The sequence below is a fragment of the Physcomitrium patens genome, chromosome 25 (genome assembly GCF_059467195.1).
Source record: "Physcomitrium patens ecotype Gransden chromosome 25, ASM5946719v1, whole genome shotgun sequence".
Classification (NCBI taxonomy): domain Eukaryota; kingdom Viridiplantae; phylum Streptophyta; class Bryopsida; order Funariales; family Funariaceae; genus Physcomitrium; species Physcomitrium patens.
The window spans coordinates 11,944,267-12,088,445 of record NC_143434.1 but is presented as its reverse complement, the minus strand read 5'-3'; the positions used below and the strand labels follow the sequence as shown (position 1 = coordinate 12,088,445).

The 144,179-nt window shown below is 34.6% G+C and overlaps 7 protein-coding genes and 2 long non-coding RNA genes across 14 annotated transcripts; 4 read left to right on the top strand and 5 right to left on the bottom strand.

The window, feature by feature from the left end:
* Positions 1-58,172: 58,172 nt before the first annotated feature.
* On the top strand, positions 58,173-59,587 carry LOC112277254 (uncharacterized). 5 transcript variants are annotated; one of them, XR_016501115.1, is made up of 4 exons: positions 58,202-58,341; positions 58,512-58,584; positions 59,067-59,115; positions 59,283-59,420. It is a non-coding gene; the product is annotated as an uncharacterized LOC112277254 (long non-coding RNA). The 5 variants fall into 5 exon arrangements; XR_002968315.3 differs by having other exon boundaries at positions 58,993-59,115; XR_016501114.1 differs by lacking the exon at positions 58,512-58,584 and having other exon boundaries at positions 58,173-58,341; positions 59,283-59,503.
* Positions 59,588-59,749: 162 nt separating this feature from the next.
* On the top strand, positions 59,750-60,986 carry LOC149986313 (uncharacterized). The gene is made up of 2 exons (XR_016501116.1): positions 59,750-59,890; positions 60,003-60,986. It is a non-coding gene; the product is annotated as an uncharacterized LOC149986313 (long non-coding RNA).
* Positions 60,987-61,784: 798 nt separating this feature from the next.
* LOC112277172 (short-chain dehydrogenase TIC 32 B, chloroplastic) lies at positions 61,785-65,352 on the top strand. The gene is made up of 9 exons (XM_024509225.3): positions 61,785-61,922; positions 62,263-62,409; positions 62,545-62,776; positions 63,137-63,216; positions 63,444-63,594; positions 63,872-63,950; positions 64,280-64,373; positions 64,680-64,726; positions 64,868-65,352. The coding sequence occupies exons 2-9, from the start codon at positions 62,289-62,291 to the stop codon at positions 65,054-65,056; spliced, it is 993 nt and encodes a 330-aa protein (XP_024364993.1). The 5' UTR covers positions 61,785-61,922; positions 62,263-62,288; the 3' UTR covers positions 65,057-65,352.
* Positions 65,353-74,892: 9,540 nt separating this feature from the next.
* On the top strand, positions 74,893-76,335 carry LOC112277160 (proteasome subunit beta type-2-B). The gene is made up of 3 exons (XM_024509202.3): positions 74,893-75,208; positions 75,484-75,725; positions 75,844-76,335. The coding sequence occupies exons 1-3, from the start codon at positions 75,051-75,053 to the stop codon at positions 76,101-76,103; spliced, it is 660 nt and encodes a 219-aa protein (XP_024364970.1). The 5' UTR covers positions 74,893-75,050; the 3' UTR covers positions 76,104-76,335.
* A 6,518-nt stretch (positions 76,336-82,853) lies between these two features.
* LOC112277356 (uncharacterized) lies at positions 82,854-84,032 on the bottom strand. Its single transcript, XM_073531412.2, has 3 exons — positions 83,447-84,032; positions 83,100-83,257; positions 82,854-82,986 (listed from the first exon to the last, which is right to left on the bottom strand). The coding sequence occupies exons 1-3, from the start codon at positions 83,553-83,555 to the stop codon at positions 82,870-82,872; spliced, it is 384 nt and encodes a 127-aa protein (XP_073387513.1). The 5' UTR covers positions 83,556-84,032; the 3' UTR covers positions 82,854-82,869.
* An 845-nt stretch (positions 84,033-84,877) lies between these two features.
* LOC112277537 (pheophytinase, chloroplastic) lies at positions 84,878-87,933 on the bottom strand. The gene is made up of 7 exons (XM_024509994.3): positions 87,689-87,933; positions 87,049-87,336; positions 86,603-86,925; positions 86,277-86,503; positions 85,937-86,128; positions 85,566-85,722; positions 84,878-85,333 (listed from the first exon to the last, which is right to left on the bottom strand). The coding sequence occupies exons 1-7, from the start codon at positions 87,873-87,875 to the stop codon at positions 85,085-85,087; spliced, it is 1,623 nt and encodes a 540-aa protein (XP_024365762.1). The 5' UTR covers positions 87,876-87,933; the 3' UTR covers positions 84,878-85,084.
* A 2,067-nt stretch (positions 87,934-90,000) lies between these two features.
* Positions 90,001-92,775, bottom strand: LOC112277134 (fructose-bisphosphate aldolase, cytoplasmic isozyme). Its single transcript, XM_024509150.3, has 10 exons — positions 92,429-92,775; positions 92,116-92,200; positions 91,697-91,890; positions 91,402-91,590; positions 91,223-91,291; positions 90,980-91,113; positions 90,808-90,872; positions 90,594-90,677; positions 90,378-90,443; positions 90,001-90,255 (listed from the first exon to the last, which is right to left on the bottom strand). Exons 1-10 carry the CDS (start codon positions 92,692-92,694, stop codon positions 90,172-90,174), a joined length of 1,236 nt encoding a protein of 411 aa, XP_024364918.1. The 5' UTR covers positions 92,695-92,775; the 3' UTR covers positions 90,001-90,171.
* A 26,275-nt stretch (positions 92,776-119,050) lies between these two features.
* Positions 119,051-119,816, bottom strand: LOC112277110 (large ribosomal subunit protein eL30). Its single transcript, XM_024509090.3, has one exon. The coding sequence runs from the start codon at positions 119,685-119,687 to the stop codon at positions 119,349-119,351; it is 339 nt and encodes a 112-aa protein (XP_024364858.1). The 5' UTR covers positions 119,688-119,816; the 3' UTR covers positions 119,051-119,348.
* A 2,593-nt stretch (positions 119,817-122,409) lies between these two features.
* LOC112277564 (uncharacterized) lies at positions 122,410-126,435 on the bottom strand. 2 transcript variants are annotated; one of them, XM_024510046.3, is made up of 6 exons: positions 126,172-126,435; positions 125,040-125,520; positions 124,445-124,813; positions 123,735-123,977; positions 123,310-123,549; positions 122,410-122,944 (listed from the first exon to the last, which is right to left on the bottom strand). In XM_024510046.3, exons 2-6 carry the CDS (start codon positions 125,351-125,353, stop codon positions 122,683-122,685), a joined length of 1,428 nt encoding a protein of 475 aa, XP_024365814.1. In that variant the 5' UTR covers positions 125,354-125,520; positions 126,172-126,435; the 3' UTR covers positions 122,410-122,682. The 2 variants fall into 2 exon arrangements, with proteins under 2 accessions (XP_024365814.1, XP_090103970.1); XM_090247844.1 differs by lacking the exon at positions 126,172-126,435 and having other exon boundaries at positions 125,040-125,863.
* Positions 126,436-144,179: the final 17,744 nt, after the last annotated feature.

Below are 144,179 nucleotides of genomic sequence, written 5' to 3'. Positions count from 1 at the left end.
AGGAGTTTCTGGTGGAGGTTCTTCTAAAGGACAAGGTATGCACATGGATCCATCTATTGCTAGTATGTTTCAAGCCTTCTCATTATCAATGCAGCAACAGCAAAGTAATGATCGAAAAGAAGCTTTGGCAACCAAAGCATTGCAAACAGTGGTCAATAAAATTGATCAATTTGATGGAAGGAATATTTCAAGGTATTTAAGATGTTATGTTCGTGAAATGGAATTAAATTGGATTTCTGAGAAGAAAATGGTTGAATTATTTAGACTTGCCACAGTACCGGAGATAAGAGACCATGTTACATCGATTACGGATCATTATGGGAATTCATGGGAGGTTTTTTCACATGCATTGAAAGACAAATATTTCTTAGAAGATGCTGATCGCGTTACTAAGAAGTTGTTTCTGGAATGGATTGAACGGCCTAACAAGAATTTACAAGCAATAGAGCTACTAAGGGAATTTGAGAGGCAGTACTCTCAATTATTGAAGGTAGAAAAATTGACATTGGAGCCGAACAAAGTTGATCTATTTCTTCAAGCTGCTGATGGAGAATTGCAAGGGAAATTAGAACTCCTTCTTGAAGACAAAGAAGAAGATGAAGGATTGACAACAAAGTAGAAGAACGTTGAAGATGTGGTAGGGTTGCTTACAAAAAAAGAAAGGAAGAAGAATAGGAGCAATATTCCGAAAACAGTACAAGCACCCAAAGCTCCAGTACGTACAACACCACCAACAATGCCTATAGTTCAACCTTCGACATCCTTATCAAAGAAAGCAGATATGGGAATGGAAGAAATTATACGAGGAATGCGAGATCTTCAAATCAAATTGGCAAGACTTGAAGAGAATACTTCTATAAACAATTCGAAGAGTGTTTCAAAACAAGGATATGTACAAAGATGCATTTGGTGTGATGACGCTTCACACATTAGAAAAGATTGCAATGAATTTAATAATATGATACGGTAAGGAATTATTTGCTGGAAAGATAGGAAGATAGCATTAAAAGATAGGGAGGATCTTCTTCAAACCAATTTTGGCAAGGGAGGAATGAGAGCATTGGTTTAAGATTACTTAAAAGAGCATGAAACAGTAGTACGAGAAAGTGCAAGTTATGGTGCTAGAGTAGATGATGAAATTGGTGGAAGTACGGAAACTAGTGAGTTTTGGGCTTCTGCCGTTTCTACAATGCAAGAAGGGAAATTACCTCGAGAAGCGTTATTGAGAACTGCAGCTACAATACGAGGAAGAATAGGTTGGGAGGATCCTGTTGAGTCTCTTTCAATTCATGCATATATTGCTAAGAGCCAACATGTAGCTTTGATGGAAGAAAAGAGACGAGGAAATTTTGATGATACTAGAGAAGGAAATTCTTCTAAGAGGCAAACTCAAGGAGACAAGGCTCGGGAGGCAGCTTCACAAGAATTGCCTATAAAGGATTCCTCAGCATCATTCGGAGAAAAAACAAAGGAGACAAAAGATAAGGGCAACTCAATTGCTTATAAGCTACTTTTTGACATTGAAGCGGCAACAAATTTGAAAGGGGTGTTGAAAGACCGTATATTAAATGCTAAGGTAGAATTCACATTGAAAGAAGTCTTGAAAATTACAAAGAAGGAGTTTCATGATGTTATCATTGAGAGCATTAAGCGAAAGAGGTAATTAATGGGTGAAACTGAAATGAGTCATGCTATTGATGCAAGAATATATAAAGATGAAGAAGAGGTTGATATTAGTTACAAGCAACCAACAAATAAAAAGAATGGGTATAATCAACGAGTACGTTTCGAAGATTATAGTGATAAGGAAATGGAAACTTTGAGCCATTATACTCGAAAGCATTGGACAAAGGCAACTACTGAGGTATTGGTGAAAGTAGGAGATATAGAAGAACCAATTGTTGCTTTCATCGACCATGGTTCTGAAATAAATCTTATGTCTAAAGATCTTTATAAGAAGCAAAAATGGCCAATAGATATGGAACATGGATGGGCAATACGAGCAGCTAATAACACACATAGCAAATTATATGGAGCTTGTCGAGATGTCAAAATTCGGATTGGGGATGTTGCAACGGAGCAACATTTTTTTGTTCAAGATACAACGTCTTATCTGTTGATTTTAGGACAATCTTATATTACGACAACAGGGATAGAAACAAAAGTACTTGATTATGGTTCTACTTATGCAAAGGTACGTAGCAAAGATGGGAGGAAAGCTCTAGAATTTCTAACAGTACCTCCTAACTATGAACGAAATCGAGATAGGTTGAGGGAGAAACCATTGCCAAAGATTGTTGAAGGATTTAAGGATTTTGGGGAGGTACTACTGTAAAGCGAGATTATGGAGGTACAAAAGAGGAGGTACTCTCTCGAGATGAAGGTGCCTTTGATGCGAGTTCTATTGGTATATTGGAGAATGGAAATATTATGTATAAGAAAGTTGATGATTTTAAAAGAAAAGAAAGAAAAAGATTATATGATATTGAAGGAGAATTACGCAAGTTAGGTACATTGCAAGATGATGAGAGGATTTTAGGTGTTTATGAAGAAAATGGACTAGAAGATTCATTGGAATTGATTACATCTATTGGATTAGGGGATAATGATAAGATTGTTGAGATTCATTCAAGAGAGGTTTATACCATACTTGAATCTTTTCAAGCACCAGAAGTCACTGTAGAGACAAGATATAAAACGGCAGATAAGAATGTAAAGCCTATTGCCGGACCATTACTAGAAGATTCTAAGGAACAAATGGGAGAAGCATCAAAAGAAGCAAATTTAAGAGATCCAATGAGTATTGGACATCAGTTTACTAAAGAGACTTTTGAAGAATTCAAGATTGGTTCTGATGGTTCTTTATTGCCAGAGGAAATTACTTGCTTCAAAAAGATGTTGACTAAACAAGGTAGATTGTTTGCTTTCGAATCTCATGAAATTGGGTGTGTGGATCCAAATATTATAACACCTATGGTTATCTTCACTGTACCGCATGTACCTTGGAATCTAAGACAGATTCCAATACCGAGGGCACATTTACCTAAATTGGTAGAACTATTAAAAGAAAAGATAAAGATGAAAATATTAGAACCCTCGTTTGCGCCGTATTCTAGTCGATGGTTTACGGTACCTAAGAAGAATGGGTCACTACGGTTTATTCAAGATATGCAACCGGTGAATGCAGTAACTGTCAGGAATGCAGGAATTGGACCTATTATGGATGAATTTGCTGAGGCGTTTGCTGAAAGGGTGATCTATTCAATGGATGATTTGTATTCAGGTTATGATCAATTTTAACTTGTCGAACAAAGTAGAGATATGACAACAATGAGGACACCACTTGGATTGGTTAGAATGTGCACTCTTCCTCAAGGCACGACCAACTCAATTGCGCATATGATGAATGGGATGAATAAGGTATTGAGAGATTTTATTCTGGAAAAGACTATGCCTTTTCTGGATGATGTTCTTATAAAAGGGAGCAAAGAAAGAGAGAAGGATGAAACTTTAGATACGAGGGGATTTGTAGGTTTTTGCTTGAAGATGTCATTTGCCGCTACGGATGCGTAGGAAAAATCACTACAGATCATGGAGAATTAAATGCACGAGAAGCTTGTAAGTTCTTTGAAAGATGTGGAGTCAAACTATCACTGACTACTACTTATAATCCGGAAGGGAATGCAAAAAGCAAATCCGGTCACCCACCGATTGTAAAAGCATTAATTAAAGCTTGTAATGGGAAAGTTAGAGAGTGGCCACGACTTTTGTCATTTGCATTATTAGTTGATCGAACAACACATAGTTCGGTGACAAGATATATGCCAATAGAACTTATGACAGGTCGAAAATCAATTATGCCGATTGAAGAAAAGGTACTTATTTGGAATATGCTACCATGGGAAGATGGATTGACAAGAAAAGAACTTCTGGCTATTAGGATTCGACAATTGGAGCAAAGATCGAAAGATGTGCAAATAGCATTGGAAAGGTTAAAAAGAGCAAGGTTACAAAATAAGGCGCAATTCGATAAGCAACATCGATTGAGACCTAAAGCAATCGAGGAAGGTGACTAGGTACTTATTTATGACAATAGTCTGGATAATCAATATAGTACTTTGCGGAAATTTTCAAAACGTTGGTTTGGACCATATGTAGTAACAACTGTTCATGATAATGCGACTTACTCATTACGGGAATTAGATGGTACAAAATTGAAAATACCAATTGCAGGGAAGCGAGTAAAAATATTTAAATGAAGACACGCGGAGATGAATATGGAAGACCTTAATAAAGGTATAGAGATTCTGCAGCAAGAAGATGAAAGTGATTTGGATAATGAAGGTGACGAAGACAAACTGGACAAAGACGTAGAGAATATATTCTAAATCAAATAGCAATTGGGTCAATTGGTACATACCGGAGGATGCACAAATTCAGAGGGAGTGGATGTCGTGTTGTAACACGAGTATACTGTGAAAATATTAAGAAAGACGACTTTTATTAATGTTCAATTACCTCGAATATTGGGAGCAACGACCAATTCCAGTGCAAATACTGAGAGGCTAGGTTGAGTCACCCCGTTACAGTAAGTCGGGACTTACTGAAATGCTCCGTTCGATTCCAATAATGGGAGTCAGCAGAAAGGGAAAGGACCAATTGAACAATGGGTGAGCCTGGTTCGAAGAGCCAATTGGATACAATTTCAAGACATCCAATCCAGATCTTATCCAATATGAGACCTGAATTGGTCAAACAACCCAATGCAGTCCAATTGCGGGAACCTCCAGGTCTTACTATAGGCCTCTTATCCAATATGAGATTTGAATTGGTCGGGCGACTCAATGTTGTCTCGATTATGGGGCTCCGATTCCGTTTCAGGCTGTTCCGTCGTTTGTGCTGTTCCGAGAATGTCCTTTCGGTAAAAGGATCTCTTAAAGATAAAAACGGAGGAGAAAGCTCTGACGACGGAGCCAATTCCAGATCCAAGACGGAATAAGTCAATTCCGGATCCTAGACGGAAGATTGAAGAAATTCAGAGGCTAGGGTTTGAAAGAGGGGAGAATTAGAGTTAAAAGGAAGGATAGGTTAAGAAATGGAAGGGGCGGGGGAGAATAAGTTTTTTTGGGGGTTTTGAAGGATCGGGGAGCTAGCTTCATGCTTCAGGCAAGGAAAAAAGACAGAGAATTGGGTTTTTTTTCTTCATAGGGTTTTGGGAAGACTGAGGCAATCGTTGCTGAAGTCAGTGTTGTAATGGTGAATCGAGATTTTTCATGAAGTGGGTTTGATTACTCTTGAGTGTTTTATGAAATCGAATTATGTCTATGATGAAGAATGAAAAGGGTGTCTATAGGATTGAGTATGCGGAGTGAATGAAATTTATGGGATTAATCTAACAAGAGAGTCAGTGGATACAAGATCGTGAGTATAAAGCGATATTGAAGATTAGCAGTTTGAGTTGTTCGGGGTTCTGTGTAACGTCTAGAGACCTACCGGCTTGGACAAAAAGGACTTCGACAAGCAGTCGAAGGACATCCGTATAGATTTATGGTATATTCTTATAGTTGTTTATATTCCAACAGTCAAAAATTGATAAACTATTTGAATATTGGCGAATCTCCATACTACCTTCTACAGCCAGACACCCGACGCATTGTCGAGCAAGAAAGCACGTTGTCATATTACGTGCTTTCCTGCTCGAGAACGCGTCGGGCATCTGGCTGTAGAAGGTAGTATGGAGATTCGCCGATAGTCAAGCAGTCTATCAGTTTTGACTGCTGGAATATAAACGACTGCAACAATGTACCTTAAATCTATACGGATGCTCTTCGACTGCTTGTCGAAGTCTTTTTTTTTTTTTTTTCCCCAGCCGGTAGGTCTCTAGACGTTACAGAGAACCCCGAACAACCCAAACTGTTAATCTTCAATACCCCTTTGTACTTACGATCTTGTATCCACTGACTGTCCTGTTAGATTAACCCAATAAATTTCATTCACTCCGCATACTCAATCCTATAGACACCCCTTTAATCCTTCAATCACAGACGTAACTCGATTTTACAAAACAGTCAAGAGTATTCAAACCCACTTCATTTAAAAATCCCGATTCACCATTACAACACTGACTTCAGCAGCGATTGCCTCAGTCTTCCCAAAACTCTACAAAGAAGAAAAATCCAAATTCTATGTCTTTCCTTCCCCGACCCGAAGCATGAAGCTCCTCTCTCTAATTCCCTTGATCTTCAAAAACCTCTAATGAAACCGAACTGGTAACCTTGCAAAAGCTTGAAAACTAGCTCCTCCCCCGATTCCCCGAAAAAAAAAAAAACCTCCCCCCTCAAAACTATATCCCCCCTAACCTTATCCTCTGAATTTCTTCAATCTTCCGTCTTAGATCCGGAATTGGCTCCCCCCTCAAGCTTGGATCCGAAATTGGCTCTCGCCGTCAAGCTTGGATCTAAAATTGGCTCTCGCCGTTAAAGCTTTCTCCTCCGTTTTTACCTTTAAGAAATCCATTTATCGAAAACAACGTTCCCTGAAACGACACAGAGAACAGGACAGCGTGAAACAGAATCGAACCCCCGTAATCGGGACTACATTGAGTCGCCCGACCAATTCAGGTCCTATATTGGGAAAGATGCCCGTAGTAACCTGGATGTTCCCATAATTGGGTCAAATTGGTCCTCGCGTCAGATTGGCTAAGACCCGTAGTAAGACCAAGATTTCCCGTAATTAGACTGCATTAGGTTGACCGGCCAATTCAGGTCTCATATTGGATAAGAGGACCCGGATTGGATTATCGAAATTGGATCCAATTGGCTCCTCGAACCCGTCGTGTGAATTGGTCCTTCTCTTCCTGCTGACTCCCATTATTAGAATCGAATGGAGCATTTCAGTATGCCCCGGCTGACTGTAACGGAGTGACTGAACCTGACCACTCAGTATTTGTACTGGAGTTGGTCGATGCTCCCAATATTCGAGGTAACTGAATATTAATAAAATTCCCCTTTCTTTTTATTTTCACTGTATACTCGTGTTACAACACGACATCCAAACCCTCTGAACCTGAGCATCCTCCGGTATGCACCAATTTACCCAATTGCTGTTTGATTCAGAATATATCCCCTACGTCTTTGCTCAGTTCGTCTTCGTCACCTTCATTATCTAAATCACTTTCATCTTCTTGCTGCGGAATCTCTGTACCTTCATTAAGGTCTTCCATATTCATCTCCGCATGTCTTCGTTTAAATATTTTTACTCGCTTCCCTGCAATTGGTATTTTCAATTTTGTACCATCTAACCCCCGTAATGACTAAGTCGCATTATCATGAACAGTTGTTACAACATATGGTATAAACCAACGTTTTGAAAATTTCCGCAAAGTACTATGTTGATTATCCAGACTATTGTCATAAACAAGTACCCAGTCACCTTCCTCGATTGCTTTTGGTCTCAATCGATGTTGCTTATCGAATCGCGCCTTATTTTGTAACCTTGCTCTTTTTAACCTTTCCAATGCTATCTGGACATCTTCCGTTCTTTGCTCCAATTGTCGAATCCTAATAGCCAGAAGTTCTTCTCTTGTCAATCCATCTTCCCATGGTAGCATACTCCAAGTAAGTACCTTTTCTTCAATCGGCATAATTGGTTTTTGACCTGTCATAAGTTCTACTGGCATATATCTTGTCACCGAACTATGCGTTGTTCGATCAACCCATAATGCAAATGACAAAAGCCGTGGCCACTCTTTAACTTTCCCATTACAAGCTTTAACCAATGCTTTCACAATCGACGGGTGACCGCGTTCGCTTTTTGCATTCCCTTCCAGATTATAAGCAGTAGTCAGTGATAGTTTAACTCCACATTTTTCAAAGAACTTACGAGCTTCTTGTGCATTTAATTCTCCACGATCTGCAGTGATTTTTCCTACGCACTCGTAATGGCAAATGACATCTTCAAGCAAAAACCTACAAATCCCCTCTGTAGATTTTGTCCTCAATGCTCTTCCTTCTACTTGATTTGATAAATCTTCACGAGCTAAAACCAAATATCTCATCTGCCATAACCCAACCGGCCTAATAACCAAATCAACAACCCATTTAAAATGAATAGCCAGAGGATACGTAGGATGAAGACCATCTCGATGTCGGATATTAGAATACGATTGACAGATTTCACATGACTCTACAAATGAGAGCACATCTCGATACATATTTTTCCACCAATATCGTTCCTTGAGTTTAGCAAAAGTAGCCCAGATTCCTCTATGCCCTGCCCATAAACTATCATGAAACTCCTTTAATAATTTTAGTTTTTCTTTCCTTTTGCCTATCACTCGTTGTGGCATCCCAATTCCTTTCTTCGGTCTCTTCCATAAGAATCCATCTAGAAGTAAAAATTCATATGCTTTTTTTCTTATTTGTTTGAATTTTTCTGTAGACCAATTCTCCTGCTTAGACAAGGTATTCAAATAATGATCAATATCCAATAATTCTCCTTCATAAGATTCTTCAAGAAATAGCTTGTCTTCTCTGTTGAGATTTGATATTGAATAGAATTTCAATTCGACATCATCAATGTCTTCAACCGTTTCGTCCTCTCTCTTGTATCTTGCTCGAGATAGCATGTCTGCTACTAAATTGTCCTTTCCAGTGATATACTTAAATTTTAGATTTAGTGACTTAATATAAGCAATCCATCTCAACATTGCAATATCTGGCATTGAACAGTTAATAATCATTCCAAGCAATGGCAAGCAATTTGTTTCAATTACTACTACTGCCCCAATCAAATAGTCCTTTTCAGCTTTCATAGCCGAAACGACTCTCCAAAGTTCTCTTTTGACTTGCGAATATGCACGCTGACGAATACTTAAAACTTTAGCCCCAAATCGAACTGCAAATCTACTCCCATTCGAATCATCTTGACCCACAGCCCATCCAACGGCAATTGGACTAGCGTCTACAGTAAGAATCACTGGTCTATTGCACTTATAATCAACCTTCCTCAATATTGGAGGTGACATCAATAATTTCTTCAATCTTTGCATTGCCTGAATATGCCTTTCTTTCCATTCAAATCGGTAACCCTTGCGTAACAGTTCATATAATAGATCTGCTATGTGAGCAAAATGAGGGATCCAGATTCGATAAAATACACATGCACCCAAAAACCTGCGAACCTCTGTTAAAGAACCACAATCCTCTTTCATCCTTCCAATTGCATCAACTTTAGTCGGATCTGGTTTTCTTCCGTAAGATCTGCATAAATGTCCAACAATTACAACCTCTCGCACTCCAAATACGGACTTCATACCCGATAATGTAAGATGAACTTCTCCAAGCCGAGTTAAAATCTTTTCACAATCTTGTATATGATCAACAACATATCTGCGACACCCCCTCGTATCTAAAGTTTCATCCTTGTCTCCTTCTCTGCACCCTTTTATAGGAACATCATCCAGAAAAGGCATAGTCTTTTCCGAAATAAAATCTCTCAATACCTTATTCATCCCATTCATCATATGCGCAACTGAGTTGGTCGCGCCTTGAGGAAGAGTGCACATTCTAACCAATCCAAGCGGTGTCCTCATCGTTGTCATATCTCTACTTCCTTCAGCAAGTTGAAATTGATCATAACCTGAATACAAATCACCCATTGAATAGATCGCCCTTCCAGCAAACGCCTCAGCAAATTCATCCACAATAGGTCCAATTCCTGCATTCCTGACAGTTACAGCATTCATCGGCTGCATATCTTGAATAAACTGTAGTGACCCATTCTTCTTAGGTACCGTAAACCATCGACTAGAATACGGCCCAAATGAAGGTTCTAATATTTTCATCTTTATCTTTTCTTTTAATAGTTCTACCAATTTAGGTAAATGTGCCCTCGGTATTGGAATCGGTCTTAGATTCCAAGGTACATGCGGTACAGTGAAGATAACCATAGGTGTTATAATATTTGGATCCACATACCCAATTTCATGAGATTCGAAAGCAAACAATCTACCTTGTTTAGTCAACATCTTTTTGAAGCAAGTAATTTTCTCTGGCAATAAAGAACCATCAGAACCAATCTTGAATTCTTCAAAAGTCTCTTTAGTAAACTGATGTCCAATACTCATTGGATCTCTTAAATTTGTTTCTTTTAATGCTTCTCCCATTTGTTCTTTAGAATCTTCTGGTAATGGTCTGGCAACAGGCTTTACATTCTTATCTGCCGTTTTATATCTTGTCTCTACAGTGACTTCTGGTGCTTGAAAAGATTCAAGTATGGTATAAACCTCTCTTGAATGAATCTCAACAATCTTATCATTATCCCCTAATCCAATAGATGTAATCAATTCCAATGAATCTTCTAGTCCATTTTCTTCATAAACACCTAAAATCCTCTCATCATCTTGCAATGTACCTAACTTGCGTAATTCTCCTTCAATATCATATAATCTTTTTCTTTCTTTTCTTTTAAAATCATCAACTTTCTTATACATAATATTTCCATTCTCCAATATACCAATAAAACTCGCATCAAAGGCACCTTCATCTCGCGAGAGTACCTCCTCTTTTGTACCTCCATAATCTCGCTTTACAGTGGTACCTCTCCAAAATCCTTAAATCCTTCAACAATCTTTGGCAATGGTTTCTCCCTCAACCTATCTCGATTCCGTTCATGGTTAGGAGGTACTGTTAGAAATTCTAGAGCTTTCCTTCCATCTTTGCTCCGTATCCTTGCATAAGCAGAACCATCGTCAAGTACCTTTGTTTCCATCCGTGTTGCCGTGATATAAGGTTGTCCTAAAATCAACGGATAAGACGTTGTATCTTGAACGAAGAAATGTTGCTCCGTCGCAACATCCCCAATCCAAATTTTGACATCTGGACAAGCTCCATATAATTCGCCTCGTGTGTTATTAGCTGCTCGTATTGCCCATCCATGTTTCATATCAATTGGCCATTTTTGCTTCTTATAAAGATCTTTAGACATGAGATTTATTTCAGAACCATGGTCCACCAAAGCAACTATTGGTTCTTCTATATCTCCTACCTTCACCAATACCTCAGTAGTTGCCCTTGTCCAATGCTTTCGAGTATAATGGCTCAAAATTTCCATTTCCTTGTCACTAGAATCTTCGAAACGTACTCGCTGATTATACCCATTCTTTTCATTTGTTGGTTGCTTGTAACCAATATCAACCTCTTCTTCATCTCTACATATTCTTGCATCAATAGCATGACTCATTCCAGTTTTGCTCATTAATTGCCTCTTTCACTTAATGCTGTCAATGATAACATCATGAAACTCCTTCTTTGCAATTTCCAAGACTTCTTTCAATGTGAATTCCACCTTAGCGTTTAATATACGTTCTTCCAACACCCCTTTCAAATTTGTTGCCGCTTCAATGTCAGAAAGTAGCTTATAAGCAATTGATTTGCCCTTATCTTTTGTCTCCGTTGTTTTTTCTCCCAATGATGCTGAGGTATCCTTTATAGGCAATTCTTGTGAAGCTGCCTCCCGAGCCTTGTCTCCTCGAGTTTGCCTCTTAGAAGAATTTCCTTCTCTAGTATCATCAAAATTTCCTCGTCTTTTTTCTTCCATCAAAGCTACATGTTGGCTTTTAGCAATATATGCATGAACTGAGAGAGACTCAACAGGATCCTCCCAACCTATTGCACCTTGTATTGTAGTTGCAGTTCTCAATAACGCTTCTCGAGGTAATTTCCCTTCTTGCATTGTAGAAACGGCAGAAGCCCAAAACTCACTAGTTTCCGTACTTCCACCAATTTCATCATCTACTCTAGCACCATAACTTGCACTTTCTCGTACTAGTGTTTCATGTTCTTTTAATTAATCTTGAACCAATGCTCTCATTCCTTCCTTGCCAAAATTGGTTTGAAGAAGATCCTCCCTATCTTTCAATGCTATCTTCCCATCTTTCCAGCAAATAATTCTCTGCCGTATCATATTATTAAATTCATTGCAATCTTTTCTAGTGTGTGAAGCATCATCACACCAAATGCATCTTTGTACATATCCTTGTTTTGAAACATTCTTCGAATTGTTTATAGAAGTATTCTCTTCAAGTCTTGCCAATTTGATTTGAAGATCTCGCATTCCTCGTATAATTTCTTCCATCCCCATATCTGCTTTCTTTGACAAGGATGTCGAAGGTTGAACTGTAGGCATTGTCGGTGGTGTTGTACGTACTGGAGCTTTGGGTGCTTGTACTGTTTTCGGAATATTGCTCCTATCCTTCCTCCTTTCTTTTTTTGTAAACAACCCCACCGCATCTTCAACGTTCTTCCACTTTGTTGTCAATCCTTCATCTTCTTCTTTGTCTTCAAGAAGGGGTTCTAATTTCTCTTGCAATTCTCCATCAGCAGCTTGAAGAAATACATCAACTTTGTTCGGCTCCAATGTCAATTTTTCTACCTTCGATAATTGAGAGTACTGCCTCTCAAATTCCCTTAGTAGCTCTATTGCTTGCAAATTCTTATTGGGCCGTTCAATCCATCCCAGAATCAGCTTCTTAGTAACGCGATCAGCATCTTCTAAGAAATATTTGTCTTTCAATGCATGTAAAAAATTCTCCCATGAATTCCCACAACGATCCGTAATCGATGTAATGTGGTCCCTTATCTCCGGTATCGTGGCAAGTCCAAATAGTGCAACCATTTTCTTCTCAAAAACCCGATTTAATTCCATTTCACGAACATAACATCTTAAATACCTTGAAATATTCCTCCCATCAAATTGATCAATTTTATTGACCACTGCTTGCAATGCTTTGGTTGCCAAAGCTTCCTTTCGATCATTGCTTTACTGTTGCTGCATTGACAATGAGAAGGCTTGAAACATACTAGCAATAGACGGATCCATGTGCATACCTTGTCCTTTAGAAGACTCCCCACCAGAAACTTCTCCCAAAAATCCTTCAAAATTTTTATTTTCGTTTTTCATAAAAATAAAGATAAAATCAACCGAAATCCAATACCTTCCACCTCAAGCTTTTACGTCGGGTTCACCACTTATGTCGTATTACGTGCTTTCCTGCTCGAGAACGCGCTGGGCGTCTGGCTGTAGAAGGTAGTATGGAGATTCGTTGATAGTCAAGCAGTCTATCAGTTTTTGACTACTGGAATATAAATGACTGCAACAATGTCCCTTAAATCTATACGGATGCTCTTCAACTGCTTGTCGAAGTCTTTTTTTTTTTTTTCCCAGCCGATAGGTCTCTAGACGTTACAGAGAACCCCGAACAACCCAAACTGTTAATCTTCAATACCCCTTTGTACTTACGATCTTGTATCCACTGACTGTCCTGTTAGATTAACCCAATAAATTTCATTCACTCCGCATACTCAATCCTATAGACACCTTTTTAATCCTTCAATCACAGACGTAACTCGATTTTACAAAACAGTCAAGAGTATTCAAACCCACTTCATTTAAAAATCCCAATTCACCATTACAACACTGACTTCAGCAGCGATTGCCTCAGTCTTCCCAAAACTCTACGAAGAAGAAAAATCCAAATTCTATGTCTTTCCTTCCCCGACCCGAAGCATGAAGCTCCTCTCTCTAATTCCCTTGAGCTTCAAAACCCTCCAATGAAAACCGAACTGGTAACCTTGCAAAAGCTTGAAAACTAGCTCCCCCCCCCCCGATTCCCCGAAAGAAAAAAAAAAAAAAAAAAAAAAAAAAAACCTCCCTCCCTAAAACTATATTCTTCCCTAACCTTATCCTCTGAATTTCTTCAATCTTCCATCTTAGATCCGGAATTGGCTCCCGCCGTCAGAGCTTAGATCCAAAATTGGCTCACGTCATCAAGGCCTTCTCCTCCGTTTTTACCTTTAAGAGATCCATTTACCGTAAACAACGTTCCCTGAAACGGCACAGAGAACAGGACAGCCCGAAACAGAATCGAAACCCCGTAATCGGGACCACATTGAGTCGCCCGACCAATTCAGGTCCCATATTGGGTAAGATGCCCGTAGTAACCTGGATGCTCGCGTAATTGGGTCAAATTTGTCTTCGCGTCAGACTGGCTGAGGCCCGTAGTAAGACTTGGATTTTTCCGTAACTAGACTGCATTGGGTTGCCCCACCAATACAGGTCTCATATTGGATAAGAGGACCCGGATTGGATTCTCAAAATTGGATCCAATTGGCTCTTCAAACCCATCGTGTCAATTGGTCCTTCTCATCCTGCTAACTCCCGTTATTAGAATCGAACGGAGCATTTCAGTATGCCCCGGCTGACTGTAATGGGGTGACTAAACCTGACTACTCAGTATTTGCGCTGGAGTTGGTCGATGCTCCCAATATTCGAGGTAACTGAATATTAATAAAATTCCCCTTCTTTTTTTTTTTTTTGTATTTTCACTGTATACTCGTGTTACAACACGACAACGTAATATGACAACGTTCTCAATCAAGAATCTACATAATACAACAATGAAATCAAACAATATTTGGATGCAAAATATATTGGAATTATGGAAACTATTATAGACTATTTGGCATAGAGATCCATGAAGAAATGCCAAATTTTATTTATTTAGTTGTTCATCTTTTAAGAATGCATCAGGTCCTACATGATTTAAATAACAAGGCAACTATAATTTTAGAATATTTTCGTATTATATATTGACTTATTTAAGAATAGATTGGATACCTAATTGTGGAAGGTGAAGTTATGTATCTCAAGTATATAAGAAATTTTAATAGCTTTTATTTATACAAGCAAAATCTAATTCAAATTTTGCTTCAAAATTGCTTAAAGCCAATACATAGTACTTAAAAATAATCTTCTTAGTAACCTCAATGATACATAAACTCCAACTGTCTTGTTACTTTTATAATTAAGTGATTTCTATTTTTCTTTCTAAGTTCTAATCCTAATCAATGAACTTCCTTTTTGACTATCTTCATGGTACAAAATTTTAAACATAATTGCCACTATAAGTCTTCTATATACTTTAAAAGAATTCAATCCAACTTAACTTACAATTTATGAGAGAACATCCAAAAATAGCATTGATGTCATTTGGCCACCAACTCAAAAGTTGATGCAGGTATTCCAATAGTAATTTCTCCTTCTCCAACTATTAACTTTAGTACAAAATTTGTATTTAGCTTGATCTTTAAGTCTTCTTAGTTCGAGCCAAATATCACCTTATTTTGATTGATAAATCTTAAGATACCATGTTAATTCTACTCAATTCTATACTATTAATTTTTGATACCTTCTTGTATCAAAAACCAAATATCTTTCAATCACATTATTAGATTGATAAAAAACTTTATATATATTTAATACATCTAATCAACTAAGTACTTTCAAATTTTGAACTATAGATGTGATATCAATTGTAAAAATTAATCAAGATTTTTAGCCCTAATTGTATTGCATAAATTTAAAGTCACTAATACAAACCTTGACTTTGAATAATAATTACAAAGTCATTTGAAATTATATAAAAACAAATGTTATGCCTCTAAAACAAGCTTGGAGTTAGTTTTCCAATTTTAATTGCTCAACTTCAAATACTTCCTATACTTTATCTTGAATGGCTATTTTAATGGTTAAAGATCTAATTTTGATCTTATTCAATAAATGATTATTTTCTAAATATCAATCCAACCTATTATAGAAATTTAAGTCCAATCCTACCATCAATTTAATTTTAATATCTATCATATCAATGATTTCCCTCTTCTATCATATTTTTATCAATTTATGGCTTTTTAAGATTCTAAAAGATTTTTAAAATCCTAAAAGGTAAAATTAATAAAAAACCTTTAATCTATTAGCTATTAAGATAAGAAAACAAACTAAGAAGCTTTTATAAAAGTCATATTTAAGTAACTTGAATTATTATTTTATCAAAATAACTAGATATTAATTAGATTTTTTTTATTATATTTATATGATATAATTGTGTTACAACATAACAACATGTTGAAAGATAAAAGGTAGTATTAACTTCATTATTTGAAACGTAGTCATACTATAATTGTTTATAGTATGTAAAAATTAATTAAAATATGTAATATATCTATAATTGTTGATGTATATTAGAGTATTTAGTATGCTAAATTAAAGAGCACTGATGTAAGAAAATTTAATTTGAGATTTATTTATTTTGATTATACTATTTGAATTATATATGGTTGATATATTTAGTATAAAATTTAAAAAGAAGATTGGGACTCAAAGATGAAGATCTAAACCTCTAAAAAAACTTCTTTGGAAGAATGAAAATAAGATATGGATGGATGAAAGCAAGAGCTGAAGATCTTCATCTCTATTGGTCAAAAGTCATGTCTAATAGATTCTCAGGAGGTCGTCCGTTGTCAGGGTAGAGAGAGTTAAGACTCAAAAAAGTACTCGACTCTTAGCTGCCACTAATTATTCATCAAGTCTCGAGATAAGAAAGACCAAGTTTGTATATATGTATAATACTTTTAGGAGAAATTATATTAAATATATAAGTCTTAAGTTTCCAAAAACACCCAAAATATGATAAAAAAAAAACTTTAAATCGTTATATATCCTTATGGAGTATTATTCTTGAATTTCAACGATTCATATCATCCAATCGGACTATTTAAATACATTCAAATTTTATATGAAGTACAGATGTACTTCTAACAACTACCACAACAAATTTCAACTACAAATTTTTTGTGGATCTTAAGATATCACTGAAAATCCTAATAGTAGCTTCAAACCTTAGTTTTTATACACATGTGTGCAAATTTCCTCATATCTCACAAATTAAGCATTCAAATGCTATAATATTTATATTTTTAGCTTCTTAATATAATAATCTACCTTTTCCAAAAGGATTGAGCTAAACATTTGTCCAAAAACTCAAGATATGGTTCCAATCATTACTATGAATAAAATCACTTATTTACTATCTTTGATTTAGATGAGCTAACTTCAACTCTTTATAACTTCTTTATTCAAATTCTAAATTCATCAAAAATATATAAAAAGTTGAAGAAGTGCTCTCTTCAATCCCAATTGCCGATCTTTTGTTTCTTTGTGTAAATGTATGTTATGCCCCAAAGAGTGATAGTAGGTATGAAATTAATACCTTAACTTTGAGTGCCAATAATTCCTTCATAAAAACTCCAAATCACACAAAATTTTCATCCAATGCATATTTCAAAATCTAAACTTGATGATTTTAGCCTCTAAAGCTCAAATGACTTCAAAACAAAAATTCTAATTCCTAATAGGGCCTCAAGCAGCCTCCTTAAAGCCCATTGGGTATGGCCTTCGACCAATAGGGATGAAGATTCCCATTCTTTGCCTTCATTCAACCATGCCTTACTTTCATCCCTTCTAATAAGTCTTCTTCTAGTTTAGTTTTTTATCTTTAGGCTCTAATCTCCTCTTAAGGCATCATACTAAACATTTAGGTCTTATGATTTTTTAAATGCCATAATCAAAATAGATAAAATTTTAAATAAAGATTCTTATATAAAATTTATTTAAATTAATCCATTAACCATTCTAACATATACCAAGATTTATGAACATATTATATGTTCTAACTAATTTTTACATACTATAAGCAATTATAGTATGACACTGCAACCATAACAAGGATTTTGGCGACTTCAAAAGAGGCATTTAAGAATCAAAAGTAAGGATTGTAAGATTTAGAATTTTGACTATTATTTGTGTGTAAATTTTAGAAGATTTGGAATTAGAAAGATGAAGTTATAGTCATTTGAAGTTAAGATGTATGTTTAAGACATACTACTATACTTTAGAGGATACAAGGAATTTTACAATAGATTTTAGAAATTATGAGAAGTAATTGCAAAGATGATTCTAAGATCTATGTCTTCTATAAAATAAATTTGTATTAAAAATCTGTATGAAGGAATAATAGAGGGTTGAAGTTAGCACATGTAATTCAAAAGCAAGACAATTTTATATATAAACTTGGTATTTTCTTAACTTGAGACTTGGTCAAGTAATTAGTAACAACCAAAAGCCTAGTACTTTTTCAAACAAATTCTATCTATCTCAATATATTGGTACTTTTATTAAGAGCGTTTTAAGGTAGCAAATTTTTCAAAAAGTTAGGATGGAGAATCAAATTTCAAAATTTGCATTACAAATTGGAATAGGTGTCCATAATTTATTCATGGCATTTGCTCAATTTATAGAAGAGAGGCAACAAGTACATGAAAATGATAGAAATATTTCTAAAACTTCATAAGTGATAGTGGATAAGCTTGAAAGGTTTGATGAAATGAACATTATTAAGTTCCTAAGGATTTATATATATGAAGTAGAGGTGTATCAATTTTCAAACATCAAAATGATTACTACCTTTGTTTTGGCAATGGTACCAAAAATCAAAGAAAAGATGAAAGAATTGTATATCAAAGCTATATCATAGAAGAAATTTGAAGAACTCTTCTAAGATGAATTTTTTGAGGCAAATTCATAGAAAATGACAAAAAAAACATTTTTGGAGTTGAATAAAAAAAGGCCAAGGAATAAAATGGATCAATATAAATTAATTAAAGAATTTGAAACTAATTTTAGACAATTACCATGACAAGAGAGGCAACTTTTAGAAACAAAAAAAAATGGATTATTTTTGTAAGCAAAAAATGATTATTTGAGAGATATATTGCTCTTTTATCTAAAACATAAGATATTTTAGAGGTGTTTTTACAAATAATTAGAGGTTACTAAAAGAGATAGTGGAATTTTTGACTAAGTAATCAAAGATTAAGAGTTTTGGTTTAATATCAAGGCTGGAACTAGTGCTTATATTCTAAAATCTAGTGCTACTTCAAAAGATGAGCAAGATTGTCAAAGATGACTCTCTTCAAGAATTGATCAAAGTCATATAAGATTTAAAGATGAAAATGATTGAGTTGAAGAAATCTTAGATAGTAGGTTCATTAAAAATAAGTGAAAACTCAAAGAAATTTGTAGAAAAATGTATGTGATATGATAATCTAAACTACAAGCCTTGTCAGTGTTATAGTTATAAGATTGCAATCAAAGATGGTATTGTATATCTTAAGAGGGTAGGATAAGACTCACATAGTTAGATGAGCCTTTGAAGACTAATTTTGAAAAGAATGGCATAAAAATTGATAGAAGAGCAAAGACCAAAGAATAATACCATACAAAAAAAAAGAGATGACTCTTATTCTATTATAATTGAACAAAAAATAGTTAAGACTAATTTTTTATCAACTACAGAAGCCATGATTAAGAAGGCTGAAGCTATCACAAAAATAATTGGATGGAATAATTCAATTGATGCGATTAATACTAAAACAATTTTATATAAGAACAAACATAATGATAATTTGTATGCTACTATGGTTGAAGAAAAAAGAGATAGAACTATTTATAAAGAGGCTGTTATTGAGCTTGAAAATAAGAAAAGGTCTCTAAAGAACAAAAGAGCTTCTAAAAAGTAAAAATCAAAAAGGATGCTTTCTTCTACTCATCTTGAAGGTGCATCATTATCAAAAGAGTGGAGACAGAAGGAAAAAGAGAAAGAAAGAGTTAATACAAGTAAACCAAAAGATAAGAAACCTGCTTATAAGCTTTAATTTGACATTGAGACATCTACATATATAAAAAAAAATTCAAAAGAAAGGATCTTGGATGCAAAAATTGAATTCACTCTAAGAGAGACTCTTGATATAGTGAAAAAGGATTTTTATGAATTGACTATTAATGTAATAAAAAGAAAGTATAATAGAGCATAGATAAGATATTTGTATTATTTGCACATAAAGATATGTAAGTAGAGCCGTTTTTGAGAAATTTCTACAATAGAAGTTATATAGTAGTTTATGTGGAACCTACCATAAAATCTTCTTGAAAGGCTTAGGGTGGTTATGTTGGTAGAATCCACTTCTATAATCTTCTAAAAAAGTGATTATCTTGATAAAATCCACCATTAACGATATTCTAAAAAATTTCAGAAATAGTTGAATAAGGTATAAATAAGAGTGGCTAAGGCCATTTAGGCAAAAAGAATCTGAAGCTATTCTATTTATAAGCTTCAGTTTGACATTGAGACATCTATATACATTTTATTAAATATGGCTTCAGATTCTCTCTTGTAATAAAGTTTAGATTTCTTGTTCTATTGTGTTTTATTTTGTTTGGTTCTATTCTCTTTTATTCAATCTTGTCTTTCAAATTTTATTCCATTTAATTACTTTTAATTTTATTTTGATGTACTTCGTCTTACATTATATGAAGATCTTTGTTGTTTTGAATTTGGTAAGGTTTTAGACCTTAAAATATCCTATCCTGTTTCATTGGCATCAAAGCTAGTGTTAGTTTGTTCTTTGATGGTATATTGATAGTCATCATTTGGTTGGAAGTTAATTGTTCATATTACATTGGACACTACTTTCAAGCTACAATAAGTTACTTTAAGAAGTCAATTGAAAGAGGATAAGATATTATAACAACAAAGTTCAACAAGAAAATTGTAGCATTGAAGATATGATAGAACAATCCTACATAGAAACTCAAATATAACATCTCTTAGGCTAGATAGCTACTCTACAAAGGCAAATAGAAGCTTCTAAGATAAGAGAGTTGACATCTCTACTAGGCTAAAATTAAGCAAGCCTAATATATACACAAGAACCTTAAGGCAAGAAGATTTATGCTAATGGCTCTTTAGCATGCAACAATACTTCTAATTATCTAAAAAAAATACTAGGAAAGGAATTATATATGCTTTCAATGATTTAAGAGGTACAAGAACCATTTGGTGGTAACATTTAGCTCAAAGCTATAGAGCTCAAGGCAGATTTTGTGACTGAAAGGAATTTGATATTGAGCTTAGGAGATAATTTTGGCCTATCAATGTAAAAAAGTTAACATCCATTCAATTGGCTAATTTTACACAATCCAAATCAATTCAAGAGTATGTCGCTTGACTCAAGTCTCTATGTCTCCAAATTAACAATGTTTCAGAGATACAGATGATGGATTAGTTTCTATAAGGATTGAAACATGTAACTCTAGCAAGAGGTGGAATTAAGAGATCCACAAATATTTGAAGAGGAAGTTAGGATTATATAAAAAGCCAATGCTATAGATTTCAAAAATTATAGAACACAACCTATAGTATGGAGTCCTATGCCACTAGCCAATATTGTGGCATAACAATCAATATCAATGGACATTGATGCTTTATAAAGACCATTGACACCATAGAAAAAACAAATATTGGCACAAAAAGGATTATGCTTTTATTATTAGGAGTCAAACTATTAGATTAGAGACTATCTAAGACATCTAAGTTCAAGCACCAACAAATCATAGTAGATTTACAATCTTGATGGCCACCAAATTGATGAAGAAGTGGAGCAAGAAAATAAGGCTTCTTAACAAAGATACCAAAGGTAAGTATTAAAAATAGTTATTTTTTAGAACAAACGGCATTGCTATGGACAATTATCAGAAAGGTTGACAAATAAGTCTAATAGATTGACTAAGAAGACAGTCATGTCGAGTACTTATAGATTATGGATCAACAAAAAATTACATCTTGACTATAATTACTAATCTATTTAGAATTAAAACAAAAGTGATCAAAGAAGGGAGTATATACCTAATAGATGATTGAGAGAATGTATTAATTAAGAAAAAAAATCTTAAGGCTAAATAATATCTTTGTCTTAAGAATGAAGTTCAGAGTAATAAAACTTAGATATAATATTATCTTGAATTTTTCATGGCTAGAGGTGGAAAATAAACAAGTGGATTGGCTAGCAAGGTGTCAAGGAGAAGAACTTGATAAAGAAAAATAAACAATTCAAACTTCTCTCAAAGAAAGATAATAAAATAGAAATAACTCAATATGTATATTAAGAAAGAAACTGGAATGGCTATTGCTAAAAGATAAGAAAATTAGAGACCCTTGAAACTAGACTAAAAGCAAGAAAAAACTTGACAAGAGTAAAAAGGGCATCACTCTTGTCCCTATATATACTATCTAACTTGGGGCTACGTTGTCGTGTTGTGGTTCGGCTACTATATGAAAATAATGTAATTATGTACTTAATATATAATTTATTAAGTAACATAGTAAGAGCCATGTTAGTAGATTTTAGTTGGTTGTAGGATATAATTTGATTATTACTTTGAGAAGAGGTTGTTTAAAAAGGTTACTATAGAATTTTTATAACTTTGATTTCTTTTTCATAGTGGCTTTTAAGATTGGTTTAGTTCATAGTGACTTCTAAATAATTAGAATCACCTTTGTTAGACATTGGTGACCTTTGAAAACTTCTTTTGGATTTTTTATTTGGTATCAAAAAGACTCATTGTAAAAATATTATAAGAAAAGGGATGAAGAAGGGGGTTTTGGTAGCAAAAGGATTAATTAGGGCACCAATATGGATGAATGGAGATGAAAAATAAAAATCTCCATTCCTATTGGTCAAAAATCATGACCAATGGGCTTTGAGGAGGCTGCCCGAGGCCATATTAGGGATTAGGATTAGTTTCTTGAGGCCATTCGAGTTTTTGAGGCTAGGGTCAGAAGGTTTAGGTTTTTGGATATGGTTTTGGTGCAAAATTTGTGTCATTTGGGGTTTTTATGAAGAAGTTATAGGCGCTCAAAGTTAAGGTGTAAGTTTTCGACGTACTGTCACTCTTTTGAGCATACCGCACGCGTACGGACAGCAAACGAGGATCGGCGACCGGATTTGAAGAGAGCACTTTTTCGGCTACAGTTTGTGCATACTGTTTATCGAATTCCAAGCTTTTATGAAGGAGATATTGGCAGTTGAAGTCAGCGCTTGATATCTAAGGGTAGTAAGTAGCCCGAATTACTTGTGCTTGTGATTTGAGCTATATCTTAGACAATTTGATGAGGTTTTAGCTCAAAATTTTCAAGATTGAGTGTAATCTTGTTATAAAGCTTTCTATACAAGTTTTGTGTGATTTGGAGCTTGGGTTTAAGAGATATAAGAAAAATAGTTTTCGGGTGCTTGTAAGTTAGGGTTTTGTGCACCTGCTAGGGTTTCTTAGATGCCGAACGATCGGTGCTAGATGTACGGTTCAATTTTTTTGTGGTAAAAATTAAGTATAGCATCTAGCTTATGTAGAAATTTTATAAAAAGTGAACGGCTTGATTAGCGTTTATGAATTTTTAAAGTCTGATGTAAAAAGGTCCTTGGCGGGAAGAAATATATTTTGAAGAATTTTAAGATATTTTGAATTTTTATACAAAGCAAGGAGTTTGTTTTTGGGAGCTAAGGCATTATATAAAAAAGAAACCTAAACTCTCTACAGCTAGATACCCGGTGTATTCCCAGATAGAAAATCACGCCATATGACAACGTGGCAATGTTCTATAAGACCTACAATATGTGTTGACTTTGTAGGACATATGCTTTGACTTACAAAGCAAGTTTTTCTACATGTGGGCCACATAGTTAGCTTGGTCTTCAAGTTAACAATATATGTGGCACAGGCCAACTTGTTGACCATGTTTTTAATCCAAAAAGTCAATTAAAGACACTTATAAAGTCAAAGCAACACCTGTAAGCTTCTAAGAAGCTTCCATAGTAAATATTATAGAATTAATTTACTTTTACTTATTTTTTTTTACTTCTACCTATTTATACATATAATTACTAGCTTACATGCGTATGTCCATGACATTACCTCTCCTTATAGGGATGAGTTCTACAAAGAGCAGTCATAATATGTTGAAAAAATCTATGATGTGACGAATTGTATTTGCCACATACTTTGAACTTTGTTCTCTTTGAAGATGATTGATAGGGCCTTCCAACCATTGGTAGTGTCTTATATTAGGGCGGTAAGACCATCCAATTATTTGATCATTGTTGAGGCCTTCATAACTTCCTTCGAATAAAATATTTAAAACACCGTGAGGAGTTGTTCATACTTTTAGTAAAATCACTAAACATTGGGAGTCCCTTCCAAGGTTGTGATACCAAACGCATTGTATCTCGCCATCTATTGAAAGAAGAACATGTTGTTCTTGAGGATCTTCATCTTCATTGCGTCGTCTTTAAGGTTGTGACAATTATAATGTCTTATCCAGCAAGCCAGCGAATAAAGGTTCTAAAATCAAATCCGCTCGTTGTTAGTTCTTCATCTCCTCAGCATCACAACTACAAAGAAGCTACAAATAAGGATTGAAAGTAGAATATTATCTTGCTTAGATCTTGTTTCTTTTTTAAAGAAGTTTTTATCTTGATTTTGATGGATGTCATCGATAAAAAGCCTCCATTGCCTTTGTTGCATTTGCAAGATTTTTTATTGGCTCCCATGTGTGTTCACTAATATCATATCCATGCTAAAGGACAAGATATTTCAATTTTTTTTGGTACCACCTTAAATCTAAGACTTCTTCCACTTCAAACTCTTCATTATTGTCCACTTCTATAGGAGGAGGTAGAGCTTGTCTTCTTAGTATGTCGATTGTCTTGTATGATTCAAGAAGATATACGTGGAATACTGGATGGATTTTCATTCACTCTGGTAGGTGTAAACTATAGGCAACTGGATTGATTTGTATAGAAATAGAGAATGGTCCAAGCCTTCGATAGTCCAACTTATCACAAGGACAAGTGATCTTGATATTGTAATGAAGTATCTAAACCTTGTCACCCATGTGAAATGGTGGTTGTTCCTTTCGATAGACATCTGCATTGATCTTTTGTTGTTTTTTAGCTTCTTTGAACTGCACCTTCATCGTTGCATGTAGCTTTGACAAATGAATTGCCAAATCTTTTGCCGTAGGATTATCAACTTTTAAAAAGTCAAAAGTATCAAATTGTGGATGATAACCATAATTGGTAAAGAAAGGTGTTTGTTTTGTAGAAAAATGTATCATATTATTGTAAGCAAACTTTCCTAATGGCAAAAGAGTTGTCCAATCATCTTATTGGTAGTTGATGGTACATCTTAAATACTACTCCAAAACTTGATTAACATGCTATGTTTGTCCATCAATTTGAGAATGGAATGTCAAAGATAGTTTTATATCTACTTTTAGAATCTTAAAAAAAGTGCGCCAAAATCATGATACAAACTAAGTTCCCTTATTTGATTTAATATCCTTGGATAATCCATGATAGTGATAGATATTGTTAAGAAAGAGCTTAGTTGTTTCTTCACCAATGATGGATTTCGTAAATGGTACACAATATGCCAACTTGGTAAAACGATCTACTATCACAAACATAGAGTCGTAAGAACCTGAGATTAGAAGATCTGTGATGAAATTCATAGAAACAGAAGACCATGGTTGTTCTAGAATGGACAATAGCTGAAGAAGTCTGTACGGTCAATGACAAGGAGGTTTTGATCTTGAACTCAAATCTTGACAAAGAAATACTCCAATAGGCTTAGCAATGATTCAAAACACGTGGTGACATAAAGTATTCAAGATTCTTATCATCCGTATACATGGTGACTGAGCTTGAAGCACCCCTTAGATAATGATGCCATTCTTGAAATGAATCTATCATTGCAAGAAGTTTTTTATCGTGGATCTCATAGTTGATCTTGGTTGTTGAAAATTTTTTAGAATGAAAAGCCATTGGATGAAGTTTATCATTTGTTCCCACTTATGACAGTACGGCATCCAAAGCAAAGTCACATGCATCTGTTTCCATAAAATATGGCTTAGAAAAATCAATGCAATACAAGATTGACGCAGAAACAAAGGTTGTCTTCAAAGCTTCAAATGCTACTTCCACTTCTCAATTTCATTGAAGTTTGTTTTCACAAGTCAAATGTGTAAGTGGAGCTGTAACTTGACAGAAGTCTTTGATAAAGATCCGATAGTAGTTGGCAAATTCCAAAAAATATTGGATGTCTCTTACCGTTTTTGAGATCTTCAAATTCATAATAGTTTGAACTTTCTTAAGATCCATCATAAGTCCATCATTTGAAATGATGTATATTAAAAATTTGACTTGAGTAGTGAGAAATACACATTTTTTTATGTTGGCATGCAGCCTCGCCTCTCTTAATTTTTGTAATACATAATGAACATGAAGTTTATATTCTTCTGAGTCCTCAGAATAGATTAAGATATTGTCTAAGTAATAATCAATAAAATCATCTAAAAACTCCCAAAAAACATCATTCATTAGATGTTGGAATACTGCAGGTGAATTTATAAGTCCAAAAGGTATGACATTGTATTTAAAATATCTATACCTTATTTGAAACATAGTCTTTCATTCATCTCGTTCTTTGATGTGTATTAGATTGTATGCTCTTCGTAGATCTATTTTTGTATAGATCTTAGCTTGATTCAAGTGATCAAGGAGTCTAGATATCAAAGGTAGTGGGTACCTATTCTTGATGGTGATTTTCTTGAGTCCTTCATAATCAACACACATCCGCAATAATCCATCTTTTTTCTTCACAAATAAAATTGGAGCTCCTACTGGAGATTTGAAATAGCATATGAAGTTCTTAGTGAGATTTTCTTTAATATACTCTTTAAATTCAATCAATTTATTTTATAATAAATTTTAGATTGATTCAAATGGAAATTGTACTCTTTCTTGAAGGACAATTTAGCAGTCATAGGAACAATGTTTTGGAAGAGTATCCATATTTTTTTTCTTAAATACATCTTGAAAATCTTGATATTGGCTTGGAATTCACTTGAAGACTTTCCACCAGTAGAAATAGGTGTGGCATAAATGACACAAGGTGATCCTTCTTTTGCAGCATGTCCGAGAGCTCTTGCACCTACAAATACAAGTTTAATTATACTAGACTTATGACTTTCTTCTTGATTAATTATGTTCTTTGTTATACTTTCAAAAAAATTAATACTAAAAGAAGTCCAATCTATTTTAGGTTTATGTTTTTCTTGCCATGATAAACTAAAAATGACTAGATTAGACAGAGTGTCATGGACACAGAAATACAGACTTGAGATCTAATAAGAAGTTCAAGAAGAACTGGCAAGAACTAGATTAATCAGATGAATATAAGAACAACACCAGAGAGGTGAGCTAGAGCTCCAAGAGATGTATTGTCGAGAGTGAATAACTCTTCAGCCTCAATTCCAATATATACTCTTATTTAGGAAGCTTCTGAAGCAACTTCTACCAATTAGGAAGCTTCTAGAAGGTTCCAGAGACTTGCTTCTAGAAGGTTCTAGAAGCTTGTCTCTAGAAGGTTCTAAGGACTATGTCCCTAACATCACCCCCTCTTTTAGCTTCGAGGTCTCTGAGAAGCAATGTTGTTGTCAATCAATACCAATGCAAGAAAATGAAGATCTGTCGCATAACATCTGCTATGAACTCCAACTGTTGTTCATGAGGTAAGAGGTTCATCGGCCCTTGAAGCCAATGGTAGTGGCCCACTCCTTCAACTTTTGACCAAGCATGAACTTTCGTGTCTTCATTGTGAAATTGTCCTGCAAATATGCCTTCTGGCTGACCATCGTAAGCAGGCTTGGACTCAAATATAATTATCAGTGATTGGTTACTTGGTATCCTCCGTCGTCGTCGTCGTGCAGGTAGTTCTTCATCTTGAGGTCACCTTCGTGAGCTAGTTGGTTGAGATAATCTGACTGGCATAGTATCTATCTCTTGGCTATCCATATCAGAAGACCAAACTATGGCTACTGAAAAAATTCTATTTTATCCTGGAGAAAATAACTACATCAACTACGAAGTTTGGTGGTGCTCTCTCCCTTTCTTATATTCTTGGGTGAGCAAGCTTCAAAAAGAAGCTATCATCGAACCGGCTTAAGTTTATGAGGATGTTGTTGATGAAACTCCTGTACCTTTTGTGGCGCATTGGCGAGATTTTCAGTTGGCTCCCACGTTCGCTCATTAATGTCGTAGCCGCACCAATGAATAAGATACTCCAACTTGCCCCACCTTCGCTGTGAATCCAATACCTTTTCAATCTCGTATTCCTCATGGTTCTCGATTTCAATACTAGGTGGCGGACATTGCACTCTTCCAGGAAAAGATGACTCTCGATAAGGCTCCAACAGAGAAACATAAAAGACTAGATGTACCTTCATAGAAGCCGGTAATTCCAAATGGTATGCCACTGGATTGATTTGCTTCTGGATGATAAATGGTCCCAATCTTCGATAGTCCAACTTATCACATGGTCGCTTGGTCTTGATATTCCTTCAAAGAAGCCATGCTTTATCTCCAATTTTGAAAGTAGGTGCTTGATTCCGAAATCTATCTGCAGACGCCTTGTAGGATTCTTGAGCGGATTGTAATTGAAGCTTCAACGTATTTTGAAGCTTTGATAGTTATTTTACAAATCCTTTAGGAGCGGGATTGTTATTTATTGATGGACTCAATAAATCAAGCTTTGGATGATATCCATAGTTGGAAAAGAATGGTGTGTATTGAATCGACGCATGTATGGTGTTGTTATATGCAAACTTGACTAGCTACATATATGTGGTCCAATCGTCTTACTGATAGTTGATGCTGCATCGTAAGTATTGTTCCAAGACTTGGTTCACCGGTTCCGTTTGGCCGTCAATTTCAGGATGAAAAGTCGAAAAAAGCTTGATATCCACCTTCAATATCTCAAAGAGAGATCTCCAAAACTTTGATACGAATTGGATTCCGCGATCTGATATGATATCATCTAGTAGTCCATGATAACGATATACATTATTAAGAAAGAGCCTTGCTGTGACTTCACTGGACGATGTCTTCTTGTAAGGGATAAAGTGCACCATTTTTTGTAAGCCGATCTACCACGACAAAGATGCTGTCAAATGAGTTCGATGATGGCAGGTCCGTGATGAAGTCCATGGAAATTGAAGACCATGGTCGACGTGAAATTGACAATGGCTGTAGGAGTCCATAAGGGCGATGCCGAGGATTCTTGGATCTTGAACAGATGTCGTAGGAGATGACAAAATCTTTCACATCTTTCCTCATTTGGGGCCACCAAAAATCTCGAGAAATAAGCTCCAAGGTCTTGTTGAATCCAAAATGTCCCACAGTTAGAAAATCGTGGCAAGATTGAAGAACTCGGAGTCGTGCTGGTCCTTTTGGGATATATAACCGCCCCTCAAAGTATAAAAGATCTCCCTTCACCTTGAACTTATCGTCATTGGTACGCTACTTAACATCAATGGATACTGAATCTTCAATGATCACGGCACGTACATGATTCAGGAAGTCAGCATCAATTGGCAAAATAGTAGCACAAAGCTAAAATTGCTCTAGCTTCAACAATGTCGTACATTGTTGATCAAACGCTACTTCTCCAGCCTTTGGTACAAGATACGATCTCCTCGATAAGGCATCAAATAGGCCTTGCTGCTTTCCAGGTCGATAAGTGATAACAAAATCAAACCTAGATAGCAACATACTCCATCGAACTTGACGTCGATTTAAAACTCGAGCCGACATGAAATACTCCAAATTCTTGTGATCTGTGTATACGGTCACTGGATGTACAGCTCCTTCATGAAAGTGATGCCATTCTTGGAAAGAATCCACTATAGCAAGAAGTTTTTTATCGTAGATTTCATAATTGATTTCAGCAGCAGAGAACTTTCGAGAAGAGAATGCAACCGGATATAGCTTCTTATCTTCTCCCATTTATGAAAGTACAGCTCTTAAAGCAAAATTTGAAGCATCAGTTTCTAAATAAAATACCTTTGTAAAGTTTAGATGTACCAAGATTGGAGCCGTAGTAAATGTGATCTTCACGTCTTGAAACGCCTTCTCCGCTAGAAGTCCCCATTCTAGCTTATCCTTGCATGTCAACCGAGTGAGAGGAGCAGCAACTTGAGAGTAATTTTTGATAAAGATCCAATAAAAGTTAGCAAAATCAAGAAAGCATTGTACGTCTCTAACCGTCTTTGGAACCTCCCAGGACACGATTACTTCCACCTTCTTGGGGTCCATCTTCAAGCCTTCCATAGTCGCAACAAACCCCAAAAACTCCATCTCTATTTGGTGAAATAAACACTTCTCCAACTTGGCATATAGTCCTCATTCGTGGTGTTTCTCCAAGACCAAACGAACGTATTTTTCATGCTCTTCCTCGTTTTTGGAGAATATCAAAATATCATCTAAATAAATCACAACAAAATCGTCAAGGTGCTCTCGAAAAATGTCATTCATCATATGTTGAAAGATCGCTGGAGCATTGGTAAGACCAAAAGGCATGACATTATACTCAAAATGGCCATACCTTGTACGGAACGCTGTCTTCCACTCATCTCCTTCCTTGATTCGTATGAGGTTATAAGCTCCTCGTAGATCAATTTTTGTAAAGATCCTAGCACTTCCAAGTTGTTCTAAGAGACCAGAAATCAAGGATAATGAATAACGATTCTTCTTTGTTACCTTGTTGAGGCCTCGATGGTCCACGCACATCCGCAATGAGCCATCTTTCTTCTTCACAAATAAGATGGATGCTCCAGCTCACGATTTTGAATGACAGATGAAGTTCTTGGCTAGATTTTCGTCGATGTACTTCCGCAACTCTGCCAACTCTGTCTGCGATAGATTGTAGATTGGGCCAAAAGACGGTTGTGCTCCTTCCTACAAGTCTATGGCGCAATCATATGGTCTGTGTTCCGGTAGCATGTCCGCATTTTTCTTTTGAAACATGTCTTTAAAATCCTTATATTGCTCTGGTATACTTGTTGTCGAGATCTTCTCCCCGATAGTTGGAGTCGCATAAATGACAAACGGTGTGCCTTCCTTGGATGATCTTATAAACGCTCTTGCTCCAATAAATAAGGATTTCTCTATTCGGGGTTTTCTACTAGGCTTGTTCTTGGGTGGTTTTGTGGGAAAGGTTATCTTCCGCAACTTCCAATCTATGGATGGATTATGCTTTTCTAACTAGGGAAGACCAAGAATAACAGGATTTGATGGGGTTCTAATAATATTGAAAATAATATGACTACTATGGCTTTTAAATGTCACTTCTATAAGTTCTGATTCATGGATGATACTACCAGACAATAAAGGTCATCCATCTATGACCTCAACGTGAATAGGTTTGGATTTTTGTACTAAAGGGATCTTATGACGTTTTGCAACTTCTTTGTCTAAGAAACAAGTAGATCCTCCTGAATCTAATAATACTAAGGTTCTCAGTTTCTGAGGGCCAATAAGCAAAGGGATTATAAAACAAAGGGCAAGTTGAGCGGAAAGAAAGGAACTTGGTTGTTGTTGCGATATTTCACTGTCCAGCCGCACAGTTCCTATTGTGGCTGGGCATCCTCGTTTTCCTGAATAAACGTGCCCCTAGTCTTGATAATACGTCGATTTTGCTTCTTGGGGCAGTTTCCAACTTTGTGGCCTTCTTCACCGCAATACAAGCATAGACCTTCCTCCATACGCCCCTTTTTTTCTTCTAGAATAAGAGATTTGACACGTACCGCATCAATTTGCATGTCTTCTATCTCTGAATGTGAATTCACGCTGCTTGCCGACATAGTTGGGGTGTGGCGAACCGTATGTTGTCTTGAACGTTGATCTTGATGACATTGGAATAGGCAGTTATTGCACTTTACAGCTTGGCTAATAGCTTCGTTGAGCGTTTGCGGATCAAGAAGAGTTAACAGCAAATCCTTCACATCGTCCCTTAAACCGCAATAGAATTGACTCATCAATGCTTCTTCGTTCCAATTGATGTTGCATGCTAATTGCATGAAATCTGATGCATAGATTGATGTAGAATGCATCCCTTGTTGTAGTGACTGGATCTTTGTTATAGCCCATCGAACCTTGTCGTGTTCACCAAATGCTTCCGCAAATGCTTCCAAAAAGATTTCAAAGTTGTTTAGTATGGACAATCGTTTTTCAAACAAAGGAGCAAACCATGATAGAGCTTGCCCTGTAAGTAAGGTTCCAACAAGCCCAACACGTGACTCCTCCGTTGGATAGCGTTCGGGCTGTAAAACTGTTATCAAGCTGATTTGGTTGACGAATCCTCATAACTTGGAACGCGTACCATCGAACTTGTCTGGAAGGCTAACTCGGGGCTCCTTATGTTGTAGAACCAGTGGTGCTTGTCGAACCTAAGGCAAAGTTGCTTCTCCAAGTGCAGAAGTTTGAGGCTAGTGCAACCTAGATTGTGCCATCCCAGATGCTCCATCATTATGAAGCCTTGCCACGACTCCTTCGATCTCTGCAATTCTTTGCGATAACGTAGTGAGGGCATTCATGATAGCATCTAACTTGGACTCTGAACTTTTTGTCATACTAATGTCTTGGCCCCCGACCATTCTAAGAGAAGGACAAAAATGACTCTATAAGAAGACAATATTGGTTTAGAGGAGGGTACTCCGCAACCTCTAAAATGCCTTAAGAGCTTCAAGAAAAGGGGTAATCCACTCTCTCCAAGAAGAATAAGACTCCAATATTGTAACAAAAGAAGTATCAATTTAGAGGAGGGTAATCCGCAACCTCTAAAATGCTAGTACACTTCCAAGCAGAGGGATAATCCACACTCTAACAAAGAAGAAACTAGCTGTGATATCTGAGGTGAGTTCAGTCTCGACAAACTGTCACGGACACAGAAATACAAACTTGAGATCTAACAAGAAGTTCAAGAAGAACTAGCAAGAACTAGATTAATCAGATGAATACAAGAACAACACTAGAGAGGTGAGCTAGAGCTCCAAGAGATGTATTGTCGAGACTAAAGAACTCTTCAGCCTTGATTCCAATATATACTCATATTTAGGAAGCTTCTGAAGCAACTTCTACTAACTAAGAAGCTTCTAGAAGGTTCTAAGGACTATGTTCCTAACATCTTCTACTAACTAAGAAGCTTCTAGAAGGTTCTAGAAGCTTGTCTCTAGAAGGTTCTATGGACTATGTCCCTAACATAGAGATCTAATGATATTAAATATTACAAAGCTACTATGACCATTAGTTGCTACTTCTATAGGAAGGGTTTTATGAGTAACATCTCCTGAAGATAATGGACAACCATCTATGACTTCTACATGAACATGTTTAGTTTTCTTTACTAAAAGTATGCTATGTCTTTTAGCAAATTCTTCATGTAAGAAACATGTTGAGGTTCTTGAATCTAGTAAGGCAGAGGCTTTGTGATGTTTAGGTCCTCGAATAACATTTATCGTAAAATATGGAGAGGGTTCTAAGGAGAGAATAGGACCTTCACCAGGTGTTGTACAAGGTTCCAGCAGCACGGTTCCTATTATAGCTGGACAAATTTGTTTTCCAACATGCTATCTTTTTTGATCGTCATACTCTTTATTTTATTGTTGCATTGCTTCTTTGGGCAATGTTAAGTAATGTGCTTAGGTGCTCTATAATATAAGCACAATCCTTCCTCATAACAACGAGTCTTTTCTTACTCAGTAAAAAATTTGAAATGTATCGCATCAATTTGCATATCCTCTACTTTTGAATACATGTATTGAACAGATGTTGGTGTTACCATTGAATTATAGTAACATTGAGGTCTACTTGTACAGTTCTCAAATTGAAATTCAAAAAGATGATTATCACACTTTATAGCAAAATTAATTACTTGACTCAATGTTTGAGGATGAGGTAAGTTGAGCATTAATTTTTTTACCTCATATTATAATCCATAGAGAAATTAGCTAATAAGTACGATATCATCCGACTTGATATCAGTTACAAGTTGTCAAAATTGTGAAGCGTAAAATGTTATTGATTGATTGCCTTGTCATAAAATATGGATTTGTTGGTTGCAATACGAATTGCATCATGTTCTTCATACATGGATCAAAACCTTGCCAAAAAAGCCATTAGATTATCCAATATTGGATCTTATCGTTCAAAAAAAGATCAAAACCATGATAATGGTGAATTTAAAAGAAGTATATCAATGAATCTAACTTGCAATCATAAAGTTAGATAGCTTTGGAATTGAAGTTCAATCACAAGTTGTACTTGATTCATAAATCTTCTAAACTTTGATCTAGTGCCATCAAACTTCTCAAAAAGGATAGTTCTAGGTTCTCTAACATTGGAAGGGCATTCCATCATAGGAAAAGGGACATGATTTGGTACAGATGTTGAAGCAATTCCAATCATTTCTATATCTTCACTTCCTACCAATCTTGTTGCTCTTTGTGGTGGTAAATTGACTTGATGCATTGCAAGCATTAATTCTCTCAATTATTCTTGTATTTATACCATTGTATTTTTTATTTCAATAAGTTCTATCATGATAAACTTAGAATAAAAAGATGTATAATATTGCTGAAGACAAATAGAAGAGAAGACTTGAGAATAAAAAAATATACTAAAGATAATATCAATTTAGAAGAAGGTAATCCACAACTTTTAATACGCTTATGTCTTATCAAGAGAAAAGGATAAACCATTCTTAATCAAGATTAGACAAAGCTCTGATATTGTAAGTGTACTCTTATCAATGTGTCAAGGATAAAAACATGATAAAAATAAATAAATAAGTGAAACTTCTCTCAAAGAAAGATGATAAAATAGAAATAATTCAATATGTATATTAAGAAAAAAACTTGGAATGGCTATTGCCAAAAGACAAGAAAACTAGAGACCCTTGAAACTAGACTAAAAGTAAGAAAAGAGTTGATAAGAGTAAAGAGGGCTTCATTCTTGTCTCTATATATACTATCTAATTAGGGGCTATGTGGCAATGTTCTATAGGACCTCTAATATGTGTTGACTTTGTAGGACACATTCCTTAACTTACAAGACAAGTTTTTTTACGTATGGGCCATATAGTTAGCTTGGACTTCAAGGTAACAACATGTGTGGTACATGGCCAACTTGTTGACCACGTTTCTAATCCAAAAAGTCAATTAAAGACACTTATAAAGTCAAATCTATGTCTACAAAGCTTCTAAGAAGCTTCTATAGTAAATATTATAGAATTAATTTACTTTTACCTACTTTTACTTGCTTCTATCTATTTATATATCTAATTATTGATTTACATGTGTATGTCTGTGACACAAGGATAATCTCTTTGAAAAATAGAGGATGCTCAATGATTCTTTGTACCTTCATATAAAGTAGAATAGTAAAAGAATTTACAACTAAAAACTTACTTGTAGAAATGTTCTTTATGAAGAAATAAATATGATATAAGTAATTGATATTTATAGTGATTTCAAATCTTATCTCAATAGAGAGAAAGATAGCTAAAAGAATAGAAGGTGTATAACAACTTATACGTGAATATTAGGATGTCTTTCCAACTAACTTACCTAGTTGCATGCAACCTCATTGAAGTGCCTCCTTCTTAATAGATCTAATACCTGGGTCCAAATTCACAAGTTTATCAATTTATTTCCTAGCACTAAATGAACTTGAAGAATTTGAAAAGTCTTTGAATAAATTCTGGGAGAAGGACCTCTTTTCAAACAAGACGTTGCTATTAAAAGCACATTTATTCTTTTCATTCAAAAAGATGGTAGACTTTGACTTTGCATCAATTATCAAGGCCTTAATAAGCAAATTGTAAAGATTGCATATCCATTTCCATATTATTGAAGTAGAGAGAATTTGTCTCAAGAAAGTACTAGGCTCTTGGCAATCATTAATTATTCAATCAAGTCTTGAGATAAAAAGTCTAAGTTTATATATAAAAATTTTCTCTTTGAGAATTACACCAAATACATAAGCCTTAAGTAACCAACAACATCCAAAATATGATAAAACCTTATATATCCTTATATAGAAAAAATTTCAAACTTCAACACCTCATATCTCCTAATCCGATTGTTCAAACAAAGTCAAATTTTACATGAGGTAATGATGTATTTTTATGAACTTCTACAATAAATTTTAATTCCAAATTCATTGTGGATCTAGAAATATCTTAAAAATCCTAAGAGTTGCTTTAAATCCTTGACTTTATACACCCGCATGTAATTTTCTTCATATCTCTCAAAATATAAGTTTAAATACCATAAAATTTATATGTATAGCTTTTTAATACAAAATATTATATTTTTCAAAATATTTGAGCCAAAAATTTGTCCAAAAATTCAAGTTATGGCTCCAACCATTATTATAAACGAAACCATTCACTTACTGCCTTTGATTTAGAAGTGCCACTTTCAACTTCCTATAATTTCTTCATATGAACTTCAAAAGCAATAATTCTTTTATAAAAGATGTAGGCCTTAAAATCATTATTTTAATTATATCTTCCGATCTTCAAAGGTGCCGTACAACTCCTCATATCCTCAAAAGAGTAACAATATATCTTAAATTAATACCTTAACTTCAAATGGCTATAACTTCTTCACTCTAACTCAAAATATTTTAATTTTTATATACAAATTGTAGTCCAAATTCTAAACTTTATAATCTTGGCTTCTAATTTCTAAATCCTTTCTTTGAAGTTGCTAAAATCCTTTTTAAGGTTGTAGGTAGCCTCTTCAAAGCCCATTAGGCAAGGTATTTGGTGAATAGGAATGAAGTTCTCCATACCTTACCTTCATCCGACCGTTCATTGCTTTCATTCTTTTCAGTTAGCCTCCTATTAGTTTAAATTTTTATCCTTAGGCTTCCACCTTCTTCCAAATCTTCATACTAAATATTTAGGTCTTATATTTTTTTAATGCTAAAATTAAAATAAGTAAAAATAACAAAATAAAGTTTCTTATATCAACTCTTTTTAATTTAATCTACTAACCACTCTAATACACATCTAGATTTATTAACATAGAATATATTTTAATTAATTTTTACATACTATAAGCATTTATAATACGACAACATGTGGATGATCTTCTTGACCAATTTTGAGGTCCAATTATCTTTAGCAAGGCTGATCTTTGGAGTGGTTATTAGTAGATCCCTATTGCCATAGAAGATATAGAAAAGATAGTATTTTCTACACACTATGGATACTTTGAGTGCTTTATATTATCTTTTGGCATTATCAATGTTTTAGCTTCTTTTATAGATTATATGAATAAATTATTTTGAAATCTTTTAAATAAGTATATAGTCAACTTTATTAATGATATCCTAATTTATAATAAAATCTTAAGGAGTATGACCAACATCTATGAAAAGTGTTGTGTAAGCTACATGATAGTTGCTTCTATTGCAAGTAATCAAAGTATAAACTTTTAAAGGCAAAAGTGATATTTTTGAAATATATAGTAATTTTCACAAGCATGCATATTGTCACGGCCATAATCATGTAAGCTAATAATTACATATAGAAATAGGTAGAAGTAAGTAAAAGTAGATAAAAGTAAGTTAATTCTATAATATTTAATATAGAAGCTTCCTAGAAACTTCCTAGACGCTGCTTTGACTTCATAGGTGTCTTTAATTGACTTTTTGGATTAGAAACGTGGTCAACAAGTTGGCCATGTACCACACATGTTGTTAGCTTGAAGATCAAGCTAACTATGTGGCCCACACGTAGAAAAACTTGCCTTGTAAGTCAAGGCATGTGTCCTACAAAGTCAACACATATTGGAGGTCCTATAGAACGTCGCCACGTAGCCCCTAGTTAGATAGTATATATAGAGACAAGAGTGAAGGCTTCTTCACTCTTGTCAACTCCTTTCTTGCTTCTAGTCTAGTTTCAAGGGTGTCTAGTTTTCTTGTCTTTTGGCAATAGCCATTCTAGTTTTCTTTTAATATACATATTTATTTATATTTTGACTTATTATATCGAGATAGCCTTTTTGTGTATATTTTCCCTCATTGAATCTTTGTCCTTGACAGATTGACAAGAGTACACTTACAATATCAGAGCTTTGTTTTTCTTGAGTAAGAGTGGATTACTCCTTTCTTTTGACAAGACATAAGCGTATTAGAAGTTTGCGGATTACCCACTTCTAAACTGATATTGTTCTTAGTATCTTCTTTGTTATCAAGTCTTTTTTTTCTTTTGTCTTGAGCAGTATCAAACAAATTTTTCTTCTTAGTGTCATTATGGCAGAGCTTGTTGAAATGAAGAGTGCAATGGCACAAATGCAAGAGCAAATGAGGGAGTTAATGCTTGCGATGCATCAACTCAATTCACCAACACAGGAAAGAACAAGAATAGCAAAAAGTGGGGATATAGAGATGATCGGAGCTGCTTCAACATCTACAACAAATCACGTTCCTTCTCTAATTGTACAACACCCTATAAGCACTAGAGAACCAAGAATTGCCTTACCCAAGAAATTTGATGGTACGAGATCAAAGTTTCGAGGGTTCATCAATCAATTACAATTGGCAATTGAACTTCAACCGCAAAGCTATTGAACTCCAGGATCACAAGTCAGGTTTATTGGCACTCTACTTTCTGGTTCTGCATTATCGTGGTTTCCATCTTTTCTTGAACAACGAAATCCAATATTGTATAATTTGGAAGCTTTTTTGGCGGAGTTTCGATCTATGTATGGTGAACACGATGCAACTCATGTTGGAACAAATAAGATCCGAATTCTGCGACGAGAAAATTGCTTAATAACAGTGTATGCTTCACAATTTTGACAACTTGCAATTGACATCAAGTGGGATGATGCTGCACTCATCAGTCAATTTCTTTATGGATTGCAATACGAAGTAAAGAAATTGATGCTCAACTTACCTGATCCTCAAACTTTGAGTCAAGCAATCGATTTTGCAGTAAAATGTCATAATCGACTTTTCGAATTTTGATCCAAGAATCATTCACGAAAATCTCAACGTTATTACTCAATGGCAACATCAACATCTTTACCAAACGTACATTCGGAAGTAGAAGACATGTAAATTGACGCGGTACGTTTTAAACCCCTAACTGAGCAAGAAAAGATTCGTCGTCATCAAGAAGGATTATGTTTATATTGCGGAGAACCTAAGCACACTGCTCAACATTGTCCAAAGAAACGACGCAACTATAAAATGAGGGGTACGACGGTCAAAGAAGACAACATGTCGGGAAACGGATTTGTCCAGCTACAATAGGGACCATGCAGCTGGAACCTTGTATAATTCCTAATGAAGGTCCTATCCTCTCCTCAGAACCCTCTCCTTGTTTTATAATAGAATTATATTTAGGACCTAAGAATTACAAAGCCTCTGCTTTATTAGATTCGGGAGCCTCAGCATGTTTTTTAGATGAACAATTTGTTAAAAGTCGTAAAATACCTTTTATACAGAAACCTAAACCAGTACATGTAGAAGTCATAGATGGTCGTCCCTTATCTTCCGGAGATGTCACTCATGAAACTCATCCTATAAAAGTAACAATAGACGGCCATGATAGCTACATAGCTTTTAACATAATTAAATCCCCGTCTAATCCAGTTATTTTAGGTTTATCCTGGCTAAAAAAATATAACCCTCGAATAGATTAGAATTCACATAAACTTGTCTTTTCCCAGAGCATTATTAATAGTTCTACCAACCAAGTAAAAAACTATAAGTCTAGTATAGTAAAACCCATACTGATAGGTGCAAAAGCATTTATACACGTAGCAAAAGAAGGATCAACTTTTGCTATTTATGCTGCACCTATTTCTGAAAACGTAAAGACTTCAAGTGGCATTCCAAGTCAATATCAGGAGTATCAAGACGTTTTTGAGAAAAAGAATGTAGATATTCTTCTTGAGCATCTCCCATATGATTGTTCAATCGACCTCAAGGAAGGAACTCAGCCACCATTTGGACCAATTTACAGTTTATTGCAAGATGAGTTGGCTGAACTCAAGACATATATTGACGAGAATTTAGCGAAGAATTTCATACGCCATTCAAAATCTCCAGCAGGAGCTCCAATTCTATTCGTAAAGAAAAAAGATGGATCTTTACGAATATGTGTTGATTATCGAGGACTCAACAAGATCACAATCAAGAACAGGTATCCATTACCTTTGATATCAGGACTCCTTGACCAGTTGAATCAAGCTAAGATCTATACAAAAATAGATCTAAGAGGAGCATATAATCTAGTACGGATCAAAGAAGGAGATGAATGGAAGACTGCGTTTCGAACCAGGTATGGACATTTTGAATATAATGTCATGCCCTTTGGACTCACGAATGCACCACTTGCTTTTCAACATCTCATGAATGATGTATTTCGTGAATTTTTAGATAATTTTGTCGTCTGCTATCTAGACGATATCCTGATCTATTCTAAGAACGTCGAAGAACATGAAATATATGTTTGTCAAGTATTACAAAAACTTAGAGTTGCAAAATTGTACGCCAAGATAGAAAAGTGTGTATTTCACACTACTCAAGTTGACTTTTTAGGATACATCATTTCAAATGATGGTCTCATGATGGATTCTAAGAAAGTCCAGACAATCATGGATTGGAAGATTCCAAGGACAGTAAGAGATGTCCAATGTTTCTTGGGATTTGCCAATAACTATCGGATCTTCATCAAAGATTTCTCACGAGTTGCAGCTCCACTTACACGCTTGACTAGTAAAGATAAATTCCAATGGAATCAAGAAGCGGAAGTAGCATTTGAAGCTTTGAAGACATCGTTTGTCTCTGCACCAGTCTTATATCGTGTTGACTTTTCCAAGGCATTTTTTATGGAAATAGATGCATCAGATTTTGCCTTGGGTGCAGTTTTATCACAAATGGAATCAGATGACAAACTTCATCCGATAGCTTTTCATTCAAGAAAATTCTCAACAGCCGAGATCAATTATGAGATCCACGATAAAGAACTTCTTGCAATCGTGGATTCCTTTCAAGAATGGCGTCATTATCTAGAAGGCGCTTCTAGTACAGTCATTGTGTATACAGATCATAAGAACTATCGTAGGCTTGGCCCCTTTTCTGTTTCTGAACAGATCAACCCAGTTGCATATCGGTTATATCTACCGGAGTCAATGAAGATCCATCTTGTATTCCACGTGTCTCTTCTTGAACCATATAAGACAGTGGATATACAAGGAAGAAGACAAATGCCACCGCCTCCTATAGAAGTAGATAATAATAAAGAATTTGAGGTGGAAGAGATATTAGACTCAAGGCGGCGCCGAAATAAGCTGGAATATCTTGTCCATTGGCGCGGATATATATTAGTGAATGCACATGGGAGCCAATGAAGAATCTTGCAAATGCAGCAAAGGCGGTGGAAGCTTTTCATCGACGACATCCATCAAAATCAAGATGAAAACCTTCTTTATAAAAGAAACAACATCTAGGCAAGATAACATTCTACTTTCAATTCTTATTCGTAGTTTCATTGTAGTAGTGGCGCTTAGGAGTTGAAGAACCAACAACCAACGGATTTAACTCAAGAGCCTTCATTTGCTGACCTGCCGGACGAGATATTACGATTGTTACAACCTTCAAGACGACGCAATCGAGATGAAGATCTTCAAGAACGACATGTTCTTCCTCGAATAGATGGTGAGATACAACGCGTTTGGTATCACGATTTGGGAAGGGACTCCCGATGTTTGGTGATTTTGTTAGAGGTAGGAACAACTCCTGATAGTGTTCCAAATATTCTATTCGAAGGAAGTTACGAAAGCCTCAACAATGATCAAATAACTGGGTGGTCTTTCCGCCCTAGTATGGGACACTACCGATGGTTGAGAGGCCCTATCAATCATCTTCGAAGAGAACAGAGATCAGAGTATGTGGCGAATACAATTCGTCGCATCATAGATTTCCTCAACATATGATGACCGCTCCTCGTGGAACTCGTCTCTAGAAGGGGGGGATAATGTCACGGCCATAATCATGTAAGCTAATAATTACATATAGAAATAGGTAGAAGTAAGTAAAAGTAGATAAAAGTAAGTTAATTCTATAATATTTAATATAAAAGCTTCCTAGAAACTTCCTAGACACTGCTTTGACTTCATAGGTGTCTTTAATTGACTTTTTGGATTAGAAACGTGGTCAACAAGTTGGCCATGTACCACACATGTTGTTAGCTTGAAGATCAAGCTAACTATGTGGCCCACACGTAGAAAAACTTGCCTTGTAAGTCAAGGCATGTGTCCTACAAAGTCAACACATATTAGAGGTCCTATAGAACGTCGCCATGTAGCCCCTAGTTAGATAGTATATATAGAGACAAGAGTGAAGGCTTCTTCACTCTTGTCAACTCCTTTCTTGCTTCTAGTCTAGTTTCAAGGGTCTCTAGTTTTCTTGTCTTTTGGCAATAGCCATTCTAGTTTTCTTTTAATATACATACTTATTTATATTTTGACTTATTATATCGAGATAGCCTTTTTGTGTATATTTTCCCTCATCGAGTCTTTGTCCTTGACACAGATGGAATAGGATAAGATAAAAGCAATAGAGGATTGGCCAACCCTCAAGAATTCTTTTAAAGTCTATTCATTTTTAGGCCTTGCTGAATATTATGGACATTTTATTTAATAATTTGCATTCATTGCTACTTCTTTGAGAAGCTTATCAAAGAAGGATGCTCTATTTGAATAGAAATTAGAACAAAAAAAGGTCTTTAAGGAATTTAAGGAGGCACTAATTATTGCTCAAACATTGCAACCATATTATCCAAATCTTTCATAAAGACTTGACATTTATACTTTCAACTTTGTTATTGGTACAATTTTTCAATAAGACTTTAGTAGGGGGCCTTCAATATGTGGTGCATGAATCATGCAAGTTCAAAAAGACAGAATGTAATTATTCTTCACATGATTGAGAGTAACTAACAATTATCTATGTCCCAAAGGTGTGGCGATATTATTTGATGAAAAAACTAATGATTTTTTAGACTAACCACAGATCTTTGCTACACAATTTATATCTGAAAAATATGAAATCACAACATCATCATTGAAAAGAGCAGTTGTTACTCTTTGATATTCAGCTTAAAGATAAGCAAGGAAAATAATACATCCTATTAAATATCTTATTGCGTAAATCCAACTTATAACCTGAATCAAATGATGAGGCAAAAGTAGCTACCATTAGTAGTGTCATTTCAAACTTAACAAAAAGAACAAAATTGAAAAAACCTATATATTATAATACTTATTTTAAGGTGGTAATTGATTAATTGAAGATAGATAATATATAATATGGAGATTATTATTTCAATGATGGCTTGTTTTATATTAAAAAATAAATTTATGTACTTAAAAATGCTATCTTTTGGACACGCATACTTCAAGAGAGATACAACATCCTAATATTTGGACACTTAGGGCATAAGAAGACTCTAGAATGGATCTCAAGGACATAGTTTTGGACATATTTGAATCATGATGTTCAAGCTTTTGTGCATTCTTATGAATCATGCTAGTATAATAAAATGTGCTATCTAACATTTTTTGGGCTATTACAACCAAATCCACTACTTATGGCACATTAAGAATAAGTAACAATGGATCTCATTACATATTTGCCACTAATACCTTACAATTATATTGCATTTATTGTCTTTGTGGACCGATTTTTGAAGCAACTTCACTTAGCTAGAATGTGCTTTGATATTGATGTCCTAACACTTGTACAAGTCTTTTTCAAAACCATCTTTCATCACTATGGATTATCTTGTATCATCGCATTAGATCAACACCAGCACTTCACAAAGAATTTTAGTTTGGTCTTGATCAAGCTACTAGGTACACAAGTTGTCATATCTCTAACCTTCTATCTTCAAAAAAATACACAAATAGAGCGTATAAATTGGATCTTAGAAGATACGCTACAAGCATTTGTGAGAGTTTACCACAACAATTAAGATAAATATTTGACACCCTTAGAATTTGTCTAAAATGATAATATTTAAACAAATATCAATCATTTACTATTCTTTCTTAACATCGATCAACATCCAATTATGCCAATAATTCTCTATTATACCATCAAAACTAACAATCTAACAATGAAGAAGTGTATACAATGGCTTAGAATGGCTTATAATGGCCTTGCAAGAAATATAATACCATCTCTTTATTATACAAAATCGATAGAAGCAATATACAAATAACCACTGACAATAAAAGACTTTTTGAGATGATGACTAAGTATTATTCTCTAATGCCAACCTTCCACTGACTACATTGATCCAAGTCTATAAGCTAGCACTTTGATGGCTTGCATCTTTTTGTATTTTTGTAATAATTTTTGATGTTGCATATTGGCTTGAGCTTCTCTTACATATTTGAGTCCATCCAGTCTTCTATATTTTCTAGCTCAAGGAATTTTGCATTGAACCAAAGCACTTTTTGGACTAATATTAACAACCACCACCACCACTGGTTGTAATTAATGATCTAAAAGAGTATGAAGTAGATAATATTTTGGAGCATCATTACCTTCTTTGTGGTAGTAGACATCCACAACTCCAATACAAAGTTCTCTAGAAAGGTTATTTTATCCATGATATAATGTGAAAACCTACAGAAAACCTCACTTATTACTAAGAAATTATTTGAAAATACTATGAAGAATGAAACAAGGACATTTTACAATAGTGTGGAAAGATTAGCTATAATAAGCCATGAATAGGATATTTATATTATTTACACATAAAAATATATAAGTGGAGTCATTTTTAGAAATGTTTTAGAATTAAGGATAAGATAGTGGTTCATATAGAATCTACCATAGAACCTTCTAAAAAGACTTAAGGCAGTTATCATGGTGGAGTCCATTTCTATAATCTTCTAAAAAGGTGATTATTTTGGTAGAGTCTACTATTAGAGACATTCTAAAAAGTTCCAAGATAGTTAAACAGAATATAAATATGACTAAATGAAGCCATTTAGGTATTTAGTCAAGTATGTCTTCAGATTCTTTATTTCAATAAATTTTGGTTTTTTTATTTCATTTTGTTTGGTTCTATTTGATTTTATTCTCTTCTATTGAGTCATGTCTTTCAGGTTCTATACCGTTTAGTTACTTTCACTTTTATTCTAATGTATTTGGTCTTACGTTGTGTCAAGATCTTTGTTATTTTTTATTTGATAAGGTTTTAGATCTTAGAGAATTTTATCCTATTTTAAGAAGAGATGATGATAGTTAAAGCTATTATAATAGAGACATTAGATATATATGTAATTATGATTGAGAAAAAAAGAATAGGATACATATTTGCATAATTTACAATGCCAAATTTAAAAGTAAGGTTGATATGGAGAACAAGGCTTTATTTAAACATATTGAAGTTATAAAAAAGTATTGAATATAATGTGCATCTTTGAAATCTACAAAGATAAAGAAGATTGTATAAGAAACATGTATAAATACTTAATCTAAATATGATAATGATAGAATGGAAAATAATAGCTATTCAATTTTTTATTGAAAAAAAGCTACTATAGAGATATATATGAGATTGGAAGATTTTGAAGATCCAATTTTAGCCATAGTTGATTATGAATCTAAAATCAACATCATGTCATGGTAAATATATGAGAAGAATAAGTATCCAATTGATATCAACCATGGTTGGATAATTCAAGTAATAAATAACCAATAAGTTAATTTATATGAAGCATATTCTATTATAAAGTTTAAGATTAAAAATGTGGAAGTCGAATAAAATTTCTTTGTGTAAAATTCTACTACATATCTAATAATATTTGGTCAGCCCTATATTACAACTCCTAGAGTAGAAACTAGAATCTTAGATGATGGTTCATATTATACTTAGATTCATAGTTAGAATAAGAAAAAAGCTGTGTAATTTATCATTATAAAATCTATTTATATAAGGTATAGAGAACAATTAAAAAAGATACCTTTAGAACCAAGAAACAACTTTGTAGATTTTTAGACAACACCTTTGTAGGATAGAAGACATATAGGTATAAATGAATCATCTACAAATCTCAATGTAGATAATATGAGTTTTAGATTTTTAAACTATACTAGTAATAGATTTGTGAGTATACAAAGCATTAAAGATTTCGATTTTGTAAATAGAATAAGGTGAAGAAAAAAGAGAAAAATTTAAAAAGTATGGATTTAATTTCAAATAATGAAGCTATAGTTAGAGTATTAGAAGAAAAAGGTTTAAAAAATTATTTGATAAAAAAATTAGAGAATTTATCTATAAGCATGGATTGAGATACTATAGTAGAAATACACTCAAGAAGAATTTATGAGTTAAAAGAGATGATAAAAAATGGTAGATTTGCTACAAGCTATAGTTTGAAATATGAAGCCAAAGTTCAAATTAAATATAAAATTCTGGAAAGAAAGATAAAACTTATAGCTATCTAATTACCAATTGATATTATGGAATATATTAAGCAAGTAGTTTAAGAACCAAGTTTAAGAGATAAGTGAAAAATTAATTATTGATTTATTCAAGAATCATTATTTAAATTGAAGATTAAAGGAAGTGATTTCTTAACATCAATGGACAAAAATATATTTTGAAAAATATTTATTGAACATAGTAAGGTATTTGGCTTATATCGTAATAGAATTGAATGTGTGGATCTTAGTATTATAGTACATATAGTAATCTTTATAGTGCCACATATTCCATGAAATTTAAAACCTATACATATGCTTAATACTCTGCTTCTAAAATTAATAGAATTATTAAAAGAGAAGATAAAGATGGATATTTTGAAACCTTTAATTTTTCCCTATTCTAATAGATGGTTCATAATATTCAAGAAATCAGGAGCACTAAGTTTCATTCAAGATATGCAACTAGCAAAAAAAGTAACTATTCAAAAAATAGAGTCAAGTCTTATAGTAGATGAAGTGAATGAGCAATTTGCAGGTCATGCCATTAATTCTATTGAAGACTTGTATTTTGGATATGACCAATTTCTATTGGCTAAAGAGAATAGAGATTTAACTACCATGATTAATGAAGATGTGTATATTACCTCAAGATGCAACTAAATTAGTGGCTTATATGTAAAATACTATGAAATAAATATTAAAAGAATTTTTGCCTAAAAAAAATATTCTATTTTTTAATGACATAACTATAAATAAAAATAGAAATGAAGACAAAGATGAGACTATGGAAGTTGAAGATTGCAAAAATTTTGTCAAAAAGCATATTAAAGATTTAGCTAGGATATTAAAAAGATTGATGTTAGTTAATCTCAGATTATCTTTGGAGAAATAAACCTTTGGAATTAATGAGATTCTAATTGTGAGACACATGTATGACAGATATGGCAAAAAAAAAAAAAAAAAAAAAAAAAAAAAACTTAAAAAATTGATGCTATATTTATGATGAAGGATTATAAAAGTATTATAATAGCTAAAATATTTTTAGGAGCATGTATATTCTATCATATTTGCATGCTTTACTTTACTCATATTTTAGAGCTATTTATATAAGTTATTAAAGAAGGATAAGAAATTTGTTTGGAAAGAAAAAGAAGAGATAGTTATAAAAAAATCTAAAAAAGATGATGATTTTACAACCTATGCTTAGAAAAGTAGATTATCAATGTAGAAGATTAATAGTTATAACAGTAGATATAAGTCCTATAACAATTGGATAAGCCATTGGACAACATGATGTAGAAGAAAGAAGATTTGCAATAAGGTTTAGAACTAGGGTTCTTACAAAGAAACAAAGGACTTATCTTCAAGTTAAAAGAGAGCTTTGAAGAGTACTCACAGCTATAAAGGCTAAGAAAAATTATTTGATTACTTCAAATTTGGTTTTGAAAACATATTATTTTTGATTATTTAGAATGACAATTAACTACACTACTCCAGATATTTTTATCCTATGATAGATAGCCTATATAACAACATTAAACTTTATTTTAGTACATATTATTGATAAAAAGAACTTGATAGCAAATATGTTATTCAAAGCTAGATATATCTTTGAAGACAAGACGATGGCATACAAAAGAGGTAAAGATGAAGGAAAAAAGAGCTATGAAAATTAATTTGTTAATAATAGAATAGATTTTGGTGACGAGATTCAAAAAATTTATGAAGATTTGTATGAAGGTAAATTAAAAGATATTAGAATTTACTTGAGCACAATTAAAAAGCAAGAAAGATGGATGGATAAAACCTTCAAAGATATTAGACACGAATCCTATGGTTATTTGCTTAAAGATGGATTTCTATAGAAGAGACCAAAAAGAAGTGACAAAATTCCATTGAGGGCAGTAAGAGACCTTGAAATTAAATTTAAAGTTTTAAAAGAATATCATGATACATTTTGGGTAGAATATAGGAGAGTTTGAACGACATATATTAAAATCAAAGAAAGATATTTGTAGAAGGATTTATACAAGGATATAGAAGACTTTGTAAGCTCATACATAGAATATCAACTATAGTCTAAGGTTAGGTATAGAGATGGATTACATCCTACTTATCTAACTTCTATATATTTCCAATATGTAATTGATTTGGTAGTTATGCCACCGGGACTTTGGAATATAAAATATTTGGTTTTGGCAAGAAAAATATTATCAAATTATGTTGATGGAAGGGCTACAAGAATCAAGACTACAAAACTAATGTATTGATTTATAATAAAAGACATCTTTAATAGATATAGTAGCATTGGGAAGAAGAAAGCTAATAGAGGAGAATTCGATGCTATAAAAGCAAGAGAATTTTTTAATAAATATGGAGTTCAATTGAAGTTGACTCTTTTTTATAATCCTAAAGCCAATAGAAAGAGTAAGAGGGATCATTCTCTTATCATTTGTATATTAGTTAAATCATGTAAGAATAATTTAATTCAATGATCTAAATTTCTTCTATTTTCTTTATAAGCTGATAAGACTATTCATAGTGCTATTACTAATATATGCTTCTGGAATTAATTTTAGAACACAAACCTATGATGCTAGCTGAAGAAACCTATTCTTTATAGATGTTTCTATGTTGGAAAGATGACATTAATAGAAAATACATGATCTTGAGGAATTCTTATTTCAATATTTGGTCCAAGAATATAAAGTAGAAGAACTTATGAGTAATTCTAAGAAATCTCAAAAAACAGAGGAGGAGTAGCACGTTGTCATGTTGTAACATGACTATATGGTGAAAAATGATAATATAGATCTTATTATAGAAGACCTAAGTTAAAAGAAAAAATTAAAAAATATAGATAAAAGATAAGAAGGTAATAAAAATTTTAATAGTAATGCTGCCCTTTCAGAAAAAATAGCTTCTACTTACTTTGTAGGACCAAAATTAAGGAAAAATAAGATAGATTGGAAAAATAAATGATAAAGACATCTTTAGAAGGAAGTTAAGAATAAATTCTAGTAAAAATTACTTAGAAAAACTAGATGTTGATATCCGGAGAGGGCCGGTTATGAACTAGGGTCGAAATCAGATCCTAAGGCACAAAACTAAGTCTCGACGATGACTCCAAGACTCTTTGGTAGATCGGAAAATGGGATTTGATAGAAGATTAAGCAGGGTTTCTATGTGCATTAGATTTGGGTGATTTAAATCTGTATTGACTTTGTAAGAGCTTTGCAAAGTCAAGGTTTATTTTGGATGACTTGGGTTTTGTGAAATAAAATAGGGTTTATGTTTTGGATGATTTCAAGAGTTTTTCAATAGATCTACAGGTGAAATTTTGTGGATTAATGGTTATAGTTGTATTCAATGTGTTTTGTAAATTTGAACTCGATCTAATAATTGAATTGAGGATTATTGAGGTTTAAGTGAATCAAGGTCTTAGAAAGTATAATTTTAATTCCAATGAGGGTTTTTAAGATTTCTTGCAATCTACTAGTTGGATTGGAGTAAAATTTATAAATAAAGATAGTAGATTTGTTTTTCTATATGTATGAGAATTTTGAGATCAATTGAATGGTGAAAAAGAGAGATGTTGGCTCTAGGAGATTAGCATCAAGGTTGGAAAAGGAGGTCGACTGATATCCAAGCACGTTTTTGAGGTTATCGTCTATTTAGTAATTTCAATCTTTTTCAAAAAAATTGTGATTGTTTTCAACTTAGTTTTTAAGAAATGTGTAAAATTTAAATTAAGACCAATGGTTCATTCATTAGTTATTGAGGTTTGAATTTGTTGTGAGAATTACTAGGATTTAGAGTTTGGTTAGGATTTCATTTAGGATTTGGTAAAGATTTGATTTAGGGTTTGATTAGAGATTGGTTTAGGATTTAGAGTTTGGTTAGAATTTGATTTAGGATTTAGGATTTGGTTTAGGATTTAGTTAGGATTTGATTTAGGATTTAAGATTTAGAGTTTAAGATTTGGTTGGAATTTGATTTAAGATTTAGGATTTGGTTTAGGATTTTTTGAAGGTTTGATTTAGGATTTAGGGTTTTTTTAGGATTTGGTTTAGAATTTAGGATTTGATTAGGATTTGGTTTGGATTTGGTTTACGATTTAGGGTTTGATTTAGGGTTTAAAATTTTATTAGGATTTATTTATGATTTAAGATTTAATTAGTTTTGGCCTAAAGTTTGAATGAAGTCTAATAGGATTTCAACTAGGATTAAATTAAGATTGAATTGAGATATATTCGAGAGTTATTTGTGATCATTCTAATATTTCTTTAAGATTTCTTATTATTTCTTTGAAATTTTTTTGAGATTTCTTTGAATTTGATTAAAGGTTGCTTAGCATTGTTATGGTCTAATTAAAGAATTGTTAGTATTCTATTAGAATTAGGATTTTGTTGTTGCAATTTCCATTCTACCTTCTACAGCCAGGTGCTCGGAGCATTCTCAAGCAAGACTTTACGTATTATGACAACGTGGCACATACTAGAGGATGTACAAGTTAAGAGAAAGTAGATGTTGTATTATAATTATTTATATTATATAAAAATTAACTAAAATATATAATATATTTATATATATATATATATATATATATATATATATATAGAGTAATTAATATGCTAATTTAAAGAGAATTGATATTAAAATATTATTTTAAATTTTACTTATTTTTATTATAATTTTTAAATTCTATAGGACTTAGATATTCAATATAATATTTAAAGAATAAATTTAGACTCAAAGATGAAGATTCAAAGCTCTAAAAAATTATTTTGAGGGATAAAAATAAGGTATGGATGGACGAAGGTAAGGAATAAAGATCTTCATCCATATTGATTAATAGCCATATCAAATAGGCTCTCAAGAGGTTATCTACGACCATAACAAGAATTTTGGCAACTTCAAAAGAAACATTTGAAAATTAAAAGCAAGGATTATAAGGTTTAGACTTTGGAATATAATTTTTGCGCAAATTTTAGAAGATTTGGAATTAAGGTGATGAAGTTATAGTCATTTGAAATTAAGGTGTTTCTTTAAGATATATTATTATTCTTTTGAGGATACAAGGAATTTTACAATAGATTTTGAGAATCAAGAGATGCAATTGCAAGGATAATTTCAAGATTTAGGCTTTTGCAAAAAAAATATATATATTTATAGTCTATATGAAAGATTTGTAGAGCATTGAACTTAGCATATGTAATTCAAAGGCAGAACAATTTTATATCTAAACTTGATGTTTTTTTTATCTTAAGACTTAGTTGAGAAATTAGTAATTGCCAAAAGCCTAGCATTTTCTTATGGAAAATTCTCTCTACTTCAACAATGTGTGTAGCAATGGTAATGGGAAGACAATGTATATATTAGCAATTTCGACAATATTTATTTGGCATAAGAAAAAAAAGATATGGATTTTAAAAAATACAAATATATTATTAAAAGATTATATTATATGAATTCTATAATAAAAAAAAATATTATTTGATGCTTTTGTTAATCCATATTAAAGATCTACACTCATTTGAATACTTTAAGATAATTCATGGAATTTTTATTCCAATATTTTAAAGTGCATGTGCACCTTTGAAATTGCTTGAAGATGATAGAGAGTGACAAAAATGTTTAGAAGATGCATCAACAATAGAAATTAGAAAATCTGTTAAATCTATTAAGTCTGTGAAAAAGATTTTGGAAAAGCATCTTAGAGGATCTCAATATTTATTTGCAAAAAGAATATGGAATTAAGAATCCAATGGTATTATATTACATATATTCTTACTTGAGAATGCACTAGGCATCTAATTATAGAAGGTAAGTAGAAACGTAATAATAGTCCTACTAAGTTTAATAGAATCTTTAATTAATTTTAACTAAACTTTAGTCATTCTCATCAAATTTTAACTAATCTTTTAACAAATTTAACAAAAAAAAAAAAAAAAAAAAAAAAAAAAAAAAAAAAAAAACTTAAATTAATAAATAATAAATAATAAAAAAAATCTTAAAGAAATATAAAAATAAATCCTTAAAGAAATAAAAATAATCTTAAAAATATTAAAAATAGAATATTTTAAAAAAATAAAAAAATTCTAAAAAAATACTAAAAATAAAAATCTTGAATGAATTTTAACCAAATTTTGATTTAATCCTAATTAAAATCTTAATGAATTTTAATCAAATTCTAGGTCAAATCCAAATTATAATCCTAATTAAAATTCCAATGGATCTTAATTAAATCCTAGATAAAACTATAATGAAATCCTAATAAAATCCTAAGCTATAGATTAATCTTAATAAATCTTAATAAAATCCTAAACAAATTTGAATCAACTTCTAATCAAATATTAATCATATCTTACTTAAATTCTAATCAAAATCAAAAAAAATCCTAAATTTTAATCAAATTCTAGATCATGAATCAATTCTAATCAATCTTCAATGAAATTCTAAAACTTAAATAAAATTCTTAATAATTCTACTTTAAATTAAAAATTCAATAAAAAATGATTGAATTGTTGATTTTGATTTAAAATTTACATACCTTATAACAACTAAGCTAATAATAAGCACAAAAGTTTTGAAGAAGATTGCATATACCAAATAAATGATGAACCCTAAAATCCGCTCGAGTGTTGCTTGGCCTTCTTCTCCAATCTTGTTGCCAATCTTTTCAAGTCAAAATCTTTTAATTCTTCTATTAAATACCTCTCAAAATTTACATATATTTTGGAAATTAAGTCTACCATCGATATGCAAAAATGTCAACTCAATTTAACTTGTAAATTCCTAAAAAAATTAGAAATCCTAACTAACCTTCAATACTTTATTTTTGAGAATCTAATCCACTTGAACTTCAATAAACTTCAATCTAATCATTTGATTATGCTCAAATTTATAGCATACTATGAAAAATTATAATTACAAATCCATAGATTATCACTTGTAGATCTACTTCTAAACTCACAAATTACTTTCAAATATATATATATATATATATATATATATATATTTTAATTTCACAAAACCGGATTTATCAAAAAAAAATCTAATTTTGCAAAGCTCTTATAAAGCCATTAAAAACTTAAATTATCTAAAATCAATACTTGAAAAAATTCTATGAAGTTTTCTTTCAAATCACACTATTTAATTTACAAAAGAACCTTAAAATTGCGATAGATATGCGGTTGTGTACCTTGGAATCTGATTTTAATCCAAACTCACAACTAGTTCTTTCTAAGTATCAATTTTTGATAACTTGAAGAATTTTTTTTCTTTAATCTATTTTTAATTCTCTTTTAAACATGTCTATATCAAATTCTTATCTTATTTACATTGATTTAGCTCATTTATGCCTCTACAAATTAAATAAAATTTCTTTCTATAAAAGACAGCATTAAAACTAAATATTTTACTACCTTTCTATAAATTATTATTATTTTTCTATTATATCTTTTTAATAGGATATTTTATATTAACATCCATTTTATTTTTATTTTTCACCATATAGTCATATTATTACATAATAACAAAAGAATAAATTAAGGATTTTGAATTTTTCTTGTTGGATAAGATTTTTCAAGACTCAAATAAAATGCTTGTATAGTTTCTTCTAATGTCATTACCAAAAAACAATTGGAATACAAAAATACAAAAAAATACAATAATGCTAAAAAAAACATGGAACATTTAATAATTAAAAGAAAATTTGAAGCAATATATTCCACAATTAAATCTTAAACAAAAAAAAATGTATATAACAATATTGTAGCCTCCATAATAGAAGAACAAGGATGTATGTTTTTCTAAATAGACTTCCAAGAATTAGTAAAACATTTGTCTATAACACTTTGGTAATTAAAGTATCATTGATAAAATATTTTTGTAAATATACTATATCATTAAGAATTGCTGCATTCCTACTTGAAAGAGAAAGGACCACTTATTTTATGTTTAAGATTCTATTAATTCAGAATAATGACTCTTTTTGTTTAATTATTAAGAATTTCAACCAGGTTGAGTTTATTTGCCAAACTTTGTTTATTATTTGGAATAAACTTCTAATACAACATCATTATTATCCTAAGATAGTTGATTGTTCTATTAGAGATATTTAGAATAGTAATCACTCATATAAAGACCTATAATAGTTTTTGCTTGAGATTTTTGCTAAATATTGCCAATAATTGTGAAAAGAATTTAAGACAAAATTATAGCAGCATTTTTTTGACATTCAACACTTTGGCTTCAAATAAAAATCTATACATTAAAAAAAAAAAAAAAAAAAAAAAAAAAAAAACATGAGATTGAACTCATGACTACTTCAAACAGATATCAAGTTTGTTAATCGACTTCTTCAAGTATAAAATGTGTACATACATTTTACATATACATATTGGTATATTTGAATTCTTCATGGTTGTGATATTATTGAACAATATTTTTATTTGTCACTCGTTTGATTGAATATGGTACAAATTTCTTATCTAATAATATAGTTATGCTTCTTGTTCACATGATTGTTGATCAATAATTAATATCCTTAGTTGATATTATTTATCTAAGACTTGTAGAAGATAGTATTATAATTGATGCTTTTTAAGAAATAGAATCATTTTATCTATACTAAATGATGATATAGATGATATTAATGTCCATATTTTTTAAAGAAATTAGATAAATAACATCAATTAAGGACATTAGTTGTTAATTAATAATTATTATGGCCATATTTTCTAAAAATGAACAAGAATATCTAACCTTTTATAATATTATTATCAAAGATGGTTTCAATAATAATAATATTTATTTAGCCAAATCTATTAAGTTGTTTAATTTAGTTAAAATACCTAGATGAAGGCTTTATCTTAAGACTGAGATTTTAATGATGCTACTAAAACGTATTGCTCTTCATCAATAACTTTGCATTAGAATTCAATTGATAATTATAAAACTAATGGATTGAGTTCTCTAAGCAAGAATTCTTCAAAGAAAATTTGTTGGAAATATGGTATTTATACCATAATGTCGTATTGTAACACAACTATATAGTGAAAATATAATCAAAAATAAAATTCTAATTAATATCTAATCATTTTGGTTTAATAATAATTTAAGATATTTAAACATGGCTTTTATAAAAACATCTTAGTTTATTTTCTTATCTTAATAGCTAATAGATTAAAGATTGATTAGTAATTTTATCTTCTAGAATGTAGAAACTCTTTTATCGCCTTAGAAAGGCCATAAATTAATAAAACCAGCTTAAAAGAGATAAATAATTAGCATGGTTGATACTAAAATTAAATTAAGAGCAGGATTGGCCTAAAAAACCTCTAGGATATGTTAGATTGATATCTACATGTCGACCATTTGTAGAATAGGGCTAAAATCATTCCTCTAGCTACTAAAACAACTGCTTAGTATAAAGTATAGGAGCATTTAAAGATCATTAATTAGAATTGGTGAATTAGCTTTAGGTTGGTCCCAAAAATATAAAGCTTGTTTTCAAAGGATTTGGAATGACTTTGCAATTATTGTTCAAAGTCAAGATTTGTATTGGTAATTTGGAATTTATCCAATACAATTAGGGCTAGTACTCTCAGCTAAGTCATGCAATCAGTGTCACATCTATAATTTAAAATTTACTAATGCTTGGCTGATTAGATGTCTTAAGTGTGTGTAAAATTTTGTATTAATCTAATAGTGAAATTTAGAGATATCTCGATTTTGGTACAAGAGGATATTAAAAGTTGGCAATTTGGAGTTGGATAGGATTTTTATAATATCTAAAGATCTACTAGTCAGATCAAGGTGAAATTTAGCATAATAGTAGAAGACTTTAAGATTAAGCTACACATCAATTTTGAGTTGAAATTAATTGTTAGAGAAGGAAAAATTGCTTTTGGAACATTTGCATCAACTTTCAAGTTGGAGGCCAAGTGACATCAATACAGTTTTTGGACTTTTTTTCATAATTTATGAGTTAGATTGAACTAAATATTTTCAAGAATGTAAAAGGCTTATAGTAGTATTTGTTTGCAAATTTTGTATCAAGTAGACAATTAGGTTAGGAGTTACAGCTTGCTAAAATTCACTACTAGAGTTAGAGCTTGCAAGGAGAAATTATATTTGCATAATTATAAAAGTAATAAGGCAATTGGAATTTGTGTATAGATGAAGTTTCTAAGAAGAGTGTTTTTGAGCACTTTGTATTCGCTTTAAGCACTTTTGAATTAAAATTTGAATTACTTTATATTTTGATGGTTGAAACCTATTAAGCTTCATAGATAGTTGCAAAATACAACTTTATCTTTCACAACTAGGTGCTCCATACATTCTCAAGTAAGAATTTATATAATACAACAATGGATTATATTAACTTTTATAACAAAATTACTTCAATTCATTCTAAAAAAAAAAAAAAAAAAAAAAAATCTAATCTATCTTATATTTGCAATAATAATAAATAAATTTCATGGACAATCAATGAAGCATGTTGGTTTGGATCTAAGACAATCTATCTTTTTCCTATGATCAACTTTATGTAGCATTCTCTTAATGCACTTCTTCTTGTTCTATCAAGATTCTTCTTCTTAGAAACAATAATTTAAATTCTATGTTAAATTTTTTTTAAAAAAATTAATTAGATAAATATTAATATTTTTATATTTTATATTTTATATTTTTAATTAATTTATTTATTGACTTTAGTACATCTTTAAATGACTTAACATACTTTTATGATTTTTAAGTATAATTTTAGGTTTTTTTATACTTTTATAAGTAATTCCTTAAAAAAAATTAATTATTTTTTTTGCATATTATCCATGATAATAGCATGGATTTACCTATTCTACTTCATAGCTGAAAGGTCCATTGTGTATTTTATTTCTTTCTAATTATATTGTATTATATTTGTGTTTGTAGACATACTATAGATATAAAAAGAGTGATTGTGAGATACTCAAAGGTCATTGGAGGGTGTAGATTTAATAATTTTATTAACAATATCCAATAAAATAATGTGTTAAAATTTGATTTTTAAAAACATATGTTTAACAATCTTTTAAAAGAATATATGACACTTAGAAGATTAAAAAAAAAATAGTATAATTCAAATAAAACCTCGTAATTTTTTATTTGATACTTGGACAAGAAATTTTATAGTGAACACACATAACAGAACAAATGCCCTATTAGCAGAAATGCATAAAAAGCCAGCATTTAAAAAAAATATTTACCATTTCAGAATCTGTGATGCATCCTTCTAAACTCCATTTCTTATTTGGTGTTTGATTTTTGATTTTTTTTAATAATAGTTAAATTTTTGGCATGAAATTTCTCCTCATAAATTTAAATGTGTGTTATGATGCACATGTTAGAAACATATAAATTTATGGTGATTGGAAGTAAAAAATAATTTTTTTAATTTATTTCATTTTAAAAATGTAGGTTTTATGTAACTTAGTCAATGACTTTTTATGAATTACAACCATTAATTGAACTTAAATATCATAATTTAAAAAATAAAAACCAAAAGATATCAAAGTCTGATTGGTGTTCATTTACATATAGAATAATATATAGTATTCTTTTTCAAACGTATTGATTGTGCCATTTCGCATAGAATACTACAATTGATTCAGAAACATTATAATGAAGTTGTTCATTTAATGCCATGAACTGTTCAGGCTTCAATTTTTAGTATTAATAGTTGTAGTACAAAAAGTGGGGAAAATACATCTTTAAAACCAATGCAACAGAAAAGGCCGTAAAATTTGGACACAAGCCTGGGGCACAACTTTTGCTTTTAATTTGGACAGAATATCTACTTGAACGAGAAAGTGAGATAATCGTATTCGATGCAATGTAATCCCGCTTAAGGATGAAACGAGAGGATGACAGTGCTACCGTGCATGCGGATGAATGAAGTTACTCAGCGAAGTCCGGCCGAGCATGGATGCACCTCGAGCGGCTCCTGAGAAGGAAACCGAACCCATTGGCCGAAGAAATCGAGTTCGGACCTCGGAAAGGGGGGAATGCCACCAATTACCCTCGAAACTCTGCAGTAAACGGGCGGGAAGGGCAGACTCCCAGCTTCTATCGATGCCGACGCCTCGTGTCTGGAGTGAGGAGAAGGAATGGTCATGTGAATGGTGCTCTCTATTCGGCTCTCCATGTATGCTTCTTCCCTTGCCAGACATATTCTGCGACAACCAATTCCCGCTCTTGTCTCTGGTACAATCTCCCGTGATGCGGCGGCCATGTCCAGATCAACGCTGTGGCTGCAGTCTCGGAATCCATTCTTGTTCTGTCTCATTTGGTGAGAGTTTTGTCGCTTGGTCGCAGGAGATAATTCTCGAATCTTTCTTGGGATGGTTACGGTGACAAAAATTCAGCGATGACGGCTACAACTAGATAGGTTGAAATTCGATTTGCCTACGTCGTTGTTGTCTCTGAGACGGTTAGAATTGAGTAGTGTACTAGTAGAGAGTGTCTTGGCTTTTGTAACGAAAATCTCGTCAAAGAGTTAAAAACAGAGTGAATGATGGGATCATTATCTCGCGACTCAATCGAGAAGTCAAGGAATATGTGTGATGGTTTGTTTTGATAGCATTGTTGTTATTATGTGTTCGTGCTCAAGCTGTTCACCTAATGTGTTTAGTCTAGAGCCAATTGCTGTCGCGTGTTACAGACATGTCTAAGCTTAAAAGAATGCCCGTGTCAAGTCCTGAAGCACTAACTATCAATGCAAAGGTGTCGATGGCAATAATTAGAGGAGCTTTTTCGCCTCCATGTGAAACACTAGACGGACGGGGTGTTTGTGCAGAAGTTTTTCTATGAAAAGATATACGTTGGAACATGGTTTTTGTGCCATTAATTCGAGAGGAGTTTGTTACACAGTGTTAATTTGCTGCTGGAAATTAGTCGAGGTGGTACTTGGTGGCAAAAGGTTTGTTGCTTGCTTTCGACCCCGCTCACCCTGTGACGCAGTTCTGATTTCCCCTGTTGTGCATGATAATACTCCGGGTTTGAAATCATCTAGCTCGTTTTTTAGGCTATGTGCCGTACTTGACCTTCTCCATCATTGAATACTAAGGCTTGCTGTTACTACGGTAGGAGCAAAGCAATCGAAGAGCAGCAGACACGAAAGCCTTGGAGGTCAAGTGGCACAACGAGAGAAGTTCCCTAAACCTCAAAATCCTCTGGGAAAAATCTCAGACCGACCATTGTCCAATTGGCGAAGTGATCTATACCATCCTCAGCATTCAGGGAGTGAAAATCTCATCATTTCAAAATCTAGCAACAATTCTAACCTACACTTAAATTATGCTTTCACACATCTCGGATTCTTCAATTGAAAATGATCATTTCAAAGCAGAGCTTCGAGTAGCGCACTGTACGCCGAGATAGGGGTTGGTTTAATTTTTTATTCTGTTGTTGGAGATAATCCAGAAATAGATTTTAGAGGCGTAGGAATAACGGCCTTGCTGGTGAACTCGTTCTTGATTAGTATCTAATACTCAGTGGTCCTCGTTTCCGCAGTTATTTCTTGCGTGGGTTTCGAGATCGTTGGACGAGTTCTCAGACTGTATACAGTTCTTGACGAACTTGTGCGTTGAGAATATGTTTATGCAGTAACTACTGCAAGTACATATCAATTGAAGGGCTTCAAAGACACAATCCTTAGGACTTAGTGGCGCAATGAGAGGCGAATACTAAATCACGTAATCTCCCAGGTTTTAGGGTCCAAGATCCGCATTTATTGAACCATGATTTAATTTAGGCTACCATTGTTTTCAAATAACTCTAATTTTAGAACAAATTCATGACACTCAGGTGGCTCTCGAATTTCAGCATCCCACCCTGAAAAAAATTACGATTTGCAGCTCGGTGGGTCGATTGAAATGGATTCTACAACATGTGGCAATGCTCAATCTCAACGGCGTCTCAAAAGAAGACTTATGGGCCTCAGCCACAAAGACAGCTACGCGACGAGTGGCAATTGTTCACGTCCTCACGCACCATTCAACAGTACTTCCTTCTTAATTGAGCTCCACGATCGCCAGGAAGAAGCAGCATTCACAACAAGTTTAAATTTCGACCAGTATGGCTCCATGGTGAAGATAATGGCGAGCTCCATGGCATTCTCAGCTGCATGTTGTCCTTCCAGTGCAGAGAACCATCGGTATCAACACTGTTCCAACCATTCTCGGGCTCGTCAGCATTCCACTCTAGCGAATTCCAGAAAACATTCCAACTTGCTAATTCACCCACACACATCTCGAAACTCGGATGATTTACGAAAACATAGTTCTGTGAGTGATGCCTTACCATCAACAACAACAAGACTGTAGCATCGAATCTGGCGAGTCGTCGGCAGCACATCGAGCAAGTGGCATACGCGGACAACAATTTCGAAGGTCCTTTTTGGACAACAAATTTGATACTCTGCACTAAAACGCAAGTCGTCCGATCTTTAAGGATTTCAAAGAATTCTGTTTTTTTCTTTTTTCAAAATTTTCTTGTTATCTATTCCATGGGAGCCTACGATGCTTCTAAACTCTACAATCACTCATTTCATCATCTCTCCCGGAATGAAACATGTACATTGCACACATACAATGCTGGTTGCAGTTGCTTCTGTATTTGTAGCAATATACGATCCGGACAGATCATGAGACGTTGAATCCGTACAGCTATCGTGTCATATTTTATATGAAATTTGAAGGTAGAGTATTATGGATGTAAATAATGGATTACCAATCCAGCGAGGGGAGTAAATGCCATTTTATAGTGTATTTGAAGTGATTTTATCACGTACTTCGAGGATTTTTTCTGGACACTAGCGTTTTGACAGTTAAATGTGCACACTTATAGAGCAAGAGAAACGGAGGACGTAGCATCGAGGCAAAGGCATCATTCTAGATAGCTCTGGTCCTCCTTAGTGTTAGTCAAGTTGGGTCGGGTTTGAAGAATGTGAAAGTCAACCTCTTCATTATTCCGGGGATGTCTGTGAGCACTGTTTGTGTTCAGTCTTGAAGGGCTGACAAAGGTTCTAAAGCCCCTGTTTCCAGTGTTCTTTACCTTTCTTTGTTGCTTCTAAAACCAATGTGCATTCTGATACGAGTTAGAGACTGTCAACATATTAACACTGAATACAATTAGATGAATCTATACCTGAACTGTAGCCCATGCCAAAGATCCTCATGTTGTCAATGCCAAACAAAAAAATCTTCTTGTGTTTGTGTCTGTGTTTTGTGATGAGTACGGGGAATGCAGGCCACAATAAACTTTTTTTTTACCACAAAACACTTCTTTATTTAAAAAATCTAAAATAAGTTCATGTTGTGCTGCTACCACCTCTAGATAATGGTAAATGTGTTTTCCATTTTAAAAAAATATTATCTATTATCCACGTGTAATTATTCATTCTATTCTTCTTAGATTTGATTTGAAGATATGTCATGGTCAGTCATAAAAATATCTGCCGACCTTTATTTTTCCACACCATAGTCCCACACCCATCCATCTATCCATCCATCACTCTGATGCTTCAGTTGGGGTGGACCCTACGTTGCGTCGATCCTCCTGCCACGGTTGTTGCTTTTGAACTGGCTTCTGGTGTCTGTGGGGCTGTCGTCTTCTCCACTTCATGCACGGAGTTTTGCTGGGGTGCAGTTGGTTGGGCATACGGCGAGGCCATTTGATGCACAAAGCGCTTCTACCCAACTTAGAAATCTCCAGTGAGGGGCTCAGGTGCGGTGGATTTCCCGGAGCTGATACTCTGAGCTTTGGTTTGAATGTGATACCGCTGGTGCTTTTGGGGTGACGGTTTTGTAGCATTCTGTGTGTGCGTTTCTGAAGGTTTTGTTGCCATTATGATCAACGTGTGGCAATGAGGACTGAGTGGGAAATCTTGGAATGTGGATTCCTTTGTTTCGACTAACGGGGCCGTTCGATTTGGAGCGCAACAACTTCATCGCGTGCGCTCTTCAATTAGTTGGTGGATTCCGGTTTCATAGGATTCCCCCCTTCACTTCTTGCTTCAATTCAGTTGTGGGTGAACGTGATGGTCAAAATTTTTGGGATATCGCAGGTGCATTGTAAGTGGAGGAAGCAGATATGGGTACCACGGTCTCTTACTTGAGAGGGACGGTTGGACCGAGTGGTTACAGCTCCAACTCTACAGCTGAGGATGTGACTGCCAATTTGGACTTGAGCTCAAAGACGATCATTGTGACTGGTACTCGTTTTTCCATTGCACTAATTTCATCGTAGGGTTCCATGCTAGTGCAATGAGGCGAGTCTGTCTTTTTGATACACCGTGCTACAAGTTTAATTTAAAGGCGGGATCCTGTACTGGGGGAATTTTTTGCAGGGGCCACGTCAGGAATAGGAAAAGAATCTGCGAGGGTTTTGGCCAAAAGGGGTGCTCATGTAATACTTGCGGTCCGGAACGTGAAGGTTGGCGAGGCAGTTTGTACTGAAATACTCAAAGAAACTCCAACAGCTCGTCTGGATGCCATGCATTTGGATCTGAATTCGCTGATATCGGTTCGTGAATTTGCAGCAAATTTCAGAGCTCGAAATCTTCCTCTTCATATTCTCCTGTGAGTATTTAAAAGCCAATTTACCTTTAAGGGTAGTAGGAGTATCGTCCACCAGACGCTGGTTTGTTCTCCGCAAGGTTTCGCGTGAACAAGTTAATTTTTGCTAAAGACTTCTTATCGCGTAAAGACGAATCGTCATCAAGTTTTCATCAAGAGTAACGCGTTCAGCTAATTCGGTGTTTTCATATATGAGTAGTTTTAATAGACACTGAATCCTTTAATCGGCGGTGTCTCTGGCTATTCTGAAGATTACTAGGTATCCTCTTAGTAGCAAGTTGACAATTGGTCATTGTTTCACTTGCAAAAATCATAGAGCTCAAGCTTCGGGATTTTTGAAGTTGTTTCTTGTGATTTCTGCAGCAATAATGCAGGACTACTCAACCTGAAGTTTCAGCTCTCTGAGGACGGTATCGAGCATACGTTTGCTACCAACCACCTTGGCAAGTCCCATATGCCAATTTAAATAGCTGTCACGTATGTTTGAAGCCATGTTCTGCATATATGATTCAATATCGTTCATGAATATTTTTTTATCAACTTCTTGTATATCATATTTCGTAACTCCTTTTCTTCCCAACTTTGTGTGAAACTCTACGGAGGGATGGATTTACCAGACAACCTTTAATAGATTCGTCTACTGATTTTAGTCGCACAATTGAGCCTGCAGGTCACTTTCTTCTGACCAATCTTCTTGTTGACATCATGAAAGCTACTGCTAAGGAGTGTGGTGAAGAGGGCCGCATTGTAAATGTGTCATCACTTGCGCATACAATGACCTACAGGAATCATAACCTAGAGGAAATCAACAATCCGAAAAGGTTAGATTTAATCAGCGTGTATTTAGAAAGCACATTCTTGTACGTTTTGTACAACTTGCGCTGGTACTGGCACTGACCCTGAGGATTCTCGACTTTTGAACTTCACATCACTTCGCTAATGGATCATCCTACCTATTTGTTTTAGCTGAAATTGAGCATGATTAAACCCCCAGCAGCAGTGGAATTATAGGTTAATGTATAGTCCACAAGATTACTATTTGTTTCGTATTTTCCAGATTATCCTGTTTTTGAACGAATGACGCCGTTTCCTATACAGGTACGTGGGTTACCAAGCATATGGTCAGTCAAAGCTGGCTAATATTCTACATGCAAAAGAGCTTGCTCATCGTCTCCAGGTATGCCCATGCACTCCACGAATATATATATATATATATATATATATATATATATATATATATGATACATCTCATGTGTGCAAATTCATTTTTAGATAACGCTAAGTAAAGGTTAGCGAAGTTGTGAATTCCTTCCGAGTAAACGGTCATTTTTGGCTATCTCATAACCTGTAATAGTTGTTGTCAGAAGCTTTTAGTCAACCTCTAGAATCCCTTGGTGCAATAACTTGCGAATGTGCGCAAATCTACTGCTACGCTGCTTCAGGGTGTCAGAAGTGGCGGATGATATTTCTTTGCTCATGGAACATATGCTTTTTTCTGATTATCAGGAGGAGAGTGCAAATGTTACTGCCAATGCACTCCATCCGGGCACCATGGATACTAACTTTGGTAAAAATAATGCATTATTCAAGTATGGTGTAGGTATTTGATCAGAACCTGATGGCCCTTCATTTTAAGAAATTGTTTGGCTCAGCCGACTTCAGAAAGGCGTAGATTTACTTAATAGTTACTTGGACGGTGAAAGCATTGCAGTTTTTGAATGAAAAGATCGTAATGAACCATTTGATTTGTGCTATCCTTTCAAGGAAGACGAGCATGATAACTATTTTATCAACTTATCTGAACTGATGCTCATGATACAATAGTTAACCAAGTGATATGCTTGCAGATATAAGTGATGTATTTATAACGTTTATCTTAATGACTTTTTGAAATGATTTGTTGCAGGTATTTTCTTTACTATAGGTAGCAAATTATTGAAGACAATCCCGCAGGTAAATCAAGTTGGCATTTTGCCAATTTTTGCACGTCGCTATATGTGCAAATTATTACAACAGGCTTTGCCCCATTTAATCATACTTCGCTCATTAATCATGTCTGATATCTAATGCTCCTCAATTGCATGTCTTTTCCAGGCAGCTGCTACGTCATTGTATGTGGCAACAAATCCTAACCTCAATGGAATCAGCGGAAAGTATTTTTCTGATTGCAATGAATATACGCCAGAGCTGGCTGCTGCTAGCGACATGGAACTTGCTACCAGGTATTGGAAGTTCAGTGAGGAGCTTATTGCATCCAAGTCCAGTGGACAAGTGACAAGCTAAGGACACTTCTTGAGGCTTGGCATTATTTTCGTAAAATTGTTCCCACATTGGCAACGAATATCGCAATGCAGTTGCTACTCTCGGGTGTTTACAAACCGTCTGTACAGCCCCTCTCTCCATCATCGCTCGGATGCTGATTAGGAGAGCCAAATTTAGAAAAGAGGTAGTTCTTTTAGTTGCTCGATTATTCTTAAACTTTGTCTAAAAGAACTCATCGGTTAGTCGATTCTGAGAGCTGTATGGATGTGTAAAAGCTTTTGGACATAAAAAGAATATATCTTTTTAATGCTTTTAAAGCTTTGCAATGTCATTTTGTATATTGTCACTGATTGTTCCATGAATGTATATTGCAGTTGTTATAGGTGTTTCTAATTTAAGTATTGTAACATTTAATAGAGTTTATTAGTTTTTTTTTGTGTTGTGCTATTGTGATCCTCCAAGAATGCCTTCAAGAATATTACCATATTTGCTAAAATAATAATACCTTGGAATATAATAAACAATCTACAATATTAAAGATAAAAAATTTCATGTAATACTAAATATTATGGATAGAATATTTAGGTTTTGAAGTTAAATATTTATATTTAGCTTTTAGTATATTCATTTGTTAAAATAAAATTTCTTGTAAACTTTTACTTGTATAATGCCTATTTGGTAAGTTAGAAGACTTTTTGTTCTATATAATTTTATTTATTATTGTCACAGAAAAAATTAGTTTGAATTTCTAAGATTTTTTTTGCCTAATGTTATCATTTGAATAATAAGTGTTTCTTTGCGAACTAAAATCTAAGAACCTCCAATAATAACTACACCTTAAAACTATTAAATTTTGTTTATTCAAATTTTCTTTTTAGAAATATAAAAATATATTTTTTAATTATAAAATGATAATAAATAATCACTAGGTCTACCACAAAGAACAAAGAAGTAATGCTATATGGTACAATTAGTTTTCTCTACATAATTGATGCAATCTAATTTCATAGTTATTACATTGCTTAGACCAATTGCCTACAAATCTTTACTGAATTGCATTATATTTCCATCTATTCTAATGTTTTAAGCCAAAAAAATATAATATTAGTGTGTTTCCATCATTTTTGACTTTTTTTTCAAGCTTGCTTTTAAAATCAAAAATTTACTAAAAATAATGATTATGTTGTATTAGTTCATTTAATTAATGACTGGTTTTTATTATTTAAAACCATATTAAGATATAAAATTATAATAATCTAAGATGTTATAAAACAAAATACATCCAATTTATCTAATACAATTTTCAAGTTTTAGAAAGTTACACAATAAATGTTTTAAAAACATATTCTCAAAACTATCAAAGTTGGCAGTATTATAAAATAATTATATTTAAAAAGAAGGTATGATTTTGTTAGTTTTTCTAATTTTCTCAATATATATAATAAAAACAAACAAGACAATACAGATCGTAATTAAATAATAAAATATCACAATATTACTTTGTCAAATTAAATTTATTTTCTAATATAGTCAAATCTAATTATAATGCTATTTTAAATTTAAAGTCCTTTTAAAAATGAATGTACTTAGTGAAACTATAAAAAATATATTATTATTATTATTATTATTATTATTTTGAATAATTATTTTAAAAAAATTAAATTAAATGAATCTCAACAACAAATACCTTCATAACCAACAAGTTTGTTTTTATAATATTTTTGTATTATATTTTTCAAAAGTTTTTAACATAATTAAAACTATATACTAATTTTATAAAAAAATATTGAGATTTGAAAAATTAACTAATAAGTTTATAAAATTAGAGTAAGATAAAAATAATAATAATATCTTTTAAGATAGTTTTTTAATTTATAAAGCTATTAAGATAAATTAAACTTAAGATCAAAACAAATTTCTACAAAAAAAGATGTGTTGAATCTTATTTACAAACTTTTTAATTTTGAAACATAAAAAAAACATTGAATCCTAAGAGTAAAATAAAAAAATCAATTGGTTTTTCAACCTTGCCAAGCTTGAGAAATGCCATTAATTGTGTATTCTCAAAGAAGATATCTTTACTAATTCATTTGATAAGCTTGTCAATCTTAAACAACTACTCAAAATAAATGTTGTCAAAGAAAAAATAATTGCCAAATCATTTGATAAGCTAGTCAATAAGCAAAAACTCAAGTTAAATGTTGTCAAAGAAGAAAAATTTGTCAATTCATTTAGCAACCTTGTGTCAAGGATAGGAACTCGATGAAAAAGCAATTCAGACAAGTGAACCTTCACTCAAAGAAAGGTAAATAAATATAAATAAATAAGCATGTATATTGAAAGAGAAACTAGAATAGCTATTGCCAAAAGACAAGAAAACAAGAGACCCTTGAAACTAGACTCGAAGCAAGAAAGGAGTTGACAAGAGTGAAGAAGGCTTCACTCTTGTCTCTATATATACTATCTAACTAGGGGCTACATGGCGACGTTCTATAGGACCTCTAATATAAGTTGACTTTATAAGACACATGCCTTGACTTACAAGGCAAGTTTTTCTACGTGTGGACCACATAGTTAGCTTGATCTTCAAGCTAACAACATGTGTGGCACATGACCAACTTGTAGATGACGTTTCTAATCCAAAAAGTCAATTAAATACACCTATGAAGTCAAAGCAGCGTCTATAAAGCTTCTAAGAAGCTTCCATATTAAATACTATAGAATTAACTTACTTTTACCTACTTTTACTTACTTCCACTTATTTGTATATGTAATTATTAGATTACATCATTATGTCCATGACATTACCCTCCCTTCTAGGGACGAGTTCCACGAGGAGCAGTCATCATATGTTGAGGAAATCTATGATGCGACAAATTGTATTTGCCACATATTCTGATCTTTGTTCTCTTCAAAGATGATTGATAGGGCCTTTCAACCATCGGTAGTGTCCCATACCAGGGCAAGAAGACCACCCAATTATTTGATCATTGTTAAGGCCTTCATAACTTCCTTCGAATAGAACATTTAGAACACCATCAGGAGTTGTTCCTACCTCTAGCAAAATCACCAAACATCGGGAGTCCCTTCCCAAATCATGACACCAAACGCATTGTATCTCGCCATCTATTCGAGGAAGAACATGTCGTTCTTGAAGATCTTCATCTTAATTGTGTAGTCTTGAAGGTTGTGACAATCGTAATGTCTCCTCCGATAGGTCAACAAATAAAGGTTCTTGAGTCTAATCCGTTGGTTGTTGGTTCTCCATCTCCTGAGCGTCACAACTACAAAGAAGCTACGAACAAGGATTGAAAGTAGAATGTTATCTTGCCTAGATGTTGTTTCTTTTATAAAGAAGGTTTTCATCTTGATTTTGATGGATGTCGTCGATGAAAAGCCTCCATCGCCTTTGTTGCATTTGCAAGATTCTTTATTGGCTCCTATGTACGTTCACTAATATCATATCCGTGCCAATGGACAAGATATTCTAATTTATTTCGATGCTGCCTTGAATCTAAGACTTCTTCTACTTCAAACTCTTCATTATTCTCCACTTCTATAGGAGGAGGTGGAGCTTGTCGTCTTCTTGGTATGTCCACTGTCTTGTATGGTTCAAGAAGAGATACGTGGAATACTGGATGGATTTTCATTGACTCCAGTAGATGTAAACGATATACAACTGGATTGATTTGTACAAAAATAGAAAATGGTCCAAACCTTCGATAGTCCAACTTGTCACAAAGACGAGTGGTCTTGATATTGTGATGAAGTAGCCATACCTTATCACCCAAGAAGAATGGTGGTTGTTCCTTTCGATAGACATCCGCATTAACTTTTTGTTGTTCTTAAGCCTCTTTTAAGTGCGCCTTCAACATTGCATGTAGCTCTGATAAATGAATCGCCAAATCTTTTGTACTAAGATTATCAACTTTTGAAAAGTCAAAAGTATCAAGTCGTCGATGATAACCATAATTAGTAAAAAAAGGTCTTTGTTTTATAGAAGAATGTATCGTGTTATTGTAAGCAAACTCTGCCAATGGCAAAAGAGTTGTCCAATCATCTTGTTGGTAGTTAATGATACATCTTAAATATGACTCCAAAACTTGATTAACACGCTCCGTTTGTCTATCAGTTTGAGGATGGAATGCCGAAGATAGTTTTATATCCACTTTTAGAATCTTGAAAAGAGTCCGCCAAAATCTTGATACAAATTGAGTTCCTCTATCTGATATAATATCCTTGATTAATCCATGATAGCAATAGATATTGTCAAGAAAGAGCTTAGCTGTTCCTTCACCTGTGATAAATTTTGTACATGGTACAAAATGTGCCATCTTGGTAAAATGATCTACTATCACGAATATAGAGTCATAAGAACCTGAGATTGGAAGATCCGTGATGAAGTCCATAGAAACAGAAGACCATGCTTGTTCTGGAATGGGTAATGGCTGAAGAAGTCCAAAAGGTCGATGACGAGGGGTTTTCGATCTTGAGCAAAGATCACATGATTGTACAAAATCTTTGATTGCCTTCCACATTTGAGGCCACCAAAAATCCTTAGATATCAGCTCCAAAGTCTTATTATATCCAAAATATCCTGCTATTGGGAAGTCGTGACGAGCTTGAAGAATACGTAAATGTGCTTCTCTTTTTGGAACATATAGGCGTCTTTCAAAATAGAGTAGATTGTTCTTGAATTCAAATTTAGAGGAATCATGAGATTTAGAAGAATTATTCTTAATATCATGAACAAGAGAGTCTGAAGACATACTTAACTGGACTTGCTTAAGAAAAGTTAAATCAACAGTCAATGTTGATTTTATTGCTTGAAGATGAAATTGCTCCGACTTTAAGAGAATCGTTCTTTGTTACTCAAAAGCTGCATCTCCTTCTTTTGGTGCAAGATAAGAACATCTAGACAAGGCATCAGACAAACCTTGTTGTTTCTCTGGCCGATAAGTGATGATGAACTCGAATCTTAATAAAGACATGTTCTAACGAGCTTGATGATGATTTAATACAAGTGCTGACATAAAATACTGGAGGTTCTTGTGATCCGTATACATGGTGACTGGACTGGAAGTGCCTTCTAGATAATGATGCCATTCTTGAAAAGAATCCACAATTGCAAGAAGTTCTTTGTCATGGATCTCATAATTGATTTCTACTGCTGAGAATTTTCTTGCATGAAAGGCTACTAGATAATTTTGTCATCTGTTCCCATTTGTGATAAAACCGCATCCAGAGCAAAGTCTGATGCATCTATTTCCATAAAGAATGCATTGGAAAAATCAACACGATACAAGATTGGTGTAGAAACAAACGCTTTCTTTAAAGATTCAAAAGCAACTTCCGCTTCTTGATTCTATTGGAGTTTGTCTTTATTAGTCAAATGTATAAGTGGAGTTGCAACTCAAGAGAAGTCCTTGATGAAGATCCAATAGTAGTTGGCAAATTCCAAAAAGCATTGGACATCTCTTACCGTTTTTGGGATCTTCGAATCTATAATAGTTTGAACTTTCTTAGGACCCATCATAAGTTACATCATGTAACTTAAGAAATCGACTTGAGTAGTGTATAATATACACTTTTCTATCTTGGCATAGAGTCTTGCATCTCTTAATTTTTGTAACACACGACAAACATGAAGTTCATATTCTTCTAAATTCCTAGAATAGATCAAGATGTCGTCTAGATCACAGACCATAAAATCATCCAAAAACTCTCAAAAAATATCATTCATTAGATGTTGAAAAGCTGCTGGTGCATTTGTAAGTCCAAAAGGCATGACGTTGTATTCAAAATGTCCATACCAAGTTCGAAACATAGTCTTCCATTCATCTCCTTCTTTGATGCGTACTAGATTGTATGCTCCCCAGAGATCTATTTTTGTATAGATCTTAGCTTGATTCAGCTGATCAAGAAGTCCAAATATTAAAGGTAGTGGATACCTGTTCTTGATGGTAATCTTGTTGAGTCCTCGATAATCAACACACATCTGCAATGATCTATCTTTTTTCTTCACAAATAGAATTGGAGCTCTTGTGGGAGATTTAGAATGGCATATGAAATTCTTGGCTAGATTTTCTTCAATATACTCCTTGAGTTCAGTGAACTCATTTTGTGATAAACTGTAAATTGATCCAAATGGCGGTTGTGCTCTTTCTTGAAGGTCAATTGAGCAATCATAGGGAGGATGTTCTGGAAGTGTATCCGTATTTTTTTTGGAATACATCTTGAAATTCTTGATATTGGCTTGGAATGCCACTTGAAGTCTTTCCACCAGTAGAAACAAGTGTGGCATAAATAATATATAGTGATTCTTTCATAGCAGCATGCAAGAAAGCTTTTACACCTATAAATATGGATTTAATTGAACTAGACTTATGACTCTCTACTTGATTAACTACAGTGTTAGTTATACTTTTAAAGAAAGTAAGAATTCGGGAAATCCAATCTATTTGAAGGTTGTATTTTTCTAACCACGATAAACCTAAAATGACTAGATTAGAAGGAGATCTAATGATATTAAATACTACAAAGCTATTATGACCATTGATCATTACTTCTATAGGAAGGATTTCCTGAGTAATATCTCTAGAAGACAATGGACGACCATCTATGACTTCTACATGAACAGGTTTAGTTTTCTTTACTAAAGATATGCTATGTTTTTTAGTAAATTCTTCATCTAAGAAACATGCTGAGGCTTTTGAATCTACCAAGGCAGCGGCTTTGTAATGTTTAGGTCCTAAAATAACATTTAATGTAAAACCAGGAGAGGGCTCTCAGGAGAGAATAGGACCTTTACTAGATGTTGTGCAAGGTTCCAGCCGCACGGTCCCTATTGTAGCTGGACAAACTCATTTTTCGACATATTGTCTTCTTTCACAGCCATACTCCTCATTTTGTGATTGCATCGCTTTTTTGGACAATGTTGAGCAATGTGGTTTGGTTCTCCATAATATAAACATAATCCTTCTTGACGACGATGACTCTTTTCTTGCTGAGTAAGAGATTTGAAACGTACTGCATCAATTTACATATCCTCTACTTCTGAATGTATGTGTTGAAGAGGTGTTGGTGTTGCCATTGAATTATAGTAACATTGAGGTCCACTTGTACGGTTCTCAGATCGAAATTCAAAAAGGCAATTGTCATACTTCACAACAAAATCAATTGCTTGACTCAATGTTTGAGGATCAGGTAAGTTCAGCATTAACTTTTTTACCTCATATTGTAATCCGTAGAGAAATTGGCTAATAAATGCAGCATCATCCCACTTGATATCAGTTACAAGTTGTCAAAATTGTGAAGCGTACAACATTACTGATTGATTGTTTTATCGTAAAATACGGATCTTATTGGTTGTAACACGAATTGCATCATGTTCTCCATACATGGATCAAAACTCTACCAGAAAAGCCTCTAGATTATCCAATATTGGATCTCGTCATTCAAAAAAAGATGAAAACTACGATAGTGCTGAACCTGAAAGAAGCATACCAATGAATCTGACTTGCGATCCTGGAGTTGGATAGCTTTGGGATTCAAGTTCAATCACAAGTTGTACTTAATTGATAAATCCTCAAAACTTGGATCTGGTGCCATCAAACTTCTCGGATAGGGCAATTCTTGGTTCTCTAATACTGGAAGGGCATTCTACCATAAGAAAAGGGACATGGTTTGGTCCAAATGTTGAAGCAGCTCCAACCATTTCTATATCTTCACTTCCTACCAATCTTGTTGCTTCTTGTGGTGGTAAATTGAGTTGATGCATCGCAAGCATTAACTCCCTTAATTGCTCTTACATTTGTGCCATTGCACTCTTCATTTCAACAAGTTCTGCCATGATAACACATAGAAAAGAGAAGATGTCTAATATCACTCAAGACAAATAGAAGAAAGGACTTGAGAACAAAGAAAATACTAAGGACAATATTAGTTTAGAAGAGGGTAATCCGTAACTTCTAATATGCTTATATCTTATCAAGAAAAAGAGATAATCCACTCTTAATCAAGCTTAGACAAAGCTCTGATATTGTAGATGTATTCTTGTCAATCTGTCAAGGACAAGAACTCGATGAAAAAGCAATTCACTCAAGTGAGCATTCACTAAAAGAAAGGTAAAAAAATATAAATAAACAAGTATGTATATTGAAAGAGAAACTGGAATGGCTATTGCCAAAAGACAAGAAAACTAGAGACCCTTGAAACTAGACTCGAAGCAAGAAAGGAGTTGACAAGAGTGAAGAAGGCTTCACTCTTGTCTCTATATATACTATCTAACTTGGGGCTACATGGCGACATTCTATAGGACCTCCAATATGTGTTGACTTTGTAGGACACATGCCTTGACTTACAAGGCAAGTTTTTCTACGTGTGGACCACATAGTTAGCTTGATCTTCAAGCTAACAACATGTGTGGTACATGGCCAACTTGTTGACCACGTTTTTAATCCAAAAAGTCAATTAAAGACACCTATGAAGTCAAAGCAGCATTTATGAAGCTTCTAGGAAGCTTTCATATTAAATACTATAGAATTAATTTACTTTTATCTACTTTTACTTACTTCCACCTATTTGTATATGTAATTACTAGCTTACATGAGTATGTCTGTGACACCTTGTTAAGCTTGAGCAACCACTCAAATCAAGTATTGGTATAGAAGAGAAATTTGCCAAACAATTTAGTAAGCTTGAGCAATTTTCTCATATCAAGTATTGTCAAAAAAGATAGATTTGCCAATTCATTTGGCAAGCTGGTCAAGTTTGAGCAACCACTCAAATCAAGTGTTTTTAAAAAAATTAAGTTTGTGAATTCATTTGGAACTATTTTAAATTTGTGCTATTATCTAAGTTCAAGTTTGTTAAAGATTTAGGATTTTTAATGTCTTTTGGTAATATTGTAGATTTATTATATCCATCTAAATCTAATCTCAATAATGCACTAATTATAAATAGTATTTTTGGTAGTATTTCATCTAATTTAAATCCTCCTAGAATCAATATTGTTAATTTTTCAAATACATTCCAAAAATCAATATTGAATATTTTAAGATGGTACATTTATTTTTTTGAAAGTATGAAAAGAAAAATTGATATCATTTCTTACTAACAATAATTTTATTTTTTTACATTTTTAAACAAGAAATAAATGTTTCAAATATATCTTTACTTGACTTTCTATCTATGCTACATATAAGTATTTGTAAAGAGCAAAAGTATAATCCTTTGATGGTGAACCTTTGTAGGATATTCTTCATATTATTATCAAGTATAATACCTTCCAACTAATCAACAACATAATAAAAGAATAATTAGAAATTACAATCCCTAGCATTATCAAATGCTTAAAACATATACAAATCTCAAAGTATTTTGCATTGCAACAGACAAAAAATATAAAATCATTTGTAAAAGGTATTAGTAATTTTTTTTAATTTTATATATATATTATATGAATGCATAGAAAGAGACAACCATCTCAAAAAAGAAAAAGAAAACTTTGAATCCTCACTCTACGACAAGAAAAGCCATTAATTCATAGATCATAATGCACAAAGAAAGTTCTTGAAGTGGAATCAAATAAGACATTGAAAGTATGACAAACTACTAAACATATGTCCAATAATCCAACTAACACATGATCATCTATCTATCCATGTGTCGGCCTCGTCGTCGTCGTCGTCGTCGTCGTCTCTCGTCCTCGTGGAGGGGGAAATGACTTTCCTCCGGACCCGTTTCTTTCCACACGCCAGCTAAGTTTGCATTCGCAAATCAGCAACCCCCCCCCCCCCCCCCCCCACCAAGTTTGAAACCAACCCCCTCTCGAAGGCAAGGAGGAGGAGGAAGGACGAAGACGGCCACGAAGAAGAAGAAGAAGGCCTCCGTAGCAAGCTAGCTAGCTATCATCCCCTGCTGCTCCCGTTCCATAGCTGCTGCTAGATTTGGTTGCGAGGAAGGCGAGACTTGATTGCAGCTTCCGACCTCGATTGATTGCAGAGTGCGCAGCATGGAGTGCATCTTTGGGCTAGTGGGTGATGGGTTCGCTCTTGTGGTCACTGATACATCGCAAGTGCAGAGCATTGTCGTGCAGAAGACGAATGAGGACAAAATTATGATCCTCGACTCGCACAAGCTGCTCGGCGTCACTGGCGAGAGTGGCGACAGGTGTGTTGGATTGGGTTGCGTTTCACCGATTTAGGGTGGTTTGGTTAATGGTGGATTAGGGTTTTTTTTTGTGTAGCTTGAGGTTTGAAGCAATTAGTTTTTGATTGTTACGGTGAGTCTTAATTATGTGCTCTCAGTGCGGATTCCTTGTTGGTTGGGGCTATGTTAGGTTTTGTTGAAAACCTATCATCTGAGTTGTTTTTGCTATCGTCAGTGTCTTGGATCCTGCTACTACTTCTTTGTTGAGTTTGTGGCGGTGAGTTGATTGAGCGCAGAGTGCAGTTTTCGGAGTACATTCAGAAAAATATTCTGTTGTACCAGTATCGAAATGGAATTCCCCTATCGACATCGGCTGCTGCGAACTTCACGCGGGGAGAGCTTGCCACTGCTCTCCGAAAGAATCCCTATGAAGTGAATATGATGATAGCTGGGTGGGATAAGGACCAGGGTCCATCTCTTTACTACTTGGACTATATCTCAACCCTTCATAAGGTTGAGAAAGGTGGAATGGGTTACGGTAAGTTCTTTGGCTGAGTTTTTCTAGTATATTGCCATTTACTTCTCTTCTTTGACACCGTTGACCATCTTGATATTGGGATATCGGTGCTTATGATAGAGTGTCTCGTGTGATATAGGTGCATACTTTCTGCTTTCACTCATGGACCGATACTATGAGAAGAACATGTCACTGGAGAAGGCCTTGGAGCTGGTGGACATGTGTATTGAAGAAGTGAGGAGCAGGCTAGTGGTCTCGCCTCCAAACTTCATTATTAAGATTGTCGACAAGGATGGTGCTCGGGAGCTTGCGTGGAGGAGAACCGTGGAAGACAAACAGGGACCTCCCTCTGCTGCAGCCCCCATAGCGTCCCCCATGGCTGAAGATGTGTCTGTTTGAAGTTAGAGAATGCTGGACTAGTCACTGAATGCTGAGATGATAGCAATGTATGGATTGCTTTTTTTTTGGTTCTTTTCGTCACAATACACACTAGTTCTTGTTGGGGCATAGTTTGTGCCTCTTCTGAGACTGTTCACGGTAAGGCAGACCCATATTGTCAGCCCCCCGTTGATCACATTCACTGCAATTGGTTGTCTATAAAGGTAGTAACGATTGTACCCCTTTGGCAAGATCTTATACATCTAAAACATTGAATTGGCCTGCTTACATAAGTACATGGATAGCCGTTAGATAAGTCTGTTTTTTAATTCCCTCGGAGGAAGTTCGTTACATCTCGATCCAGCCCTTTTTTGCATTCCTTGTGTACGCCTTATATGGGGTTTGCGAGTGCTTCTAGCTGTCACTTTGTTGCTGTTGGGAAGGCGATGTGTCGGTGAATTCCAGGTGAATTAGTAAGTGATTCAAGTCAGAAATTGGTTCTCTCCGTTGTTTTGGGCGAAAGAGTATCTGTACTGATTCATTCAACACGCGTATGGATTAGTGTTGGCATGGTTCTGGATCGAAATTCTTTGATGGTTTCATGTCAGTGGGGGATGGGTGGACAAGAGTCATGTGAAGCGACTTTTAGCTTTTTTTTTGGTTAGTGCGGTTCTTTGATTTGCTGGGGAGTTGCATAGTTGAGAGCTTCTAAGTGCATTTATTGTGGCAATATGAACTGAATCGGTTGTGATTCTGGGAATTGAAGCGTGTATGCGACATGAATGTGCATATCATTTGGATGTGTACACCACCAAGAAATCCAGTAAATGAGAGTTAACTACAGGTTAAATATCATTCGGTAGATCCCATGTCTCCAAACCTTTTCATTAACGTTCCTCGATAAATGCTATGGGGGCTGTATGTGCTATTTATTTATTTGGTTTATTTCTTTTGACACAAACAGGGTTCCCTGTTGCAAGGATTTTGTTAACAAAGTTGTGTTCAAAAGCTCAACACCCTTTATCAGGTAGTGGAGGTGGGAGCTCTGCTATTCAACGGTCTAATTATTATTAATATTGTTAATTTTTCTGTTATTGCTTCAGAAAATATGAATCCACATTAAGGAATCCTAGGATTCTACTCAATTTTTTAATTTTTTTTCCCTAACTGTTATGCCTTAAGTCATTTGTGATTTGTCTCAACATAAAATAAAAATGTACCATTATTTGGTTGTTTGTCTCTTAAAAAGTTCCATCTCAATCTCCTATAGTATTATGAATTATCCCAAATAATTTTTGTAATATATTGGTCAGACCATACTTCATCAATGGATACTTTTGCATTATGTTGTATCTAAATTGTCCATAAACATATATCTCCTAGTACTTATCAAATGCTTTCGAATCATTTTTAGACATGGTTTGTTTCTATTAGAAAAATACATCTTGGATTACAAGGTTTACATTATAGCAATATGATATTGTTGACTTTTGCTCTCTTAGTATTGAAAACTACCTCACAATGCCTAATAATCCATAGTAATATTGCTTTCTTGCAAGTTCTTAATCTAAACAAAACATCTATCCAATTAATATAGACATCTTTATCTAATAGTCCTTCTTGTTTTAAAGAAAGAATATTTCAAGAAGTAGACAAACTTTAAAGAAGCTCTCCAATTAATTTTGTAGTGTAAGTTAAGAACTTGGGCCTAGATATCCAAAAATAAATACATGGATTAAAAAGTAGTATATGAAAAACTCTAAAAAAAAATACTTTATCTTTTAAGCTAAGGCTTTTGGTCTTAGACTTTATTTATATCCTAATGCTTTTAACAAAATCACAAACCAATTTCGACCCTTATTATGTTTGTTGTTGTCTTGTAGATGCATGTTGTCTTGAGAGATTTTTATTACCATTTAAGTTTAAAGATTATTTACCTATTCTATGTATTCATAATTTAAATAGTATCAAAAGTTCTATTTATTTATTTTATCCAAATGTTAGTATAAAATATTTTTTTATTTCTATTAAGTCCTATTAATTCTCTAATATTGGTGATTTTGGATCTTCCTCTAGGAAATGACACCATCTTCTTAGATAAGATTTTTTTTGCTATAGCCAAAAATTGATTTCTTTGTTTGTTATGACAAATTTATATATAGCTTCTTCATAATTCATAAACTAATGACTTGGTCTATTGCAAACATGTTTAATTCTTTGCATTCATTTTTATGAAATTTTGCTAACCTTTGTCACTAATTATGGTCTAATATCATTAGAAACTCTAAGTCCTTTTACAAAAACTTAATCTATATAAAATGTGGTTGAAAATCATATATCAAGATATTGAAGTAATTTAGACAAATTTCTTTTAATTTTGAGAGAGTTCTTTAATCCTTTAGATTTTCAAATTTTAAAGTTTAGAAAGAAGATGTGACAAAATAATAAAAAAAACAATTACATATCTAGTGAATAAATGCAATTTTATTTACCTTTTTTTAATACAAAGTTTTTTGGCATCTAAATTCTACATTTATATGTTATATCTTAAAATTTTGGTTCTTGATAAGCTACTTTTAATTATATTACATATGTCTAAGGCTCCATTAACTATAAAGGTTGAATTAGTTGATTGAAGCTCTTTTTTTATGACCATGATATTTGCAAAAATAAACTCAAATACTAGCACATGTAATGTACAATTGTTCTACTTATGTAATCTAACATTTATTTTGAAGACCTTCTACTCTTTTGTTGAATACTCTCTACTTTGTCTCTCCTTAGGCTATAGACTTTTTGAAGTTAATTAATTATTTTTTATTTTATTTTATATACTATATTTAGAGTAGATTATATGATCTCAAATTAAATAGATAGATATGCAAAAAAATTGAACATACATATAAATGATAATCTATTTGATGATAATTAAAGCTACCATGCTAAGATTGTGAGTTCTACTAAAACATCTTAATTGGTAGATTTGTTAGAAACAAAGTTTTTAAATTGTTTAAAAACAAAAAAATTAAGATTAAAGAATCCATTTGATTATCTAGGTATTTAATAGGATTTAGAAGGTCTTATAGATTACAAGAGTATTATAAGGGAAAAATTCATAAAAATAGAGTCTTAGTAAGACTTGAAGGCTATTATCTTAGTTGGTTTAAGTATTTTTTAAAAAAATTATAATTAATATTTAATAATTAAAAAAATATTTAAATTAATCTAAAAATTAAATTAAATACTTATTAAAAAATCATAGATATTAATTAGTATTTAGAAGAAGCATAAAAAGAAATACTATGATTATTTAGTTATTTATATTTAAAATATGATTTTCAATTGAATTAAATTAATTCTTTGATATAAAATAAATAAAATTTTAATTGATAATAACATCTTAAAAATATTTAATAGTTTTTTAGAATTTATTTAGAATATTTTAGGAATTTTTAGAATATATTATTAGTAATCATAGTGACTAAAAATTAGAATAGTACTTGTAGGAAGGGATGTATATATGTCCTACATAGGTTGTAGTACTTTGTATGTGGGTAGGAGGATAATACTAGGCCCTTGTGGATCCCTTAGGACATCCTACATATCACTTTGTAAGCTTTAGTGAGGCTCAAATCCTTAACTACTTAAGCAAGTTATCTTTGAGATAAAATCTATTATTATTATTTTTATTATTATTTTCTTCATATCTTTAAATTTGTACAACTTACTTGTACTAATTTTAATTTATATGCTTTATATGTTATTAAAAAGATACAAAATTTATTTACACAATTTATTTTTATTTTATTTTTTATCAAGTAAAAATCTAATACATAAATTGTAATGATTTTTTGGAATGTGTATTTCTTAGATTGTATGTATTTTACTTATTTTGTCCATCTCTTTTCTTTATTTCTTAGTGATTGTATCTCTCACTCTACACCACCAATTACAAGCAATTCTTAATTGAAGCTATCTTATAATTTAGAATGAAGAATAAATTTTACCATCACAAAAACTTACAACATTGACAAGTATATATAGAAGAAAGACTAAGAAGACAACTAATTTATGGCATGCAAAAATTAAATAAGATCATGTTTAGTAACTAGACAACAACTTGTATTTTTTGTTTAGAACTTTTACAATGAGAATAATGTTAATAAGATTTAGATATGGGTATGTAAGTCAATATTTTTTTATACAAAGTTAGTTTTATTTTTCCAATGAAAATTTGAATTATGCACTTTGAATTTAATTGCACTCCTAATACTTAGGCTTTAATATTAGTCTAATTTTCATACATTATTGTAAGTATATTTTGAGATGGTTTTTAATTTTAAATATAAAATATTAATTTCTAAATATCTACATCATAATTATATAGTATGTTGTATTGGTCAATGATATAAGTATGTTAGATACATCCTCTTTGCTTATAACATTCTAAAATTCATCTAATATAAAACATAATGCAAAATGAACTTGTAAAACAAATTTTAAAGATAAGAGGTGTTGGGATATTAAAAAATATCTCTTTGTTATAAATACAAATAAAGTACTTAAAAACTACTCTATATCTTAATAATTTTTTATTTCTCATAGCATAGCTTTTGTTATACATTACAAAAGTTGTGTTTTTTAAATTTTATTGTAAATGCTGTCATTGTTTACAATGCAGCAAAATTGAAGTAATTTTTATACAACTGTTTTTGCAATATACAATATACTGGATGTATGCAAATTGGATTTTAATTAAGTACTCATTCACACATGATTTGCATGTGTTACTCTAGTAAGAATAGTCTGTGCTATATTTATGCTTAATAACTTATACTTTGTTACTCAACCAATACTTGTTTAGTATATAATTTTAAAAATAACATTTTTTTTTAAATGTGTACAGATTCTCTTACATAATGAGTACACAATAGTAAATTATTTGTACTTATTTATTATAAATAGAAGTATCATTTGAAATAAAAAATTTACATATTTTTTCAAACATTGGTATAATCAAAATGTACTTTATTTAACAAAAATTGTATATACATTACAATAAATCCAACTTTATTCTGTTTTATAAATTAAATTAATTTGTACATAGCTAGGATTTTATCTTGAATTTGATCAAAATCGTTTGTATTTTTTTCTGCATTTTTAAAATTAAATTATGTGGTTGGTTTTAAAACATTCTATATGACATACAACCCAATATCTACTACGTCAAAAATTGGCTAGTTCATCCCAGTTTACAATATACAAATGTACTATGACTAAAAGAGTACTCACTCATATAGATATTTGATATTTACCACAACTACCACTACACAACACATCATTGTTCATGCAGGGGCCCCACACATCTAAATTAGACTCAATTTTGGACTACAGTTTGGACACATGTGGTGGTGAAGGAGTATCCCAAAATCCAACCATTTTGCTATAAGCGATTGGATAGTGATTTCAACATTGTTTCAATTAACTATTCAAGCAAACAGAATAAGATGCTAATTTTTTAGATTCAAGTCAAAGTTTGTATTCCTGTTTTTGATTCAGTATGAAACCCGTGATCATATCAAACTGCATCCGTAAGCATTCAATTGCAGAATTCAGACAGACCCTTTTTGTGAACACTGGCAATTCACAAACAGAGGTAAACAAGCAGTAAAGGCGTTCATAGGCGCACTTGTTGCAAAGAAATTAACTAGTGAGAGAGCATGTTGTGTGCAGCGGCTTGATCGATGAGCAGATTGGATCACGTAGAGTGAGGTCAGTCTTCCAATGCAGAACTGTCCAATTGGAACGTGACGGCACTAATTGCTGGATAAGCTGATCCATTTTGTAGAATAAACTGATCAAAAACAGATGTTGGTCCCTGCTTGTTGCCCCACCTCCCATTGAATCCCCACCATGTATATTCTCCTATCATCAAATCAATCGCCGTTTGCAAGCTCATCATACTTGCATTACGAACCACGCGACGCAAGGGTAGCGTTTAGATCCACTGCTTGAACGGTAAGAATCATTGCATGTAACAAGGCAAACTGCTCAGAGTGGCAAATCCTTCAGACGATTTCATTGCACGTTTTGGTTTAAAGGAGGAACAGCTATGGAAGTTTGTTATGGATGGCAACTTACTGGTTAGGGGTTGACCTTCCACTCGAACGACCACATTATTCCATGTCTCCCATTGCTCAGCATTCCCACCGTCGTGGTCGTCTGCTAAATCTCCAATCAAAATAATCCTTCGGTAGACAGTCCTACCTGCAAGTGAATCGTTCAAACCTTGTCTACACTTCAGCAAAACCCAGCATCTCCGTCATAGGGGATGAAGCAGACAACAAGAGTTTGATCAACTCGCGTAGACGATGATCCATTGCTTACCTGGCTTGTTGTAGGTGCCGTGAGAACCTCGAGCTACGTACAAGATGGGGTGTGCGGTATTCGACACAAATATAAGATTGCTGGGGGTCAGACAGTCGCCGGAAGAGTGCTGGCTCGTGTACGCTGCAATAAGTTTGGGACCTGGGTTTTCGAATCTGATGCGTAAGGTGACATACTCCCAGTCGCCCACATGATTCCCCCACACAGTGAAGTTTCTGATTAGTTTGCCTTGGTTGAAAGGGTAGAATGCAAAGTATACGAAATCGAAGAGGATAGGACTCTTGCGGACGATGGTGGTATAGATCGGAACAGTGCCCTGCGCGGTAGGTGCCCGCCCAAGCAGGAAGGAATGTCGTTGTGCAATTCGTTGCGGTGAGTCTTTGTATTTGACATCGGACTCCTAGAGTGGCACCTTGGTTGTGAGGAACGTCGTTAATGGCTTCGATGTTGGGGAGACTAGATTGGCTGAGCTCAAAGGGTCCGGTTGGTTCGGTATCGCTGATCCGTCTTCGTTTATCTGTGAACACGTTTTCCAAGAAAAATATGGTTAGAACTCGATTATCGACATCGATCATGGTGGTACAGAAGCACGGGCATGCCGTTATAATGTTTGGCGTCCCGGTAACCTACTAGTTTCACGGAAGGAAGAAAATCATCGACTGCGGAAGGGAAGAAGGACTCGAAGGAGTCGAATTTTAGCAATGGAGCGTATGCTTTGGTAAGACAATCCAGGCGACTGTCCGTTGGCTCCGTCCCCGGACATTGTCCACTGGCTATGTCGTCGGGGTCTGCGCCATCTCGTCACACGAACAATTACTAGTTCACTCATGAAAACTGAGACGATCATGGATAACCCCCTCTCAACAACAAAGCCTTTCAACAAACAAGACCTTCATAGGATGATTAAATCTCAACGTGGAGGTCAGAAGATGCCCTAGACTTTGAGGAAAATACATGTGTAGCAAGAGGTTGCTTACGTCCAGAATCGAGAGCTGAACCACACTGGCAACTGCTGGAGACGACAACCAAAACAACAGTTGCTAGTTCCAACCAAGCAGTATCCTCGTCCATCCTAGTGGCAGCCATTCCAATCTCAATATCACTGTATAATGTACATAGGAGTAGCTCTCGTCACGCACATTTGTTCAGGCAGAACTTCAATGGACTACCGATTTTTGTTGGAAGATTAACGTATTAGTCAAAGCGGGCACATTGTCTGCACTTTATGAGAAGCTGGAGGTTGCCAGCTAGCATTTAAGGTGCCAGTGATTAGGGCAGCCATTATTAGGTGCAAACGATTCAGTAAAGTCCAAGTGAAGCCAAGCCAGCTACTGATGCTAAGAACTACACGTAGCTTAAGCATGTGGTTGCAAGAGAAACAGAGATTTACTATCACATTGCACTAACCGAATATTGCGCTGCGAGCGGTTAGTTTTGCGAGGGCTGCACGGTACCATTTCATCACCCTGATGGTGCATCGACCACAGTGTGAAGGCAGAGTTTGAAATACTCACTCCTCACACAGGAGAAAGTGACATCACATGACTGCACGGCAGAAGAAGAGCCTTCACCTGAAAACCGCGCACTTGTTAGAAATGTTGCTTTCACAGCAGTGTGTATGCGCTTGTACAAGTGGACTACAGCATCAGCACCCAATTCTGCGAAAGTTGAGAGCTCAACCATTCGTCTTGCAACAAGTTAATCGCGCTGGTAACATCAGCTGAGTACCCAACGGCCGAACATAAGCTGCAGATCTAGACACGGGATGGGGTCTTGGCAGGTGTAGACAGGCGTCGGGTATGCAGCGCCTTGAGAAAGAGGGAGAGGCGTGTAAAATTTCATTGAAGGATCGGAAGGGATGAGACTCCTCCCCTCTACATCCTTACGGTGAAGCAACCCCACCTTAAAGATGGATTGCAACACCTTTAGGGGCATTCTGCAAGTCCGCAAGGTGATCTGGTGTCACACCTCTACTAGTCCTCACAAACCCATCAAGCAAGTCTTGCAATGTCCTAATATTGTCAAATTGTCCTGATCATTTTACAAGAGGGGCTTATCTTATCCCATTTAGATATTTCAGCTGCAAGATCTTGCTTGTCAACTCGTAGACCACGATTGCAACGAAGCCTTCCACGCTCGCAGCACAATCCTCTGGATGCCTTGCAGCGGGTTCTTGAGTGTTGACTCCAAATGTCCAAAGACATTTAGGAGCATGCTTCGAGGTAGACATGTTTTATAGCAAAAAATTAAGTCATTTCAATTTAAATCTTCACAAGAAATACAGTTTATGGAATGGAATGAATTTTCGAAAGAAAGTGCTTATTTTTCCCAACATTTCGTTTTTAACAAAAATGCTTGTATTGTTATATTACTAATCTTTCTTATAGATCAGAAAGCAACTCAGGAAGTGAGCAAATCAAAGTGAATTTGTTCTGAATTATGCATCTGATATTCACACGATAGCATCCTGGACTGTATTCTGTATCTAAATGTATCTAGTCCAGGTACAGGTTAAGATACGTTGGTGAGAACGACCACGATGTCTCCAAACCTAAATTCACCAGAATTTAAAAGCTGAAACATTCTTGGTGGTAACTATCCTTTGGCGACTTCTTTTATTTCTGTGTTTTCTCAGCAGTTTCCATAACTTGAGACTGAAGCGATTTCTTTAAAAATATCTCCCTGATTCTATCTATCAAATTTTGCCAGAAATTTTGTGTGCCCTTAACTCGGACAGATACTCTGTCTCCTTCGTTTTCTACCACAAACCAATGAAGTTGGTTAACTCTACTCTCTAAAAGAGGAGATGAAGCGCCCAGTGTTTGCACACTCTCCACCCATTTACGCAGAAGAGTATTCACCACCTGACAACACCGCAGAAGCACTTTGTGAAGACACCAAATAACTCCAACTAACAGATGCAAGATATGCTCGATTTGTTCTGCTAGAATGTTTGCTCCTATTTGAATTGGAATAAAACTTCGATTTGTTATCAATATAGATATTTTGTTATTATCCTTTAAACAAAGGTCTAGCTTTACCGATTATATTCTGTACCATACAAGCCAAGAGAACAATTTGGGCTGGAAATAGAACCTCTGGCGCTTCATGGTGAGGGCAATGTCCAGCAGGGCTAAGCTCATAGTAGATTGCATCCGGGTTTCGCTGCTTGGCTCTTTGACCCCAAAATGGCACTACCCATGGATCCTCCTTCCCGTATATCATACACATGGGCATTCGTCTCTCTTTCAAACTACGCATTTCAAACCACTTCTATCAAAACCAGAGACCCCTGAAATGACTAAAAATCTTCTGTAATAATTTCACATACACAATGCCTTCGGAACAACATCAATACTCGAATACCAGAACAACCATCCCACACCTTTACATGCCAAATCTCTAAGTAATAACAAGTGGTACATATGAACAATGCAAATTTCAGACGAGTGTTATACTGGAAAAACCTGATTAAGTTCTCGCCGAAGTCTGTATGTGCTCGAGGGGCAAAAACGATTGAAGCAAATGCAGCAAATGCAGCTGGGTGATCAGTGGCTTCTATAATTTGCGTAATTAGCTTTTTATTGATAGCTGAGCGGTTGGCGTAGACGGCTCCCAACATGTTTCGTATTGTTGACGGATTTCGAAGAAGATCCCACCTTGAACAAACAAAATTTCGTTAACAAAATCCTCCTTCAACGGTCAAATCTTAATCAATCTAAAGAAACTAACGCATCAGATGAAGCCGTTAGAGAATGAGTTATGAGAGAGATGAAAAGTCTTAATAAGTGTATAAACAAGGTTTACCAGAATCTTATTATAGCCTTTGCAAAAATAGGAACCGGGAGAAGCCCTCCCCATGGAGTGAGCTTAGAAAGCAAAGGATAACGCCTCGAGTTCGGCGTGAAGGCCCAAAACGGAGTTGCGTTTAATAATGTCACTCCCTTTACCAACTCTGGATTTGTTGCCGCAAAATAGCTACCGACGTAACCACCAAGAGAGTTTCCAACAATGTACACCGGTCCACCAATAACCTAGAAAAGAATTGTGGAACAACAATCGAACATCAATTTCTGTAATCAGATCGAAAATCCGGTATAGAAACTGATTCCTCTTCCAAAACTGATTCAGACCTTTTCTATGAAAGCGTGCACTTGGTCTCGCCATGTATCCACCGAATACACAAGCCCCTCGGCCCAAGGCTCCGGGTTCTTTCCTAAGCTCCAATGACGGATCTTCTTCGAATTCACCTGACCTTCCAAAACCTCTTCAACCACTTCCTCTGCTTCTTCAGGTGCCGGATCATGTGATGGCCAGGACTTTCCTTGGCCTAAAAAATCAATTGCCCAAACCCTGTACTCTTGACCGAGGTCTCGAAGTTGTTGATGGTAGTGGAAAGACCCTACCCCGAATCCCGGCAGCAGGAGCATTGCAGGGGCGTTGGTATTCTCCATACCTGCAGACTAGAGGCTTGCATATCTCAGTATTACTAAAAACTCGTAAAAGGATAAAGCAACAAGGAAAGAGAAAATAAAATCGTAAAACTTAATCGTAAGAACCGGCTAGACAAGGCTCGTGCCTGCGCACTCGTAGTGTATGTTCCAGCGATGGCGCCATTCCCAAATATGGCTGGCTATGGTGGCTCCGACGTAATCAGCACCTCGAACACTCTGAAGTCGAAATTCTCTTGAATCACTATAGTTTTGCTGCTTAGGTAGAACTTCTTCCTTCACAAAACCGCCATTGCTATCGCCCACAACTCCTACGTCCGCGCTATTAATTTGCGCCTGGCACCTCGCATTGCTTGCTAGCGACCTTCCACTTAAGCCCAATTGAAGCGAAAACCGGCGTGCTGCCGCCCCATGTTCTGCATGAACTAGGCCACATCAATCCTCTGCAAGGCACCTAGACAGATGAACAGATGCAGAGCAATACAGTACCTCCCCATAATCTTCCACTACTCCACCCTCAACCAAACCACTAAAATCGCACTATTTTCAACTTCGACCTCACGACACACAACCCGATTCACTCAAATTTTTTCACCAAGGTTTTCTTTCCTTCAACCATTCGCCACTCTCTCAACGAGAGCGTAAACCTCGAATGCCAATTCTAAGTACCCATCCTCATAAACCGCAGATTTCCACCCTAAGAGAGAAAAAGAAAAAAGAAAAAACGAAAAAAACCCAGAGGGTTGGGTGGGAGGACACCAAAGAAACCTGTAACAGAACAACGCACATGATTCCGAAATCTTCTCCTGGAAGCTCCTTTGAGGGGAATAACAACAACAGCAGCCACGCCAGAGCAGGAAGGCGGATGATCATGAGCGGCGATGGGGCGCAACAAGTGGTGCGAGCAAGCAGGGGGGGCTCGCATCACAGCGAAGGAGGAGAGCGTGGAGGCCATAGTGAGGCGAGGAGGAATTACAGAGAATTGCTTCCTCCCTCGTGCACTCACTCTGCAAATGAATCTGCAATGCTACAGCTGCCCAGCCCAGCCCAGCAACAGCCCCGTCAGAGAGAGACCTCACCCTCTCTCCCGTCCCTCTTCCTTGGCTTTCGATTGGTAAGGCACCCTTCCTGCCACGCTGGACTATGGCCTCGTCACCACCGCGATGCTCCATTGTCCGTAAGGATAATATGCGCCGTTTTATTGTTGGAGAGTGTGTTTTTTACTTGAGGCACACAACCCATTTCCGATCATTTAAGCATTTCAGCATATCTAGTAGGTGTAAAAATGGAAATAGAAATCAGAAGGATTCCAAGTGTGTTCACACAATTTGGCCCATAAACAGAATTTTATATAAATGCCTTTGTTGAGAATTCTCTTTGACCCATTTTTGACATACAAGCTCATCTAATTCCGACTGGTGGTGGATTATAAAATCAAGAATCCAATTTTTACAAAATTGTGATGTGTGGCATCTATCAAGAGAAGTATGATACCTAATTATACTATTATTTCACCCCAACCAATCAACAATTGCCACCTATTGATAGTTCATGCAAACCCATTTTGAGTACAATGAAGTTTATTTATTGTTCATAGCTTAACATCATTTTAACCAACACACAAGCTATTGTTGGATCTTTCAAATTATTGATAGAAGGGTGCATGATTAAGAGTCTATGTTTTTTATTTAAAAAAAAAAAAAAAAAAAAAAAACACACCAAATCATTTATGAACAATTAGATAGGATTAAAAGTTTTAAGATTTATTAAAATGTATTGGTGCAAGGAGCCATTGGGAGTTTTGTTCTTTTGGTTTCAAGTATTAGCTAGGTATCTATTCAGCTATGGCCTTTTCCAACATAGTACATCTTTTAGTGCATGAATAAAGAATTTATTATCAGTAATGATGAAATTATGTTAAAAAATAGTATCTCATACTCTTACCACTTCAACATTTTTTTGCAAAGTTTTGTTTGTTTGTTTCTATCCATATTCTTATTTATTCATAATAGAAACAATATTGGGCAACATTCATTTCATATATTATTTATTTTTACAGATTTATACATTCTATAATTAAAACCAAAAGCATTACATACTACAGTAGAACCTATCTAATTAAATACGGTGGGGATCAGTGGTTGAGTATTCATTTGGGCAGGTTATTTACTTGTAGAAGTCAAGCAGGTACTATAGTATAATACAAATGTAGCATTTTGCTACATATGCAATATTTATGGAGGTGAATGCCTCATATTCTATTTGAAATCTTCAAAGTATTTGTTTACTCAATGTACAGGGACTTCAACTAAATTATGCAATAACCACTTATAGAGGTTTATTCACTCTAAGTATGTATCTGAGTTTGGGACCATGATGCTAGTATGCATTTAAGGAGGTTTTGCATTCAAACAGTATGTATCTAGATAAGTTCTACTATATACAAGATTTGGCATTAACAAGTGACATCAGCTATAAGAAAATCTTCAACTGACTAGTATGAATTCCAACAATTTACAGTAAAGCTCACATATCTACATGCTAGCAAGGGTATTAAAAGTAAATTTGATATTTAGCAAAAATTGTAGGAAATCCTTATTCAATTCTCCTCTTTTCACAAATTAGAATCTCAAGTTTTCTTTTGAGTGTTAGGATCAGAAGCTACACGAACGTGTATCACACAAGCTTGCGTATTCCACTGCGTTGAACTGTGTAGAGGACATGAATAAATATAAAAAGTAGCATATACTGTCATGTGCATTTCATTCAGTCATATTCACTCCACAGTTCCATTGATGTTATTTACTGCGTAACTAATAGCAGGAACTAATTCCAAAACATCCAATTTGTTCTAATTAGACAAGAGGGTTTCAATAATTATTACTCGTGTTCCAATCGGTATTTAATCCTCACGTACTTCACAAACCTTCCTTCCATTGCGTGAACAACTTGATTGAAAACATTTTTTTTCAAGAAGTGTGTACATTACACTACATCATCCATATATTTATCCATGATATCCTCAAATATTTCACCCATCCACATGTGCTACCACAAATTCCAGAATCCCTAAGCAGCACTTGAGCAATCGACTCTCACATTCAGTTTTAGACACAAAGCTCACGAAGTAGAGTATCGCCAGGCTTGTGGAGACAGACATGTTCATGCCGACACAAGGATAACGGCGGGCACATCGGTTGAGTTTATGCGCATTAGTATCGAAAAAACGAATGTGCGGATACATTTACAATCTACTTGCCAGCTCCTCCTAATCTAAGAGCTTGCAGGATTCGTTGGCCTCCTGGGGATGGGTGAGGGCCTTTGTATTTTCCCAGCTGCAAAATCGGGTTAGGAACAGGGTTAGAAATCGGGCCGGATTTTTTCTCTTCTGAACCGAAACTACAACAGAGATTCATACACAAACAATGAACACGCATGCGACGTTTTGTAGACCCACCTGGGCATCGGAGTTCGCTTTAGCGAGGGCAACAAGCCGCTCTTGAGCTGCCTGCCAGTTCTCCTCCTGAACATAAAAAGAAAAAAGTAAAAACAACCCAATCCGAATTGAGTATGCATAAATCGACTGGTGTTAAGGCTAGTTGGTTTAATGCAATTTAGAAAAACCGCGATGCAAGCTCAGGCCGAAGTGATGAAAACTCCGAACGATGCGTACCTGTCCTGCCCACATTTTGAGGGTGCTTGACTGCAAAGCTCTGCCGTATGAGAATGTGAGAGACCACGGAGTCGGCCCGTATGCCTGAGCACGAAAACAAACAACGTCAATATGAGGCGAATTACTTGCGAGCGGGTTGAAGAGTGCTCTTCAATCTAGATTCTCCAGTGATGATGCTCACGTAAAATAAATGTGGCGATTCAACGGAAAGTACCTGAAGAGCCTGCAGATTCAAAGTGGCCTCCTCTTCGCTCATACCTCCGGACAGAAAATGGATTCCTGCCAATTTCATTTTAATCCAGTGGCTATTTGTCAGTCATTGCCGGCAAGGGAACCGCAAAACCTCACACAATTAGCAAAACTCAACATGAGCTGTGCGAGCATACCAGGCACAGCGCCAGGCACTGATCGGAACATGGTGCGCACAGTGTAGCGAGCCACTTCTTCAGGAGCAGGTGTGGGCACATCCAAACCTGGGAGGATCATGTTTGGTTTCAACAAGATTCCCTCCAAAATGACACTGCAAAAACAAATAATCGTCAGAAAAAGCAGACTACCCTGGAGAAAAGTGGACGGCGATACAATTCGAAGTGCATTACATGGCTCACGGAGACTCAACAGGGCCTTACTTGTACTCATTCAGCAGCCGGAAGACGTGAGAGTTCACCTTCTCGGAAATGTAGGCTGTTCGCTCAATGCTGCACACACACGGTAGTATTAGCGACGTCGGTGATGCAAGTTGGTATCAATCGCAAGTCATGACTGTCATTGAACGAGACAAAACAAAAGGGAGGTGGTGCATTCTTACCTGTAGTCGCCTTCGCCGAGAGTCACTTCAGGCTCCACAATGGGAACTAGACCGTTTGCCTGACAAATCTGGGCATATCGAGCGAGTCCATGGGCGTTTTCGAGAATAGCGGTGGAGGAGGGGAGTACTTCGTTATCCACCTTGAGCACTGCGCGCCATTTGGCGAATCGAGCTCCCTGCTTGTAGTACCTTCAAAGATCAAGTATGTTTCTCGTTAAGACCTTGCTCCAATTGAATTCCGGACATGATGATGGGGAGATAGTTTGAGAAATGATGAATGGAGAAGGCAGCCAACCTTTGGCATCGCTCGGCGAGGCCATCCAAGCCCTGTGTGGCGGTTTCACCGTCAGTGCCATCAATCGGCTGCAGGCCGGTGTCTACTTTGATTCCGGGTAGGATACCCTGCTCTTTCAAAATGTCCACGAAGGGTACTCCTGCCCTTGAGGATTGAAACAGAGTCTCATCGAACATGATTGTGCCGCTGATGTACTGCACACCACGGGCCGAGCGGTATGAGAAAGTTCGTCATATTTGGAATCTCTTCAGCTCGCGTTGAAGCAACTGAGAAGGGTGATTCCAACATTGATGGAACACTCAAACTGCAGTATCAATAGAGACTCCTGACTCGAAACCTTACGAGATGCGAGACCAGCATTACAGCAAAAAACGGCTAGACGATGAATTCGAGAGAAAATCAATGGGGGGAGAGATCACATTGCCAAGGCCAGGGGCAGAATACAGAAGCTCTCGCCATGCTTGCCTGTTCTCCACCGTGTTGTCTAATCCCACCGTCGCCAATCTGCAGTCAAATTATCACACTCATCAATTCCCCTCACAAACTGCAGAATTCACGCTTGTTCACCATTCGCCATCCACCAAATCTCACACAATTCCGGAAAATCTCAAAACAAGTAGAATCGAAATCCAAAAAGAACTGCTCTCTCACGCTCGCTCTCCGTCACACCCCCCCCCCCCCCCCCTCTCTCTCTCACCGCGTACCCAAATTCACGCATTCCGAGAAAATTACCGTTTGCCAGTGGTGGCATTACTCTCATCCGAAGCTAAGATCCCCTTCCCGGGCGCTGAGATAAACGCGGCGGTCTTCTTCAACTCATCAGCATACGGATTCGTCTTCTCGAAGTTGGAGGTCATCACAATCTGACCAGGGGTGGTGGTGGTGGTCGGGGTCCTGAAGCTGCTACGGCAAGCCTTGGGAGAGAGGCAGCTCTCCACGCCATTCCCAAGGAACGCACTTCGGGTCGCAGCTGCCAACTCCATTGCACGTCCTACCATTGGGGATGTTGCAAGCACAGAAGAGCTGCTGCTGCGATGGAATTGCGACGAAGAGCCAATTCAGCTGCGCAGAGCAGCAGCAGCGGGAGTTGTGGGTGGTGATGGTGGTTGGGGCTGCTCCTTCTGCTGCTGCGAGGGAGTGTGGTGCGGTGGAGCGGAGGTCCAGTGGCGCAGAGGACACAGTTGAAGATGAGTCTTCTGTGGACTGGGCGATGTGGAGATGAATGAACTTTACGAAGCTCACGGATGGATGATGCTCCCAGCGGGCTATTCTGGATGATTCTCGTTGCTCGGATTCCACCTCCTCCTCAGCATGCATTGCTTCTGTTTCTGTTGTCGACTTCCACACTAAACATCCTTTTCATTCAATTTTGCAACAAGAATAATTAGAGTGGATAATTTTAAAGTTTAACCATGTCTTCGTGAACAAGGAGAATTTTCACCCGAAACTTAAATATGTATTATCAATTTCTTTCTTTCTTTTGGTTTATTGCTTCTTCACTTGGGCTTTGATGGTTCTAATTGAATTAACTATCAAGATATTATAAGCAAGCTATTGAATTCCTGAACTGTGCTGAATCGAACTTCAAAAAAATATATGAAATTATCAAATGAATATATATATATATATATATATGAATGGATGAGTTGGTTAAAAAGAAAAGTCAAGTAAAATATACAATTTATATCATGATAAGTATAGAAATAAATTAAAATAAACTTTGAAAAATTAAACATATAGGAATTTTTTAATTATTATTTTGAATTATAAATATTAATTAGAATAATATATTATCAATTTTATAATTATGATCATTTTTAATTATATTAATTTATAAAAAACTTTAGTTACATGAAGTATGTGGTACAAAGAAAAACAAAAACAAAAAAAACAAAAAAAATAAAATAAATAAATGAATCAAAAAGTATTGTTAAGAATATGAATTATAAAGAACCAAAAGACCAATAAATTCTTGTCTCATAAGAAAGGAATGGATAATTACTCAAAAATAATATAATATTAAATTGGAATGGCTATTATCCAAGACAAGAAGACTAAAGACTCTTAAAACGAGATTAAGAATGGGACAAGTGTTGAGAAGAGTGAAGAAGGCTTTACTCTTGCCTCCATATATACTATCTAACAAGGAGCTATGCAACAACGTTCTAAAGAACCTTTGACATGTGTTTAACTTACAAGACACGTTTTTTATATGTGTGTTACATAACTAACTTATATCACAAGTTGCAAACATGTACAATAGATGGCCAATTTGTTCATCAAATTTTCAATCTACCAATCACCTACAAACCTATAAAAAGTCAAATTTGTATTTATGAAGCTTCTAAAAAACTACTTCATAAGACATTATTAAACTTATCTACTTTTATTAACTCCTACATATTTCTCTTTATCTAGGTGTTTATAACTATCAATAATATCCATGATATTATCCTTCCTTTTGAAGATAAGTTCCACAGTTATGTTGTGACATGATTATATGGTAAAAATATGAGTAAAAGTGATTTTTTAATTAATATTCTATTATATTAGTTCAACAAGAATTCAAAATATTTTAATAAGACTTTTATGAAAGCCTCTTAGCTTATTTTCTTATCTTAATAGCAAGTAGATAAAAGTTAGTTAATATTTTTACCTTCTAGGATATAAAAACTCTTTTACTACATTAGAAAGGCCATAAATTGATAAAAATCAGGGTAGAAGAGATAAATAGTTGATATGGTTGATATTAAGATCAAGTTGAGGGTAGGATTGGACTAAAAAATCCTTAGGATAGATTAGATTAATATCGAAGGTCGACTGTTTGTGAAGTAGGATCAAAATCAAACCTCTAGTCGTTAAAATGACCGCGTAAGGCAAAATAGGAATTCATTCAAAGATCGCAGATATAGATTTGAAAGTTCACTTAAAGTTCTTTTCAAAGACATAAGAGTTGTTTTTGTAGGATTTTTGAAGACTTGGCAATGGTTATTCAAAGTCATGAATTGTATTGGTGATTTGGACTTTATGTAATATAACTAGAGCTAGCAATTTTGGCTAGTTCATGCAATTGGTGTAACATCTATAATTCAAAACTTTATACTGCTTAGATTATTAGATGTGCTAAGTATATAAAATTTTTTTGTAATTATCTAACGATGTAGTTTAGAAACATCTAGTTTTTAGCACAATAGGGTTTAAAAGTTAGCAGTTTGGGATTACCTAGGGTTTCTATGATATCAAGAGATTTACTAGTCAGATCAAGGTAAAATTTGGCATGGTATTGTAAGACTTAATTTTGAGTCAAAGTTAATAGGTGGTGAAGGAAAAATCACTGTTGGGATTTTTGCTTCACTTTTCAAGTTAGCAGCCAAATAACATAAGTGCAGTTTTTGGAATTTTTTTCACAATTTGTATGTTGGATTGGGCTGAAAATTCTTAAGCATATAGAAGACTTACATTCACAATTGTATGCAAAATTTTACATCAAGTAGACAGTCAAGTTAGAAGTTATAGCTTGTTAAAGTTTACTGATTAAGATTGGAGCTTATAAGAAAAAGTCTAAATTACTTAAATATGAAAATAACAAAGTAATTGGGATTTATGTATGATTAAGGCTACAAAAAAGAGTATTTTTTAGTACTTTTGAATTAAAATTTGAATTATATTCTTCTCATATGATTGAAAACTATTAGGGTTTCTTAGATACTTATAAAACACAACCTCACCTTCCATAGCTAGGTGCCTAATGTATTCCTAAAAAAGACAACACGTAATACAACATAAGTGGTGAATCTGACGTAAAATTTTGGGATGGAAGGTATTGGATTATATTTGTGGTTATTTAGAATTGATGGTATAAGAAGGCAAGAAGATTGTATTTGGACTTTTTGGTGGAGCTTTAGATAGAGCTTCAAGTGGATCTTCAAGCGCAGCTTCAAGTGGGATTTCTACTGGTGAACAAGGTATGTACTTCGATTCAAATTCTACAAAAATATTTCAAGTATTTACATTATTTATGTAACAGCAACAAGGCAATGATCGCAAAGAGGCTTTGGCAACCAAAGAATTACAAGCAGTGGTTAACAAGATTGATCAATTTGATGGGAGGAATATTTTTAAGTATTTAAGATATTATGTCTAAGAAATGGAATTGAATTGCATTTTTGACAAAGAGATGATTCAATTATTTGAGCTTGCTATGGTACGAGAAATAAGAGAGCATATAAGGTCTATTATAGGACAATTTGGAAGTTCATGGGAGGTATTTTCAAATGCATTGAAGGATGATTATTTTTTAGAGGATACTGATCAAATTACCAAGAAATCATCCTTGAAATGGAATGAATGACCTAACAAAAATTTGCAAGGTATAGAACTGTTAAGAAAAGTTCAAAGGTAATTTTTTTAATTATCAAAAATAGAAAAATTAACATTCGAATCAAACAAGGTTGAATTTTTTCTTCAAGTTATTGATGGAGAATTATAAGAGAAGTTAGAGGTTCTTTTTAAAGACAAAGAAGAAGATGAAGGATAGACAATAAAGTCGATGGCTATTAAAGATGCTATTAGATTACTTGCCAAAAAGAAAAGAAAAAATGATAGGTTTGGTACTCAAAGAGTGGTACAAGTACAAAAGACCCCAAGGCCTACTACACAATTGACTGTGCCTATTGTCCAACCTCCATTAACTATATCAAAAAAAAAACATATGAGACTTCAGGAGATTGTACGAGGGATGCAAAATCTTCAAATAAAACTTACAAGGCTTGAAGAAAAGTCTTCTAGAACAAGGTCAAAGGCTACTTTTAAACAAGGATATGTCAAAAGATTTATTTGGTATGATGATGATTCTCATTTTTAAAAAAATTGTAGTGAATTGGTGTCAAGGACAAGAACTCGATGAAAAAACAATTCAAACAAGTGAGCATTCACTCAAAGAGAGGTAACAAAATATATATAAACAAGTATATATATTGAAAGAGAAACTGGAATGGCTATTGCCAAAAGACAAGAAAACTAGAGACCCTTGAAATAGACTAGAAGCAAGAAACGAATTGACAAGAGTGAAGAAGCCTTCACTCTTGTCTCTATATATACTATCTAACTAAGAGCTACGTGGCGACATTCTATAAGACCTCCAATATGTGTTGACTTTGTAGGGCACATGCCTTGACTTACAAGGCAAGTTTTTCTACGTGCGGACCACATAGTTAGCTTGATCTTTAACCTAACAACATGTGTGGCACATGGCCAACTTGTTGACCACGTTTCTAATCCAAAAAGTCAATTAAAGATACCTATGAAGTCAAAGCAGCGTCTAGGAAGTTTTTTGGAAGCTTCCATATTAAATATTATAGAATTAATTTATTTTTATCTACTTTTATTTACTTCTACCTATTTCTATATGTAATTATTAGCTTACATGATTATGGCCGTGACATTATCCCCCCTTCTAGGGACGAGTTCCACGAGGAGCGGTCATCATATGTTGAGAAAATCTATGATGCGACGAATTGTATTCGCCACATACTCTGATCTTTGTTCTCTTCGAAGATGATTGATAGGGCCTCTCAACCATCGGTAGTGTCCCATACCAGGGCGGGAAGACCACCCAGTTATTTGATCATTGTTGAGGCCTTTGTAACTTCCTTCGAATAGAATATTTGGAACACCATCAGGAGTTGTTCCTACCTCTAGCAAAATCACCAAACATCGAGAGTCCCTTCCCAAATCGTGATATCAAACGCATTGTATCTCACCATCTATTCGAGGAAGAACATGTCGTTCTTGAAGATCTTCATCTCGATTGCGTCGCCTTGAAGGTTGTGACAATCGTAATGTCTCGTCCGGCAGGTCAGCAAATGAAGGCTCTTGAGTTAAATCCATTGGTTGTTGGTTCTCCATCTCCTGAGCGCCACTACTACAACGAAGCTACGAACAAGAATTGAAAGTAGAATGTTATCTTGCCTAGATGTTCTTTCTTTTATAAAGAAGGTTTTCATCTTGATTTTGATGGATGTCGTCGATGAAAAGCCTCCACCGCCTTTGGTGCATTTACAAGATTCTTCATTGGCTCCCATGTGCATTCACTAATATCATATCCGCGCCAATGGACAAGATATTCTATTTTATTTCGACGCCGCCTTGAATCTAAGACTTCTTCTACTTCAAACTCTTCATTATTATCCACTTCTATAGGAGGAGGTGGAACTTGTCGTCTTCTTGGTATGTCCACTGTCTTGTATGGTTTAAGAAGAGACACGTGGAATACTGGATGGATTTTCATTGTCTTCGGTAGATGTAAACGATATGCAACTAGATTGATTTGTACAGAAATAGAAAATGGTCCCAGCCTTCGATAGTCCAACTTGTCGCAAGGACGAGTGGCCTTGATATTACGACGAAGTAGCCATACCTTATCACCCACGTTGAGTTGTGGTTGCTCCTTACGATATACATCTACGTTTATCTTTTGTCGTTCTTGAGCTTCCTTCAATTGCGCCTTCATTATTGCATGTAACTCTGACAACCGATTTGCCATATCTTCTGCTGCAGGATTATCAACTTTTGAAAAATCAAAAGCATCAAGTCATGGATGATAGCCATAATTGGCAAAGAAAGGTGTTTGTTGCGTGGAGGAATGTATCGTATTATTATAAGCAAACTCTGCCAATGGCAGAAGGGTTGTCCAATCATCTTGTTGGTAGTTGATGGTACACCTTAAATATTGCTCCAAGACTTGGTTTACGCGCTCTGTTTGTGCATCAGTTTGAGGATGGAAAGCCGAAGATAGCTTTATGTCCACTTTTAAAATCTTGAAAAGGGTCCTCCAAAATCTCGACACAAATTGAGTTCCCCTATCCGATATGATATCTTTAGGTAATCCATGATAGCGATAGATATTATCAATGAAAAGCTTAGCTGTTTCTTCACCTGTGATAGATTTTGTACATGGCACAAAATGTGCCATCTTGGTGAAACGATCTACTATCACAAATATAGAATCATAAGATCTTGAGCTTGGAAGATCTGTGATGAAATCCATAGAAACAGAAGACCATGGTTGTTCTGGTATAGGTAATGGCTGAAGAAGTCCGTAAGGTCAATGACGAGGAGTTTTTGATCTTGAACAAATATTACATGATTGTACAAAGTCTTTGACTGACTTCCACATTTGTGGCCACCAAAAATCTCTTGATATGAGTTCCAAAGTCTTATTATATCCAAAGTGTCCTACTACTAGAAAATCATGACGTGCTTGAAGAACATGTAAACGTGCTTCTCCTTCTGGAACATATAGGCGTCCTTCAAAATATAATAGATTATTCTTGAACTCGAACTTAGAAGAATCATGAGACTTGGAAGAATTATTCTCAATATCATCAATAAGAGGGTCTAAGGACATACTGGACTGGATTTGCTTGAGAAAAGTTGAATCAACAGTCAATGTTGATTTCATTGCTCGGAGATGAAATTGCTCCGGTTTCAAGAGGACCGTTCTTTGTTGCTCAAAAGCTGCATCTCCTTCTTTTGGTGCAAAATAAGAACGTCTAGACAATGCATCAGACAAACCTTGTTGTTTTCCTGGTTGATAAGTGATAATGAACTCGAATCTTGACAAAGACATACTCCAACGAGCTTGACGACGATTCAACACGCGTGCTGACATGAAATACTCGAGGTTCTTGTGATCTGTATACACAGTGACTGGACTAGAAGCGCCTTCTAGATAATGACGCCATTCTTGAAAGGAATCCACGATTGCAAGCAGTTCTTTATCGTAGATCTCATAATTGATCTCGGCTGTTGAAAATTTTCTTGAATGAAAAGCTATCGGATGAAGTTTGTCATCTGTTCCCATTTGTGACAAAACTCCACCCAAGGCAAAATCCGATGTGTCTGTTTCCATAAAAAAATGCCTTGAAAAAGTCAACATGATATAAGACTGGTGTAGATACAAACGATGTCTTCAAGGCTTCAAATGCTGCTTCCGCTTCTTGATTCCATTAGAATTTGTCTTTATTAGTCAAGCATGTAAGTGGAGCTGTAACTCGTGAAAAGTCTTTGATGATGATCGGATAGTAATTGGCAAATCCCAAGAAACATTGGACATCTCTTACTGTCCTTGGAATCTTCCAATCCATGATTGTCTTGACTTTCTTAGAATCCATCATGAGACCATCATTTGAAATGATGTATCCTAAAAAGTCAACTTGAGTAGTGTGAAATACACACTTTTCCATCTTGGCGTACAATCCTGCATCTCTAAGTTTTTGTAATACTTGACGAACATGTATTTCATGCTCTTCAACGTTGTTAGAATAGATCAAGATATCGTCTAGGTAGCAGACGACAAAATTGTCTAAGAATTCACGAAATACATCATTCATGAGATGTTGAAAAGCAGCTGGTGCATTTGTGAGTCCAAAAGGCATGACATTATATTCAAAATGTCCGTACCTGGTTCGAAACGCAGTCTTCCATTCATCTCCTTCCTTGATTCCCACTAGATTATATGCTCTTCTTAGATCTATTTTTGTATAAATCTTAGCTTGATTCAACTAGTCAAGGAGTCCTGATATCAAAGGTAATGGATACTTATTCTTGATTGTGATCTTGTTGAGTCCTCCATAGTCAATACACATTCGTGAAGATCCATCTTTTTTCTTTACGAATAGAATTGGAGCTCCTGCTAGAGATTTTGAATGGCGTATGAAATTCTTTGCTAAATTTTCATCAATATATGTCTTGAGTTCAGCCAACTCATCTTGCGATAAACTGTAAATTGATCCAAATGGTGGCTGAGTTCCTTCCTTGAGGTCGATTGAACAATCATATGGGCGATGCTCAGGAAGAATATCTACATTTTTTTTTCTCAAAAACGTCTTGATAATCTTGATATTGACTTGGAATGCCACTTGAAGTCTTTACGCTTTCAGAAATAGGTGCAGCATAAATAGCAAAAGTTGATCCTTCTTTTGCTGCGTATATAAATGCTTTTGCATCTATAAGTACGGGTTTTTCTATACTAGATTTATAACTTTTTACTTGCTTGGTAGAACTATTAATAATGCTTTGGAAAAAGTCAAGTTTACGAGAATTCCAATCTATTCGAGGGTTATATTTTTTTAGCCAAGATAAACCTAAAATAACTGGATTGGACGGGGATTTAATTATGTTAAAAGCTATGTAGCTAACATGACCATTTATTGTTACTTTTATAGGGCGAGTTTCATGAGTGACATCTCCAGAAGACAAAGGACGGCCATCAATGACTTCTACATGTACGGATTTAGTTTTCTGTACAAAAGGTATTTTATGACTTTTAACAAATTGTTCATCTAAAAAACATGCTGAGGCTCCCGAATCTAATAAAGCAAAGGCTTTGTAATTCTTAGGTCCTAAATATAATTCTATTATAAAACAAGAAGAGGGTTCTGAGGAGAGGATAGGACCTTCATTAGGAATTGTACAAGGTTCCAGCTGCACAGTCCCTATTGTAACTGGACGAATCTGTTTTTCGACATGTTGTCTTCTTTGACCGTCGTACCTCTCATTTTATAGTTACGTTGTTTCTTTGGACAATGTTGAGCAGTGTGCTTAGGTTCTCCGCAGTATAAACATAATCCTTCTTGATGACGACGAATCTTTTCTTGCTCAGTTAGAGGTTTAAAACGTACCACATCAATTTGCATGTCTTCTACTTTCGAATGTACGTTTGGCGAAGATGCTGATGTTGCCATTGAGTAATAACGTTGAGGTTCCCGTGTACGACTCTCGAATCGAAATTCAAAAAGTTGATTGTCACATTTTACCGCAAAATCGATTGCTTGACTCAAAGTTTGAGGATCAGGTAAGTTGAGCATCAATTTCTTTACTTCATATTGCAATCCATAAAGAAATTGACTGATGAGTGCAGCATCATCCCACTTGATGTCAATTGTAAGTTGTCGAAATTGTGAAGCATACATTGTTACTGAGCGGTTTCTTTGTCGCAGAATTCAGATCTTGTTTGTTGCGACACAAGTTGCATCGTGTTCACCATACATAGATCGAAACTCCGCCAAAAAAGCTTCCAAATTGTCCAATATTGGATTTCGTTGTTCAAGAAAAGACGAAAACCACGATAATGCAGAACTAGAAAGTAGAGTGCCAATAAACCTGACTTGTGATCCTGGAGTTGGATAGCTTTGCGGTTGAAGTTCAATTGCCAATTGTACTTGATTGATGAACCCTCGAAACTTTGATCTTGTACCATCAAATTTCTCGGGTAAAACAATTCTTGGTTCTCTAGTGCTTACAGGGTGTTGTACAATTGGAGAAGAAATGTGATTTGGTGCAGATATTGAAGCAGCTCCGATCATCTCTATATCTCCATTTTCTGCTATTCTTGTTCTTTCTTGTGTTGGTGAATTGAGTTGATGCATCGCAAGCATTAACTCCCTCAATTGTTCTTGCATTTGTGCCATTGCACTCTTCATTTCAACAAGCTCTGCCATAATGATACTAAGAAGAAAAATTTGTTTGATATTGCTCAAGACAAAAGAAAAAGAAAAGACTTGAGAACAAAGAAGATACTAAGAACAATATCAGTTTAGAAGTGGGTAATCCGCAAACTTCTAATATGCTTATGTCTTGTCAAGAGAAAGGGGTAATCCACTCTTACTCAAGGAAAACAAAGCTTTGATATTGTAAGTGCACTCTTGTCAATCTGTCAAGGACAAGAACTCGATGAAAAAACAATTCAAACAAGTGAGCATTCACTCAAAGAGAAGTAACAAAATATATATAAACAAGTATATATATTGAAAGAGAAACTGGAATGGCTATTGCCAAAAGACAAGAAAATTAGAGACCCTTCAAACAGACTAGAAGCAAGAAAGGAGTTGACAAGAGTGAAGAAGCCTTCACTCTCGTCTCTATATATACTATCTAACTAAGAGCTATGTGGCGACATTCTATAGGACCTCCAATATGTGTTGACTTTCTAGGGCACATGCCTTGACTTACAAGACAAGTTTTTCTACGTGTGGGCCACATAGTTAGCTTGATCTTTAAGCTAACAACATGTGTGGCACATGGCCAACTTGTTCACCACGTTTCTAATCCAAAAAGTCAATTAAAGACACCTATGAAGTCAAAGCAACGTCTAGGAAGTTTCTAGGAAGCTTTCATATTAAATATTATAGAATTAACTTATTTTTACCTACTTTTATTTACTTCTACCTATTTCTATATGTAATTATTAGCTTACATGATTATGGCCGTGACAGGTACATGTTATACAATAAAAACAACCATAGGCGTTACAATATTTGGATCCACACACCGAATTTTGTAAGATTCAAAGACAAATGATCTACCATATTTTACCAACTTCTCTTTGAAGCAAATAATTTTTTCAAGCAATAAAGAATCATCAAAACCAATCTACAATTTTTCAAAAGTCTCTTTAGTAAACTTCTGACCAATATTCCTTGGATCCCTCAAGCCTCTTTCTTTTACTGCTTCTCTTATTTGTTCTTTAAAATCATTTAGCAAAGCTTGAACAACCACTTTCACCTTCTTATTTATTGTCTTATATTTTGACTCAACTATAATCTCTCGTGCTTGAAAAGATTCAATCATATCATAAACTACTCTTGAAAGAATTGATATAACTCTATTGTCGTTACCTAATCCAATAGATGTAATCTATTCCAAAGGATCTTCTAATCCATTTTATTCATAAATACCTGTAATCTTTTCATTATCTTTTAATATTATTAATCTATACAATTCTTTTTTAATAGTACTTAATTTCTTTCTTTATTTTCTTTTTAAGTCATCAATCTTTTTATATATAATACTTCCATTTTTAAAAGTATCAATAAATCCTCCATTAAAGGTATCTACATCTTATAAGAATATTTCTTCTTTTGTACCTCTATAATCTCTCTTTATAGTGGTACCAACAAAAAATCCTTGAATTCTTCAACAACCCTTGATTATGGATTTTCTCACAATTTGTCTCGATTCTGCTCATGATTTGGAGGCACAGTCAAAAATTGTACTGCCCTCCTTCCATCCTCATTAAAAATTCATGCATAAGCTAAACAATCACGGCCATAATCATGTAAGCTAATAATTACATATAGAAATAGGTAGAAGTAAATAAAAGTAGGTAAAAATAAGTTAATTCTATAATATTTAATATGAAAGCTTCCTAGAAACTTCCTAGACGTTGCTTTGACTTCATAGGTGTCTTTAATTGACTTTTTGGATTAGAAACGTGGTGAACAAGTTGGCCATGTGCCACACATGTTGTTAGCTTAAAGATCAAGCTAACTATGTGGCCCACACGTAGAAAAACTTGTCTTGTAAGTCAAGGCATGTGCCCTAGAAAGTCAACACATATTGGAGGTCCTATAGAATGTCGCCACATAGCTCTTAGTTAGATAGTATATATAGAGACGAGAGTGAAGGCTTCTTCACTCTTGTCAACTCCTTTCTTGCTTCTAGTCTGTTTGAAGGGTCTCTAATTTTCTTGTCTTTTGGCAATAGCCATTCCAGTTTCTCTTTCAATATATATACTTGTTTATATATATTTTGTTACTTCTCTTTGAGTGAATGCTCACTTGTTTGAATTGTTTTTTCATCGAGTTCTTGTCCTTGACAGATTGACAAGAGTGCACTTACAATATCAAAGCTTTGTTTTCCTTGAGTAAGAGTGGATTACCCCTTTCTCTTGACAAGACATAAGCATATTAGAAGTTTGCGGATTACCCACTTCTAAACTGATATTGTTCTTAGTATCTTCTTTGTTCTCAAGTCTTTTCTTTTTCTTTTGTCTTGAGCAATATCAAACAAATTTTTCTTCTTAGTATCATTATGGCAGAGCTTGTTGAAATGAAGAGTGCAATGGCACAAATGCAAGAACAATTGAGGGAGTTAATGCTTGCGATGCATCAACTCAATTCACCAACACAAGAAAGAACAAGAATAGCAGAAAATGGAGATATAGAGATGATCGGAGCTGCTTCAATATCTGCACCAAATCACATTTCTTCTCCAATTGTACAACACCCTGTAAGCACTAGAGAACCAAGAATTGTTTTACCCGAGAAATTTGATGGTACAAGATCAAAGTTTCGAGGGTTCATCAATCAAGTACAATTGGCAATTGAACTTCAACCGCAAAGCTATCCAACTCCAGGATCACAAGTCAGGTTTATTGGCACTCTACTTTCTAGTTCTGCATTATCGTGGTTTTCGTCTTTTCTTGAACAACGAAATCCAATATTGGACAATTTGGAAGCTTTTTTGGCGGAGTTTCGATCTATGTATGGTGAACACGATGCAACTTGTGTCGCAACAAACAAGATCTGAATTCTGCGACAAAGAAACCGCTCAGTAACAATGTATGCTTCACAATTTCGACAACTTACAATTGACATCAAGTGGGATGATGCTGCACTCATCAGTCAATTTCTTTATGGATTGCAATATGAAGTAAAGAAATTGATGCTCAACTTACCTGATCCTCAAACTTTGAGTCAAGCAATCGATTTTGCGGTAAAATGTGACAATCAACTTTTTGAATTTCGATTCGAGAGTCGTACACGGGAACCTCAACGTTATTACTCAATGGCAACATCAGCATCTTCGCCAAACGTACATTCGAAAGTAGAAGACATGCAAATTGATGTGGTACGTTTTAAACCTCTAACTGAGCAAGAAAAGATTCGTCGTCGTCAAGAAGGATTATGTTTATACTGCGGAGAACCTAAGCACACTGCTCAACATTGTCCAAAGAAACAACGTAACTATAAAATGAGAGGTACGACGGTCAAAGAAGACAACATGTCGAAAAACAGATTCGTCCAGTTACAATAGGGACTGTGCAGCTGGAACCTTGTACAATTCCTAATGAAGGTCCTATCCTCTCCTCAGAACCCTCTTCTTGTTTTATAATAGAATTATATTTAGGACCTAAGAATTACAAAGCCTTTGCTTTATTAGATTCGGGAGCCTCAGCATGTTTTTTAGATGAACAATTTGTTAAAAGTCATAAAATACCTTTTGTACAGAAAACTAAATCCGTACATGTAGAAGTCATTGATGGCCGTCCTTTGTCTTCTGGAGATGTCACTCATGAAACTCGCCCTATAAAAGTAACAATAAATGGTCATGTTAGCTACATAGCTTTTAACATAATTAAATCCCCGTCCAATCCAGTTATTTTAGGTTTATCTTGGCTAAAAAAATATAACCCTCGAATAGATTGGAATTCTCGTAAACTTGACTTTTTCCAAAGCATTATTAATAGTTCTACCAAGCAAGTAAAAAGTTATAAATCTAGTATAGAAAAACCCGTACTTATAGATGCAAAAGCATTTATATACGCAGCAAAAGAAGGATCAACTTTTGCTATTTATGCTGCACCTATTTCTGAAAGCGTAAAGACTTCAAGTGGCATTCCAAGTCAATATCAAGATTATCAAGACGTTTTTGAGAAAAAAAATGTAGATATTCTTCCTGAGCATCGCCCATATGATTGTTCAATCGACCTCAAGGAAGGAACTCAGCCACCATTTGGATCAATTTACAGTTTATCGCAAGATGAGTTGGCTGAACTCAAGACATATATTGATGAAAATTTAGCAAAGAATTTCATACGCCATTCAAAATCTCTAGCAGGAGCTCCAATTCTATTCGTAAAGAAAAAAGATGGATCTTCACGAATGTGTATTGACTATGGAGGACTCAACAAGATCACAATCAAGAATAAGTATCCATTACCTTTGATATCAGGACTCCTTGACTAGTTGAATCAAGCTAAGATTTATACAAAAATAGATCTAAGAAGAGCATATAATCTAGTGGGAATCAAGGAAGGAGATGAATGGAAGACTGCGTTTCGAACCAGGTACGGACATTTTGAATATAATGTCATGCCTTTTGGACTCACAAATGCACCAGCTGCTTTTCAACATCTCATGAATGATGTATTTCGTGAATTCTTAGACAATTTTGTCGTCTGCTACCTAGACGATATCTTGATCTATTCTAACAACGTTGAAGAGCATGAAATACATGTTCGTCAAGTATTACAAAAACTTAGAGATGCAGGATTGTACGCCAAGATGGAAAAGTGTGTATTTCACACTACTCAAGTTGACTTTTTAGGATACATCATTTCAAATGATGGTCTCATGATGGATTCTAAGAAAGTCAAGACAATCATGGATTGGAAGATTCCAAGGACAGTAAGAGATGTCCAATGTTTCTTGGGATTTGCCAATTACTATCCGATCATCATCAAAGACTTTTCACGAGTTACAGCTCCACTTACATGCTTGACTAATAAAGACAAATTCTAATGGAATCAAGAAGCGGAAGCAGCATTTGAAGCCTTGAAGACATCGTTTGTATCTACACCAGTCTTATATCATGTTGACTTTTTCAAGGCATTTTTTTATGGAAACAGACACATCGGATTTTGCCTTGGGTGGAGTTTTGTCACAAATGGGAACAGATGACAAACTTCATCCGATAGCTTTTCATTCAAGAAAATTTTCAACAGCCGAGATCAATTATGAGATCTACGATAAAGAACTGCTTGCAATCGTGGATTCCTTTCAAGAATGGCGTCATTATCTAGAAGGCGCTTCTAGTCCAGTCACTGTGTATACAGATCACAAGAACCTCGAGTATTTCATGTCAGCACGCGTGTTGAATCGTCGTCAAGCTCGTTGGAGTATGTCTTTGTCAAGATTCGAGTTCATTATCACTTATCAACCAGGAAAACAACAAGGTTTGTCTGATGCATTGTCTAGACGTTCTTATTTTGCACCAAAAGAAGGAGATGCAGCTTTTGAGCAACAAAGAACGGTCCTCTTGAAACCGGAGCAATTTCATCTCCGAGCAATGAAATCAACATTGACTGTTGATTCAACTTTTCTCAAGCAAATCCAGTCCAGTATGTCCTTAGACCCTCTTATTGATGATATTGAGAATAATTCTTCCAAGTCTCATGATTCTTCTAAGTTCGAGTTCAAGAATAATCTATTATATTTTGAAGGACGCCTATATGTTCCAGAAGGAGAAGCACGTTTACATGTTCTTCAAGCACGTCATGATTTTCTAGTAGTAGGACACTTTGGATATAATAAGACTTTGGAACTCATATCAAGAGATTTTTGGTGGCCACAAATGTGGAAGTCAGTCAAAGACTTTGTACAATCATGTAATATTTGTTCAAGATCAAAAACTCCTCGTCATTGACCTTACGGACTTCTTCAGCCATTACCTATACCAGAACAACCATGGTCTTCTGTTTCTATGGATTTCATCACAGATCTTCCAAGCTCAAGATCTTATGATTCTATATTTGTGATAGTAGATCGTTTCACCAAGATGGCACATTTTGTGCCATGTACAAAATCTATCACAGGTGAAGAAACAGCTAAGCTTTTCATTGATAATATCTATCGCTATCATGGATTACCTAAAGATATCATATCGGATAGGGGAACTCAATTTGTGTCGAGATTTTGGAGGACCCTTTTCAAGATTTTAAAAGTGGACATAAAGCTATCTTCGGCTTTCCATCCTCAAACTGATGCACAAACAGAGCGCGTAAACCAAGTCTTGGAGCAATATTTAAGGTGTACCATCAACTACCAACAAGATGATTGGACAACCCTTCTGCCATTGGCAGAGTTTGCTTATAATAATACGATACATTCCTCCACGCAACAAACACCTTTCTTTGCCAATTATGGCTATCATCCATGACTTGATGCTTTTGATTTTTCAAAAGTTGATAATCCTGCAGCAGAAGATATGGCAAATCGGTTGTCAGAGTTACATGCAATAATGAAGGCGCAATTGAAGGAAGCTCAAGAACGACAAAAGATAAACGTAGATGTATATCGTAAGGAGCAACCACAACTCAACGTGGGTGATAAGGTATGGCTACTTCGTCGTAATATCAAGGCCACTCGTCCTTGCGACAAGTTGGACTATCGAAGGCTGGGACCATTTTCTATTTCTGTACAAATCAATCTAGTTGCATATCGTTTACATCTACCGAAGACAATGAAAATCCATCCAGTATTCCACGTGTCTCTTCTTAAACCATACAAGACAGTGGACATACCAAGAAGACGACAAGTTCCACCTCCTCCTATAGAAGTGGATAATAATGAAGAGTTTGAAGTAGAAGAAGTCTTAGATTCAAGGCGGCGTCGAAATAAAATAGAATATCTTGTCCATTGGCGCGGATATGATATTAGTGAATGCACATGGGAGCCAATGAAGAATCTTGTAAATGCACCAAAGGCGGTGGAGGCTTTTCATCGACGACATCCATCAAAATCAAGATGAAAACCTTCTTTATAAAAGAAAGAACATCTAGGCAAGATAACATTCTACTTTCAATTCTTGTTCGTAGCTTCGTTGTAGTAGTGGCGCTCAGGAGATGGAGAACCAACAACCAATGGATTTAACTCAAGAGCCTTCATTTGCTGACCTGCCGGACGAGACATTACGATTGTCACAACCTTCAAGGCGACGCAATCGAGATGAAGATCTTCAAGAACGACATGTTCTTCCTCGAATAGATGGTGAGATACAATGCGTTTGATATCACGATTTGGGAAGGGACTCTCGATGTTTGGTGATTTTGCTAGAGGTAGGAACAACTCCTGATGGTGTTCCAAATATTCTATTCGAAGGAAGTTACAAAGGCCTCAACAATGATCAAATAACTGGGTGGTCTTCCCGCCCTGGTATGGGACACTACCGATGGTTGAGAGGCCCTATCAATCATCTTCGAAGAGAACAAAGATCAGAGTATGTGGCGAATACAATTCGTCGCATCATAGATTTTCTCAACATATGATGACCGCTCCTCGTGGAACTCGTCCCTAGAAGGGGGGATAATGTCACGGCCATAATCATGTAAGCTAATAATTACATATAGAAATAGGTAGAAGTAAATAAAAGTAGATAAAAATAAATTAATTCTATAATATTTAATATGGAAGCTTCCAAAAAACTTCCTAGACGCTGCTTTGACTTCATAGGTATCTTTAATTGACTTTTTGGATTAGAAACGTGGTCAACAAGTTGGCCATGTGCCACACATGTTGTTAGGTTAAAGATCAAGCTAACTATGTGGCCCGCACGTAGAAAAACTTGCCTTGTAAGTCAAGGCATGTGCCCTACAAAGTCAACACATATTGGAGGTCCTATAGAATGTCGTCACGTAGCTCTTAGTTAGATAGTATATATAGAGACAAGAGTGAAGGCTTCTTCACTCTTGTCAATTCGTTTCTTGCTTCTAGTCTATTTCAAGGGTCTCTAGTTTTCTTGTCTTTTGGCAATAGCCATTCCAGTTTCTCTTTCAATATATATACTTGTTTATATATATTTTGTTACCTCTCTTTGAGTGAATGCTCACTTGTTTGAATTGTTTTTTCATCGAGTTCTTGTCCTTGACAGTACCTTGGAATTTAAGGCCAATTTCTATATCAAAGGTATATTTAGCAAGCTTGAAAAAATTATTAAAATAAAAGATGAAGATGAAGATTTTGGAGCTTTTTTTTTGCACCATATTCTTATCAATAGTTTACAGTGCCTTAGAAAAATCGGTCATTACGTTTAATTCAAGATATGCAACTAGTGAATGTAGTAACTATCAAAAATGCACGAATTAGACCTATAGCAGATGAATTTGATGAAGCATTTGGAAGAAGGGCGATCTATTCAATGGGTGATTTGTATTCGTGCTGTGACCAATTTCAACTTACAGAAGGAAGTAGAGATATGACAACGATGAAAATCGTTCTTGGATTAGTTAGAATGTGCACTCTTCTTCAAGGTTCAACCAACTCAGTTGTACATATGATGAACGGGATGAATAAAGTATTGAGAGATTTTATTCCTGAGAAGACTATGGCTTTTCTAGATGATGTTCTTATAAAGGGATACAAAGAAGAAGACAAGGATGAAACTTTAGATAAGAGGAGGTGTTGCAACTATGCTGCTAAGCTTATATACGATTGTAGAAAAATATTGACTTGGCTTAGAAAAATTCATCTTAAATTATTCGATGCAAAATCTACATTTGGAATACAAGAGGTAGTGATTGTTGGATATTTATGTGGATTTTATGGAAGAAATCTAAATCTAAATAAGATTGATGTAATTGAAAGAATGAAAGAGGATTATAATTCTTTAACAGAGGTTCGTAGATTTTTAGGTGCATATGTATTTTATTATATTTAAATTTTTTATTATCCTCACATAGCAAATTCATTGTATGAGCTGTTATGCAAGGGCTATCTATTTAAATAGAACAAAAATCATATTAAAGGAGTGCAAAAATTGAAGAAATTATTGACATTACCTCTAATGTAGAGAAAAGTTGCTTATAAGTGCAATAGACCAGTGATTCTTACAATGGATACTAGTTCGATTACTATTGAATGGACTATAGGTCAAGATGATTTGAATGAACACAGATTTGTAGTACGATTTGGAGCTAAGGTTTTAAGTACTTGCCAACGTACATATTTACAAGTGAAATGGGAACTATAGAAAGTTATTGCAGCTATGAAAACTAAAAAAGATTATTTGATTGAGGCTATAGTAGTAATTGAAACAAATTGTTTGCCTTTACTTGAAATGATTACCAATTGTATAATATCAAATATTGTGATGTTGGAATGGATTGCTTATATCACATCACTAAATCTAGAATTTAGGTATGTTGTAGAGAAAGACAATCTGATAGCAAATATGTTATGTCAAGCAGTATATGAAAAAAAAGACGGGATGGTTGAAGATATTGATGATGTTGGAACAAAATTCTATTCAATATTAAATCTTAATAAGGAAGAAAAGATGTTCTTTGAAGAGCTTTATGAAGAAGAATTACTAGAAATTGGACTTTACTTGAATACCTTGACTAAATAAGAAAATTGGTCAAGAAAAAAATTTAATCAAATAAGAAAAAAGGCTTATGGATTTTTGCTTCAAGAAAGGTTCTTATGGAAGAGACCAAAGAAAAGAATTGGAATGCGAAGATGAGTAGTAGGTACCAAAGAAGATCAACAAAGACTACTCAAGGAGTTTCATGAGAATCTATGGATGGGACATAGAGGAATATGGGCTATTTTTATTGAATTGAAGGAATGATATTGGTGGAAGAATATGTATTGAGATATAACTTTATTTGTAGAATCTTGTATAACTTGTCACATATATTCAAATATATGATATCAAGATGGATTATATTTGATATATCCTTTGGCTATTCATATTAAATGGATTGTGGATTTGGTTATTATTTTGAGAGACTATGACAAATTAGATATTTAGTTTTACCTCGTGAAGATTTATCAAATCAAGTAGAAGGCAAGGCACTAAGAACAAAGTCCATAGAGGAAATTTGTACATTTTTACTTAAGGATAATATTTATTGCTATGGGTGTGTAGAAAAGATTACTGCAAATCGTTGAAAATTGGATGCACATGAAGCTTGTGAATTTTTTAAGAGATGTGGAATTAAATTATCATTGACTATTGCTTATAATCCAGAGGGGAATGTAAAGTGTGAACGTGGACATGCACCAATTGTAAAAGCCTTAGTTAAAGCTTGCAATGGAAGAGCGAGAGAATGGCCTTGACTTCTACCTTATGCATTATGGACTAATCAAACAACACATAGTTTAGTGACCAGATATATGCTAGTGGAACTTATGACAAGTCAAAAAGCAATTATGTCACTTGAAGAACATGTGCCAACTTGGAGTATGCTACTATAGAAAGATGGGTTGAGAAGGGAGGAATTTTTAGCTATTAGAATTGGACAACTTGAACAAAGATTGGAAGATGTTGAATTAGCATTCAAAAGGTTACAAAAGGTAAGGTTAGGAAATAAGATTTGATTTAATATGCATTAATGGTTGAAGCTTAGAGCAATTGAAGAAGGTGATTGAATACTTGTTAATGACAGTAGTCTAAATAACCAACATAGTGCTTTGCGGAAGTTTTCAAAACATTGGTTTGGACCATATGTGGTAGTAAGAATTTATGATAATGCCACATATTCATTAAAGGAGTTAGATGGCATGAGATTGAAGATATCTATTGCTAAGAAGTAAATAAAGATTTTTAAAAGACAAGATAGAGAAATCAATATAAAGGATCATACTAAAGATATCAATATTTTTGAAGAAGACATTTGTTTTGAAGAGGATAATGAAAATAGAAATAAAATATTTGATAAAGAAAATGGAGAGAGTTGTGATATGATTATGTAGTGAAAATATGACTAAAAATGGTTTTTTAATTAATATTCTATTATATTAGTTCAACAAGAATTCAAAATATTTTAATAAGGCTTTTATGAAAGTCTCTTAGCTTATTTTCTTGTCTTAATAGCAAGTAGATAAAAGTTAGTTGGTATTTTTATCTTCTAGGATATAAAAACTCCTTTACTGCATTAGAAAGGCCATAAATTGATATAATTATGATAGAAGAGATAAATAGTTGATATGGTTGATACTAAGATCAAGTTGAGGTTAGAATTGGACTAAAAAATCCTTAGGATAGATTAGATTAATATCGGGGAGTTGACCATTTATGAAACAGGGTCGAAATTAGACCTCTAGTCACTAAAACAACTGCCTAGGAAAAAACAGGGATTCATTTGAAGTTCGCAGATATAAATTTGAGAGCTAGCTTAAAGTTCTTTTCAAGGACATAAAAATTATTTTTGTAGGATTTTTGAGGACTTAGCAATAGTTGTTCAAAGTTACGTTTGTATTGATGATTTGGATTTTATATAATATAACTAGGGCTAGCAATTTTGGCTAGTTCGTGCAATTGGTGTAACATCTACAATTCAAAACTTTATACTACTTGGATTATTAGGTGTGCTAAGTGTATATAAAATTTTGTGATAATCTAATGGTGTAGTTTAGAAACATCTGGGTTTTAGCACAAGAGGGTTTCAGAAGTTGGCAATTTGGGATTGAATAGAGTTTTTGTAATATTTGGAGATCTACTAGTTGGATGAAGGTGAAATTTGGCATGGTATCAAAGGACTTGAAGATCAAGCTACACACCAATTTTGAGTCAAAGTTAATAAGTGGTGAAGGAGAAATCACTACTGGGATTTTTGCTTCACTTTTCAAGTTGGTGACCAAGTGATATTAGTGCAATTTTTGGAGATTTTTTCACAATCTGTAGATTGGATTGGATTGAAAATTCTTGAGCATATAGAAGACTTACATTCACAATTGCATGCAAAATTTTATATCAAGTAGACAATCATATTAGATGTTTCAGCTTCTTAAAGTTAATTGATTAGGATTGGAACTTATAAGAAAAATCTAAATTACTTAAATATGAAAGTAACAAGGTAATTGGGGTTTATGTATGATTAAGGCTACTAAGAAGAGTATTTTTTAGCTCTTTTGAATTGAAATTTGAATTATATTCTTCTCATATGGGTGAAACCTATTAGGGTTTCTTGAATACTTATGAAATACAACCTCATCTTCTATAGTTAGGTGCTAGGTACATTCCTAAATAAGACAACATATAATACAACAACGTGGCAATGTTCTATAGGACCTCCAATATGTGTTGACTTTGTAGGATACATGCCTTAACTTACAAGGCATGATTTTCTATATTTTTGCCACATAATTAGCTTGTTCCTCAAGCTACTAACATGTGTGGCACATGGTTAACTTATTGACCAAGTTTCTAACCTAAAAGTTAACAATGGGCACCTATAAAGTCAAAGCAACATCTATGAAGCTTTTAGGAAGCTTTCTTACAAGATATTATAGAATTAACTTACTTTTATCTACTTCTATCTACTTCTACCTATTTATACATGTAATTATTGGCTTACATGTATATGTCTGTGACAATATGTGCAAAACATAGACAACTTATTTGCCAAGTGTTCAACATATTTATCACCTATAAACATGTAAAAAATCAAGTAAACTTACATGAAGCTTCTATTAAACTTTTCCACAAGATATTTTTAAATTTATCTATTCTGACTTACTTCTATCTAACTCTTCTTATCTAGATAATTATAAGAACAAGTTGATTATGACTATAAAAAATACAAGAAAAATTAGATAATAATTTTAAAATAAAAATATTTATATGATTAAAAATAGTAGATCATTTAATTTATTTTAATATATATATATTAAATAACTTTTTTTTTTTAGTTTTTTATTTTTTTATACTAGAAAAATTAATTCCTATTGAAGCTTTTAGAAGAGATTCTATAAGCTTTACAATGTCTTAAAAATCTATAAAAGTTTTTTTGAGAAATTTTAAAAAATAATATGTTTATGTATCATTAAGAAGGAATAAAATAGACAAAGATGAGATAGATATAAGACAACAAAGAACTATTTTTGTTATTTTTAATTAAAAAAACTAAAAAAACTTAAATCAAGAGTGTAATACAAAAAATATATTAACAAGATTGAAGATTGTCATAATTTTGCTTCCATATATACTTATTATTAAGAAGATTTTGTGAAATCTTTTTTAGAACTGTAAGACTTGTGACCTAAATATCTAAGTTACAAAATTATTTTGTAATATCTTTTTAAAATAAAAGACTTAAGGAACAAGTTTTAATAATCACATAATATATTCAGAAGAATTTGAAGATCTAAGCCACATATAAGAAGTTTCTTTAGTAATTTTTGACAAAGGTATCATCTATCTAAGATTTATTTACTTCTACTTATTTCTATTTAATAAGTGACATAAATACTTATTATATACAATTAAAACATAATTAAAATTAAATTAAAACATGTATATAATTTAGAGAGTAGAAAAATTATTAAAACCAAAATATAAATGTTTGAAAATTGATTTTATCAACAAAAAAATGAAAAATAAAATAAAAACCAAATAAATATATGCAATGCCAAAAGTTATCAAGTGGAAGATCAGATAGAGCAAAAAGACATTTTTAAGTTAAAAAAACTTTTTAGTTACATAAGTCATTACAATAATGTATTATAAATTTATAATAATCAATCTTTAATAATCAATGGCAAAAAAGCTATTTTGAAACCAGTTGGCTGCATTCACGAGGAGCGGTTTCACATCCTTTGCTCATTCCACGCACATTATTTTTCCTAAAGCCCTAATGCCAGTCACTGCTTGAACCACCCAATTTCTCAGAAGTGGGTGTACGTCGACTTATGAGGAGCATCGTTCTTTTAGCCCAATGGCGGATAATTGGCTTGTTCCTCCCCTCTGGCGTTCCGAGGAATTAAGAGTTTACAGTGCCGTTACTTTGCGAGACTTGTTTACTGATCTGTGTCATCGAGTTATGCTCATATAAGCGGTTCCAGGCATCGTTTACAGAGCATACGAAGCCGGTTCTGCAATTAAACGCTAGTTGAGCTCCCAGGTTTCAGTTTTATCTCGTGGCACACAATAATTTGTGAAGTGAATCTGCAGATACTGGACATGTGTTATGTGATATTATATACATGTTTTGATTTGTTAGAGAGCTGAGCTCCCGAAAGAGTATAAATATTGTATGGGTTTTCATGATCCACTGTGAGATTGAGTTTCGTAGATTGGTTTTGGAGGGAGGCAGAGGCGGTCTCAGAACCATTCATGTGTTCTCGACAGAACTTGGTTCAGGCAATGTAGGTAAGTTAGAGGTCATCACTGGCCACCACTTCTGCATTCAATGCAATCTGCCTCCTTCGATTAAAAGGTAAACCAGTAAAGCAATCGCTGTGCGCGTGCCATTGCGCGCCAGAGACGCTCGCATATCTCACTGTACGAACGGAAGTTCTACGTAGCTAGGGGCAGGGTTCATATCAGAGCCAACAGGCCACTCTATGTAATATACGATGTGGATCAAATTAGTACCGATCAGAGCAAGAAAAGCCTTCAGGGTCAGCTGTTAATCAACAACGCCTAGCAGCGTCAGGTCTCGGAGATTTTTCACAACATCATCTGGCTATGCAAAGCTTCAACACGTCATAGAGTCCAAATCCGAAGCTCTCACCACCATAAATGCAACTCAGGAGGCAAACGAGCCTGACTAAAACCAAGACCACTTCTCAAAGAAACTAGAAACCTAATTAGCAAGGATGCCAACAGCAACCTTAGCCAGGGATGTCTCACAACCACACACTTCATCTGGGTTCCTAACACCAGATGCCATGACTACTCAGGCGCAATCCGCCATAAACAATAACTAGAACGTCACTACTCTGAAACACAATCGGCAGAATATATTCCTTAAAGCCATGAGAGGACGTAATTAAAACAAAACACACCGAGTCACACATTACCTACGGCTATAATGCAAGCTTGACATACACGGGAGCTCGTGACATCGGAAAATGCGGCAATTAGCAGCATGCTCCAGAAATCTGCTCGAAAGGGCGAATTTAAGGCTCTACACGGTGGGCGAAGTAAATTAGGGATTGCCTTGAGGCTCTGCCATGGAAAACGGTATGGGATAGTTCTAACGTTCTCAGTTCCAGCGTTTCAACTTTGTTCTATTTCAGTGAACCCATGTCAAAGATACAATTCGTAAAGGTTACAATGTTGAATTTCAGGAGAACATTTTTGTTCACTAAAAATAATAACTCGCAAAACCCATTGTATTCCGTGGTGTGAATGATTAAAAAAATTAAAATTATAATTTTAACATATTTCCCCTGTAAACTTGTGTGTTTAAGAAGTAAGTTTACATTTTACTCTGTTCACGGTATTTTGTCAATATTGCATTAAAGTAATGATTTTTCTGAGCACATGTATATTGTGATAGCACTTATATTCCACTAAATCTAAAATCATATAAGTTAGTCATTGGGAACAAATAAAAATAGCTTTATCAATAGTTATCAAACGCCTTCGATTTGTAAAACACTTTGCCATTTCTTTACCTTGTCACTATTACTTGGTGACTTTATTTTAACTTAGGTAAAATCTACAAACGATCAAATCCCCATTTGCAAATAGAAATTTTTAAACTACATGCTATCAAGGGCATAATTCTCAAGATTTCTTCCCGTTAAAAGCAAGAAACTGTGGTCGTAAGAACTAAAAAATTGATTTTATTGTAACCGTTTTTTGCAACCGATGATTAAATCTTGTCGGTTCATCCGAAGATAACAACATTTCAAGAATAGATTGTACTTTTGATAGATCTGATGTTCTGCCTTTAGACATGACCCTCGTTTTTATCACTAAAATACAATTTTCCTAATTTACAAAACTCAAAATGCTTCAATATAAACTTTTGAAGTCACTAGTTTATATGAAGTCAATTAACTTCCAACAGCAGTGCTGTGAATACATGCTCAGATAAAGAATTAAAGGAAACTGAATATTAAAACACTTCCCAGATTATCGAAGTCACTAGAGAGCAATACCGATAGTTTGAATGACACAGCCGAGTGAAAAGACACAGAAACCTGCAGCCTAAGATAGAAATGATGGTAGAAAAGCAGAAAAACCTCAATATTGAATTCCAACAACGTAGAAAAACTTGCCAGTACTGCAGGACATAGCAATGCAGTTCAAGTAGCTGACTAAATGATTCAATCAAAAGGTGCGAAGAGTTGGATAAGCTAAGTCAGAATGAAGCAGCACCAATCCAGAAGGTTCATGAGGGCAAATTTCAAGGCTGCTTCAAATCGTAACTCACTCCGAAATGGAAGAATGACTTAGTTTAATGAAGAGAACCGACAGACAAGAAGTAGCCTCAGTAATCATAGCTGCAACCCAACACTGAAGCCAACTAAGGTGTGACTACACGAGTTTGAAGGTAAAAAATGCGTCGAATTGAAGAACATAGCCACAAATATGAAAACGAGCATGAGCATCCTCCTTGTACCCCTGGCCAACATGAATATTATGAAATGGTACACAGAAATCACATCCCCTCTCGAGGGCGAAGATTATATTAGGGCTGAAGGTATTTCTAAAATGACAACAAAGGTGCTGCCAAAACCGTATAGAAACCTCCAAGGAACTTCTCCACGCCAATGGTTCCAACCCAGGAGACCAGACGAGCTGCCTCCCAGCAATTATGTCGACATCTCTAATGAAATTCAGTTAAATAGTCCACAGGATACGATACCTGTCCCCGAGGCTGAGCCAAATCGGCAAATAACGAAAAAATCAAACCGTTCAACCTACCCTAGTTGCAACCACAGAAAATCGAGTCGACGATACACGGTTTCGGCAGTTCTACCGATCGGCGAGATTAGAGACGCAATCAAAGACACACGATGTACCATCATGCAAGGCTAAGAGCAATAGACAATATGAGGAATCACCACATTCAATGGGGCAAGGTACAAAAACGACAGTGACCCAAACCCTAACACTTTCAGCTGATCCATCACCCACAACATTTCCTCCTTCTAACGGCCTATCCGAGCGACGGCATCAGGGTCCAACAGCAAATTTCCCATCGCACCACACGTGCATAAGCTCTTCGCTTACACCAATAAAACCTGCAGTTCCAATAATCACCAGCTAACCTCCATCCGCCGCATCCCCACTCCAGCTCCCACACACACACTCTCTCTCTCTCTCTCTCTCTCTCTCTCTCTCTCCCTCTCTATTCGGCGGTGGGCATAGAGCGGATAATATCAGAATCGCCAGGGTCGGTAATGCTCAAAGTGCAGACACGGAAGTACTTCCCGCAGGCGGTACCCAGGTCCACATTGTTGCCGCTGTAGTGATGCACTCCGGTCTTAGAGAGCATGGCGTAGTACTCTATCTCCGACTTGCGAAGAGGAGGGCAGTTGTTGGCGATGATCACTAGCTTACCCTTGCCACCGCGCAACGACTTGAGCGTGGTGGTGTAGCCCAGCGTGTACTTCCCAGACTTCATGACCAGGGCGAGCCGATTGTTGATGGACTCCTGGGCCTTCTTGGTCTTCTTCGCAGCCACCATTGTGTCCGAGTTTTGTTTGCAGCGGGGCTCCCGCAGGATTATTTTTCTGACGGGCGCAACACAGCAAGAGCAACCCCCTCCCACCCCCCTGCTCGGCGATGGTGACACACGCGAAGAGAGTGGACGACGAAAAGAGCGAGCGGGAGAGTTCACTCTGTGAGTTGGCTTTCAACCCTCCCGAAACCCTACCCCCCCCATCTCCGTCTCCACATCAGCAGTGCCTCTGGTGCCCTAAGACCGTGTCTGCTGCACTGAATTCCGCTTCCTTCCATTCGTCCACTACCCTTTGGAAACAAACTTAGACCCATTGGAATTTTCTTAATGTATAACTTTTAATAAGAATGTTCAGGTTAAAAAAATGAAAAATGAAAATTTTACTGGGATCATGTTTGGATTTCCTTTTTTTAATGATTTTATTATTTATTTAAGTTGTAAGATATGTATTGATATTATGTTTTTATAATTATTGGGATTTTCAGAAAAAGAATTATATGTAAGCAATGATTCTTGTGATTGAATGCATGATGGATTTACTAATCTCTTAATAAGAATGTGTTGATATAAATTTGGTGGAACAAAATAGTTAAATACTATGATTGGGGACTTTACTTTAAGAGTGTTATATTAAAAGCTTGATATTTATGTGTAATAACATGCAGTATGATACTAAATTGCAAAACATTGTGAATGAACATGTAACAAAGAATAAAATTACTATTTTACATTAATACCACTAAATACTAAATGAGATAATGAAAAATAACACACAAATGTGAAAAAACAATATATATCAATAAAATAAAGCAAAAATAATAGTTACAAATGACATAGATATAACCTATAGTTGCAAAAATGCAACAAAAATATTTAAAACTAAAAGTAAATAAATTCAATGGTTTAATTTTGTATTACATCTGAAACTTTTGATTGTAATATATAATACTCATGATTTATCTTTTATAAGTTCTATCATCACATGTATATGAAATCTTACAACTTGCTTTTTAAAATTTTGTTAATTGATATCTATACATGTGTTTTTTATAAAAATAAATTATTAAAAATATACTTTTGAAACATCAATTTTACGAATATTTAAATTTAACTAATTTAAATTTAAATTATTTAAAGCATATTTTATTCTATAATGATCCTAATATACATGCACAATCATATATATATATATATATATATATTTATCTTTATATTATTATTTTGAGTTGTTGCTTTAAAATAGATTTTAAAACTTATAAGTCAAAGATATGAATAAATTCTCTTATAATGTTTATAGTACGTTAATAACATGATGAGTTCAAAAAAAATTACGAATCTTTTATTTAAAAGTATCATCAATAATAGAATAAAAAGATCTAATAGTGATAATAAAGATTTATAGAATTTTTATGGTTTTAAATGCAAGTATAAATACTTAGTGCTATTCTGATTGTAGAGTACCACAATCATCTTATACAAAGGTATGATAAAAAAAAAAAAAAAAAAAAAAAAAAACTTCGGATTTCCAATAGAATTTTGAATAAGAAACAATAAAGCTTCTATTTTACTTATTAGAACACACACATATATTACACCTCATTTGATTAATTTAAAGTTGTTGTAAAAATTATACAATTAAAAATAAACTCAAGGAATTTTTGAATGTATGTTGGATAGTAATTTTAAAACAGTATTAGGTTACTTTTAAAATTAGTAGTTTTCTCTTTCATAAGGATGTGAAGAATTATTTAAAATTAAAAAATTAAAAACCAAAAATTAAAAATACAAAAGAGACATGACACTAGAATAAAAATAAGATTGGAAACAATACTAGCAATAGAGTCACTTTTCTCTGGCTTCCAATCTTATAGTAATAAGTTTAAGGTACAAATTGTCTTACCTCACTTTAAAATGGCAACTTAGTTCTATAGAATATTCTATTAAATGATCTAAAAACTATATAAGGTCCTTGAAGTGTAATGAATCTTGAATAGAAACATGTAACTGTCTATGGAAAATTTCAAATGACTAGGACAAGTAATAGAAGTTTGTAGAAAGAATTTAAAGGTTGTGGAGGTTGGTAAAACTAGAGAGAAGTCAAAATTTTACTTCAGAGGTTTTAAAAGATTTTAGCATATTTCAAAAAATGTTTAAGATACAATTTAGTTAATGTTCAACAAAAGGCTTATTAGATCCTTTTAAAGGTATTATAAGAATACACATGGAGATTTGTTTCATTTATTTGATTTTTTTTGTCAGAGTCTCATAAATACATTAAAATATATTTTAAATTAGTAATTATAAAGAAGTATATTTTTATTTATAATCATTCGATATTATAATAAATACTAGTGTTCGTATGCATAAATCTACAAGAATAAATTACTATAACTAAAATAAATAAATAAAAATCAATTAAAAATTGCCCATTCAAATCTAGTAAATACATTGCGTATCTTTATGTCAAGTATTAAAAATAATATTAAAAATCAAATCAATATTTGCTTTGAATCTTTTCTCAAAAACCTTCAAATATCTGTTCTAACATTGATTCACATTCAAGTTTGGGTGCGAAGCATGTCATGGCTATTCTTACTGGATTCCTGAATTCCAACATGAATGTTTTATGTTCCATTAAACTTCAATTTTGGTGCAGTTTCGACAGTGAGACATGAGGTGATGTGAAAAACAAACACACAAAAGAAAGATCAACATAAAACACATCAAAAACTTCGAACTGGTTACTGCTGATAACCTTATTATCTTTGAAACATCTTGAAAAAACTCAATAGGATGAAAGTAGTACTTGGGTTTGTGCAAGTATTGAAATAGGCATGGTAGATAAAGGTTATAAAAGAATTTTCTTAGTCTATGAACACTGACTTTGAATATCACTAAAACCTTAACAAGATCTGACGTAACCTTAAACTGAGTTTAACCACAAATGACATGTGGATACTTATGCCTCTTCACCGTGTTGGAGTTGATGAGATGTTGCAGTTTAAGCGAGAACTTTGTCGGTTTTAAATGGCTTCTTATTCACCCAATCGAAATCTTTGACAGCGCGATCTACCACTGTATTTGCAATTGCTAACGATGATGTACATGCAGGAGAAGGTGCATTTCGCACGTTGAGAACAACCCCTGACGACCCATTTTCAAACAGAAAGTTACCGATGATTTTCCCTGAGTCGTCGATTGCTACAGCATGAACTCCGGCCCAGCCATGAACTGTGTGCTCCACCTCCAACTTTGGACAATACCTGTATTATAGACCCACAAATGCTTTAGAACCTCAGCATGAATAGGGCCGATGTCAGTGAAATAGCGGAAGCTAATTCACCATTAAAAAAAAAACAACAAAACAAAAAAAACAAAAAAAACAAAAAACAACCATGAATTACATACTGGAGACACGACGAGAAGAAACCATCTAGAAAAACAAGTTGAAGCTCAATCGGCGACTGAGCTGACAACACTCAGTCTGCTCACTTCAGAACGGAATCATCCTTTCACAAAGCTTCAGCTGTCAACCAACTGAATTCTTGTTTCACTCGCAGATCATGCGGACGAACCAACACAGTCTAAAGTAAGGTAGACATTACAAGGGGAGAGGCTCAAAGATTACCGTTTAGCTTCTCCCACGAAGGCACGAGTGTTAAGGTCGCGCCATATTTCTTGAAAGACAATGCCAGGGTTGCTAAGTACTAACTTCCACAACCCTTTGTTAATGGCGAATAGGAGAGTGTCCTTCATGTTAACCTTCCAAAACTTGTAGCCCTCCTTTGACAAGGCTAAAGCAGAATTGGGGCCAATAAGGACTCGACCATCCACACGTGGAGTTAGATGCACGCCGACCATAGGAAATCTGCAATTATAAGAGGATTACCTTAACCTCCATGCATCTCGATGATGAGGTGAAAAGATCTTATTATGAATCATGAATCGATTTCCAATAATCTTCGACAAACAAACTTTAGGAAAAAGAGGGGAGATGCGGCGGCGAAGATCGAGAGCTAGAACCAAGACCCAAGAGTAAGGAAGGAAACAAACTTGGGGTCAGGAACTGGATAGATGTTGCGAGTGATGAGATTGCGATATTCCGGCCTAAGCTCGTGATAGGTACCCCTAAAAGGGAGAACCGTTGGACCTTTTGCACCTCCTGCCATACTGCCCACATAGTCGGCTTGAAGACCCCCGCATGTAATTAGCCACTTGGCTTTGACCTCATCACCGGTCTTGCTTTGTAAAGTTACCCCTCTGGAAGCATCTGCATCAATCCCGATCACCTCAAACCTGTTGATAGGAAACATAACAACTTATTAACTACACATACAGTTTCTCAATGATGGTAAATTTCAAAGGAGAGAATATGAATAGGTCATATTTACAGTCAGTGAGGAGTATCTGGATGTGCAAAACCCACAAATGAGCAAGAAAAACATCTGATACACTCTTGACTAAACAACTGGAATAAAACTGTAGAGGAGGTACCATCGTGTTTCAATCCAATCCATTCAGAGCAATTTGGAAACCAAATAATGAAAAATGAAGACAGGTGCCAAGCTAGTTTTTGAGGTTCAGAAAATTGCAACTTGAGCGTTGAACCTCAATTTTTGTGAATCATCATTGTAACACTCCAAATTTTTTAAAAAAAAAAAAAAAACAAAACAAAACAAAACAAAAACTGGTAGCGACGTGATTGCAAGACGTGCATGTAGATGTACGAAGGAGTATACGTGCGCATAATGTCGACAGCTTACCCGGTCCGAATTTGGCCGCGCCCGGTTTCGAGTACATCCTCGGCGTATGAACGTCCAACCTTGGCATAATCTACGATTCCAGTATTGGGGGAATGCAATGCACGAAGAGCACGGACGTTGGGTTCAATGTCCAAAATCTGCTTCGGGGAGAGAAGCTCTAGTCCTTGCACACCATTTGCCTTTGCACGCTTGTAAAGGTTGTCTAGAATGGGAAGTTCGGAATCACGCGTGGCAACGATAAGCTTGCCAACGCGCTTATGAGGCAAGTTTTTCTTTTCGCAATAGTCGTACATTCGGCGAGCCCCGTCAACGCAAAGCTTCGCCATGTCACTTCCAGGTTCATAGTAGATGCCTGCATGAATCACCCCACTGTGCACATTCCACATTACAACCCACACGGTGATCCCACTCATACACCATATTTACGGAACGAGCTACCCTCACTCCACTACTCAATGAAATTGATAAGGAGGGAGAACACCAACAGGAAGTCAGAATTGGAACTGGGTGTGAGTCCTAAGCGCGTATTCTTGGCAGACGGCCGGTAAGGTTCTAATCTGGCATTGCTAGGGAGTGGAACTCAGTTAAATCGCACCTATTATGAGAGGTTTGGTGCTTCACAATATCCTGCTCCTTCTCGACCACCACAACTTTGGCACTCGAAAACCGATTTACGATCTCACGTGCTGTAGCCAACCCCACGATCCCACCGCCTATAATAGCTACGTCAGCCTCTCCATTTTTCAAGTTCCCCCTGATACTGCTGCTGCTGCTGCTCCTTCGACTTTCGCAGAACGGCACCATCCATTGAGGGACGAACCCCGGGACATCAGCCAACCCCACAGAACATTCTCTGACGAGTCTTAGTCCTGACTTACCAATCGACGGCAACTTCCCATTCTGAGCCATGCCGATCGAAACAATTATAAACAGAATATGGATCCTCTTCTTGGCTAATGTTTGCTTCGCCACCAAAACTGCACCGGTTGGCCGATTTGTCGACCTCAAAGTAGACAGAGCCTAAGCAGCCAAGTACGAGCTTACTTTCACGGAATCCTGCCTCTTTGAACATGAATCTGCTATCAATAAAAGTTACAAAACATACAAAAAAATGTTGAGCAACGAATTAGGACATTCACAAAGGCCCTCATGCGTTATCAGCAGGTGCAAGATCAGAACAATTACTCGGTCCAACACTCACTTTCGCTCCATACCTTAATTCAACATAGGAGTGTATTCAGATGCACTTTCTCTATCCAAATCAATCGCGCCCAAACCCCACATCGTACGAGTACAACACAGCAAAAAAAAAAAAAAAAAAAAAAAAAAAAAGAAGAAAAAAAAAAAGTTAACCACGTCAAAGAGAACATTGACTTGACTTCGATAGTTTTAGTACACCGTGGACGAGCCACAACGCCACGAGCTGCAAATCACACACGTGTAACCCTGCATGCACAGTAAAATCCCCGGCATTGCGCAACACAGATGAACGCGAACCTCAAAACCCTAAACAATCTGTCTGACGATCGCGAGAAACCCCTCCCCATCACCACCTCCAGAAAATGAGCAAACTCAAGAGGAGAAGACCAAGCAGGACAACTCAGGAACAAACGATGCGATCCAAACGATACAAAAACACCCGAAAGAGATTTTAAATAAAAAACAGCAGAAGTCCGATCAAACAAGCAAAGAAGACACTGAGGAAGAAGAGCTTCCTGGTGCCTTACTCATATCTGCATCATATGGTTACGACCTCATATCTGCATCGCCACAGTGCGCATGCAAGCGCGTGATGCAAGGTTTCCAAGCTGCATCGCAACTAAACCCAGAAGTGGGTGCGAGGCTCATGGTCGAATGTGCATGCATCTGAAGGGAATTGGGTGGCACTTGTACGCTGCATGGTTCCAGAACAGCAACATCATCATCATCATCGTCACCACTACCATCACCGAGCATTTGCACAAATCGTGATAGTTGCTGGGTCCCTCCGTTGCCAGGGTCTTCATCTCCCTCGCCCCGTCCTCGGGCCCATACAACACTCATGGAAGGTAGAGTCGGTTTCGGAATCTCGACAGGAATCCGGATTTTCTTCATGAATTTCTTAACAAATTCTCGCACGTCTCGTGGGGACCTTCCAGCTCCGGCGCTGCAAGTGGCGGAGACTCTGGCCGAAGCTGAGTCGGCGTCGTCGTGCCCCGGGCGGGCCTTCGTTCAAACATCGACGCCTCGGTTCTCACAATTTCATCCAAATTGGCAACTCCGTCCTCGTTTTCGTTCATCCATTGTGGTTGGTACCCGCGGTCTTGTTCCTTTTGTTGGCCACTTATATACTAAGCTTGAGATTATGTACAAGACATTATTATTGGATGGCTTTTGTATGAGTATATGGCATCATGTGACTCTTATTTGTCTCTCTCCTTATCATGTATTTTTTTTAGCCATTTTTTCTTATAGTCAAACTACTGCAATTCTTTGAAACTTTGATCATGCACTTATAAAAAGATGCACATGGGCACAAAAAACATTGGCACATTTTTAATAGAACATTGGCACAATTTTTTATTCTATATTTTTTTTTATAAAAACATAATTTTTTTAAAATTAAAGACTACCGAGTTTTTATTTTTAGTATTCTAACTGTTGGACTTAATTTCATACTTGATTAGTTATGTTGCAAATATTTTAAAAGTGGATTGAGAATACAAGAGAAAATAATTGTTTATTATTGTTGGGTCATTTTCAAGTTCTAACATTGTAAATCATTAAAAAAATCAAAAAAAAAAGACCCAGAACAATTCCATAGGAGGGCTATTATCATTAAAACTTTAAATCATCTAATATTTCTAATCACTACAAATTGAGAATTTTTTAGAAGTTACTACTTGATCTTAAAAATATTAGATTAGTAATGCTGTGACTTTATTGTGATTGTCACAATTATTGAATTTTTTTTCAACATGGTTGTAGAAAAAAATGTATCCTCATTTGCACTAAACCACATATTGTTTTTTTTTTTTTTTTTTTTTTTTTTTTTTTTTCCTTTGTCTAAATCTCATTTTTCATTTTTTAAAAATTGTTTAACTTATTTACCATTCTTTAAAGCCAAGCCTATTATCGATTCATTTTTTTTAATTCCTTTTTTTGATTCTTTATTGTAAAATTAAATAACTACACTATATAATATTCTTATTTATTTATTTCTTCATGATTTTAAAATCATGAAAATTAGTAGCTGTTATTATTGTGTTATTTATCTTTTTTAAAATCCTTACTAACTTAAAGTGGCTTTGTTCAAGTTACTTTATCATGTTTATATTGCACATAAATTATATAACAAAAAAAAACTATGTTTTAGATTATTAAAAAAATCACAATGTGTTTTAACTACAACTTGAGTTTATTTTAGTTTGTTATAAAAATACAAAGTTTCAAGAAATTTGATTCATGTATATTTATATCTTAAATTTTTTTTTAATAATTTTTTTATATTTATATTTTTTATTATATACATAAATAGAATTTAATATAAAAATAAATAATGAATATGAAAATGTTTCAAATAGAGTAGTTTAGAAATCATCTAAGCATCAAAGTGTAATACATGTATGTATTGCTTAAGTAAATGGAAGTAAATAGAAATAAATAGAAGTATATAAAATATATTATGTAGATAATATTTTTCTTAAAAAACTTCAAGAAAGTTTACTAAATATGGATTAGATGTTTAAATTCTAATAGATATACCATATGACTATTAAGACTTATCCTACAAGTTTTTTTTCTTTTAGAAAGCGGCATTGGAAGCAACCTTAACTTGATGCTTGGGCCACAAGTATCAAGGTCCTTAAAAACTTCCACAAAGTTTTTTTAATATTTATTACATATGGAAACAAGAGTGAAATCATATTCAATTTTGTCAATGCCTTTTTGCATTTTAATCTTAATATAATACTCTCTAGCTTCTTTGTATTTGACAATAACTATTCTAATTTTTGTGTGTTTGTTTGCTAGTTCGATTGTTGTTTTTTTAAATTTTAGGTCTATCTTGTATTACAAATTGGAATATCAAAAGGCTCTATATGTAGTCATTTTTTTTTTTTTTTTTCATGATAACATATGCAACACAATCCATTCATTTATTAATATCTAGAGACTTACAATTTATGATAAATTATTAAATGTTTAGAAAACACTAATGTATCTAATTATTGTGATATTAACAAAAAAATAAAAAAATAAAAAAATCTACACATAGTGCTGATGTGTTACCAAAATCATACATTTATTTTACAACTATTTAACTCTTACAATTCTTTAAGAATTTAAGAATACTGTCTACATTAAACTTGAAAAATAACATAAAATTTTCAATAAAAAGCTAAAAATACTTTATTTGCAATTTTTTAATATTTTTTATTATTTTTAAATATTTCTTGTTTGTTTAATTGATTTGCAGACAAGCTTGATTGGCAGGAAACGCCATGCTTGTAAACAAGCCGAACACCGATCATGCCGCCTGTCTGGATGTTCCAGTTCATTGATACAACTTGTGGTGAAATCCTGAGCATTCTTCTCCGACCAGGGTAGAGGGACCCATATCCCTCGGCATTCCACCGACAACCAAGAGCTAGACAGAGAACTAATGAAGGGACTGCTATTATTCGGGACAGAAGTGTAGCCGCAATCCTGGCGGCGCTGTACTAATGCCAACTCACATTGATTTTTTTTTTTTTTTTTTTTTTTTTTTAAGGAGTTGCAGTCCCTCCGTGTGAATTCCTCCTGGTTTTGTTGAGCTCAAGCTCCGTTGGCACGTGAGGGTCTTCCTGTCAACCCGGCCTTGTCCTCATGAACCCTCCTGACTGTTGAAATGATGGGTATTGTTTCGAGCCAGACCATGTTGCAGGCTTTGGATAAGATCTTGACCCTTCATATCCATGCACTGCTGATGGAGTTTGGAAAGTCGGATTGCTACCTCTAAAACCAAGCGTGGAAAGAATTGTAGTGTTACTACTGATTACTATTGTATAGATTTATTCATGTGTGTGTGGGTGTGTGTATATATATATAACTCAATTGACTAAACAAAAAAAAGTCCATCCTCATGGCATTGAAATTGAAGGTTTGTTACTGCCTATGCGGTGATGAAAAAGTGAACTACAAGAGTTGAAGAGAACGGAACAATCTGGTGAGAAAGTATCGGACACATCAAATTCAGATTCAAGAGCCTGGCTTCACAACATGGTCCAGTGTACAACATAGAAGATATTTTTCGTTATGGTTAACGCCTGTGTATGATATCTCAGGATATAAATTATGTTTCCTTCATGTACATTTGTTCCAATTTCCTCGCTTCCTAGTATTAAGAGTAAACTTCCTAATTTTCCTTCACTCTGAAGATGTCGCTCATTCTTCACATATTTCTATCAATACCAACAAGGAAGTCCTGCTGCAAATGATTTTCCTAGGAATTCTCTCAGGCTAGCTCGCCTTCTAGCTATCCACATGTTATGATAATCGCGTTATGGTACAATATTCTCCAATTACTAATCCATGTGTACAATCCTAACCAAACAACCTTGCGGCGAAATCATGCCAGTTGGACTGTCACCCAAGCTAGAAATAAGATCACGTACTAGCTTAATTCTCAACGTGGAATTGAGGAAAAAGGGGAGCTTGACCTCTTCCGGAAGGTGTAGTAGATTCATTCCTGGGAGAATTGAACAATGTGGGCAGGAAATTTAATGTCACGAGCCTTGGAGATGGAAGTGACTCAAGCAAATGTGTGCTCAGGGGAGTGGCAAGTGGAGAGTCCACACTCTGCACCTTCGCACCATTATCTTCCCATTCGTACTGGTTTTCTGCAGATGTGGAAGATTTCGAACTGGAGTCCACATGCGACTTGAGCCTTGACGCCAGGGATTCGGTGGGCCGTCCGGTCAACTTCTGAACCAGACTCAGGAATTTCTCCGGTTCGATCTTATACACTATGGGAGAATGCGCATGAATGATGCGGGGTTTTGCACATCGTCGGGATCTGGTAAATTGAGAACCTTCCGGCCTCCGGACCGACGATTTGCCCGAGGATATCTGAAATCCGCAGCTCCTCATCCCCGTTAATTGGCTCCGCCGGACCGGACTAGCCATTCAGTCGAATTGTTTTCCTCTATGAAGCTTGATCGAGGGATCCCGCCGGAAGAAAACCCACAGCGACTGCAATATCACAAATCAATGAAGAAATCTCGAACCAATCCGCAAACCAAAAACCACAGCACTCGTGCTCTTGGGTGCCAAAGGAAACGTATCAATAGCAATCAACGACAGCCTACGAAGGACTAGTGGTGTGAAGGCAAGAATACAAGCTGTACATGTGTGGTACTCTTATTAACGATGGAAGGGGAGACTGGGGTGCCAACTTAGAGTTGCAGCAGAGTGCACACTCTTCCTGAAAACAGCACCTACCTCACGTCGTTATGGAACATAGGAATTCAACACGTACATACGGTAGAGATACGAAGCCAGCGGAGGTTCCTTCACTAGAACCACCGGAGACATATATTTCCATGTGGGTTACAAGATCGACCCCGTCGATGGACTTTTCATACTTCCTCGGAATCTACCAGTCGTTGTGGGTGCGTTAGTCGACGTCGAGAACGCGGCAGAAGCGGATGAGGCAAGACCTCGTGCGGGGGGGGGGGGGGGGGGGGGCTCAGGAAATGAACGATCTGCCTCTTCCATCCATTTTTTCAACCATCGTGCATCCTCTGTCGGGATTCATTCCAACGTGTTTCTTGGTTTTTTGGGTTGTGCTGATTTTTCATAGGTAATTTTTAGAGTAATTTTTAGAGTAATTTTTAGAGTATTTTTATGGTTAAAAATTACACACACAGAAAAGAGGTCTTTAATATGCATCAGTTTTGAGAAATATCTAGTGTGAAATTTCGGTTTTTATGCTAAAATTTTCTAACATTTTATGAATGGAATTTTAACCTTGTTGTGAGTTTATTATTATTTCAAAAGAAAATGTGTGATTTAAATATATACTTTAATCACAAGGAATAAAACCCTCTTTTTCAGTTGGTGGTTTAGTAAAAATAAAAAATAAGTTCAAATTTTGGACATGGACTTGAAGCTATGCTTTAAAGCACTTAATAAGACACCTTCTTAATTTTAAATGTCATTAAGATTTAACATCTGATTTGATAAGCCTCTCACCAACTTTGGTATAATAGATCATCAAATAATTATTCGTGGAGGCTGAGCATCTAGTGGAGCTGGCATCTACTCAAGAAGGCCACGTTCTTAGCCATATTCAAGTTACAATGATCGGCAATGTCGACGATGCCACCGACAAATTGCTATACCTAGTATTTCGGTGTTTTGTTGACCCGGTTTGGTTAAAGTTGTTTGATGGTGAGCTTTGAGCTATGGATCAGGTGCCCTAAACTGTTCAAAGCTCAAAGCTCACCACCAAATGAGTGTCGGTCATGGTGTGGTTGCGAAAGATGGTGAAAGAAATCGGCAAGTCCGAGTCGATTTTGAGCTTTGGTTGATCTCACAAGGCAACCATCATTGCTGGACTGTCGCTGCCGAGCGGAACCCAGACCAGCATCAACAGAAGGTTCGACACCCATTGGTAAAACAGCCATTTTTATGGGAGTGGAGGAAAAGACAGACTGAGTCTCGTGATACCTCTCACTGTATCGGTACTGGTGCTCTGCAAAAAGCAGTTTGCCATTAGCTGCAGGTGCTCGTGAATCTTTGTGGCCGGTAGAAATTGCGGTGGTTTGATACCGGTTAGAAATTGTGAATGTGCATCTGGACTGATCTTTTGATGGACAGGATCAGCAGGACATGGTGGGTTAAAACAAATGTGGGGATAAGACCAGGCGTGGAAGAATTTAGCCTCTAGCAGTCATCGAGTTCGATCCATTTCAGCCTCTAGGTCCTCATCCGTTGACGTAACAGACCTGGAATTTGCAGAGTCAGAAGCAAGAGAACTGATAGAATATGAGATACCGGACCGACTCTTCTGACTGAAACGTAGACCCGAGAATCCGCAAGAATGAAAATGTCAATTCCGGACATTGTTCTTCGTTCAAGACCCACTGAATGATCAGTGCTGTTCAGAGGGAACCAACGGTGGCTGAACGCTTCGATTGAATGGTTTTGTTACAATTTTGTGCGTCACGGGACGTCATGGTTTGAAGCTGGATAAATTTTCCACGTGGGCATTTTGTTGGTGAACTTGAAAATTCTCACGATTATCGTCGGCTACTAAAAAATTTCTAAAGTAGATTACTAGATGATATGCATGCACCCAGTGGGCCCCAAGAAAAAATTGATGTATTGTAAAGTCAAGCTAACAATGTTAAGAAAGAACGATATTTCTTGGTCCTCATCAAAAGAAGCATGGGGCGGTGTCCAAAGTCATACGCGATCAGGTCGCTTGAATAACTAAACCTTGAATCTCCATTCCGCAGCAGGCGTGGCATTTGAACCCTAAATCCGCGACTGAGGTCCTTGTGTCGTCTGTCTCCCGTCTTTTTAAATATGCAACGCAATGGGGGTTAAGCAGTCCTCCACGCATTAATATCGTCGTCACCGTGCCATGGCGGGAACAATATGAAAGCTCACATCAACTGGGAAGGATGTTCTCCATCGCGATTTTCGTAACCAAAAGCCAACTTTAAAAATGCGGTGTGTGGGACTTGTAAACCTTGGCGGTCATTGGTCCACTGTACATTTTTGAAATACTTCCTCTAATGGCTCAACTTAGATCCGCTTGAACTTATGAACGCGCTAGAGGAGATTGAAAACTGGAGAGCTGATCGCTTCCTCGGCCTATCCGTAAGGGTTGACTGCATAAAGTTTCTTGATGTGGTAATTTCAAGCCTGAAAAGCTTACGCATGGATAATATTCATAACAGTGAAAGTCTTCGACGCAAACCATCATGGGGTTACACACCTGGTAGCCGAATCGGTGAAAAAAAAAGTCGTAAACGGTATCTTTTTCCACTTTTTGATATTTTTAATGGTGAATAGAAGATGATTGCCTAAAACTGAGGCCACCAATCCTGACTGATGGGTCGTTTTTGTCTGTATCTTCGAATCTATCGAAATGATAATAAAATAAAAATGAAGCGGTGACTTCTGGAATCTTACGGTTTTTTTGAAAGGGAAACCTGTTGGGAATTGCGTGATGGAGTGGTTCGAATAACTCCGTTCTTGTGGTTGTGAATCCTTTCGTCAAGTTGAGTGTGTCAATCAAAGCTCTTGCTGACTGCAAGCTTTTCCATGGAAAACCCAGAGCGCAAGAGGTGCACAGAGAGCTTGGGCTTCATCATAATACAATCGGAGATTGCTCATGAGCTCTCATCGACTGGAACTAGTCTGATGCTTGCACAATTCATCACATACCATAAGCTAGACAATTTGACGATGTTGTGTGTGACCCACAAGTTAGTGCTGCCGCATCCAAGCAGAAACAAAACCTACTGCTAAGGCGCAGTTTCGATGCATCTTGTCTCTTTCAATTTCGACGGTAAACAAGCACAATGCAGAAAGGTTTCAGGGGATAACTCAGTCTAGAAAGAAATCCAAATCCTTGAGTTGAATAAGTAACAGCTTTTCCTAGTTTTCCCCCACACCAGAGTTCCGAGCATTCATTTCGAGGGAATGGAGGCTAATGGAGCGTAAACGAGTGTAAACATCAACAACCCGTCGACGCACAAACTAGCTGGACTACACACATCCAACAAGAGCCGCAGAATCGGGAAACCGCGCGCCCATACGCCCGCTCCGAAAGTTCACACAATCCTACATGAAGAGTTTCTGGAAATGGTGCAGAAACAGACCGGGCGGTCAGATCCTGCGCCGCCCACGTCTTCCCTGTGCCTTGACTCGGCCGACATTGCAAACCCATTAAAAGTAGTACTTTCAGGCCCCCATCATCAGAGCCGACATCGCCACAATCACACGCCGTGGCGAGCATTTGCGAGGAGGTCTCATCGTCGATATGCTTGACAACACCCAATTCCCTCTCATGACCAAACTTGTCGATGTCGATTCTGCTAGAAACGTTCACAGAAACGACTCCATTCCTCCTCCTCGCAGTCAGTCAGTCATTCACCCGATGCATCACTGCAGCGTGTCATAGACTGCATCAGATTGGTAGGAATGAACAGAGAAAAGAGTTTGAGAGGATAGATGTGGATCAACATGGTGTCAATGCACAATGGAGCAATTTATTTTTACAAGTAATACTAGATTCCAAGTTATCTCTCCGTGTGGCGATTCTTAGAAGGATGATTGTTGTATCAAGGATGAGCATGCCCTTCTAATGTTGTACACCAAACAGTACCATTTGTTCTCCTGAACGAAAAAATAAACTCTACATTGCTCTATTTTGAGTTCAATAGTGATATCTACTAATGTCTTACATGTCTTACATTAGTGGAAGTTTTGTGTCCTATATTACTTAATGTAGAAAAACTAAAAGGGCTTGGAATATATATACATATGAATATATTTTTATTTATTATTATTTTTATAATATTATATTTTTCTAATTATTATTTAAAGGAGTTTGTATTTTAGAATATTTTTTCAAATCCAACTTTGTGTTTTGATATCTACAAAATTGATCTTTAAAATTGCAAGGACAAAGAAAAAGCTTCAAAAAACTTTATTTAAAAAAAAATTAGATTAGAAATAAAAAAATATCTATATATATATATATATATATATAAAATATAATAATACTAAGATATTTACAAAATATTTATAGGCATGCCTATTGCCATATAGACTTTGACTAATGTTACATATACTTCAATTAATGCTACATACACTTTGTTGTAATTAATGAATCAACAAACAATCTTCTTATAAACAAACTGGTCATACATTGAGTACCTCTTGAGTTACTGACTATCATGGATATATATATATATATATATATTTATTCTAATATTTATCTACATGATTAAATAGAAGTAGATAAAAATAAATCTATTTCATGATATTTTCTATAGAAGCTTCCTAGAAACTTCTTAGACATTGCTTTAACTTTACATGTCTTTGTAATTGATTAATAGGTTAGAAACTTAGTCAATAAGTTAATCACACATTGATAGCTTATGAAACAAATTAACTATGTGGCATACATATAAAAAACTTGTCTTGCAAGTTAAAATATGTGTCTTGTAAAGTCAATATATTTTGGAGATTTTATAAAACACCACCATGTAGCTCCTAATTAATAATATATATAGAGGTTGTCAATGCCTTTTTAGTCTTTAGTCTTCTTTCAAGACTTTATGATTTTTTTTATCTTTGGCAATAGCCATTTTAATTTAATATTATACCATATTCAAATAATATTATAATCTTTTTGAGTGACACATGAGTATATTGAGGTTTTCTTTCTTCAAGTTTCATGTCCTCCACAATTTGATAAGAGTGCTAATTCATTATTTTTGTCTTGTTTTAGAAGTGAGTGGATTATCCTAATTCTATATATATTTATCCTTCTATATATATTTATCCTTCTATATATATTTATCCCAATAGTTATTTATATGATTAGGTAGAAATATATAAATATAGATTAATTTCATAAAATCTTCTAAAAAAGCTTCCTAGAAGCTTCATAGACAAGGTTTTGACTTTAGATGTATTTGTAACATAGAAACTTTGCTAACAAGTTAATTCCATATAGTAGCTTGTAGAACAAGCTAACTATGTGGCACATACATAGATAACTTGCCTTGCAAGTTTAGACATGCAACTAGCAAAGTCAACATGTTTTGGAGGTCCTATATGACATCGCCACATAACTCTTAATTAAGAGTATATATGGAAGCAAGAGTGAAGACTTTTTTATTCTTATTAATGCCTTTCTAGTCTTTAGTCTTGTTCCAAGACTTTTTAGTCTTGTTCCAAGACTTTTTAGTCTTCTTATTTTTAGCAGTAGCCATTTTAGTTTAATATTATATCATCTTTGAGTGACTTTCTAGTTCTTTTCAATAACATAAGAATGTATCAAGGATTTTTTTCCTTCGAGATTCATGTCCTTGATAGTTTGGCAAGAATACTAACATATTATTTCTATCTTGTTTTAAAAGTGATTGGATTACCATACTTCTATTATTGTATTTTGAAGGTAGTGGACTACCAATCTTTAAACAAAAAAAATCTTTTTTTCTAACACTAATCTTTTCTTTAAAGAGAGTAGATTATCCCTCTTTGTGGAAATTTTTATTAAAAGTTGTGGATTACCCTCCTCTAATTTAACTTTTTAGATTTGTTTGAGTTGTCTATTAAAAAAAAGATTATAGATGCTATTCCTAGCAGAAGTGAAAATAAATTTGTAACTACTACGGATTTTTACGAGCTTGTCAATATTCTTGAGGTGGAAATTTCATCCATTACCAACATCAACCATGGAAGCACTACTTCTATACCTATGGGAGAAGTCTAGAGTCTATGTCAAGAAGTTATGTAGTTGAAGGAAATAAGTCAATTAGCCTCACAACCAAATTCAGGGGATCTTACTTCTATAAGCTAAAGAGAAGCAAGAATTAGTATGCTCGAGAAGTTTGATGGAATAAGATCAAAATTTTGAAGGTTTTTACAATAAGTTAAGCTCTACTTAAGGTTACATCCTTTCCAATATGCAGATGGATTTACTCAAATCAGCTTCATAGGTGCATTTCTACTTGGAAGTACTCTTTCTTGGTTTGCACCTTTGTTGGCAAAGGATTCATGACTTCTTTATGATTTAAATTCATTCTTAGAAGTATTTATGGCCTTATTTGGAGAAAGTGATCAAGAACGAGTAGCAGAGACCAAACTCTTATCTTTATGATAAGAATCATGATTAGCTACCACATATAGTATTGAATTCCAAAACCTCACTTGTGACGTGGACTAAAATAATAAAGCACTTATCAATCAATTTTGATATGGATTGAAGGATATTGTCAAAGATTTATTATTAACAATATTGAAAGCAGAATCTTTGAAATAATTTATTGTTCAAGCCATTGCATGTGACAATCGATTATTTGAAAGGTGTCAAGAATAAAGACTTGGGTGGAGAGGAAAAAATCAAGTAATGGCGGCAATTCCTAAGTTTTTTGAAACATATTCATTAAGGCCGAAACCAATGCAAATTGATATGATATATTTTAAAGCTCTTACGGAGTAGAAAAAGACTCAATGTCATCAAGAAGGTTTATATTTATATTGTAAAAAAACTAAACACACTACTCAATATTATCCAAAAAAGCAACACAATTACAAAATGAGAAGCACAATTATCAAAGAAGACAATGTGTTGATAAATGAGTTATTTCAAGTACAATAAAGACCATGTGGCTGAAATCATATGCAACACGTAGTAAAGGTCCTATTCTCTCTTCAGACCTTTTACCTTGTTTTACAATAGATGTATGTTTAGGACCTAAAAATCATAAAGTCTTTGTCTTATTAGATAGAGGAGCCTCAACCTGTTTTATAGATAAAGATTTTGTCAAAAATCAAAAAATACCTTTAGTCAAGAAAACTAAATCCGTACATATAGAAGACATAGATGGTCATTTGTTGTCTTCTCAAAATGTTATCCATAAGATTGTTTATTTAGATGTAGTAATTAAAGATCATAACATTATAGTAGTATTTAATATAATAAGATCTCCCATCAATTTGGTTATTTTAAGATTATCGTGGCTAAAAAAATATAATTCTCAAATAGATTGGATTTTTTCTAATTTTATTTTTTTTAGTAGTATAATCCAAGATCGAGTTAGTAAAATAAAAGTATAAAAGTCTAGTATATTCAAATCTTTACTCCTAGGTATGAGAGCTTTGATGCATGCTAAAAAAGAAATATCATCTTTTGCTATATATGCTATGCCCATTTTTAATCGTGGAAAAATGTGAAGTGATATTCCTAGCCAATATCAAGAATTCTAAGATATTTTTGAAAAGAAAAATATAGATATTCTTCCAAAGCATTGACCTTATGATTGTTCAATTGATCTGCAAGAAGGAATTCAATCAATATTTGGACCAGTCTATAGCTTATCGGAGAATGAGTTGGCTGCATTAATAGAGTATATTGATGATAACTTGGCAGAGAACTTCATATGCTATTTTAAATCTTCAACTAGGGCTCCTATCTTATTTGTGAAGAAGAAATATGGATCTCTATAAATATGTGTGGATTATCAAGGACTCAATAAGATCACCATCAAAAATAGGTATCTTTTGCGTTTGATTTCAAAACTTCTAAACCAATTCAATCAAGCAAAGATCTATATCAAAATAGATCTACAAAGAACATACAACTTAGTTTATATCAAAGAAATAGATGAATAGAAGTCTGCTTTTTTAAACTAGGTGTGGAGATTTTGAATATAATGAAATGCTTTTTAGACTCACAAATTCATCGGCAGCTTTTCAACATCTTATGAATGATACTTTTCATGAATTTTTAGATAATTTTATCATTTTCTATTTAGATGACATTCTAATCTATTCTAAGAATACAAAAAAGTATGAACTTCATGTTCGTCACGTGTTACAGAAATTAAAAGATGTAATTTTATATGCTAAGTTGAAAAAGTGTGTATTCCCTACTACTCAAGTTGACTTTTTAAGGTACATCATTTCCAATGAAGGTCTTATGATGGCTTTTAAGAAGGTCCCAACTATCATAGATTGGAAGATTCTAAAAATAATACAAGATGTGGAATGCTTTTTGGACTTTGTTAATTATTATTGAATCTTCATCAAGAGCTTTTCTCAAGTTGTAGCTTTATTTACATGTTTTACTTATAAAGACAAACTTAAGTGGAATAAAGAAGCAAAAGCATCATTTGATATTTTAAAGAAAGAATTTACTTTTGCACCAACCTTGTATTATATTGACTTCTCCAAGACATTTTTTATGGAAACAGATGCATCAAACTTTACTATGAGTGTTGTATTGTCAAAAATGGGAACAAATGATAAATCTCACCTAGTAACTTTCTATTTCAAGAAATTTTCAATAGCTAAGATTAATTATGACATCCATAATAAAGAACTCTTTACAATTATGGATTTATTTCAAGAATGGCATCATTATCAAGAAGGCGCTTCAAGTTGAGTCACCATATATATGAATCATAAGAACCTCAAGTATTTCATATCAGCATGTGTTTTGAATTGTCATCAAACTAGATAGAGTATGTCTTTATCTAGATTTAATTTTAAGTTTACTTATCGATCGAAAATACAACAAGGTCTATTAAATATCTTTTTTAGACATTCTTATCTTGTACCAAAAGAAGGAGATGCATCATTTTATCAATAAAGAATGATTTTCTTGAAGCTCAAGGATTTTCATCTTTGAGTAATAAAATCAACATTAACTATTGATTCAATCTTTGTCAAGTAAATTCAATTAAGTATGTCCTTTGATCTTTTTGTTTATAATATCAAGAATACTTCTTCTAAGTCCTATAATATTTAAAAGTTTGAATTCAAAAACAACCTACTATATTTCAGAGATCGCCTATATATTCGAGAAGGCGAGGCATAATTATGTGTCTTTCAAGCTTGTCATGATTTTTTAACAACCAAACATTTTGGATTCAATAAGACTTTAGAGCTAATATCAAGAAATTTTTAGTGGCCTCAAATGTAGAAGGTAGTCAAAGACTTTGTATAATCATGCGATAATTGTTCAAGTTTCAAAACTCCTAGTTATTGATCTTATAGACTTCTTCAATTGTTATCAATTCCAGAACAACTATGGTCTTTTATTTCTATGGATCTTATCATAGATCTTCCAGTCTCAAGTTCATATGACTCTATATTTGTAATCATAGATTGTTTCATCAAAATAGCACATTTAGTATTATATATAAAATCTATTTCAAGTGAAGAAACAACTAAGCTTTTTATTGACAATATCTATCGCTATCATGGATTACTAAAGGATATTATATTAGATAGAGAGACTCAATTTGTATCAAGATTTTGAAGAACCCTATTCAAGTTTCTAAAGGTGGATTTAAAGTTCTCTTTGGCTTTTCATCTTCAAATTGATGAACAAACAGAACATGTGAATCAAGTTCTAGAGCAATATTTTAGGTGTACTATCAATTATCATCAAGATGATTGAAAAACTCTTTTGCCATTGGCAAAGTTTGCACACAATAATTTGATACATTCTTCTATCTAATAAACACCTTTCTTTACTAATTATGATTATCATCTACGACTTGATAGTTTTGACTTTTCAAAAGTTGATAATCTTGTAGCAGAAGATTTAGCAAATTGTTTATCAGAGCTACATGCAACAATGAAGACACAATTAAAGGAAGCTCTAGAATGACAAACGACCAATATGGATGCCTATTGTAAGGAGCAGCCACAATTCAATGTAGGTGACAAGGTATGGTTACTTTGTTGCAATATCAAGATTACTCATCTTTGTGATAAGTTGGACTATCATAGACTTGGATTTTTTTCTATTTGTAAACAAATAAGTCTTGTTACATATTAATTATAGCTACCAAAGTCTATGAAGTTCTATCTTGTATTTCACATGTCTCTTCTTGAATTGTATAGAACAATGAATATCTTGGAAAGAAGACAAATGCCACTTTTTCCTATAGAAGTAAATAATAATCAACAGTTTGAGATGGAAGAAGTCTTAGATATAAAGTGTCACCGAAATAAGTTAGAATTTATTGTTCATTGGCATAGATATGATATTAATGAATATACATAGGAGCCACCAAAGAATCTTGCAAATGCAACACAGAAGATTGAGGCCTTTCATTGATGACATCCATCAAAATTAAGATGAAAAATTGTAAAGTTCCATGAAAGATGATGATTACTCCTCATGGAACTTGTTTCTAGAAAGAAGGGTAATATCACAAAAATATATATTTATTTTAATAGTTATTTATATGATTAGGTAGAAGTAGGTAAATATAGATTAATTTCATAAAATCTTCTAGAAAAGCTTCCTAGAAGCTTTATAGATGTAGTTTTGACTTTAGATATATTTGTAGGATAGAAACTTACTCAACAAATTAATCATGTGTTGATAGCTTGTAGAACAAATTAATTCTATATAATAGCTTATAGAATAAGTTAATTCTATATAATAGCTTGTGGAACAAGCTAGCTATGTGGTGCTCTTGTATTATGTATTGTCTTGTTTAGGAATGCATTGGATACCTAGCTGTGGAAGATGAGGTTGTGATTTACAAATATCTAAAAAATCCTAATAGATTTCACCCATATGAGAAGAATATAATCTGAATCTCAATTCAAAAGTGCTAAAAATTACTTTTTTTAGTAGCCTTAATCATACATAAATCCTAATTACCTTGTTACTTTCATATTTAAGTAATTTAGATTTTTCTTATAAATCCCAATCCTAATCAATGAGCTTTAGCAAGCTTTGACATCTAATCTGATCGTCCACTTCATGTAAAATTTTGCATGCAATTGTCAATATAAGTCTTCTATATGTTAAAGAATTTTCAGCCCAATCCAACTTATAGATTGTAAAAAAACCTCCAAAAATTGCACTGATATCACTCAGCTACCAACTTGAAAAGTGAAGAAAAAATCCTAGCAGTGATTTCTCCTTCTTCAATTATTAATTTTAAGTCAAAATTGGTTTACCTCTTGATCTTTAAGTCCTTCAACACCATGCAAAATTTCACCTTAATTTGACTAGTAAATCTCTTGATATAATAGAAATTCTACCTAATTTCAAACTGCCAACTTCCAAAATCCTATTGTTCTAAAAACCAGATATCTCTAAATCTTATTATTATATTATTAAATTTTTTTGTATATACTTAGCACAATCAATAGTCCAAATAGTATCAAAGTTTGAATTATAGATGTTACACCAATTACACGAATTGGCCAAAATTGCTAGCCCTATTTATTTTATATAAAATCCAAATCACCAATACAAACCTTGACTTTGAATAATAATTGCTATGTCCTCAAAAACTCTCCAAAAATAGTCCTTATGTCTTTGAAGAGATTAAAGCTAACTTTCAAATTCTATCCTTCGATCTTTGAATGTATCCTTATTTTACCCTAAGCCATCATTTTAGTGGCCAAAGATTTGATTTTGACCGTGTCTCACAAATGGTCCATCCTAAAGTATCAATCTAATCTATTCTAAGGTTTTTTTAGCCCAACCTTACTCTCGACTTAATCCTAGTACCAACTATACTAATTATTTACCTCTTCTAATATAATTTTATCAATTTATGATCTTTCTAAGGTAGTAGAAGAGTCTCTACAATCTAAAAGGTAAAATTAGTAATTAACCTTCAATCTACTAACTATTAAGATAAGAAAATAACCTAAGAGGCTTTTATGAAAGCCATGTTTAGATACCTCAAATTATAATTAAACTACGAGAATTAGATATTAATTAGAAATTCAATTTTGATTATAATTTCATTATATAGTTGTATTACATCACGACAACGCATACATAGATAACTTGTCTTGCAAGTTAAAACATGTGGCTAATAAAGTCAACACATTTTGGAGGTCCTATAGGACATTGCCACATAGTTCTTAGTTAAGAGTATATATGAAGGCAAGAGTGAAGCCTTCTTCACTATTGTCAAAGCCTTTCTAATCATTAAATTTGTTCTAAGTCTTTCCAGTCTTCTTGTTTTGGATAATAGCCATTCTAATTCAATATTATATCAGCTTTGAATAACTTTCTAGTTCCTTTCAATGACTCAAGAGTGTATTGAGGATTTTCTTTCTTCAAGATTTATGTCCTTAATAGAAGGTTGTAGATTATTCACCTTTAAATTAATTGTTTAGTTTTTTTTATAGTATTATTGTTTTTTTAATGAGAGCAGATTACTCTTCTTTGTAGAAATTTTCATTTGATATTATAAGTTGTAAATTACTTTCCTCTAATTCAACTTGTGGATTTATTTAGTTCTTTGAAAGGAGAAGAAACATCATCATATTATGTGCTATCTTGCTTGAGAATGCACCGGGCAACTAGTTGTGGAAGATAAAACAATGTTTTGCAAGTATCCAAGTAGTCTAGTGGGTTTCGACCATCTAAATACAAACTATTTTGGATTTCAATGTAAAAGCTTAATTCCAATACAAAGTACTTAGAAACACTATTTTAAATAAATTCAAGATATTATAAGTACAAATTCTTCTGTTATTTGTTAGTTTTTTTTATTTATTTTTATTTTTTTATTCTTTTTTTTTATTATTATTTATTTTAAAATTTTTAATTTTATAATTTTTAAACTCTAACCCTAGATAGCGAGCTTTGGCAAGCTGTAATTCTCAATCTGACCATTTGATTGTTGTAAAACTTCTACCACTAGTGTCTTTGCAAGTCTTCTAAATGCTCAAGAAGTTTCAATCCAATCCAACTTATAGATTGCAAGAAAACGTCGTAAATCCACACTGATGTTCCTTGACCGCCGCCTAGAAAGTTGATGACAAACTTTGAATTGCAATTTCTCCTATTCCAATTGTTAATTCTCATTCAAACTTTGTGTGCAGCTCTCTCTTTAAGTCTTCGACTTACAAGCCAAAATTCACCTTATTCCAGCTAGTAGATCTCCAGATATTGCAGAAATCCTAAATAACCCCAATCTGCCAACTTCTGATACCTCTTTATACTATTGATCAAATATCCTCTATTTGTACC

Excerpts from the sequence above, each read along its gene's own strand:
- LOC112277537 (XM_024509994.3), bottom strand. The coding sequence starts at position 87,875 with ATGGCCTCCACGCTCTCCTCCTTCGCTGTGATGCGAGCCCCCCCTGCT. Across the intron at positions 86,504-86,602 it reads TGCACGCTTTCATAGAAAAG|GTTATTGGTGGACCGGTGTA; the intron begins GTCTGAATCAGT and ends ATTCTTTTCTAG. Across the intron at positions 85,334-85,565 it reads CTCACCATGAAGCGCCAGAG|GTGGTGAATACTCTTCTGCG; the intron begins GTTCTATTTCCA and ends CGGTGTTGTCAG.
- LOC112277110 (XM_024509090.3), bottom strand. The coding sequence starts at position 119,687 with ATGGTGGCTGCGAAGAAGACCAAGAAGGCCCAGGAGTCCATCAACAAT.
- LOC112277134 (XM_024509150.3), bottom strand. The coding sequence starts at position 92,694 with ATGGTAGGACGTGCAATGGAGTTGGCAGCTGCGACCCGAAGTGCGTTC. Across the intron at positions 90,678-90,807 it reads TGAATCTGCAGGCTCTTCAG|GCATACGGGCCGACTCCGTG; the intron begins GTACTTTCCGTT and ends TTTCGTGCTCAG. Across the intron at positions 90,256-90,377 it reads AAGCGAACTCCGATGCCCAG|CTGGGAAAATACAAAGGCCC; the intron begins GTGGGTCTACAA and ends CCGATTTTGCAG.
- LOC112277356 (XM_073531412.2), bottom strand. The coding sequence starts at position 83,555 with ATGGCTGCCACTAGGATGGACGAGGATACTGCTTGGTTGGAACTAGCA. Across the intron at positions 83,258-83,446 it reads TTCAGCTCTCGATTCTGGAC|ACCCCGACGACATAGCCAGT; the intron begins GTAAGCAACCTC and ends GAGATGGCGCAG. Across the intron at positions 82,987-83,099 it reads TTCTTCCTTCCGTGAAACTA|ATAAACGAAGACGGATCAGC; the intron begins GTAGGTTACCGG and ends ACGTGTTCACAG.
- LOC112277172 (XM_024509225.3), top strand. The coding sequence starts at position 62,289 with ATGGGTACCACGGTCTCTTACTTGAGAGGGACGGTTGGACCGAGTGGT. Across the intron at positions 63,217-63,443 it reads GTTTGCTACCAACCACCTTG|GTCACTTTCTTCTGACCAAT; the intron begins GCAAGTCCCATA and ends TTGAGCCTGCAG. Across the intron at positions 64,374-64,679 it reads ATTATTCAAGTATGGTGTAG|GTATTTTCTTTACTATAGGT; the intron begins GTATTTGATCAG and ends GATTTGTTGCAG.
- LOC112277564 (XM_024510046.3), bottom strand. The coding sequence starts at position 125,353 with ATGGCTCAGAATGGGAAGTTGCCGTCGATTGGTAAGTCAGGACTAAGA. Across the intron at positions 124,814-125,039 it reads CACCAAACCTCTCATAATAG|TGGGGTGATTCATGCAGGCA; the intron begins GTGCGATTTAAC and ends GAATGTGCACAG. Across the intron at positions 122,945-123,309 it reads TTCGTGGGAGAAGCTAAACG|GTATTGTCCAAAGTTGGAGG; the intron begins GTAATCTTTGAG and ends TCTATAATACAG.
- LOC112277160 (XM_024509202.3), top strand. The coding sequence starts at position 75,051 with ATGGAGTGCATCTTTGGGCTAGTGGGTGATGGGTTCGCTCTTGTGGTC. Across the intron at positions 75,209-75,483 it reads ACTGGCGAGAGTGGCGACAG|AGTGCAGTTTTCGGAGTACA; the intron begins GTGTGTTGGATT and ends GATTGAGCGCAG. Across the intron at positions 75,726-75,843 it reads GAAAGGTGGAATGGGTTACG|GTGCATACTTTCTGCTTTCA; the intron begins GTAAGTTCTTTG and ends CGTGTGATATAG.